This window comes from Amphiprion ocellaris, chromosome 14 (genome assembly GCF_022539595.1).
Source record: "Amphiprion ocellaris isolate individual 3 ecotype Okinawa chromosome 14, ASM2253959v1, whole genome shotgun sequence".
Classification (NCBI taxonomy): domain Eukaryota; kingdom Metazoa; phylum Chordata; class Actinopteri; family Pomacentridae; genus Amphiprion; species Amphiprion ocellaris.
In genome coordinates this window covers 2,618,992-2,763,170 of record NC_072779.1, presented here as the reverse complement: position 1 = coordinate 2,763,170, position 144,179 = coordinate 2,618,992, and the positions used below count along the sequence as shown (strand labels likewise).

Sequence of the window (144,179 nt, the reverse complement as noted above, 5' to 3'; positions counted from 1 at the left end):
TCGTTCCACCATTTCATGGATCTGTGTAGCATATGCAACTTTCCAGTCTGGCTCCCTGCTCAGTTGCTTTTCCATCCTTAAGAAACAAGCTTGGACTGCACCTTTGTTATTTGGAAGAGAGGCTGGATCTACTGTCCAAGGATACTTTGCATCCCAGTGTGGAGATGGTGTGTGAGCATCTCCTTTTCTGTAGGTGAGGCCTCTTTTAATGACATCAAGCTCCATCTCCTCTGCCAGGGTCATTTCTTTTCCTCCTGGTGGACAGTTTCCACATCGGCATCCTCCACATCTTGGCTCACAAGCAGCGCCGATGCTGTCCCAGTGCCACCACTCAAGGAAGTTACGGTTACTGGAAGCTGTGAATTTGGTCTGAGCCATGTCCTCCTGCTGTAGCTGGGCTATGTCAGTCGAATGAATTCTGAGTTCTTGATATTTGACAGCTGCTGTCCTCATGGAGCGAGCAAAGTGTGTCTTGGACTCATATGCTGCCACCTCCACTTCTTCAAACAAGTCGGGATGCGCTCCACCCACTGTTTTCCCCAATGGACCCTCCCACAAGACGAGGTCTCCAATGACTTTCACTCTCTGGGGAGCGAGCCTTCCCTCTCGGTGGCTAATGAGAAGTTCAACCTCTTCTGGCCTTTCCAATTCTTCAAGTTTGACTTCTGGGAAGAATTTTTCAATTGCTCAGGTTCAATTACTTGATGCACTCTGGCGATTTCATCCAAGCCGTAGCAGACCATTTCATGAGCTCTCTCTGTTCCTTTAGGAGTCTTGACTCTGACTTTGAGGAGATACCTTTGTGTGTTCACCTTCATGGTCATTCCACCAACTCCATGCACAACTAAGGTTATCTTCTCATTTCTTAACCTCAGTCTTTCAGCAGCCTTATGGGTGATGTAGTTTGTATCTGAAGCAAGGTCAATTAAAGTCCCAATTTTCTGCCCTGCATTTGCAGTGACTTGCATCAACATCATAATGACAGGAAGTTCAGCGAGCCCATTTCTCTGCAGTAGGTCAGACTGGCCTGAAGCATCGAATGTCCCCGTGGTCTTGTTGGTGTTGGTAAAAGCTTTCCTGCATCGATCTGCCATTTCTGGGGTAAGTTCAGACAAGATCTGCTTTTGTTCCTCCGTCAGTGTGCTTTCACCTTTGCTGTATTTTCCACTCCTTTCCTCTTCACCTCTTTTGACTTCTCCTTTTGGGCAGAGGAAGAAATGGTGGTCTGGGGCATCGCCTCCCCTTTTACAGTCTTTGTTTCTGCATAGGAAAGTGTCTCTGCAGTATCCATCTTCATCATGGCATCCAAGACATTTCCTGCATGCTCCCAGCTTTCTCAATACAGCTTTCTTTTCAGGTAGCTTAAGTCTTTTGAACTTTCTACAGAAGAAGATTTTGTTGTTGTGCCCACCATCACCGCAAACACCACATACCTCATCAAGTTTTTCCTTCTTTGTGGTTTTTGTTGAGGCAATCTTTCTCTCGTACTTCTTGTCAAAACGATCTGTCTTCTCCGTTTTCTCCACAGTCCTGAGCTGTTCGAGTCTCTCTAGTATTTCTTCTTGACTTTTCAGGAACTTCAAGAGCATGTCAAAGTGGTTGTCTGATGTGACGTTGTTTCTAGGTTCGACCATGAACATCAGCCAGTCTCTCTTAATAAAGTCAGGCAACTTACTTTCAATGGATTTAACTACCAGTGGGTTCTTTATGGCTCCAGAGTTTCCTAATTCTGTGAGATCTGCTAGGGCCTTCTCCACTGACTGTATGAGGTCAATGACCTTTCTTGGCTGGTTCCCCTTCACATGTGGCATCTTCTCCAGCTCTTCAAGGATTTCCACAGTGATGGTTAACTTGTTGCCATATCTGTTCTCCAGAACTCTGAACATGTCATTGGCAGTGGTATAGGTGGAAAGTCTGAGATCTTTTGAGATTTTGTCATCCACACTCTCCAAGAGTTGAATTTTCTTAACTTCAATTGAACCAGATGGCTCTCCCTGCTTTTGCAGGCTTTCCCAGTCTTTCCTCCATCTGTGATATTCTCTCTTGTTTCCATTGAAGATAGGTAGAGTGATTGGCTGGATTCTCACCATTGGTGTGGGCGTTGCCAGTTGGGGGTGGTAGTTTCACTCCTGTGAGTTTTTCATCCCTCATCCGAGCAGTGGCAAAGTCAGCTTTCCTTAATTCAAGGCTGTAATAGGATGCTCTCACATCCTTGACTCTTCCATCCAGTTCATCCTTTAATTCCGCAGGGATCCATCTCTCCCATGTTGACATTGCTGAGATGGCCTCCTTCACTCTTTTGTCCAAGAGAATGAGGTGCACTTCATAGCCCTCCAAATTGCTGCTTTCCACAGTTACACCAGCCGCTCTATCAGCGGCTTTTTCTGCTTCCAGGATTGCCACATCAAGTTCACTCTTCCCGTACCTTGACCACAGGTTTGTTTGAACAATGTCTCTTATTTCTGCTAACTTTGTTTCACCTTCTTTTACAGATCTGTCAATATCGGCCTCTTGCTGTTCATCAAGATCTGCCTCCTCATTCTCAGTCTTAATGTCAGCCTCCAGTCCAATCCGGTAATCATCATTGGCATTGAGCATCTTTCTGAAACAGTCTGAAAGTTTAGTGAATTCCTCCTTTAATTCCACTTGAAGCATGCTGCTTGCTCCTTTTGAAATGAAGTTGGCTTGTCTGGTGAAGCTGCTTTTTGCAGTGGTCCTCTCTTTTTTGAGCTCCTTGACCGACTTCCCCAGGACATCTTCCGCCATCTTGACTTCCTCTGCGTCAACAGCTTATTTCTGGTTCTGAAGCCGTTTATCCTCAGGGCCAGGCTGCTCCGCGTGGTTTACAACTGTTAAGTCCACCTCTCTTTCCCTCCAAAGGACGCGAGGACAACTCAGTTTTAAACTTCCAACACAAAACTTTATTTTCCTTCTAGTTGGTTGGTCAGAGTATTTCAATAGGTTGTAAACCTTTAAAGAAAGAAACAACATTCATAGCATCAAACACAGAACCAAAAAGTTTACATATTAGTCTCTTAATCATTTAAATCAACCAATCATACAGTGCAGTTAACATAAACTTGCACATAAAAAGCAAATAAACATTTCACCAACCATTGGCGTCTTTGGACTGAATCCATGAGTGGACTTGGCTCTTCTTTGTTCTTTCCTCGTGTCTCTCTTCTGAAGTGTGTTTGCCAGACTGGCTGAGCTTCCCCCAGTCCTTCCCAGGTGCTCTATATCAGTGATCACTGATCAGGTGTCAAGCTGTCAAGCACCAGGTGTCAGGTCCCTCCTTGCTGCTACCAGTGCATTCTGGGAAGTGTAGTTTTTTTTTTTTTTTTTTTTTTTTTTTTTTTTTTTTTTTTTTTTAAAGGTCCCATGTCCTGAGATTCAGCTCAACAAGCATAGTCACATATTACAAGAGTTAGGGGTTTTTTTTTTGTGTAAAAGATCATTTTTATATGAAAACTGTCTCCTTATTTCACTATTTCTAAATCCAGAAACAACCCCTGACCACCCAAGGGCTGCAGTCATTCTCTGAATTCCATGTTTTCTTGCCATTTTTGCTGTAATTTGCGTTTTCTCATTTCCCAGTTCTCCTCCACTTTCCAAACATGCAATTTTGGCAATTGTACCCGACCGGCCGGAGCAATTATCGCAATGCTTCAGCATGTTTATGCAGATGCACATATCTGATGAATCGCAGTCTATAATTATATATTATTATTATTATCAAGTATTTTTCTTGAAAACGGCAGAAAGAATTTTTAATGCCACTGTGAATCAAATTTAATGATTTTTAATGCCATTTAAGGCCTCAATTTTCACAAAATCAATTTAATGACTATTAATGCTTTTTAATGAATAAAATATAGCACTTTCACACAGGCGAGGTAGACTGTAGTGATTTCAGCAGAACTTTAAACTCATTCACTGTAACAAGGCCTTGAAGTTGAAGTTGAGATTGTAATTTATTCCAAGCATCAGGTGCAGAAAACCTGAAGACGTTCTTGCCCAGTTCAGATCGTACTTTGGGGACGACAAGTTGCAGAGTATTTATAGATTGGAGATTGTGACTTCCATGTTTCCTTGTTCAAAGACAAGACAAATAGGAAGGAACAATACCCAGAATGGTTCATCTGTCTCATTCTTTAAGTGGCGAGTCTCTACGTCAAAACCTCAAAATATCTCTTGCAGAAGAAAAATCACGACTGCTGTTGTTCATAGGTCTCAAAGACGGTGCACATTTTAAAGTAAGGTTGTTCTCCTGCCACATAACATATGAAATATGAAACAAAGCCATCCTCAAACTAGATTAAACATCAATTCTTAAATTAATTATCTGCAGCTTTGTGTTTATGGAGAAATGACAGGAAATGCTTCAGTCCAACAGTACAAGAACTGAAGGTTTAGCAGTTGCTCACTTGTCCTTGTCGTTGTCCTCGTGCTTGGTGAGGCTGCAGAGCTGCAGGGTGTCCAGCTGCTGGGTGACCTCCTCCGCCCAGCGACAGTTCACCAGCTCCCTCAGCTGGAGAGGAGCTCTGCAGGTAGAAGAATCCAAACACAAATCAATGCTTTAAACACAACTTACAACACAATATCAAGTAAAGGCACCCGTAGTGAAACTGGAGCAGAACAGAAACTTGTCCTTCCCGCTCATAGGACACAGTAACTGGACACACTGGTACATGACAGTTTTTATATGGTTCTGAAAGCATCCCACTGGGAAAGCGTTTCTGTTAATCTTCCGTTTTTATTGTCTGACTCAGGTCACGTTATGTTTTCATTACTTAACATCACTGTGGTGATATTGTGTCCTCAGGTTGTAAACTCAAAGCAAATTTATATCAAACAGGCTGAAATAAAGCACAGCAGAAGGATGAAACTGAGGCAAAGCCTGCTTGTGCACAGGTATTTTTTAAAACAGGGTCTTCATCAGGGAATGAGAGAATCACATATGTGGACAAATTCTAGTGCTCTATTAGCAGAAATGTAACTGTGCATGTATGTGTAAGTAAAAAAAAGTTCTGTTTTGGCCACATCCTCCACTTAAAAAAAAAATAAAAATTACTTCCTGTTAACAAAACAGGCAACAGCCCAGACTCAAAAGACAAAAGAAAAACTGCTAATGGAGTAACGCATTATCTTCAGTCTGGACTGACTTTTTCAAAAACTAAAACTGTGTTTGTGTTGACAAACGGCCAAAACACACAGAAAAAGCTAAGTTTAAAAAAACAAACAAATATATGAGTGGACACGGCCTGAATGTGTTATAATGTGTTAATATGTGAGGCAGGAACTTACCGACAGTGTGGACACTGGGCTCTCTGCTCCGTCAACCATCGCTGTCAAACAACAAATTCCAGCTCAAATACAGCATTGAAATAGAACCAGTGTAAACATGCTGCCATTGTCAAATACAAACCCATTGTTGCCCCAAACTACACATGTATTTTTCCTTTAACCCTCTCAAACTTAAGCCTACATCTGCCTGTAAACAGACGTACTCGTATGCAGCTGAAGCAGCAGAGTTTGGAGCAGTGTGGGCAGAGGCGAGCATCCCTCAGTTTCTCCATGCAGATGAAGCAGCGAAACACCTCGGCGATGCTCTGCACAGGGACAAAAAGAAAAAAATAAAGAGTTTTCCACTAAATGCAGCAGCAAAAAAAGTTGATTTAATGTCACTCAGATACGTGTTAGCAAAAACTGAAACTGGAACTACTGATTGTGCTGTTGTACATAAGTGTAGAGTGAAGAGATAAAACAGTTTGTACTGCGATAATATAGTAACTGTCAAGTATTCTGTTACTGTATGTGTGATACAAACCTCAACACTCTGTTCATCCATTTCAGCCAGTTTGAAGGTCTTGATCTCAGGGACAATTTAAACAAGTGGTCTAAAAAGAAAAGTTTCAGAAACCATCTTTAGTGATGTGGTTATTCCAGGGTTCACACAGTTTTTGACACACATCATATTTTATTTTTGTTTCGTGGCCATTGTTTTACTTAAAATTGATGTGTGCTGAAGGACAGAGCAGGACCAGGACAGTGTGTCACTGCTACTACTACTTACAGACTGCAGAAGTTGGTACAGCTATAAAATACAGTTTACCTCGCCACAAGGTGCTGCCATCAATGTTGCAATTTTTAAGTCATTTAGGACAAATTTCGTGCCATTCTGAACTAATTTTCCATAATTCTGGATAATTTTCAAGTCATTTAGGACAATTTTCTTGTCATTTTCAACAAGTTTCATGTCACTTTGGATCGTTTCTCATCATTTTGGATCATTTTTGTGTCTTTGGGATAATTTTCAAGACATTTAGCACAAATTTCATGTCATTCTGGACTAATTTTCCGTAATTATGGATCATTTTCAAGTCATTCTGGACGGGTCAATATATAATTGATGGACTTTTTGTAACATAGTTGACATTTTAGTGATATATACAGTCTTTTTTCTTTTACTAATAAGTGATTGTGTCCATAATAAACAATTATGGAATTTGTAAAGACATGATCACAATGAACATAAAAACATTAGTTTTGGGTTTTGTTTTTTTTTTAACTTCAGTTCTATATTGACCCAGTCAGTGCCAACCTGAGGCCCAGCATCAGCAGACACACAAACCACCAACCTGCCCGACAACAGTCATGACAACAGCTATCGTTAGGAAGAGCAGCTGTGTGTACTGGCAGACATGACCGGGATAAGTGAGAGAAACCCAGAGAAAAGACAGAAAACATGAAGCTGTGAGGCTAGCTAGCTGCTCCATTAGCAGAGTGGCTCACTTACCTCCGACTGTCACACCTGATAAACAGACCGCAGCTAACGGGCTACATTATATTAAACCGCTTCCACCAGTCTAGCTACCGTTAAAATGATAAAACACCGCTCGGTTCAGCTTCGACGAGGCCAGAATGAGCGCTAAGCCCCAGCAGGGATGTTAAACGGCTCCTTTCTGCCCTAAATTAAAGATGTAGCGGAGCTGTCCCCTAGCAATAACCAATCAGAGGGCTCCGTTTCCTCTTCTACTCATTTTAGGGCTTCGCGTCACTCAGAAAGCTTGAGGGGCTTCATCGCCACCTGCAGGACTGTCAATAATACTACATAGTTCAGGTTAGTTCCACATTCAGTCCAATGTGATCTCCAGTGAGTCAGACCAGTAAAATCATAGCATAATAACCTATAAATAACCACAACTCCTAATGTTTCCTTTGTTTTAGTGCAAACAGTTAACATTTACTGAATTATCTTTTTATAAAACATTATGAACAACCTGGAATTTCTTAAGAAAAATAAATAAAATTTCAACAACATTCGGCCTCAGTTTGTGATTTCCACATTACAACTTACAGATCCCAGTGTCTACAACGGAACACAACATTTAGCCATCTGGAAATGAATGACAGTATTTTATTTTATGATCAAAACAACAAAACAGAGACAAAATATTACAAAAATGAGACACAAAATGACAAAAAAATAGACAAACAATACTAGTGAGACAAAAAAAGCACAAAACAACAAAAGCAATACACAAAACAACAAATAAAGCAAAACACAAAATGACACAAATAAGACAAAAAACACAAGCGAGACAAAGAGGAAACACAAAACGACAAAAATATGAGACAAACGACCAATGTCAGACAAAAATAGACAACAAAAACAAGACAAAATATTACAAAAATAAGACACAAAATGACAAAAACAAGACACAAAACAATGAAAGCGAGAAACAAAACGACAAAAAATGAGACAAATGACACGAAACAAAAAACCTCAACCCTACAAAAAATTTGACAAAAAAGTTACATGGACAAAAAATGGACAAATGACAAAAACAAAAGAAATTACATGAATGACACAAACAAGATAAAAAAAATGACAAAAGTGAGAAACACGACAAAAAAATAGAGAAACAACGCAAGCGAGACAAAAAGGAAACACAAAGCGACAAAAACAAGAAACAAAACGACAAAAACATGAGACAAACAACAGAAGTCAGTCAAAAGACAAGACAAAATATTACAAAAATGAGACAAAGCGACAAAAAAATGGACAAACGACACAAGCGAGACAAAAAAAGAAACAAATGACAAAAATAAGACAAAAAAACACAAGCGAGACAAAAAGGACAAACCAAACGACAAAAACATGAGACACGGCAAAAGTAAAAAAAAAAAACAACAAAAACAAGACAAAATATTACAAAAATGAGACACAAAACGACAAAAGAACAATGAACAATCTAGTATTTTACTTTATGATCAAAACAACTTGTCATGGTCGAGGAATTAACTTAAATTTACAGTTTTACTCATTTATAATCTGCAGTTAATGTCTTCTCTGGAATGTTTATACTTTAAGGGCCGGACTGGACCCGCTGGAGGACCGCTTTTGGCCCACGGGCCACATGTTGGACACCCCTGGTCTACAGAATGACAGAGGAAAGCTGCAGGCACAAGTATAAAAAAAGTACATAAATATTAAAATTTACAAAAATACGTATCAAACTCAAGTTTTGATTCGTTTGAAATCTACAGTCCCTGAATGCTCAAAGGCAAACTATTCTCAGTAATCTCATTCCCAACTGAAGCACCGTCAGAATGTAGTTATGCTGATTTTCTTCTACATACAGTTGTTTTTTTACATGATTATTTTAATGTAATGCAACGTGTAATTTCCCAAGCCTATAATGACTATTTAACGTCATTATGCAGTAAAATAAACCACTTAGTAATATTCAAAACAAGTAAAAGTAGTTTTCCCAGTCAGCTACAAGATGCCAACTTTTGTTTGTGCATTGACAATAAAAACACATTAGCTTAAAATGTAAAAACGTAACAAAGACACTTTACTTTTATGCTTTAAGCACATTTTTCTGACAACATTTATAATATTTCAAAATATCTGATGAGACTTTATTTATTGTAAATTGGGGTATTGCTATTTTTGTTTTAGTTAAAGATGTTACTGCTTCTCTCATTACTGTTCTAATGTTTAAGTTGCAAGTGGATTAACTTATTTTTGTGTGTATGCATGTATTTATTGATTTATTTAGTACTGTTAACATATCACAGTTCTGAGTGAATTTTTCTTAAGATAGGCAAAGGCCACTTATTGATTACATATAGGCTGTTAAATGTTTATTAAAAACTAAAAAGCATTTTAAAAAAAAAACAACTTAGGCATTTATTGAGTCACTAAAATACTGTAGAGTACAGACCACATCAGCATGATTATAAGCATCCTCTGGTAAATGAACAACCAGATACTAATGTCTCTCACCATATGGACTTCAGGAGATGACTGGGGGATGATAAACTGTGACCTACTGGTTGGGTTCTCTCTGTTCTCATGTTTCTTACATGTTTGTCCCCTGATAGCCAGGTCCTAATGTTTTTTGAGCAACACACCATACTATGACATTTTTACAATGATGGTTCTACTATGGAACCAGTTTGACATGTTCAGGTGTTCTTTGTGTGAAAACTCAGAGATTTCAGGTATCAGAAGGTGGTTTTCAACTTTCTTTGTTAACTTTCTGCTTCAACTTTAAACTAAATTTCCTTCACTAACCCCGCCCTCTGGACTTCCAGGAAGCTGTGTTCCTATTGGCTGTCCAGGTGGCTGCTTGGTGTTATCAGGAACACCTGAGCAGCTTGGTGTTATCAGGAACACCTGAGCAGCTCAGTGTCTTCCTGCTTTATTTAGCTGCAGACAAACATTTCCTCTGCTTCTCTTCACCAGTGAACTGGGTTTGGTTCCATTGCTTTAGTTTGTTCTTTAGGCGTTGGCTTGCAGCTTCTAGCAGTAAAATCATCTTTAATGTGTTTCTTGGTGTGTTTTAGGGCTTTGTACTGGATAGTTGTCTTGGTAAATGAGGTTCTTTAGCCACAGTTAGCACATGGTGCCAATGTGTGCAGTGATTAGTGGATTTGGTGCAGCTGAGTTGTGTCTTTATCTTGGCTGTAGTGAGTCTTCAGAGGTTTTTGGTCAGACACATTCTGTATTCTTGTTTGTGAACCAGCGTTGGTTGTCCAGAAGGTAAGAGTTCCTGTCCTGATTCTCTGTTCTCAGAGGTTCTCTGGTAGGCTGCAGGAGACTTTAGTGTTTGGGTTGTGTTAGTTTGGTTTTTGTAAGGTTTCATTTGGATGACTATCTTGAGGCCCCTCCATGGGGTTTAGTGAGGTTTTCTGCAACAGTTCTACAAAGCAACCTGCAGCAGAAGAGACTTTGAGAGTTTTTAGGAAGTTCTGGAGACCAGACTTTAGAGCAGTAGAAACATTTGTCAGCAGTTTGAGCAGGAGAAGGTGATCTTCAGAGTAGAAATGAGAAGGAAACCTTCTTGACCCGTGTGGTGAGGTCCTGTACCAAGAGTTTGAGCAGGTTGTGAAGAGTCTGTAGTTCTTTGGTCTGAAAGCACAAGAAGAGTCGACTCATTAAAGGAGAAAACAGGAGATATTGTTGGTTCTTCTGTCACTCTGCAGTTTCCTTAGACTGAATATCAAGTTTATATTTTAAATGATTTACCACTACCCCAAGCAAAAAAACCAAAGCCCTAAAATACCTATTAAGGGAACTGAGACTTGTTGAAACTTGGAGGGCGTTAAAACCAAATAGTAAAGATTTTACTTTCTTATCTAATATACATGGGACCTACTCAAGGATTGATATGATATGCTTATCCAAACAAGATCTTCATAGAGTTATAGATGTGAGAATAGAACCTATAACTCTATCCGACCACGGGCCGGTTGGGATGTCACTGAATCTACATGCAGAAAGACATTTTAAATATTGGAGATTGAATGTTTCAATACTTAGCGATCCAAAAATTCACAAACAATTGAAAGAAACAATAGAGGAATATTTTCCACTTAATGATAATGGCACAGTGTCCCCTTCCACTTTGTGGGATGGAGCTAAAGCAGTGTTGAGGGGCCGATGCATTGATCTAGCAACACAGCAAAAAAAAAACGAAGGTTAGCTAAACAAACTGAGATAGAGAACAAAATTAGAAGACTTGAAAAATTACATAAAATTAACAGAGATCAAAAAGTTTATTAGATCTTGAGGAGGAGAAAAATGCCCTTGATAAATTACTTACGTATAAAGCAGAAGGAGCTATGCGCTTCATTGGGCAAAAATATTATGAGATGGGCAACCGTGCAAGCCGTCTTTTGGCTTTCCAACTTAGAAAAGCACAAGCTAGTCGGGTTGTATCTACAGCAAAACACCCCTCATCTAAAAAGGAATTTTCACACCCAAAACACATTGCAGCTACCTTTCGAGAATTTTACGAAAATCTATATACATCAGATACATCCCAAAACATAACTGATATGGAAGACATTTTTAAAATACTAAATTTAACAAAACTATCACAAACGGAGGCAGAAAACCTTACCAAACCCATCACAGAAAAAGAAATAGAAACAACTATCTGTTCATTAAAAAATAACAAAAGTCCAGGCACTGATGGATTGAGTGGTGAGCTATATAAAACATTTACAAAAGAACTTACCCCCTAAATTGTGCAAAGTTTTCAATTACGCTGTGAATGCTAATGACCCACCAAAAAGCTGGTCAGAGGCGATAATAACAGTAATACACAAGGAGGGAAAAGATAAAAAGGAATGTGCATCTTATCGACCAATCAGCCTGCTTGGAACAGATGTGAAAATCCTTGGCTCTATATTGGCAAATAGGATGCAAACTTATATAGGAAAACTAATTAAACCAGACCAAACTGGGTTTATTGCAGGGCGACAAGGCTCTAACAATATAAGAAGAGCTTTAAATGTTCAATCTATAGCAAAAAATTCTGTCCACCCGTTAATGCTTCTTGCGCTGGACGCCGAGAAGGCATTTGATCGGGTGGACTGGATATACCTCAATTACACCTTAGAGAAATTTGGGTTTAGCCCCACTTTCATTAGTTGGATTAGTACTCTAAACAAAAATCCAGTATCAAGAATTCGAGTTAATGGCTACTGTTCAGAATTTTTTCAAATAAAGAGAGGGGTACGCCAGGGTAGCCCCGTAGCCCCTATTCTCTTTGCCCTCTGTATTGAACCCTTAGCAGAGTGGATTAGGACAAATAAACAGGTGGAGGGAATACTAGACCAAAGCGGTTCAGAACATAAAATATGCTCGTTCGCTGATGATATACTCCTATATATAAAAAAACCCTCTACTCTCTATTCCTCCTCTTATGCAATGTCTAAGTAGATTTGGTGACATCTCTGGGTACAAAATAAATGAAGCAAAGTCTGAAGCAATGATGATCAATGGGTCATGGCCAAGCCAGCTGAACGATAGAGTAAAATTTAAATGGTCAAAACTTGGCTTTAGATATCTTGGTGTGATTTTAACTGAAAATTCATCTATGTTATATAAACAAAATTATGACAAGCTCCTTACTCAGGTCAAGAATGATTTACAACGGTGGAAAATACTTCCTTTGTCTCTAACTGGCAGGATCGAAACTATAAGAATGAATGTGCTGCCACGATTTCTTTTTCTTTTTAGCTCTCTTCCAGTCCCAGTGCCTAATAGCACTTTTAAATTCATAGAAAAACTCATATCAGAATTTATTTGGCAAAACAAACGACCCCGGGTTAGACTTAAAATCCTGAACTCTCATAAAGGGAATGGGGGCTTGGCTCTCCCACATCTTAAGAGCTACTATTGGGCAGCACAGCTTAAAGCCTTGACCACATGGATTAGAATGGACACGGATACAAAGTGGTTTCAGCTGGAGCAAAGCTCAGTGTTAGATAGACCAATATCAGCTCTAATCTTTATGGATACTAAACAACGGCAAAAATTAAAAATTCAAAACGAGTGGATTAAGTTTACACTAAGTGTTTGGGAAGAAGCCAGAAAACGACTTAAATTCATTGTCACGAGCATCTAAAATAACAACCATTACTGATTTTCTACCTGCAAGGATGGATAAAGCCTATGATAGATGGGCAAATAATGGCCTAATAACAATAAATCAGTTGTTTAGTGGAACCAATATTAAATCCTTCTCTCAGATTCAAATTGAATTTAATCTTCCTAGTGGTGATTTATTCAGATTTTTCCAAATTAGACATTATCTAGAAAAGCATAAAGATCTTGAAAAAGTTAGAGAGCAACCAATAGAATTCGAACAGTACTGGATAGATCTGGTGGAAAACACAAAAGTCTTAAAAAAAAGTCTCCTCTCTATACAAAATTATTCGCATCGAACAGGATGAAAATACATTTGATGTGAAAAATAAATGGGAATTGGAGCTTAATACAATGATCAAGGACTCTGATTGGGAACATTCATGGGTGGAGTGGCACAAATGTCTAAACAGTCCAAATTGGAAAGAATTCAGTTGGAAATTAAGACTGAGATATTTTAGAACACCAATTATTACAGCCAGCTTTGATTAAAAACATTAGCGCCCGCTGTTGGCGAAACTGTGGACATTTGGGTGACTTTGCACACATTTTCTGGGAATGCCCAAAAGTTAAAGAGTATTGGGAAGAAGTGAATAAAGAAATTAAAAAGATGTTGAATGTACCATTTGCATTTAAGATCCATCAAGTCATATTAGGCGACATACCCGATGTTTGGGAAAATGATAAAATGTATATGCTAAATGTCTTGGTGCTTGTTGCTCAAAAAGTAATTACAGCTAATTGGCTTAAACCCAACTCACCTACATTGAAACAATGGATGCTAAGACTGAGATCTCTGAACTATATGGAGGAAATTACTGCTGTTCTACGACTGAGGAAGGACAATTATTTGAAAAGATGGTCATCTGTAATTGCATACCTAGACAAGAATTAATGGTTTTTAATGGTAGAAATTTATTGATGGTACAGCTAGATGGCAAGTTTGGGGTCGGAGAACATTTCAGATCAGGCTATTGCAGATGTATTAAAGATGTTTCCTGAATAATGTGATAGTATAACATACGTTCTATGTCATCAATATTTGTTACATGTGTATGACTATGTCAAGGAGTGTTCAATAAAAGTTAAAAAAAATAAATAAATAAATGATTTACCATGTGAGCCCAAGAAGACTTCAATAAACTCCATCCATCCCCTGGACACATTTTTTTTATTACCATGTTAAATTTTTTTTTTTTTTTTTTTATGTTTTTGAGTTTTAATCATAGTTTTAGCATAGTTTTTTTTGTCTTTGCTTGTTTAGTTTTGTCATCTGTGTAAAAGGTGCTAAACAAATAAAGTTGAATTGATAAAGTGAATAATTGACCAACTCATCATTGTGACAACAGCAGTATTTTCATTGTGATTTAAGGGTTTATTTCATTTTTAAGTTGGGGGTTAAAAATCTTGACAGAAAAAGAAGATTAAAAAATTAAACTACATTTAAAAAAGCAATTAAATCAAAGGAAAAAAAACATTTAATACAATAAAACTTTTTAAAAGAAAATGAAACATTAAATACAATTAAATTATATGAAACAGACAAAATATTGAATTAGATAATTCAACAAGATACAATACATGTCATTATGAAATTAAACAAAATTTTTAAAATACAAATATTCAAAATTACAGATAAAATATTTCCCATAATTAAACATTTAAAAAATACAATTAAACAAGAAGAATATTAAACATTTAAAAAAATGCAAAACATTCAATTAGATTATTAAACCTTTAAAAAGACAAAACATTTAATTAAAAAATTAAATGTTTAATTAGAAAATTACATCTTAAAGACAATTAAACTTCAAATAGGAATTAAACAGAAAATACAACGAAGCATTTAAAAAGAAAATTAAACATTAAAAGGTGGTAAAACATTTAAAAAGAAAAACCTTAAAGATTAAATCGAAACATTTAATATTGGGAAAGAAAAAAAAACTCAAACAAGCCGATAAAACATTTGAAAAAACAATTAAACATTAAAGAAACAAAACATATGGAAATCAAATCAGACATTAGAAAAGAATAAAAGGTGAGAAAAGGGCAAAACTAAATGTTTAAGAAGAATCAAACTAAAGACAAAACCTTTGAAAAGACACCAGTTAGACTTTAGAAGATCAAATTAAACAGAAGAGACAATAAAACGATCAAAAAGAGCAAAAACAGATAAAGTCTTAAATTGTTTTCTAGTCTGAAATGAAAACATCAAGTTGTTTCTTCAAACATTTCCTCTTTCTATGTTCTTGGTTTGATTGTGGACAGATTTACTAAGAACTCATTTCAGAAAGCTGCTTCCAGATAAAGTCTACTAGTAGTTGAAGGCATCGATCAAACTGTTACCTTCTGATCTCCACAAACTTTACTGTTCAGTGAAGAGAATCAAAGTTTGTTGAGGATTTCTAAAAAACCCACAGGTGAAGGTCTGAGAAGAACTCAGATGGATGGTCTAAATGTGAAATCAAGACTCATGGTCACAAGTTTTAAGGCTTCTGTTAACCATAAAGTTCAAACTAACAGAGAAGTACTGAGAAACTTTTAAAACTTCAGTCCTCAGAGTGTCTGAAGGTTCAAACTAACAGAGAAGTACTGAGAAACTTTTAAGATTTCAGTCCTCAGACTGTTTAAAGGTTCAAACAAACAGAGAACTACTGTGGAACTTAGAAAATTTCAGCCCTCAGACTGTCTGAAGGTTCAAACTAACAGAGAACTACTCAGGAACTTAGAAGATATCAGTCCTTGGACTGTCTGAAAGTTAAATCTAACAGAGATCTACTGTGGAACTTAGAAAATTTCAGCCCTCAGACTGTGTGAAAGCTCAGGTCCTGAGGACTCGGGAGGTGTGGAGGCTTTGGAAAGTCTTGGAACTGAGGGTTCCACCCTCCAGCACAAAGGCTGAAGTCCAACCTCCCGAGAAAAACGGTCGAGTCAAGGCTCGAGTAAAAAAAAAACTCGAAAACGACAAAAAATAGATGATAAATGCGCAAAAAAAAGAAGAATTAGTATCTGAGTGAGTAGCTCAGGGGGATAAGAAGAGGACTACCAACTGGAAGGTCGCAGGTTCGAGACCCGCCACTGGCCCTTTTCTTTCTTTGTCTTTGTCAGGATTTTCAAAAACTTTAAGAAGTGTCTGGTCTTGAACCAGCGACCTGCAGCTCCATAGGCAAATCCTTAACTCACTGAGCTACAGATCAGATAAAAAGAAATAAATTCGTCGTCCCTTTGGCATCGTAGTTCCTGAAGTGACCACATGGGTGGAGTCAAGGCGGAGTCTGGGTGGAGTCAGGGCGGAGAGTAGGCGGGGAGGTGGGTAGCGGCCTCCCCCCTCTACTCCCCCACCTCCCCCCACCACCCACCACACCTTCCCCCGCCCCACGAGTTCTTCGAGTCTCCACGAGTTCTTCGAGTCTCCACGGGTTTCCCGAGTTTCTGGAGTTTCCACCAGGTCGGAGGCAGAACAAGTTGTCATGAAGAGGTGGTGAAGTCAGTCAGGATGGACTGACTTTTTACAGGGACTAGAAGGAAGACCACTAGAAGAGCAGGTCTTTAACCACCATCCATAAAATCCATGGAGTCGCTCCAGAGAAATGAAAGAAGGTCAACTTTTATCAACCTCCATCCAGATGTTCAACTTGATATCTTTACTTTGAGATTTTTAGCACCACAAACCTTTAGTATCACACTTTATTATCATTTATTAGGACTTTAATGGAATCCACCAGCAGATTTACTTTTTGTTGACAAACTTTATTCTTGTCATCGTGGGACTGCAGTATTTAAAACTGTTCCTTCTATTTGACCTCATGTTTATTAGTTTTAGTGGAGAAAGTTATTTTAGTTGTCGATTAGTCTCTTAAAAACCAAGTAATAAATTGGATTAGTCAAGCGGTTTAAATTTCTTACTTTGTCATATTTTAAATATGACAAAAAATATAAAATAAAGTGTCTTGAGATAATTTGACCTGTAATTGGCGTTATATAAATAAAATTGAATGCAAATTGTATGTATCTTGTAATGTTGGAGTAATTCAGCCATATATGTTGGAAAACACATTTTCTTTGTCCATTAATCTGTTGATTTTCTCCAGTAATTCATTTCTTCTTTTGGTTTATAAAATGTCAAACCCAAATATATTCAGTTTACAGTCATAAAAACCAAAAAGATTTACATTCATGATGCAGGAATCAGGCAGTTTTTCACTTTTTATCTTAGTTTAGTCAGAAAGACAGTTGATAATGTGTGAATTGTTGCAGCTTGTGAGCCGTAAAAGGTTTTAATCTTTGGGGCCGAGTGTCAGAAAACATTTAGAAACCAACATCAACAAAACACTCAACAAAGATTTGAACATCATTAAAGGGAAATCCAACTTTTGCATGACAATGTCTAATTAAAGGACATTTATTTCCAACGTAAATGTGTGATATTCATCCTCTGGAGCTTTCTCTTCACATCGTCTTCCACCTGGACTGGTTTGGTCTGGAGCATGTGCAACAAACATTTGAAAAACTGCACTTTAACATCAATGAATGACACTGAAGTTTAATCTCTACATAAATGAGACTGAGTCTGGATGTGCTGCTCTGTCATTAACTCCTAAGTTTAGGGAAAGTTCAAACAAAAGAGGACAGTTCAGATCAGACTTGAGAACGAGCTTATTTTGAACAAACATCTCAGACTTTCTGAGCTTCAGCACCTCTAGCAAGATATTTTAACAACAAGCAACTCAAGAGATCCAGAAGTTGGAGAGAGTTAGCTTTAGCTGAGCCAAAGAACATGTGGGATGCTAACCTAGCAAACATTTCAGACTTTTCTCTGTGAATTCTGAGAAATAATTTCCTATTTAATGACAGAGCTACACATCTTAACTCAGTCCTCATTAAAACAGACTCTAATTCAGCGTCATCCAATCCATATTAAAGTGCAGTTACCCAAAATGTTTGTTGCATGAGCTCCAACAAAACCTGTCCAGGTAGAAGGCCACTTTGACAAACAGGAAGTGGAAGATTCACAGCAAATTTATAGAAGGGGGAACCGGACTGTACTAAGTGTGGTCGAGTATAGAGGGGTGTTTTGTGGGTTTTTAAGGCTGATAATGATTATTAGTGAGACATTTGGAGGTAGATATTCATTTGCAGTAAATGAAAGTATTTTAAAATCTTGAGTTAAACTTAGAAGAACACAAACTCTAACAGAAAACTTTGTTGATACGTCTTTGTTTTGTTTACAGATGTTAAGTTAAGGAGGTTTTATTCATGAATGTATAACCAATCAAATCACTCCAGAAGACAGAGCGACCACAGTTAGATAAAGGTTCAGAGCCAAGTAAGCACCCATTTTTTAAATTTATTTATTACCGTAAATCAGTAAAAAATAAAATACTGATAATCAGTAAATCAGTCAGCCCACAATTACTACAATTCTACAATGTATGTCTCTTTCCTTTGACTTGTTATTTGTACAATATATGATGTATATGATGGTGTTTTTTCATACCAAAGGCTATACTACGATGTTTTCTAAGAGACATACGATGCTACTCTGGTTGTTCTGGCTCTGGGCTGCTGCACTCCTCCTCTGTTGTTTTCTGGATTGTACTCAGCTGCATGTCTTCGTCCATCCGGCCTCCGTTGACTCGTCCTGCCTGCCGTCTCTGGAGCTGAAGCTGGATTGGAACAGACCAAAGTACAGTCCAATCACGATGTCAGCTGCCTCTCAAAAGGCTCCTTCATCTGGCAGGTGGCGCCACTTCTTCTGAGGGGAAGCTGAGCTGGTCCAGCAGAACTTTGGAGATGAGTTCCAGTGGTTGGTGGATGTGTGGGGAGATAGAGAGAGATCTTTGAATTGTTCACAAAGGAAAACAGGGAACCCATTGGTAGTTTTAGTTTAGGATGCTACTGCGGTGTGTTTTTGGGTTTTAAGAGGTGAACAGGAAGAGTTTTTTTTTCGTATTGATTATCTTTTAATTTGTTCCTGGTTGGAATGCCCATCAATGTCAACATGAAGTTCACTTTTAGTTCTGTTGATTTATTTTTATTTTATTAACACCCATTTGTTTTTAACCCCCTCACATGTTGTGTTGTTGTAAACTTACTCTTTCAAATAAATTCTCATCTAACCCTCTGGAAACCAGCGTTTGGACTGTTTTTGTGTTGCTCCTCACCTACTGACAGCTGTGGACTAAAGGCTATACTGTGACGTTTTTAGAGCGACATGCTATACTATGATGTTTGTTGGGCGACATGCTATACTATAGGCTATTTTAATTGACATATTACTGTGACGTTTTTGTTTTTTTTGTTTTTTAGCAACATATAAGAATTCGAACAGTTTTAAAAGTTACTATACTTTTACTTGTGCAATGAAATTATTATTCTATGGCATTTTTTAGATGACATATTATACTCTGATATTTTCTTGAATTACATACTATTTTGACAATATACTGCACTATGACATTTTTTGAACCACATATCATACATGACAATTTTAGGCAACATCCTATCATTTTGCGCTTTTTGAACCACATAATAATCTATGTTTTGTTTTTTTTTCTTGCCAACATGCTGTACTATGAACTACAGGACATACTATGTTATTCTTGAGTAAAGCATACTATACTTTGACATTTTCTGAACTCCATCCTATACTATGGCGTTATACACAGAGTGCTTTGGTTACATGTTGATTTATAATCTAGATTTTTTTGTTTTGTTTTTTGACAGGATTACCACAGACCTGAACATGAACACCGTTGACACCCACCTCAGGGAGACGCTGTCTAAGATCTCAAGGCTGCTTGGTCGTGGTCTTTCTGGCACGTACTCTTCCAAGATGAGCCGGGAAGTTTAACACTGATGGAATGACACCAGGTCTAAGCCGACAAACTTCCAATTCCTCCTCAACCCGTAGTCTCTGGGAAACCTACATGGAGTAAGAAAAGTAGACAGAGAAGTAATTAAGTCTGGACACAACATATTAAAAAGAAATCATGCTAATAAATTAAGTACAAAGAACTGAATTCGCCAATATACTGGAGACCAGAGCTATTTAATTTGATAAGTATAACCTTGTTTAGTAACATTTCAATTATTTGAGAGCAGTCCTAAAGAACTGCCTGTAATCCCAATCATAAAATGGGTTTGGAGGAAGAACATAGATGGTAATCTGGATATACATGAGTTAGGCTTTATAACTACTATTGGTAGTATTGGTGGTAGTAATAGTAATGTGATTACTACTGGTAGTACATTAACTGCTGCTAATACTGGCACTGCTACTACAACTTGTAATACTATTACAAATGCTGATACTACTTCTATGACTCTAACAGCTGTTTATACTACTACTGCTGCTTGTACTTTTAGTATTACTACAACTGCTTGTACAACTATACTACAGCTACTATTAATCGTCTGGTATTTGGTTGTCAAGCTGCTAGCTCGCCTTAGCGTTTTGCTAGTGGCTAACTAGTTAGCTCTCATAGACTGGAAGCTCTCAACAAGATTTCATAATGAAAAAAGAGCCAAAAACTATTCTTACCTATGAAAAGTCATTCCAAGTTTCCTTGTCTCAATCGTACGACGTAGTGTGTAACTGTATGCAGCACAGTGAGCCGGTATACTTGTTGTTTCCGTTTTCACGCCGTCTACATCAACGGAATGCACTGAAACTTTGCCCCCACTAGCTTAGCCTCGCTGTAGCACGCAGCTCAAAGGGGCGTGTCCTATCTACTCATTCATATCTATGAGAACAACGATGGCTGCACATAAGGACGCCTGACGTTGATTAGCTGCGTAAATACCATTATATACAGTCTATGGTAAATACGTATGTGAATCGCATCATTGGCTGCAGCAGCCAGTCACCGGTCACTCACTGACTCACATTGAAAAATAGCACAGAATGAATTGTTACATGTTTATTTTATTTACAATTTAGGTTGGATTTTTCTTTTTGTGCGCAGCGCAGATTCTCTGCGCGGAGACCGTGTCAGCAGTGCGCAATTGCGCACGCGTGCAGCTTAGAGGGAACAGTGATTAGAACACAGGAGTGATGGTTGCTGGAAATGTTCCTCTGTACCTCTATGGAGATATTCCATTAAAAATCAGCCGTTTCCAGCTACAATAGTCATTTACCACATTAACACTGTCTACACTGGATTTATCATTCATTTAATGTTATCTTCATTGGAAAAAAAATGCTTTTCTTTAAAAAATAAGGACATCTCTAAGTGACCAATTTAAAGTGAAAGTGATCAATTTATTTTAGGCATTTTATTCCCTCATTTTGTAAAGTCCAGCAGAGATACGACGCACAGCATGAAACTGAGATGTAGAAAATCATAGAAATGATTAAATGCTTTTTAAAATTGTTGCAGATTAATTTTCAAATCTATTAATACATTAACTGTGTTAAGATTTAGATTTTTAAAAAGTTGTTTATGTTTTTGCAGAATCCAGTATTGCTCACTGGTTGGTCATTACATTTTGTTAGTTTGATTTCACTGTTTAAAATGATGCCACCTCTTTTCAGACAGAACCTGTGATAATAAAACAATACAAAATTTTTAGTTCTGTGTTAATAAAGCACTTAAAGCTTTAAGTATGGCTAAATGCTTTTTTCAAAATTAAATATATCACTCCTTAGGTGGTAGTGGCCCCAAGTTCAGTAAAGTTGGAAAGATATTCACAGATTGGGACTTCCAGCATCAATAACTCATTAGATATAGGTTGTCAAAACATAAACGGTGCCTCTTTCCCATTGTTGCAAGGCAGACAATGTGCTACAAGCCCAGTTTTATCAAAAGTAGCTGTCTTTCAAGCTACAGGAATAACATTGGTGTCTATGGAGTGAACAGGGTCCGTCTGCAATTTGCAAAACCGCTGCAACAGTAAAGAGAGACAAATATTCAATAACTTCACTCTTATACATTGTAGTGTCACTAAAATCACTGCAGCCTTCAACTGGCTCCTGTTGACAAAGTGTTTTAACAGAAATGTAAATGCTGTAATTTGATTCTTTTAATGAACCATGTAACTTGAATGGATGTGATGCTGGTGTGACCACAGTGCACACGTCTGATGTTGCTCACAGTGGTCCAAGGGACGCTCAGGGAGTTTGTGTGTTTGCTCACACTCAGACTGAAAAATTACAGGGAACATTGGTTCTAATGCTACATTGTGTTAGCTAATGGTGTTGAAAGGCTCATTGATGATTAGAAAACCCTTGTGCAGTTATGTTAGCACATGGATAAAAGGGGGAGTTTTCATGGAAAACATGGAATTATCTGGGTGACCCCAAATTGTTGAACAACTTTTGAGTAAACCTCAGGAAGGAGTGATGTGGAATTTTGATTATGGTTTAAAAAAAAATTCTGAAAATCAAATTTAAAATTAGACATTTTTAAGCCAAAGCTCAGACATAATAAGACAAAATTACAACAGAGTGAGCCAATATCTGGATTTATGAGTCAAATTTGACCTTTTTATTTAATCATTTTGACCTCATATGTCAAATGTAATGAGCTGAAATATGAAAATCAGGAAGAGTCGGTAAATCAAGATGCCTCATGAGCCTCAAACGCTGAGCAGAAACAATACAAACACCATCTTGTTTTCCAAAGCACCCTGAGGATGACATGACTCCACTTGGCTTTTTTGTACAGACACACACACACACACACACACACACACACACACACACACACACACACACACACACACACACACACACACACACACACACACACACACACACACACACACACACACGCTGTAAATTCGCAGTAACCCCATTGTTATTTTATGCAAACAGTCTGAAGCTGGATAGGACGCACAGAGGCCTATGCAAATCAGCCTATCAGCCGGAGCAAGGTGTACTGCAGAGGTGAACGCTTTTCCACTTAGGAAAATGCTGATGAGGAGCCGTGGATTCCCAAAACTTTGAACACTTGCGTCCTTTTGAATAATCGGGAAAGCAGAAAGCAGCAGGAGCAGCACAAACGATCTATCTGAGGTGAGGAACCATTCCAATGCAAGCTCATAAATAACTCCTTAATATGTTAATTATTTCACGTTGAGCACATGAGTTGAGTTGTAGTAAGAATTCCCGGAGAGGACTGCAGCGGCAACGGGAAAATCTGCTTATGAATATTACAAGTAGGAATCAGTGTGTAGAGTTTGTGTGGCGCTGTGGAGGGGAGGGCGCATTAGAATAAACTCAAGATCATTTTCCTGGGTGGCCTGACTGCTTCATTGTCCCGGTGAAGTTACAATCCTGTAGGAAAATCAGCTATATTTATCATTACAGATATTAAGATGAGCACGGACGCAGTGGAGCAGTTGGACGCTCCAGCTGAACAGGCAGGTAAGGACGTCTCACCTTCCTCCTGTTAACACGCCGAATGATCTCAACATACAGATGAGCTTATGAGATAAAAACATCTTTCTTTCAATCATCTTTACATCTGGGAAGTTGCATTTTCGCTACATCTGTTCATTCTGTGTGTGTCACAGAAGAAATCTGCTGTTATCTGAATTATCTGAAAGGACGTGTGTTTAAAGTACACTGGTAAAATATATAAAATCATTTAATCTGGCCTTAAAGTGTCTAAATTTTAGCTATTAGTTAGACTTGTAGGCTCGGTCGCTGTTTAATCATCAACATGTGCTGCAGTATTTAAGTAACAAATTGCTCTTGATGGCCAAAACAAGCAGCTAAACTGATCTGCTCTGTGTGCATCAGTGGGGATTGGATGTACAAATGTATGTACACTACTGTTTAAAAGTTTGGGGTAACTAATATAGAGCAACTTTAACTTATTTTAGAGCAACTTTAACTAATATAGAGCAACTTTAACTCATTATAGAGCAACTTTAACTTATTTTAGAGCAACTTTAACTAATATAGAGCAACTTTAACTCATTTAGAGCAACTTTAATTCATCTACACTATCGTTCAAAAGTTTGGGGTCACTTAGAAATGTCCTCATTTTTGAAAGAAAATCTTTTGTTCTTTTCATTGAAGATAACATTAACCCTCCTGTTGTCTTCATTTATGGGCACCAAAAAATATTGTTTCTTTGTCTGAAAAAAATCTAAAAATTCAGCAAAATTCTTGTAAATATTTTCAAAAAAATGAATAAAAATCTTCCAAAAAAATCCTAAAAATATCTAAAGTGATTCCATATATATCAGTAAAACGTCTAATATTTTCTTTAAGAACACTGACATAAAAATCAACCAAAATCCAGCAAATTTCGCTGGATTTTGGTTGATTTTTCTATGAATGTTTATAAAGAAACATTTTTAACATTTCTTTTGTTCCACCAAAAAATTTTCAAAAATTTCCCAAAAATGTTGAAAATGTGGACATCAGAAGTTTCACTGTGGAAAATATATTTTTTTCCACATTTTCATACTTTAAAACGGGTCAATTTGACCTACAGGACGACATGAGGGTTAAATGAATAATAAATCCAGTGTAGACAGAGTTAATGTGGTAAATGACTATTGTAGCTGGAAACAGCTGATTTTTAATGGAATATCTCCATAGGGGTACAGAGGAACATTTCCAGCAACCATCACTCCTGTGTTCTAATGCTACATTGTGTTAGCTAATGGTGTTGAAAGGCTGATTGATGATTAGAAAACCCTTGTGCAGTTATGTTAGCACATGGATAAAAGTGGGAGTTTTCATGGAAAACATGGAATTATCTGGGTGACCCCAAACTTTTGAACGGTAGTGTATGTATTCATGTGTGTGTATGTGTGTGTATATATCTGTGTGTGTGGATACTGTGGCAGTTGGTTGCTGCACCAGGATGCACCTGAGGCTGTTTGCTGAGAACTTCTGGCTTCCCAGGGGCTGAACACGCACAGAACCAGGAACCTGCAACAGATAAAGTGGAACTTTTTTTTAGACAACGTCTGCATTTTGGTCAGAATTTGATCACAGCTGCATTTTGATGCTTCATTTCATTCAGAAGAAGCTTTTTTGCTGCTCATCCTTAGTCATGTTTTACATTTTACAAAGGGTTGCTTGACCTAAATTAAAAACCACAGGTGTACAGATATTTCTGTTTCTTCAAATTTTAAGATGAGAATTCCTCCTCCACTCCAGTGCAGTGGAGGTGAATAGAAAACCATGTTAAAAAAAATCTTTGTCTTTTTCAATTAAGTTGCTCTACGTTCAGTTTGCAGTTTCTTTCTGACAAAGGAATACACACTGAAAATAAATAGTTATTTCCTGTTTTAATGTTATATTTAAAGGCAGGGAGCACCACCTCCTTTGTACTGCTGTGTGGACAGAAATCTCAGACAAACTTAAACAAATAAAAACAAATATATCTGCATGGAGAGTTACCGCTACATGCAAGTCAAAGAATGTGTTTTGTTTCATTTCTTTTTTGGTTATTTGTGTGAAGGAACTCTCTGACCTCATGTGATTTGAGATCCACTGAGAGCAGATCTGTACCTGCTCCTTTTGTGCAAACCCCCAGAAACTGTGTCCAGCAGAAATGTATAGTGAATGCATGAAGTGCAGAACTTTAACACTGTAAGACTCAAATATAGAAATAAATTTTGCAAAAAAATTAAAGAAAAAAATATATATATATATAAACCCAAATATAGAAGAAAATGACCCCCAAAAAACTAATATATATATATATATATATATATATATATATATATATATATATATATATATAATCTTCGCAATTATCTCTCTCTCTATATATGTGTGTGCGTGTGTGTGTGTGTGTGTGTGTGTGTGTGTGTGTGTGAAAATAATATTTAAAAAAATAAAAGGGAAGATGTATTTCTGCAACAGTGGATTTTTACTAAGACAGAATACTACAGCTGCAGCTTTGTCTCATGCTTTAAAGACCCCCTGTGAGGAAAATTACGTTGCTTGGTTGTTTTTTTCCCTTGTTAACGTGTCCATGTGGTGTTTTTCATATGTTGTGAGACACAACATGTTAACATAAGTAGTCAACACCATGGTGGAGCCTTTCCACCTTGAAACTACCGTTGACAGTCTCAAAAACATGGATCAGACTCCTGACGTTTCAGAGGCACCAAACCTCGCCTCGGCTTGCAGGGTGGGGCATTCTGCACCATTATTCTTCAACAGAGTCAGTTTCCAGTGTGGACATGTACGGTTGAATTACTCCTATATGACAAATTGCCATTGCTTGTCATCGAGCATTGACCCTTAACTTCTCTGTGTACTTTTTGCAATGTGCTTTTATTATGACCTATTGTCTTATGTATCCTGTTATGTCCTTTTTCCGTTGTTTTTTTTTACCTGCCTCGGGATGTATATGCTATGTATATGTACATGCTATAATCCGGCATGTTTACGTCCATTGCTGTCTAAATAGACGTTCATTAATGTGCACTGTCCCTATCAAGTCAGCTCAAGCTACAGCGAGTCAGGAGGTTAAAACTTTAAATAAGCAGGTACTCTGTTCCTCTTCCATGCTGTTGTATACTGTTGTAATCAGATTCTAGGTAATCAGACACTAAACTAAATGCAGAAACAAACTCAGAAAGATTCATGCTCGAAAAAGACTTGTACTCTCTCTTTTTCTCCAGGTTAAAGTACTTTTCTTGGTTTAACCCTTGTGTCGTCCTGTGGGTCAAATTGACCTGTTTTAAAGTTTGAAAATGTGGGAAAAAATATATATTTTCACAGTGAAACTTCTGAAGCCCACATTTTCAACATTTTTGGGAAATCTTTGAAAATTTTTTGGTGGAAAAAAGGAAATATTAAAAATGTTTCTTAAGAACATTCACAAAAAAAAATCAACCAAAAGCCAGCGAAATTTGCTGGATTTTGGTTGATTTTTTTGTGAATGTTCTTAAAGAAAATATTAGAAGTTTTACTGATATATATGGAATCACTTTAGATATTTTTAGGATTTTTTTTTTTTTGGAAGATTTTTACTCATTTTTTGAAAATATTTACAAGAATTTCTTGCCAAATTTGGGGGATTTAAAAAAAAAAACTTTTAAGGGAAACTTTTAATTTTCTTCTTGAAGGTTTTGCAAATTTTCTGAAATCTGGAGAATTTTTTTGGTGATTTTTTGGATTTTTTTCAGACAAGGAGACAATATTTTTTGGTGCCCGTAAATGAAGACAACAGGAGGGTTAATAAATCCAATTAAAAGACCAAAAAACAACAACCAACTGATCCTACCAAGCGTTGTCTGTGTAGCTAAACCCCGATTTATTATCTCAGTCTATAACACTGAAATTAACTGTTGTCCAAAAACCACTAATAAACACAAACATTGTAGTTTTTTCAAGTTAAATCTCCATGCACAGTCCTGTCCTACTGCCACAAACAAACTCAAAGTAACAAATCTAATCCATATACTCATCCTCAGCATGAAATAGTCCCCAACAAATACACTATGTACTCCTGCTGCTGCTTTAGGACATTACTGGGTCTTTATAAAAGGTCTAAATGTACATTTATGAATATCTTTTAAATATCTATCTCCACTAGGATGCGGTGGGTTTGGGTCAGGGTGTCACAGGGTAGAGGAAAGTGAAAAATATTTAGAGATAAACTAACACACGGTTGGATTTTTTATGGAATTTGTTGACATATACAGAACACTATACAATTTCCTTTTACACTTCTACATGTTGAATTTTACATTTTTTTACAGAAAGCCTTAAAAGTAATATCTGCCAGATAATGTGTTTATAATAACAGTACAAAATGTACTAGAAATAGAGAATAAAGCTGGTTGATGTTAAAAAATGCTGGAAAAAAATTTATTATTTCTCTTTGTATGGAAAAAATAACCCATGAATCATACAATGTACATTATATTTTTAAAATGGAGCCGTTCTGAATGTAAGAAAAGTGAATTTAAGTGGGTTTTGAGTCATTTAGGACATGGTTCAAAGTATCTGGGACAGTTTTTTTAGTCATTTTGGACAAGTTTGAATAATTTTTTACAAATTTTGAGTCATTTTGGACGTCTTTTGAGACATTTTTTCCCTTTTTTTTTTTTTTTACAATTCTTACTAATTAATGACAATTTCTTTTGGATATTTTGTAGTCATTTGTCAAATGCAGTATGCCGTCATTGCATACGGGTTCTGACATAATACTGCGATAACTGCAGCATTTAGTGTGGGATCAGGAAACTACCTCTTTAAAATGTCACACTGAGCCCTGAAGACGAACAGAAGTCAAACAGAGAGCTGAGCCTTGAGGGGACGGTCTGTTTGTTTTCAGTGGAGGTCGGTTCACTGCGTTCTGTTCACTTTTTATGACTGAATTTTAGGACAACACATTTTAGAGTGGTGTGTCTGACGCAGTGTGTGTGTGCGTGCGTGCGTGCTTCCTGCGCTCAGAGCTGATTTGCATGTCTTGGTCATTTCCATACTGGAAGCTTGGTTGTGAAGCTGGCTGTGCTGTGGGGGAGGCAGAGGAGGCTGCTGGTGACATGGTGAGGGGTTATTGGTGTATTTGCATCGTGTGTCTCCAGCAGCTCACTGCCTCTCTCTCACACACACACACACACACACACACACACACACACACACACACACACACACACACACACACACACACACACACACGGACACACACTCTAAAAGGCCCAATTTGACATTCAAATGATGTGAGCTTATCCAGCACACCTTTGTACTCTCGTCCTCTGTGAGCTCTTCATCCTCTCCACACTCAGTCTTCTTGAAAAGACCTGACACGAGTGTGTTTCTGAATACAGTGTGAACAATCAGCAGTGTCTGAGGAAGAATTCAGACCCTTTAACCCTCCTGTCCTCATTTACGGGCACCAAAAAATATTGTTTCCTTGTCTGAAAAAAAATCTAAAAATTGTGCAAAAAATTCCACAAATTTTCAGAAATTTGCGGAATTTTCAGGAAGAAAATTCCAATATTTCCTTAAAAGTTTCCCTTAAAAGTTTTATTTTTAAAAAATTCCCTTAATTTGGCAAGAAAATTCTTGTAAATATTTTCAAAAAAATGATTAAAAATCTTCCAAAAAAATCCTAAAAATATCTAAAGTGATTCCATATATATCAGTAAAACTTCTAATATTTTCTTTAAGGACATTCACAAAAAAATCAACCAAAATCCAGCGAATTTCTCTGGATTTTGGTTGATTTTTTGTGAAAGTTCTTAAGAAACATTTGTAACATTTCTATTTTTCCACCAAAAAATGTTCAAAAATTTCCCAAAAATGTTGAAAATGTGGACATCAGAAGTTTCACTGTGAAAATATATATTTTTTCCCACATTTTCACACTTTAAAACAGGTCAAGTTTGACCCGCAGGACGACACGAGGGTTAAAGTACAACTAACACAAAAAAAATGCTAAAAATGTCACAGAAGTTGCAAACTATGACCCATGTACTACAGAGTTCTATATCTGTACTACTTTTACTAAAATGGATACAATATTTGTTGGGACTCACTTCTTTTCAATCAAATTACACTGCAAAAAAAAGTTGTTTTTATGGTAAAATTCCGGCAGCTGTGATCGCCAGAACGCAACCGCAAAATTACGGTAAAACATTTTCCACATTTATGGTAAAGAAATGTATTGATGTTGTTGATTTTAGGGGTAAAAAAACGTGCTTCATTCCTTATTTTATTTTATTTTTTTAAAGTTTTAACTTTTAAAAATGTAAAAATTTACATGAAAATACCATATAAAATAAAATTTATGTAACTTATAAATATTATCGCATTTTTCCATTATCAGCACAACAGTTAATGTATTTAACATTATATATATGTGTCAAAAACTGCAGTTAAAGCTGTCATAAATATTAAAGCATATGTCTGTTATTAACACAAAAGTAACAAGCAAATCAAAAGTGCATTACAAATAACTATTGTTATTATTATTATTATTATTATTTTGGCCTCAAAGTGTTGCAGCTGCTAATGAGCAAATTTATGGATGTTTTTCAGGTAATTTTATCAGAGAAAGAAAGCTTATAGAGGCTTTAATGATTTTAACGACTTGAAAAATGACTATTTTAATGATGTATTATTGGGTGACTATTTTCGTTATTAGCTCATTGTTTATTCTGGTATTTCAGGAAATAGTAAGACACGATCATCACTGTTAAATATATTAAAATACTACCAGAGTTACATTGTTTGCTTTGTCTGATTAATAGTCAAACCTTGATGTTATTGAGTTTACTGCAATTTAAGAACAGCACAAGCAGAAAACTTTTACCTTTGAGAAGCTAAACCTTGAAAAATAACTTTCAATTGTACACAAAATCTCAACTGCTGTAATAAATAACTATTGCTGTCAAATAAATATCTTATAGCATGAAAAACAAAAGAGGCTTTTAGAGTATTTATTGAGACACACGGCAGGTTATTCAAACATGCTGCTTGTGTTATTAATCTGGGTTTGTGGTTTGTAGTTTTGGTGATGTAGCTGTTTATGTTGTGGTTTTATTATTACCTGTTTATGCCTATCTTTTATTATTTTAACTTGATAGAAATGTTTGTTTTTACTTTAACATTCGATACTTTTGCAGGATGTGTTTTAATCAAATCAAATCAAACAGATGTTAAAAGCTCTAAAAACAAACAAACTGATTTTTCAGTAATATTTCGATTTATTTTGAAATAAAGTTAAACTAAAGTCAACTGATCTTATTTTGGAAATTATGTCTGAAGCTGCATGAAGAGAAAATATGAAGAAACACTGAAATTATAAAAATTCAAACACCCCTGACCCTATTTTTCTCTTTTTACATTCAGAGCGAAATGGAATTGACTTCAGTCGACAAGTAAGTAACAGAATTCCTCTAATTTCTATCAGTTTGTGTCGCCCATGAATGAAGTCTTTGTCATCAGCAGGACGACTCGCATTGCTTTGTTTAATTGTAGAAACAATTTCCTGTTAGCTCACATGCAAAGTAATGTTTGCTTCCAGCACAGTGGGTGAAAATCGACGGAACGTTTGAAGGACAGACGTTGATCAAAGCACTTCCTAATCTTAAAGAAAAGTTAACCTGTACTCATGTTGATCCCTCTCCATCAGTACATGTGGCTTTAGTTTAAGTACTTTTGTCATTTTAAATAAATGAACATGTCAGTCGTAGTGACTGTAAGCAGCAGACAGTAGCAGGAGGATAAAGAGAAAGCAAAGACTCAGCTGAACTACTGGGATATTATTACACCACAGATCTTGCTGCTTGGATGTTAAAGGAAATTATTTTTACCATTAACAGTCCACATGTCACAGATGCAGCCCTCACTCTCACCAAGCCTTTAAAAACAACCCTCAGATACACCGTTTCATGTTTAAAAGGCCCAGTAACTTCCTAAAACAGCTACTCATTGTAGTTTTTAGTAAACTTTACTCAAATGGAAGCAAATAGCGCTTCATTTTTGGAGGTGAATTGATATACAGTCATGAAAAAGCTATTAGACCACCCTTGCTTTCCTCAATTTCTTGTTTATTTTGATGCCAGGTACAGCTAAAGGTACATTTGTTTGGAAAAATATAATGATAACAACAAAAATAGCTCATAAGAATTAAATTTAAGAGTTGATATCAGACGTTTTAAATGGTTTTCTGGATAATAACCAGCTGCATTTTTTGTCGTGATCATTGTATTCTTCAGGTAATATACCTTAAGTTGTACCAGGCATAGAAATGAACGAGAAAATGAAGAAAACAAGGGTAGTGTAATCATTTTTTCCATGACTGTACAGTTGGTGCTCCATTGAAATGGTTTCCAACTTTCGTAAAGCAAAGCAACAGTCATAGAAACTTTGGCCAAAAGCCACATTCAACAACACAACTGGCTGATTGTCTCTCTGTTAAAATTAAGTTCAAGGGAGATAGTCTTGTACTCTAAAAAAGGTCCTCCTCAGTGGATAGCAGTTTCTGAAGCTCCAAGAACCTCTGAGATTGGGCCTGCAGCACTGACTGCATTGATCAAAAACGCCAGCAATTCCCATCATTTTACAACTGCACCTTTAAAAACCAACATCTGTCATTCATTTAATGCTACGACGCAACAATATGGAGCTACAGAAGGCATCCTAAGTTCAACGGACCACACCCTGTCAAACATTTATACAGAAAAAGACACCCAGCGGGAGTTTGAGACGATGTCCACACTAACAGGTTTTTGTCTGTACCCTTTGATGCACAACATGGGTCAAAAGTGATTAATATTCAATGGAAAATGGGTATCTGCTGACCCATGTTGTGCTTCAAAGGGTTAAAATGGAGTTCTAAAACTAAAACAAAAAAATTTCTGTCCAGGCAAGTATTTTAGCTCAGTTTCTGAAATAATCTCCATGCATACTTGAAAAGACACATCACATGGGGATTATACTGGAAATGTGTCGGTGTGAACATGAAGCATTGGGTTGGTTGCATAGTTGGAGTAAATACTAGAAAGGAAGAACAGCAATGGCAAAAATTAAAAGACCAATTAGAGAGCAAACATAGGAGTCATCGATTTCAGAAGTCTCCATGGCAACTCTGGAGTTGGAAATCTCCATTTCAGCAGTCCTTAAAAGTGTGTACCAGTATGGGTGCTAGGCGTAAACACTGCAGATGTTTTGTGTTTTAAATTGAAATGGAACTAGTGTGGATGTAACCTGAGGCTGCGATCCACAGTAAGAAGCTCCAACCTAAACGTTGATCGTTGTTTTGCATTGCTGCAGGCAGAAATGACACAGTGGAACAGCTTTTTGAAATGTCAGCTGACTAATTTGCCTAAACTTTGCAGGGCTTAAGACTGCAGTAAAAACACAGAACTGAGAGAAAACTACGTCCTTGGAAAGTTTCCGATCCCCTCTTAGATTGATTCATTTGGACAATTTTTACGCACCTGAGGTAGTAAAACTGTGCAGAAATTCATAAAATCTTCTATTAGTTTCTAGTTTCCTACAGCAGCTGGGCTCTATCATTTTAAGCAAAAAATACTCAAAAGGGAGTAAATAGTGAATTTACTGGACACTATTTTCAGCTTTAGTTTGTGTGAGACTGACTGAAAATGAACAACAGTTTCATGGTTATGATGCTTAATGACACCGACTGTCAGTAGGATCAATTAAGTGTTGGTTTGGGGTATTTTATGGGATTTGTTGCTCATAATAACATAACATAATGGATCCTAGAGCCATGGGAATGGGGATAAATGTACTTTCACTTGAGATATAACTCATAACTCAACTGCCTTTTAGACAACTAACATCCTCAGGATAAACTACCTGCTCACAGATGTCAATAGTTTGCAGCTATTTGGATACTTCTACAAACATTCCTTTTGTGGCAGGAGAACATCTCTGTTGGTGCTGGTGTTTTCAGGAAGTGTCCCGGCTTTCAGGGGTTAGTTGGTGGAGGAGTGAGGGGGAGGGAGATTTGCATACTGGCTTGCCCAAAGGGACGGAGAGAGTCTATCAGTCATTATATCATGTTTAGTGACCAAACTGGTCCTGAAGCGACTGTTCACGTGTCTCCATGTGTTTCTGTTTCTGTACGCAGCACAAACACACACATATATAAAGTCAGACAATGATTCTCATCCTCTCTGCTCTGCAAAACTGATCCTATCTTATTATTGATTCTATCCCTGAGGAACAGCAGTTGATAGTTTGGTTGTGTTTTCAGATAAAGACGGAGGACATCGACTCCCCTCATTCAACCGCCACGCTGAAGACATGTCACCTGACTCAGAGCTCTCCAGTTCCTGGAGGTCAGCTGACGGGGGTAAGAGAAGAATCTACTGAGTCCCGCATTTCAGTCTATCAGAAGGAATACTCTCTGGAGAAGCTTTGCCAAGTCTTTTAAACTCACCTTCATGGTGTTTAACCCTCGTGTCGTCCTGCGGGTCAAAATTGACCCATTTTAAAGTTTGAAAATGTTGGAAAAAATCTATTTTCACAGTGAAACTTCTGATGTCCACATTTTCCACATTTTTGGGAAATCTTTGAAAATTTTTTTGGTGGAAAAAAAGAAATGTTAAAAATGTTTCTTAAGAACATTCACAAAAAAAATCAACCAAAATCCAGCGAAATTTGCTGGATTTTGGTTGATTTTTTTGTGAATGTTCTTAAAGAAAATATTAGAAGTTTTACTGATATATATGGAATCACTTTAGATATTTTTACGATTTGTTTTTGGAAGATTTTTACTCAAGAATTTTCTTGCCAAATTTGGGGATTTTTTTTTTTTTTAAATAAAACTTTTAAGGGAAACTTTTAAGGAATTATTGGAATTTTCTTCCTGAAGGTTTTGCAAATTTTCATAAATTTGAGGAATTTTTTTGCAGAATTTTTGGATTCTTTCACACAAGGGAACAATATTTTTTGGTGCCTGTAAATGAAGACAACAGGAGGGTTAATTCTGGTCATATTACTAAAAGTCTGTCTCTCTTTATGGAAGTGCAGTAATATATTGTTACAATATCCCTTTAAATACCATAAGAAACCTGCACGCTGTCACTCACTTGTTTATAAAACTTCATGGCGTCCAAAATAGTTTTTCTGGTCACGCAATACTATTATATTAAACTATTATTAGTATATTATTGACTTATTATCACATGATGCAACAACATGTACAACATGATTGATTGATTGATTGATGTAAGCAGTAAGTAATCAGTCGTACTATTCTAATAAAGTAGAAAACAATTATTTGATTTTATGCCACTAAATAAAAATGTTGTACTATACTGTATATAGTAAATATGATTAACTTAGGCTTTATGTATAGATTAAGGTTATAGATTACGTAAGCTACTCAAAAGTATGTAAAACAGTCCAGTTACCTCCATCTAAACTAGCTAGAACAGAAGAAAAGCTACTTATGCAGTTATTGTTCAGTAATATTGTATATATTAGCAGAACAATTATTGTTTTTTAATTATTTGTACTTTAAAATTTTACTTCAAGAGTATTTTCCTAAAAATATTTGGCTACTATTACTTGTGTGACATTAAATGAATCATTATTAGGTTGCAGTATCACTACAAAATAGTAAAACAGTCTTACGTTAAGATTCATATAAGTATTACATTTTAGGGTCAGAACATGAAAAAATCAATAATATGTTAGTACTGAAAACCTAAAAAACATATTGACAGTTATTTTATTCATTTTTTTCTTCATTTTTAATCATTTCATTGTATTCCTGGTAATATTTTCTATATAATATGAATAATATTATAATTAATAGCAAATATTTACTTAACAATGGCATAATATCATAATTGTAATATTACAAAATATTTTATTATTCTTTTTTTCACATTTTACATAGCTTTGGAATTTTTAATCTGTGGCAAATCATCCTATTTTATAACCTGATGGTTTGTATTGTATGAAAAAGAAGCATAAAATGAAATATCTCAAAATGTGTGTTGTGCTAATATATTTTCAATCACTATAGAGTGTTTATAGAAAGTGTATTCATTCAAACGCAGCCCTGAAGTCCCCTTTATGTGCAGATCATCTAATTTTTGTTCCATTTCTTGCTCAGGAGCTCACCTCTCTCCACACCATGCAGCAGCTGGTTCTGATGCCACCTTCCCACCTGTCGTCTCCGTCCCCCTTCCTGCTCTCCCAGAGTCCCTCCAGTCACCAAGGTGGAGCCTCAACACATGTAAACACAGTCAGACCAACACAACCAGAAAACACAGCTGCAAACAGAAGCCTTTACTAACAGCTGGGGCGATGGGGAGTAGCGTAAACATAGGGACTAAAGCTACGGTATAAACAGACATTTAACAATCTGCTAATCTATATTAAAATTTGTACATGTAGTAAGATTTGTCAATGCGTACAAAGATATTCGTAGCTGAAAAGTTTACAGATTTGACTGCAAGTGCTGGAAATACAGAGAAATCACCAGGTATGAGTCGAGCTGCGTCTTTTTAAATGTGACTTTTGCTACATTTCTGCCGTGAGAGAGATTCTAACATGTACACATTTTAACACAGATTAGCAGAATTTTTGCACATTTGAAAACCTAATTACAGACAGACAAATTTTGAGAGGACTTTTGCAGATTCCGGTTCGCAGTGAAAAATCTCACTTCAGACACACAGATTGAGATACAAACAGACAACTCTACATATGAACTGATAAATAGTTTTGCTACAATAATACCCCCATAAAATAGGAACAGAGGTCAAAAGTGATAACCTGTAGGGTAATTTTAGGTGATCTAAAGGTTCTACAACTTGACTTAAGGTGACTGTAGTTGACAGATGCAACCTGCATGATATTCTGGGATGTCTTCAGCTAACAGCTGCGAGGAAATACCTCAAAAAGGGGAAAGAGAGTAATTTTTCCTTCACAAGAAATGTATCAGAGTTTCTGCAGCAATCAGCCAGTCAAGTTTAATGATTTTTAATGTCATTTAAAGCCTTAATTTTTGCAAAATCAATTTAATGACTATTGATGCTTTTTCATGCCCTGCAGAAACCCTGTGTATTTATTAGCATCAGTATGCTTTCTTCAAAGAGCAGCAGCATGCTTGTTTCCCTTCTGCCCAAGAGTTAGATGGAAAAATTGATATCCCAGGTCTGTATGTTAATGTGGAGCCACGGTTAGCTTAGCATCAATACTGAAATCAGCTGGAAACAGCGAGTCCACAAGCAAAGTTTAAAAATACGTCTTGTGGTTAATTAGGCAACAGATTGAACCTAATCTGACTAATTCTAAAACCAACAGGAGGATAAATACATGATTTTTTACATGCTGGGACTATTTCCTGACAAACGACAGTCTAACACACACCATGACTCCTGCCTCTGTTCTCCTTTGCAGCTCTTCTGCAGCAGAACCTCCTGTCCCTTCCTAGTCAGAGTCAGACTAGTCTCCTCCCACATCAACCTGGACTGGCTCTGACTCCACAGGTAAACTTCAGACCACTAAGTGTCCATAAACATGAAGTATACTGCACCCAAAGCAGGAGAGAAGAAGGCTAAAAATGAGGAAGCATGGCTGTAAACAACACATGTATCAAAATACCTAAAATATCTGATTCATTTCTGAGGAAGGAAATAAATTCACCACATTTGGTAACCAAATAGACCATGGTTCAGCAACGTGGGGCTAATTTTAAGCAGCAAAAACACTTGGCTGAAGTTTGGGAAACATCACATTTATTAGAGAGAGTTTTTCAACAAAGAGTTCAACACCTGAACATTAGCTGCTGGTTTGTAAGAGTATGTGAACTCACTCCACTATTATAACAACCACATGGTTACACTCAGTATTTTTATGAAAGGGGCGACACAACATTCCTTAGGTCGATCCTTTTGGTCGTTCCAAAGTCGAGGTTTAAATCTAAAGTCAACCGAGAGTTCTCCATCAGGACCTCGACTTTGGAACGACCTGCCTGAGGAGATCAGACCTGCAGTCAATAACTTCTGTTAAATCACTTCTTAAACCCACTTTTACAGACTTGCTTTTATGTGAGGTTTATTCTTAGCTTTATTTAGTTTTAGTGTTTTATACTGTATCGTGTCCTGTTTGTTTTAGATGTTCTCTCTGGTTTTATTTTACTTTCAGATGCCTGGTTCTGTGGTGTGATGTTGTCTCTCTAAATCTTTGATTCTTTAATTTTTTGACTTATAATTTTAACCCTCAGTCTTGTTCCTTAATTTTTAAACTGCTTAATTCCCTAGTTTGATTTGTGTGCTAATTCAGCTAATTATTCATTTAATTTATTATCATTTTTACTATTTATTTTAATTGACTGCTCTGACTTGTCTCCTATATCTTGCTTGATTGTCTCTGTTGCATGTTTTAACTGTCAAAGCTCTTTGTGAATGCTGTTCTTAAGAGTACTATATAAATAAAGTTATTATTATTATTATTATTACTTCTAGCATTGGGTCTGACTATAGATCATATCTAATTAGGGATATTGTACTTTTTCTAATCGTAGAGGAAATGAAACAATGTCAAAATGGTGCACAAATAGCTTTAGTATTACATAAGTGAAAGGTAGAATTAAAGCAAACAATATCTTGACAGTGGATCATGTTAGAACTTTGGTTTAAGAAAAACTGTCTGAGAAACTCACTGTACATGAACAAATGCCAAAAAAAAGTTAGAGACCAGCTGGTGATCACAGTCGAGTATTTAACCTCTAAAGAGCGAGATATTTTCATCATGGTGGAGACCAAAATCAGAGCTAAAAGAAAGTGAATAATAAACTATGGAAAAAAAGATATAGTAAGACTGCAGAATTGTAGTATGCTCTGGAAAAAGAACAAAAACCGACTTGCTGCAGGGTATTGTACCTATATGGGAAGGTGCGTTAATGACAAACTTTTGTTTTGCTTTTTTATGCAGGGGTGTACTGTGTGTATTCTTATTAAAGCTACCCATCACTGTCTGAGACCAAAACCTCTGGATACCAGCAGAAATGTGAACATTAAGTAAAGATTGAGTCCTGCTGTAAAGTTCTAGGATCTATAATAATCTACGATGTCATATGACTGTAAAGTAAAAAGTCATTTTTACCTTCTATCATGTGGAAACTGAGGATTTGTTTCTCTGATGCTTGTGATGAAGGCGATGAGCCGCTCTGGTCTGGCCGGACCTTCTATGGAGACCCACATGGACATGTCCCACCTGCAGATGCCCAAACACATGTCAATACCGGCACAGGAAGAACCCAGTGATCTGGAGGAACTGGAGCAGTTTGCTAAAGCATTTAAACAAAGACGCATCAAACTGGGCTTCACTCAGGTAATTAACCCTCGTGTCGTCCTGCGGGTCAAAATTGACCCGTTTTAAAGTTTGAAAATGTGGGAAAAAAAATATTTTCACAGTGAAACTTCTGATGTCCACATTTTCAACATTTTTGGGGAATCTTTGAACATTTTTTGGTAGAAAAAAGAAATGTTAAAAATGTTTCTTAAGAACATTCACAAAAAAGTTCTTAAGAGAATATTAGAAGTTTTACTGATATATATGTTTTTTAGATTTTTACTCATTTTTTGAAAATATTTACAAGAATTTTCTTGCCAAAATTGGGGGATTTTTTTAAAAAAATAAAACTTTTAAGGGAAACTTTTCAGGAATTATCAGAATTTTCTTCCTGAAGCTTTTGCAAATTTTCAGAAATTTGGGACATTTTTTTTGCTGAATTTTTAGATTTTTTTCAGACAAGGAAACAATATTTTTTGGTGCCTGTAAATGAGGACAACAGGAGGGTTAAGAAGTACAAGAACTGATAGAAATGGTACGCAAAATAAGATAATAAAAAGCTGTAATAAATTAGAGTGAATAAATGTCTTGTGTTTGCAGCTACCTTGAGGCTTGCATGTATTTCATGTGTTTCTGCTGCATTTGTGTTTCATCACAGGGAGATGTGGGCCTTGCGATGGGAAAATTGTACGGCAATGACTTCAGCCAGACCACAATCTCTCGCTTCGAGGCACTCAACCTCAGCTTCAAAAACATGTGCAAACTCAAACCTCTGCTGGAGAAATGGCTGACCGATGCAGGTACATCACTGGGACGGTTATTTTTATTTTATTTGCAGAAAGCCAGTTTCAGTGAGTAAAATGCCAGAGCTAATGGAAGCTAGTATTATAAATTAGAGCGTATTTAATGAATTGCCACTTATTAAATAAATCTCCAACCATTTTGATCATTAATTCATTAAAATTCTCTGATCCAGCTTCCAGCTTTGTATATTTTCTGCTTTCTTTACTCCTCTAGGACAGTAAACTGACAAACTTTGGGAAAAAGTGATTATCATTTTCACCATTTTCTCATATTTCACAGACCAAACACTGCATTCATTATTTGAAAAATAACTGACAGAATTTTTGGCACTGAAAATAATCATTAGTGAGGCTACTGTGAGGCCTGCTGTATCTGCAATTTAAAATGATTTTATAGACTGAGTGGCTTGCAGTAAAGTTCTCTTTCATTACTACAGTAAATGTCAGATAGAGTATGTAGGATTTATGGGTGCACTCTGGAAGGGCTCCAATATTTAAAGAAATATTTCTATTTTATTACATCTTGGACCTTGCATTTAGAGTTCCCTCCATCATTCCAATAATTAGTAATATCATTTGACTTTTAACTTAAGCACAGGTGTAGTTAATATAATTCACAATGGCTAAGTAAGTCACCAGAACCAGTGTGAAAACAACTGGGGCCTGGATCTTAAACACTTGATCAGAAAGCAGATTTATTGATGTTATTAGTTACCACTTTGGATTTCTTGTGATAGCATGTGAAAATGCCAAAATTAAAGTTATCAGACGATGTTTTGCAGGATTAGAAGTTTCCAATTTCTGCATTAAAACCCCACTGCAGCACAAAATAAGGTCTATAAGTTAGGGTCCTGCTAAAAGGATAAATCTACTTCCATGCATTGTTTGTATTTTATAATAGAAAACTCTCCTTCTGACTCGATGAGCAACTCGACCTCTCTGCCGCCACTGATGGAAGGCTACGGACGCAAACGGAAAAAGAGGACGAGCATCGAAACTAACATCAAGCAGACTCTGGAGAAACGTTTCCATGATGTGAGTCTGAGATTGATTCAGTACTAAAATATACTGTAATCTATCTATCTGTAGTCTATCTATCTATCTATAGTCTATCTATCTATCTATCTATCTATAGTCTATCTATCTATCTATCTACCTATCTATCTATAGTCTATCTATCTATCTATCTATCTATCTATCTATAGTCTATCTATCTATAGTCTATCTATCTATAGTCTATCTATCTATCTATCTATCTATCTATCTATCTATCTATCTATCTATCTATCTATCTATCTATCTATCTATCTATCTAATTATTTGAGGCAGCATTTTAATACGATTATAGCATATTTCATATCATTTCACATGGTAAGCTCAGTAGTAGTTTTTATAGTATTCAAAAAATTTGATTGCGTTTAAAGATTGAAGTCATCAACGTCCTTCATTTTCAGAACCCTAAGCCCAACTCCGAGGAGATAACCCTGATCTCAGAGCAGCTGTCCATGGAGAAAGAGGTGGTTCGAGTCTGGTTCTGTAACCGTCGTCAGAAGGAGAAGAGGATCTACTGCCCAGTGACCAGTTTACCCGTCAAATCTCACAGCTACAACTCCAGAATGGTTAGCTACGTGACACATTCATCTCTTTCACTTCACTTTCGTTAACTTCTATCAACAGTAACATTTGGAAACCAAAGGCATTTTCTGTATGTTTCTTCCTATCTAACTCTGACACACAGAGCCTCTTACCTCCATTTCTGTTTCGGGTATTTGTGTCGTTCTATCAGTGCTATCGCTTTACAAACATTGACCCACCCAGTATCTCTGACTACAGTACAATCACTGGACATAATTTTCTTTCACTGTTTAGTGCTCAACTCCTTTTAAATACTCTTTGTAAGAAAACAAAACAACAAAATATATCTCTATACCTCCATTTTTTGTGTTGTATGACTCATTTTAACGCTTTTGAAAAAAATTATTTTTTGACAAAAACACTAACATGCCTGCAAATGACAGCGAGCTAACACTAGTGCTAGCTTACAAGCTATTGTTAGTGTTAAATAACAATAAGATACCAGAAAATTTAGCTCAGAGTAATGTTAGCTAACTTAGAAAAACTATTTTACAAGTTTACTATGTCAAACTGTTTCTACGGTGTTAACTGAGACTAGTTTTTCATACCTCAGACTGCTGTTATCACCACAGTTAGCAACGATTCAGTAGCTACCAGAGCGCGCTGCTGTTACCATGGTTACTACGGAGTTCGGCAGTTGGAATGAACCAACTACCCTAGACACACAGGGGGGACCATGTGTACAAATAGAGAATTAGATACGGATATAAACCTATAGAAAGGTGTCTTTGGTTTCTACAAACTACTATTAGAGTTCACTAATATATTTACTGTGAAAACAGAACTGAACTATTCCTATCATCATCCAATTTAAACAAGTCAAAAGCAGATTTACCCCTCAAGCTGAATGAGCATGGTGTGTCTGTTGACAAGGCTGTTTTTGCAAAGCAATAGTTGCTCAAATAAAAGCCACAAATGATCTGTTTTATATTTTAGTTTGCCATTAAATAAAGAACATTTGTTGTGTTATGTGCTTCTCCCACTAAACAGTGAGGTTGCATGACCAAATGTGATGCAATTTTTACATGTGATTAAACTTCAGTAAAGGTTCTTGCACACTAAAGGATAGACGGGTCGTAAATTATACCTCAGTTATTCATGTCATGATTAATAACACAGACCCTGGGGCGTTAATCCATCATCAGGCTCGTACAATATATACTTTAGGAGACATTTAGCCGTCATCACTGCTTTAACTGCTGACATTAATTAACACACCTGTTCCCTGTGAGCACATGTGATGTTAAAACTACAAAAATGCTATTTCTGTTTATGGAGTAAATTCTTTTTTCTGTCCTAACATCCATTTTTGCACTGTTTCAGGCCTCAGCATCCAGATCCTACAGCCCTCTGGCTTCAGGCGGAGGCAAGTACAACACTACTGTACTATATTCGATGTGACCTGATTGTGATTCAATTTACTGTGACTAAAACTGGGCGTTACGCTGTGAAATAATGCTGCTCCCCTGTATTGATCATGTATTTTACAATTTCTGACAGCCAGTCCAAATAATTACACAAAATACACACTAAAAGCACATGGTGATGTGTCTGTATGTAGGTTTTTGCATCTGTGTAGCTATTCAGTAATGTTTTTACCTTTCTCTTCCAGTTTCATCAAATTCCTCCCCAAACAGTGTGAGTCGTGAAGCTTCTCCCAACAATCTGTCTGCAGCCACGGCCTCTCTAACATCTCAGGTCAACCCAGCATCCTACAGCACACCAGGGTGAGAAACATTCGCCTGAGCAACTCATTTGTTAAAGATATCAGAGCATGAAGCCTTTTAGTTATTAAAAAAAAAGACAACTGCTTGTGAAACAAGAAAAGCACTCAGAGAGCGCAAAACTCCTCCAAGGCTGCTCAGTCGTTGTATCATTTCCAACGGATGAAATCTAAGAAATGATACAAGGAACAGTTGATTAAATTGTGGGGGTGTTTCTGAGTCCTATCAATTCCCGCCGCCTGCTACATATTTAGGTCACGTGATTCGGTATCCGTACATAACGTACACATGCTGAACACACCTGTCCTCAGCTCAAGGTCATTTTTTCATTAAAGATTTCATCTGTCTGAAACGATACAACGACTGAGCAGCCTTGGAGGAGAACTGCTCTCTCTGAGTGCTTTTCTTTTTCGTCTAAGCTACAATCTTTCGTTTCTTCAGGTCCTGGTATCGCACATGGAATCCTGCCACATATCACCACTGAGAAACACAAACTGTATCATATGAAGCTTTTTAGGATCGTTGTGTCTGGGAGGAATGTACAGTGAAGACAGAGCAGCCCTGTTGTGAACGGGGTTACGACTACAGGCCAAACCTGAAATGGACACCAGACAAAGCAGAGGACTGTCACAACACACTGCTGTCAACACTCAATTCATCGCTCATGCAAGTCCCAACAGCCTCCAGCTGTTTGATTTGTGCTCATGTGACTCTTTATTCTGCTGCAAAGACGAAGAAGGCAACGGAAAACACAAAGTTGAGAAACACTGGTGGGAAATCTGGTGCTGAAGCCTGTTTGATTGTGGCTTTAACTGCCAGGACTCAAATGAATTATCTGAATGTTGACTCACTGAGATGTTCCTTTTGCCTTATTTATGCTGGGTGACAAAGAACCCCAACTGTTGCTGGTATTGCATATTTTTATGTTCTTATTATAGTTGGTGTTGTGTTAGCAAATTTGAAGCGATCCTTCAGTGCCCACTGCAGGCCTGTCTAAATAAATATGCAGTCAAAACATGGGGATTTAGGGATTTTCATTTACAGTTTAATGATTGGTGAAAAAAGGCTTATATATACACACTAATGTTTTAGAGTTTGGGGTTACTTAGAAATGTCCTTATATTTAAAAGAGAGCAGTTTTTTCAATGAAGATAACATTAAATGAATGATAAATCCAGTGCAGACAGAGTTAATGTGGTAAATGACTATTCTAGCTGGAAACAGCTGATTTTTAATGGAATATCTCCATAGAGGTACAGAGGAACATTTCCAGCAACCATCACTCCTGTGTTCTAATGCTACATTGCGTTAGCTAATGGTGTTGAAAGGCTAACTGATGATTAGAAAACCCTTGTGCAGTTATGTTAGCACATGGAGAAAAGTGGGAGTTTTCATGGAAAACATGGGATTGTCTGGGTGACCCCAAACTTTTGAACAGTAGTGTGCATATATATATATAGAGAGAGATAGAGAAAGAGTGATAGTTGCTCATTCACTGGCACTATTACCGACAATTTGATAAATTTTAGTTCTTACAACATGGTTCTTACAAGTTATAACACTTGTGTTTCTAAGCAGTGAGATATTACAATAAAAGAGGCCAAAAGGCATCATTATACATTCAGATTTAGAGGGAAAACTCAGTGGGAATGCACCTAAAATGCTCCAAAACACATCAGAATTTTAAATAAGTAGTACAATAGACTTTATTTCTCTCCTTTAAATAGGTTTATCTAAGCTGGAGGTTCATCAGATTGCATGTTTCTTGACCTATTGGACTCCTTTTAGTGATGAGAAGAACACGACAAATACTATTTCATCAGGAATCATGAATACAACTTTGCAATATAAATTGAATTTGTACACTTTCCGTTCATTTCTGACAAAGTCTGAACTAAACCTTGTGATGACGGATATGTAGCTGCTTATTGTCATTCAAATTTAGTTGCCCAGTCTTTTCTTTCCCAGTGTTGACTGTTAAACAGTCATAACAGCCTCCTCCAGGTTTTATCCCGCTATCGCTCTTTCTCTTCTGCCTCTTTTGTGTGTCTTTCCAGCTTTGCAGTGGTGATGAATTCCACGGACGATGATAACAGTAGTTCTTAAAACAGACGTAGCTGTTTGAAGAACGGCTTACTGCAGTTTATTGTGAATTCTTCCAACTTTGAGACTGAAAAAGGTTTAATTTTATGCAAATTGTTTCCTATGAGCTGCTGCAAAGAAGTGGGCACAACCAATCCTGCTTGTTTTTGCATAAAAGTACTTGAAACAAATGAGAGACAAAATGAAAAATAAATGGTTTCCACATTTGGCATAACTTTAACAAGAACATATGGACTCAGTAACTGAGAAAATAGCTGATTAACCCTCGTGTCGTCCTGCAGGTCAAAACTGACTCGTTTTAAAGCTTGAAAATGTGGGGAAAAAAATATTTTCACAGTGAAACTTCTGGTGTCCACATTTTCAACATTTTTGGGAAATCCTTGAACATTTTTTGGTGGAAAAAAGAAATGTTAAAAATGTTTCTTAAGAACATTCACAACAAAAATCAACCAAAATCCAGCGTATTTCGCTGGATTTTGGTAGATTTTTATGTGAATGTTCTTAAAGAAAATAGAAGTTTTACTGATATAAATGGAATCATTTTAGATATTTTTAGGATTTTTTTGAAGAGTTTTACTCATTTTTTGAAAATATTTACAAGAATTTTCTTGCCAAATTAGGGTGATTTTTTTTTTAAAAATAAAACTTTTAACAGAAACTTTTAAGGAATTATTGGAATTTTCTTCCTGAAGGTTTTGCAAATTTTCAGAAATTTGTGGATTTTTTTTGCTGAATTTTTGGATTTTTTTTCAGACAAGGAAACAATATTTTTTGGTGCCCCTAAATGAAGACAACAAGAGGGTTAATCATAGCAGAGGATACAACAATTCTAAATAATCTCTGCATAAAGTTTCAAAAATCAAACGTAACTCTGAAGTTTAGTTGTCCTATTGCACTTGTTTGAAACGCGCTGAGGCTTTTCTTCCAGGAAATGCAATAAATTCTGCAGTTACGGTTGTAATCTGAATGCTTAAACGTGGCTGTAAAATGTCAGATAATTCAAATTTCGGCGATCGTAGTCCATGCATGTGAGGAGAACGGTTTTCTGTCAGGTCTACCAAGGCAGCCAGGTTAATGAATAAAACAACAAATCCTACAAAAAGAACTGAAACTAAAACTGTGTGGCTCACCTTTAAAAAATGTCCAGCAGCTTCCTAAAACAGCTGCAGACTGCAGTTTTTAGCAGGCATTTCTCAAACAGGAGTAAACGGTACATTTCCTGGGGACTACTTTCAGCTGCGGATGAATACACATTGTTTGTCCCGACAGTTTTCAGATGATGGTGAAGCTCTGTGGCTGTTGTTCGGTTTCATATTGACACTATTTCAGTCGTACTCTGGTTTTAGTCTGACCACTCTTGTTGGGTTGTTTAATATCCCTTTTTAAAGCTTAATTTCTATTCTGAGTGTCTATTGTATATTTTATTTCATTAAAAGAAGATGTTTTGCTGTGGTTCAAACCTCTGTCTTCATCCATTGAATAAACCAACCACTAACTATGTTCTATAGAGTTAGAGACATTTTTACTGATATAACTGAAGATAGTCTCAGGGATCATTTGACTTTACCTCCTGGAAATCTCAATACCTTTGATTTTCTGTCATTAAACAGAGGATGACAATGTGTGTCATGGGTTTGACTTTCTTCCCTTTTAAACATAAAAAAATCCAGCTGTTGTGCTGTTTTGTTTTTTTTTTTTGTTAATTTAAACATGAAAAGCTCACATACACATTTCTAGCTTCAAAATCTGCACCTAATTCAGCCTCTTCTCTCTGGAAATATTGTCTTGAATAAATCCTGTTATAGGTCCTCAGGTTGTGTTTTAGCTCTGTGTTTTATTCAATATTTAACACTAATTTTCCATGAAAACAAATCAATGCTGGAGCAAAAGATCAGTGAATTCAGGGGTGAAACTTTAAACTTTGAAAGTGGAGAATCACTAAACTGTTTTTAGAGTCAATGTTTGAAATGGCTTCATTTATCTTTTCACCCTGAAAGACCTAAATATAGAAAAAAAAAAGCAAAAAATAAAATAAACAAAAAAATTATATATATGAATCCAAATATAGAAACAATGAGCAAAAAAAATATTAATAATAATAATATAGAAGAAAATCAGCAAAAAAGCCAAAAAATACAAAAAACACACACACAGACACATATATATACATATATATCCACATATATCCACACACACACATATATATACATATATACACACACACACACACACACACACACACACACACACACACACACACACACACACACTTTATCCACTGCTGATCTTCAACATGAGGGATAAAAAAGCAGCTTTCATCATTTTTATAGACTGATGTGACATAAGAACACTCATAATTCCTGAGCGGTGGACTTAACTGAGCATTAAATATTCATATTTATAGTTCACAACCTTTTCTAAAATTGTATTGTACACTTATCATGTGAAATGCTGTCCTAAAATGGTGTGTATAGTGAAGATGCAGCCACTAAGGAGACACAAAAAGACCAAATTAAGGATCAAATGTACAGTATATACAGTTTAATGATAAAAGAGCATTAAAACAAACCAGTCAGAATGAGTAGGTTAGTCATAAAAAAGCTTTTCCGTCTTCGTACAGACATAAATCTCTGGTTTACAATGAAAACTCTTCAATCTTCAGCTTAGTGCCCTGAATGTTCCACTGATGACTTGGTTTCCTTTCAACCATCCGTCCGCTGAACAGTGAGGTCAGTTCCAACATTTTTCCCTCCTCTGGGTGTGTTTGGTTTGATTGTGAGAGTTTTTCAGATTTCCTTGAACCTGCAAGAAAACGTTACAGTGTTTTTGAGAATCACAATTAAACACAAAAATTCTGCTTATTTTTGCTCAGATGGAGTCAAAGAAATCGGTACTTTGTGATGTTATTTTTAAAAAAATTATTCGAATTTGAAAGGAAGAGTTTGACAGTTAAAGGAAATACATGTATTGGCAGAGTTTGATGAAAGATTAATACTATTATGATACACTGGAGTCAGGAGAGTGCTAGCTTAGCTTAGCAGAAAGATAGGAAGCAGCGGAAACAACTTGCAAAAAATAAACATTTCAACCATTTTCCTTCCTGTAAAACCAGTAATTATCTTTGTATTATATTTCTGCTTTTATACAGATTAAACAAGCAACATTAAATAATTAAAGAGCTTCACAGGTGCCGGTACGTGAATGCTAGGTGTTTCCACTGCTTCTAGCTTTAATGCTAAGCTAAGCTAATAACCTCCAGACTCCAGCTCCATTAATGCAGAGACATCAGACTGGCATCGTTCTTCTCGTCTTAACCTGGACTTTTACTGTCTACATATTCTGCTGGCTGTGTTAACCCTCGTGTCGTCCTGCGAGTCAAAATTGACCCGGTTTAAAATTTGAAAATGTGGGAAAAAAAGAAAAAGAGAAAGGTTAAAAATGTTTCTTAAGAACATTCATAAAAAAATCAACCAAAATCCAGCGAATTTCACTGGATTTTGGTTGATTTTTGTGTGAATGTTCTTAAAGTAAATATTAGAAGCTTTACTGATATATATGGAATCACTTTAGATATTTGTAGGATTTTTGGAAGGTTTTTACTCATTTTTTGAAAATATTTACAAGAATTTTCTTGCCAAATTCGGGGGATTTTTTTAAAAACAAAACTTTTCAGGGAAACTTTTAAGGAATTATTGGAATTTTCTTCCTGAAGGTTTTGCAAATTTTCTGAAATTTGGAGAATTTTTTTGCAGATTTTTAGGATTTTTTTCAGGCAAGGAGACAATATTTTTTGTCGCCCGTAAATGAGGACAACAGGAGGGTTAAACATGTTTAAACAGATGTTTTTTGTTCTGCTAGCTATTTAAAAATATGATTCGATCTTAAACGAATGTAAACGTGTTGAAAGTGATGATACTCACCCTCTGACTCGGGGGACTCGTCCACACCATCCCAGAGCTTCCTTGTACACAAGCCTGGACAGAAACTGAAAAATAAAGCAACAAATAAGTCTAGGTGTCAGTGTAAAAACAGGTTAAAGTGGGATATTTAAAGTGGGGATGAAGGGCTCAGTGGTGTCAGGCACCGATAATAGGGACTGACCCAAGTCTTTCAACATGCAAAGGCCTTATTAAAGTGCAGTCTCATAATTAATACAATTTAACAGACAGTATATAAACTACAACAAGACTATATGATTATAGAAACACTTTAAAAGTCGCTGATGACCATAAAACTTTGCACTCTATTGTATGTCTGTATCGTATACAGGAATAGTGGTGTTACGTCACCACTAAAGGAGAAAATAACTACAATTTCATTACCTAATATACATTATACAGTATTCAAATATGCACAGATATTACTGATGTTAAAGCCAGGAAATGACCACTAGCTTGTTTTACTTCACCAAAGTGTAAACGCTGATATCCTGTTCAAACCATGCTAGCTATTTTAACTACTTAACTTGAACTTCCTTTCTACAGTAATGTAACAGCTTATTGTAAATACATGTTGTTAAAACACATGTTGTTTGAGCAGAATGTCAGACCAGTTTACACTCAGTTATGAAACAAAACACCAACAGAAGTCTCTGCGTTAGTGTCTGACCTGCTTCTCTTCCTGCCTGTCCATCCATCTTTCCATGACACCTGCACTGTCTGTCTAAACCGATGGTCGATCTGCAAAGTGAGCTTTGGGGAACCTCACTTCTTGAATTTCCCTCGGGATTGATAAAGTATCTATCTATCTATCTATCATCTATCTATCTATCTATCTATCTATCTATCTATCTATAGTCTATCTATCTATCTATCTATCTATCTATAGTCTATCTATCTATCTATCTATCTATAGTCTATCTATCTATCTATCTATCTATAGTCTATCTATCTATCTATCTATCTATCTATCTGACAGTATGAAGGAAAACCCAGAGAAAAGCTGCTGCATTTTATATACTTTACAATGGTTTATATATTTTGGGATTATTAGATCTAATGGTACGAGTGAGGATGTCTTTCAGTCAGTCTTTGAATTATTAAGACTGAGAATAATTTAGTTAAAGTTAACGTGGTTGACAATCACGGATGACAAAACTATCATAAACTATCCATTATCAGTCAAGATAAATCGAAAGTCCAATACTTGGCTGGCATTTGCATTAAGGACAAAAAGACACCACGCTAATTTTAAAGCTTTGCTGCTAGAGACTGTAGTGAAAACATAAAGTTGTGTTTCTGACCAGGCAGGCTAAGATGTCTGCAGTGATCAGCATGTAAAAGACGTTGTTCCAGCCGGTGGGAGAAATCAACCCGGCCAGCAGAGGACCCAACGCAGCACCTGGAGAAAACATGTGGAAAACTATTAGTTGATTCTTTGTTAAGGAGGTAAAATGCTTAAACCTCCAAACATTTAACACTGAGAAGCCAAATGTTTAATAACATCAAATGCAAAAAGGAGGAAGAAAAGTGGGAAAATGACACTTATTTCATATATTAATAATCTGTTTTCTCTAAAGACTAAAACCTACTGTAAAGCTGAGAGGAACTGCAGTGATAGGAATAAAATGATCCATTGTTAATATTACAGTAAATTATTAGTGAATCTTTAAAGGAGTAACATGAGGATGTTTACAGCTCAAACGTACCTATTGATCCAGTCCCATCAATGATTGCTGTGACTGTTGACAGCGCTCTGGAGTTTCCTCTCAGACTCTCATGTGTTCCCTGTTGCAGCAAAAACAAATGTGTGTGAGCAGGACAGTAGTTTTTAAGGCTTAATCAATGGAAGTGACATCGAATAGGTGTTACCAGGTCAGCAGATACAGCCGTCGTGATGAGCGCATACGGTCCATTCACCAGGCCTCCACACACCAACAGCATACCTACAGATTAAAAGATTTTGTTTGTGGGTACATCTATATTAAATGGACTTATTCTATGGTGCTGTGATTTCTGATCATCATTAACTAATAAAAAAAATGTTGCATTTCTACAAAAATATGCTACATTTCTGACAACTCTATATGTGGGAATGAGCGGCCTTGGAGGAGGACTGTGCTCTCTGAGTGCTTTTCTTGTTTTGCTTTTTGCAGTCTGTCAAGTGTAAAGGTGTTCAGTGAAGAGCTGTTTTTTAGTCTTTTCTTAAACACTGAGAGGAACTCTGCAGATCGAACAGAGTTTGGTAATTCAGGAACCAGAGATAAGAAGAGTCTAGCTATGGACCGGACCTGTTGTGGAGGTTGGATCAGGAGCCTTTTGTGGCGGGAAGAAGTGTAGACCTGAATGAGAGAGTTCAGGTAGGATGGAAGCTGTTTTCATTCTAGTTTTGAAAGCAAAACTCAGTGTTGGATTTTATGCGGGTGGCAATTGGAAGCCAGTGAAGTGATCTGAACAGCGGGATGATGTGATGTTTTTGTGCTGCTGCATTCTGGATCATAACATGAAGTTTGATCGTACATGAGGGGAGGAGTTAGAGCAGATGTGTGATATTAGGAGAACCTGGACCAGGAGCTGAGCTGCATGTCCAGACAGGAAGGGTCTGATCTTTTATACGTTGTACAAGGAGAATCGACACACCACAACCTTTATAAAGCTTCCTTTACTGTAAAAACACAACGTGCTGCTCTGATATATTACTAGGGAGCAAAAAAGTGATCAATAGATCAATGAGCCTCGTCTTGTCTAATGATCAGTCTCCTGACCACAGCCGAAAAAACACATATATTGCCTATTGTTGTGTGATTTAAAAAAACAACTGAAAATTAGATAACTGAGGTGTGTTTAAGTTTTAATATCCACCAACATCTGAAATGTGCAGACTATATGCAGTGATGTTTCTGTATATTAAACAGTATTGAATCTGAGTAAAGATTTTAAACATGACAAGACATGATGTAAATATGAAAGTATGAACCGCAACTAAAAACAATTAAGTAAAAAAGTCTTACCGATCGTAGTACCGAGACTCCTTTGTCCAATGCTGTTATAGAGGAAAAGCTACGAAAAAGAGAAACGAACATCAGCAGACGTCAACTAATTATAAAAATCTACGAAGCACCAAGTGAAATACTAGTTTCCAATGAACAAAGTCACACAATATATCCTGATACTGACAATAACATCATGCAATATTTCTCACAGAAAGAAATGTTGCATCATTTCACTATTTCTGACAAAGAGGCGGCCACTGACAAACTGCTTAGCTCTAATTAAATTTCTTCAGAGTGTCCTGAAGATGTCACATTAAACACACTATTTTAATTTTAAAACATGTTATCTTTAGTCACAGCTGTGTAGAAGTACAAAAATATTCTAAAACATCAGCCTTGTGCTTTAGAATCAACATGCTGGTACACTCCAGTCTTGTTGTGATTTAATGATCTGACATATGAGACGTTGCTCACCATCGGGGCGGCAGCGACCAGCATGACGCAGCAGGTCGTCGCTCTTCCACCGGTGTAGTCAGACACAAGTCCAGCCATGACGCCTCCTGCAGGAACAAAACAGATCCAGTGAGAAAACAGCGTCCTGGCAGCGATGATTAATTACCTCATTCTAAACCAAAGGGTTGGAAACAGACCGGAGGTTAATTAGACATTTTCTGATTATGAAAAACATTGCAGGAAAATTGAAAATATTGATTATTGACCAGAACATCTTTCCAGCATGTGTAGGCCACAGAATTAAATAAATACAATTAAGATCTAAATCTTAAAAGACACTAAATATCCATTTTAATCACGTTACCCCTTACTACATACATCAATAATATCTCAACAACAATCTGAGTTTATTTTGTTTCTATTGCTATCTTTAATATTTCTGGTGGTGGTTTAAATTTGTAAGTTTTTAATTTAACTGAATTCAAGATGCTCAAACTGATCGACACCTAAATGTGGGACGAAAAAAATAAATAAATCCCAGTTCATCTTCTGAGTTCTCAAAGTTCTGTCAAAAAGAAAGGTTCAGATGAATAAATACACTTTTTTGCATATTTTTTCAAATGACAAAAGCTGAAACTGTATTCAAGAGGCTTCAAAAAGATCACAGATTGGATTTAATTTTTTCAGTTTCAAAACTTTTATTTGAAGTTCTACATTAAGAAAGTCATGGTTACATTTTTTTCCAACTAACTGCAATAAAAATGTAAATAAGAACATTATGCTCAACTTCAAAGAATTTTTTTCTCTTAACATTTATATATATCATCTATCTATAGTCTGTCTATTTATCAATCTATCTATCCATCCATCTATCTATCTAAACACTGTATTAGGTATTCCAGTGCTTTAAAAAGCCAAGTTACAGGACTAACAATCAAATTAATCAGACATAGATCCATTGCATATTTAATTAACTTTCTTCTGCACACAACAGAAAACAAACCTTGTCAGAGCAGTTGATAAGATTTATCAGTGAAGGCTGAAACTCACCCAAGATTCCTCCGACATCAAACAACGTCGACATGTCTCCTGCTTGTTTTGGATCAAAGTGTGCTGAAAATAGAGAAAAACACACCAACTTTCAGCCATGTTACCTGCGTGATAACATCTTCGTTGGAAAATATGAAGCATGTGTTTAAATACTGACCAACGTTTGAGATGTAGAGAGGAAGCCAGTAGAGGAAAGTGTAGCTGACCAGTTTGGCAAACAGCAGGCAGAGAGAGAACTCCACCACCCCCTGTAGGAGACAAAAACACCACGAACAACACTGAATTATCTCAAAAAGTCTTCCTTATGAAAGTGCTATGAATCAGTTAACCTCCTGAGACACGCAGCAGCAAATAGGACAGAGCTGCAAAAATTTATTGATTAATTGATTCGTTGTTTTAGGAAATTTGCTCCAAAAAAACCTTTAAAAATTAGTAATTTAAACTTAATTCATTTTCTCCTTTATGCCAACAAACTGAATTTGGATTTGGGACAAAACAAGACAGTTGTAGGCGTCAGCTTGAGCTATAAAGACCATAATAATAGATTAGACTCACCGATTAATCAATAATTGGAGCCCTAAAATGAATACTTGTTTACCCTCACTGTTGCCAAGAATAGGGGTTGTATTTCAAGAACACTTCCTTACACAGAATTATATCTTTCATTGGTGCCTGCTTTATGAAAGCCAGCAAGACCTTTGCCTAAAAAAAAAAAAGTAGAAATTCTAATTTAAGTTTCAAACGTTCAAATCATTCTCTCAAGCTTTTGGCTTCAGCTGTCATGCCTCATATGACCACTGGATGGTGCCAAAGCAAGCAGATTCCATGTGGTTCATACTCTGGATTTAAATTCAGTTTGATGCAAGAAAATACAACAACAAAACGTGACACAAATATCAGATTCAGACAGATATCTGCTGCTTTGTCTTACAGGTATACTGAGAGCTGCACAGAAGCTGATGGCCTCGGTGTGCTCCTCAACGATCTCCTGAGGCTCCGTGGAAATGGCACCGTTGATAGTTCGGTCGGCGTTGGACGAGCTGTGCAGGAGAGGCTCCGTCTCGCCGTTCTCCTGATCGTTCTGACAAACAAACACGCCGTTCATCAAGCAGCCGTTTTTACAGAAACATCAGGAGGCTGAAGGTTTGGGTTGTGACTTACATGATGCTGAGGAGGAGAGCAGTTCACGTCTTCAGGTTCTGAATGAGATAGAGGACAAAATGTGAGCAAATACGACAGATTTTGTGTATTTTTTTAGATTTATTTACTTCCACTCTTTGTGCTCTCCCAGTCTGAGAGATGAAACTGATCTAACTCTGAGATCTTTGGACAACTGGACTTCTCTTTTGGATGTTTTATTTACAAACGAGGCTAGAAAACAACTTGTGATTTAGCTCAAAATCTATTGAAGCTAAACAGTTTTTTCACTTTTTTGCGAAGTACTCAGCTAGAACAATTAAAGAGCAACACAAACACAACTTTTTAAAGACTTTCAAACTCTTAGGATAGAGCTCTGGGAGCATCTTACAGATGACATTTGAACTGTTTTATTGTAACTGATGAACAGAAACTCACTCTCAACCAGGAAGAAGAAGCACAGGATCCCGGTGGAGGCGATGATGAGTCCGGGGACGATGAAGGACATCCCCCAGGCCGAGGAGACGAAGACTCCGGCGATGAGGGAGCCCAAGATGTTTCCCACTGAAGTGTGGGAGTTCCAGACTCCCATGATGAACCCACGTCTGATGGACACAACACAAAAAAGGACATCAGCACTTACTTGTTGGTTTACAAGAACTAAAGGTCTTAACTTCAGAAATACAAATGTGGAGTCCACATGTTCTGTGTTTAACTATAGTGTGTTTGGGGTTCTTTAATTAGCCACGTTAGCTTGCTTTCTGTGTTAATTAAGGAGCTGAAGTTACTAGAAAACTAGATAGCAGAAAAACTTACTGGCTGAGCTCTGTCCAAGGATCAAAAATAAGCACAAGAACTACATAATGTCTGTTTTGTTTAATTTGTATGCAAACAAATGCAAAAACTAATAATAATAACTCCAAGGCTGTTAATCCTCAGCCTAAAACTACTAAATGACAGCTGTACATGTGTCTGTTTATGGATTACAAAAACAGGATGCAGCAATAATTCTGAGTTTCATGTAGATGCATTTATAAACTTGAAATGAGCCAGATTTATCAATTAATCTACTGGTAGATTCAGGAATTTTTAAAGCAAAAATAGTGAAATAATGCCTCATATTCAACCTCTATATTGAGAAATTAGAGGATTCTTGCTTCTTTCTTTGTCATACAGCGGTGGAAAAAAGTTCTCAGACACCCTTAAAATTTTACACAATCTCAAATATTATCATGAAATATTTGTGGAAAAATCTTTTTTTGTGTTTCTAAAAGTGTGGGCTGCATTAGACAGACACAAACAAGTACAAACGGTATTATTATTGTTTACAAGAAAAACTATGGGACCAATCGATTTTAAGCTTTTAATGGCCTTTTTAAAGGATTTGTTTAGTTTTATGGCTGCGACTGAACTAAAAGAAATTACACTTGAAGACCCAAGAGTGATTCTTAATGCAATATTTCACAAATGGATGGGGTGTTCAAACATTTTTCCACCACTGTGTATCACCCTAAAATAAGTATGTTTGGGTTTTAGGTTTTTGGTGCAAAGAAACAAGACATTTGAAGACATCAGGTCTAATTTTGCCAAGCTGCCAAGGGACTAGGGACGTAACGATGCATCACGAAACAGTTAAAAATCGATAAAACTGTGTGACAATTCAAATCGGCTGAGATGAAAAATGAATCGCGATGCCCTTTTTAAACTGTGGAGGGCGTAACCTGCTTTTGAGTTCACTTGAATGACATCACTGTCAGGTATTCAGACGGAACGAGAGACGTGGCGGATTTTGAAATCGAGGATTCACAGACCAGTTTGGCAGCGTTTTACTTTGTTAATTTGAAGAGATTTTGTTTATTTGTATTATTCGTTTAGTTATTTTGATGTGGGATTTGTTTTGAAAATCCCTTTTTTATTTATTTTTTGTTAAGATAAAATATCATTTCAGTTGCACTTTGAAGAAGAGGACATCTGCATTGTATTGCACAGCTTACCCTACCTCAGAGAAACAAAAAGGGATTCTCTTTATTTTGTTATATCATTTGTAGTTTTTATATGTCTAAATATGTATATGTTTCTTAAACATGCACTCATTACATAGTATGTGTTTTGTTCCATCCTACCTCAGAAATGTGTTTTTTCTCTGATAAATAATTAAAGGAATGTCTTTCAGTCATAATTTGTCTGCAAGCTCATTCTGTTAAAAAAATCCTGAGAAAATCGTATTGAATCGTGAGTTGAGTGTATCGATGCATCCCTACTGGCTAATCATTCAATAATGATTCCCCTTGTGTACAGTCTCTACACTTCCCTGAGATTAATACTGATCTTCTCATCACACTCTAGATAAGCAGAATTTTAAAAACATTGAATGATTATTCAATAATATACTTATTATAGTCTAAGTAGATTCTCAGGTAATCCTGGGAGCTTCAGTGAAAAGCAAACAAACTTTTCTTTTGGGTGCTTAACTTATAAAGTAGAAAAAAATACAAATAAAGACTAAGAACCGTGAGTGCTAGCTGCAGCGTTTGTACTTTCAAATTGTCCAGCTACAGTTCATGTTAACATGCCGTCCTCATTTAAATGAGAAGTTGAGATTTATTTAGTGCACATAAACACGATTCATAGCTGCAGACCAGCTACAGATGTGTGGCTATTGTTCACAAAACCATCTGCTGTCTGTCTGATTTATCTCTGCCTACTGTGCTTGTAGTTTTGCTTCAGTAAAAACCAGTTTCTCAGCTTCTATATATGTTAAAGGGGCTGCTTAGATTCATGATGTGGTCTGAGATACATCAAAGTTTGGTTTCACTGGGTTGTCAAAACGTGACAAATGTGTGTGAGTCAGACAGCTGCAAGAAAAGCATCAAAGCCTGCACAGTCAGCAGCACTGGACTCTTTTACTCACTTCCCCTTTCCAAACCAGTTGCCGACACAAGCCACCACTGCAGGCCAGCCGGTGGTCTGCATCAACCCGTTCATGACCTGCAGAGACAGAAACCAGTCGCTGTTAACTCGGTGCATAAAAGCCTCCTAACTCAGGTGTGACCCCACAAACTCTGCATGAATAGAAGAAGGAGAAGTGAGCAGTGATTCTAAACTTTCCTACATCAGACGTATATAAACCCAGATAGGCGGTGCAGTCATGTGATGCAGCTGGGAGTCATGTGATGTGACTAAACAACCATGAGATCTGTGCATTATTTAAGGGGATGTGATGATAAATTAGGCCTGTACTGACCCACAGAGCTCCCACTAATCACACCTGCAAAGATTCACTGTTAAAAAACATCCTCAGAGTTTAATTAAATAACTATTTCCTCATGCAAAACAACAAACTAGCTGAAGATCTACTGAGCATGTGTTTGACGTATTTCTATTTATAGCAGCAGTGATGTATACAGTCCATATTCTAATTATAGTCTTTCAGTGAGTGTAAATGTGCAGCTGGAATCTGACTACAGGGCTTACAGAGTCATATGATGGTGTGAAGCTCATCTGACGCTTCAAAGCCCTGAAATCAGGAGCAAACCACAAACTACTGGGGTAGTAGCAGACTTTTCAAACAGTTAAACTCATTTTAAACTAAATTTATAATCTTAAAGAAAAAAATGAAGAATGGAACATTATTTTTAACTATCTGTGTGTGTGTGAATGCAATTTCAGGTGGATAAGGGGGCTCAAAACATTCAATTAGTGGGAACACTGGCATTTAAATTAATGTATAAATAAAAAAGTAGTGGTGAAACAGCTAAATTGTTAACTAAACAGTCATTCAACAGAAAACTGAATGATCAAGTTTCTAGTTTCTGTACTTTATTTAGCTGGCTTTAGTTTCTAAAATATGAAGATTTGTTTTGAATCACTATAAATGAATATCTTTGGAACAACAATAGAAAATCAGCAAAACCACTGGTATTTTTCACCATTTTCTTACACTTTACAGGCTAAACAAACAAACAATAAGGCAAAGAATCATTACTAGCAGCCTCAAGGTGGAGAAGAAGAAAGTATTGTGTGTCAGAAAATTTTTTTGCTTGTTTTTGAGCTAATCCAACCGGTTCTAATCCATGTGATCCTGGTGAATAATATTCATCTGAGCTGCTACAGAAATATTCATTCATTTTAGTTGAAGACGCACTAATAATTTAAATATTTGAGTATATGTGAATGAAATTTCAGGTGGACAAGGGGGCCCAAAATATTCAATTAGTGGGGAACACTGACAATTAAACTAATGTATAAATTTTAAAAAGTAATGATGAAACAGCTAAATTGTTAACTGATTAGTCTATCAACAGAAAATTAAAAGATCCAATTACTAATTTCTGTCCTTTATCAAGGAGGAACACAGATATCTGCTGGTTTTAGTTTCTAAAATATGAGGATTTGTTTTGTTCTTTACTTTATTTCTGGAAAATTGTTGGTATTTTTCACCATTTTCTTACAATTTACAGACTAAACAAACACCAATAAGATAAAGACTCATTACTAGCAGCCCTTTTTTTACTTGTTTTTGAGCTACAGATAAGACAGATAAGTATCAGGAACCGATTCAAATCCATGTGATCCTTGTGAATAATATTCCTCCAAGCTTATCAGTTCCTTTTATCAAGGCCAGTATTATTATCTGACAGCTGCACACTGAAAAATAACATTGAACCAATGTGTCTAAGCAGTGCGGTTTCATTTCACGAAGAAAGGAGTAAAATCATGCTGGTTGCAGTGTCTTTCAAGTAATCATTTCCAGAAAATCCATCATTTTGAGTCTCTATGCATGAGTGCCACTGCCTCTTAAAAGAACACCAAGGGTCAGTTAGAAAAGGGAAAATGACTGTGATAGAAATATTCAGTTATTACAGATGATGACAGACTGCTACAGTCAGCCAGCAAAACCCTTAAACTGCTGCACAGTGAGGAGCGAAACTTTCTCAGCAGCAGAAATACCAGAATTTCAGCAGGTTTCCATTTGCCTGGAGGTTAGTCATGCGTCAGCTGACGCAGAAACAGGCTGAGCAACTCAACTAATATTAGGGAGGAGTTCAACACTGGAATTTGTGCACACTGAAGTCACATGCATGCTTTTATTCTACTCTGTCTTCACTGGATTCAGCCCTCAGACAGTAAGAGTCGTGCTGCTTTGCTCCCCACGCAGATAATTAATCAGGAATCAATAAAGTAATTAGGCCTCTAAGCAGAACCGGGAAAAGTATTGGTTTATTTAAATCTTATCTATTCCTTCCTTATTCATACCCATGTCTGGGTGTGGTCATTACTGGTGCTTTTAAAACAATGAAGTGAAACAAAACTCTGTCAAAAATGCTTTTGCTTGAGAGGCTGACTGTGTCCAGAGAGGAGAAAACCAGTGGAAGCTGGTCAGTGTGTGTTTGTCTGGCTTTAGTCAGCAAGAAAAAACGCTCATCTGATATTTGTGTTTCCCCTTTTTTGTGCCTAATTGTGCAGTTTTGCTGCATGCGTTGTTTCTGTCTGTTAAAATGGACGAGGGACGCTCACTTTTCAAATTATGTGCAAAGTTTAACCCTCTAAGACCCAAATATAGAAAAAATTAGCAAAAATAAAACTATAAAACAGTAATATATAAAAAAAATATATATATATAAAAAAGCAGTAATACATAAAAAAATTATTTTCATATATATATATATATATATATATATATATATATATAAAACAAATATACAAACATATTATCAAAAATAACACATATATATATATATATTTTTAAAAAAATTGATGTTATATTTCTGCAAAAGTGGGTTTTACAGGTTGAAAGGCGCAATCTGTCTCTAATGACTGGCAAAAAGACAAAAAAATTTAAATAAAATTAAAAAACACAAATATAAAAAATAATAATATATATAAACCCAAATATAGAAGAAAATAAGCAAAAAAGTATATATATATATATATATATATATAGAGAGAGAGAGAGAGAGAGAGAGAGAGAGAGAGAGAGAGAGATACATAGATAGAAAATAATTTTACAGGGTTAAAGGCACAATCTGTCTTTCATGATTGTTAAAAAGACAATTAAAAATAAAAAAGACCCTAACACGTTCCCTGAACTAAAGCATCATCTTCAAAGTACTTGTTTCAACAAATCCACACTCATAGATATAATATCCCAAAGATATTCTGTTTGCTGTCATGTCAGACAAACGAAAGCAGAAAAATCCTTTAATCTGAGAAGCTTGAATACACAAATGCTCATCAGTTTTTTGTTCATAACAGAAACTTAACAGGGACCAATTCTTAAAGGATTGTTTTTTTAGTGCTATTATGGATTACAATGTCCACAGGGTACCTCTAACCAAAGCACCATTTCTATACCAACTACAGCTTTCAGATTAGCAATCTAATTCTGGTAAATTTCATGCCGATATGGGTGGAAGTTGTTGATATGGGTGGTAGTTGCTGATATATTCTGATGCAGTGAAGTATTGATAAGACAAAAGAGAATGTCTTATTGTCAGATGTTACACTTCCACACAATAAAAACAGAACGAGGCGACCGTTAAACAAGTTTCCTCCTTTGTTTAGAACCAGTCAGAGAACAAAAGCAGTCGTCTGTGGGGTTTACCTGGATGAAGGCGTAGTACCCTAATGAATGGATGTTCCAGTAGAAGCCGAGGCCAAACAGACACGTGAACAATCCACTCATCAGCATCCCAAAACTCAGGTAGTACCGCAGAGGCAGACGCTCCCCAAATATCCCACTGACAAGATAAGACGTTATTTTGGCTCAGTGTGACAGTCACAATCAGATAAAAAAGCATTAAAAGGTGATTCAGGAACAACAAATACACACCTGAAAAACATGCCGATGGCATACGCGACCAGGAAGGAGTTATCCAGCACCCCGAACAGCGTCTGATAGTTGTCCTGGTCTGCACAGAGGATACAGATGAAACTTTTCAACATATCAACATTTAGAATTCTTTGTTTTTTCCAGAATTAAAGACTTAAACTTACAATCTCTGTGGTGACGGAAACACTTGTGTCCCAAATACAAATGTAATGATAATAAACAACAAAAAACGTGGCAATATTTTAATCACAGCAAGTTTTCCTCTTAACTTAATCGAAGCATTAATGGCCTCATATAATTAACTATTGCTTTTATGAAGTGTGAAGATAATGTATATACTATTATTCAAAAGTTTGGGGTCACTGAGAAATGTCCTCATTTTTGGTAGTGCATATTTTCTCAAGAAATGTATTTTCCTCCTGAAACTTAAGACAGGAAATGAAAATAACTGAATAGGACGTACAAGCTCAGCTGTTATACTGCAACTGAGTTAGCAACAAGTCAAACTAATTTACTCTAACATTAGAATTCCTCTGAGGCAATTAGATGTAGGTTTGGTTGCCCGTAACAATCTAACTTTTGCAAGATTCTACAGGTCCTTAGATGATCAATAAAGATGTCAAAGAAAGAATTTATCTCTGTAGACTGTTAACCAAACAGTTCACCTACTTTCTGTCCACAGCAGGTCAGATTTAGTCTGATAACATAACGAACAACTGGAGAAAGCTGCTGTGTCCAAACTCCACGTTAAAGACAGAGCAAGCTGTTTACGATCTCAGTTCAATGGTTCCAATGCAGCTGGTAAACACATAATCAACTTACTTTAACATTTAGTGCTAATGAGAAGCTAAAGAACACTTCAAGTGACTGTGGAACTTTTCTTTTTTCTCAAAATGTGACACGTTTTGTAGCTGTTGCACGATAATGCACATTTGGTTTTAATTTTTTCAGCTGTGGGTAGCTCCTACTCTCCCATTATGAAGAAATAACACATTAAAAACCTGCTTAGAATTGATGGGCAGTCCTCATTTAGAACCAGGGTTGTAAAAACATCAGGCCAAAAGACTTTATGATCACAATTTCATTGCAATATATATATAAAATAAATGCCAAAAAAATGATATTAACCTCCTGAGACCTGCGTTCACATATGTGGACATAATTTTTTTCCAAAAAGAGTGTATTGTTAGTACTACTAATAATAACAACACTGACAATATTAATAAAAATTACAACAATAATAACAAAATAAATGCAATAATTAGATATTAGATACTATCCAATTATTCTATTTATTGGGTATTCCTTATCCCAAATAACTAAACTTAAATTTCATTTTTACTAGTTTACATTCGGGTTTCACTCAGTTTTTGATCAGATTTAGGAAAATACCACAGTTTAGTCGACACTTTACCAAAAGTAATTACTTGTTAGAAGCTTAGACACCAAAATGACTTGGTTTGGTTTGGTAAAATATCATGAGTTGTGTTTAAATATGAAACTTTCACCACGTTTGAAGCTTTTCCTCCATTTTTGGGGGGTTGCCAGGTTGGTGAGTTGTTCCCCAGCTAATATACACTACCGTAAAAAAGTTTGGGGTCACTTAGAAATGTCCCTATTTTTTTAAGAAAAGCATTGTTTTTTTCAAAGAAGATGACATTAAATGAATGCTAAATCCAGTGTAGACATTGTTAATGTGGTAAATGACTATTGTAGCTGGAAATGTTTAATGGAATATCTCCGTAGGGGTACAGAGGAACATTTCCAGCAACCATCACTCCTGTGTGATGATATCAGATTTTTTACTACAGAATTATTGAGGCCAAAAGATTTTATGATCACAATTTTATTGCAATATATACAAGGTAAATGTCAAAAAAACTGATAATATTAAAGATATCTGTCAAATTTATCAGCAGCTTTGTTCACAGTATGTTGTTTGTTTTTTCACAACTAAGCTGCACTCAAAACACACGTGTAGGAAGCTTGAGTGACAGTCTAACCATAACTTTACCTCTGCTATTATAAACATGATATTACTACTTCATTTTTTAAAACTAAAAAGTGTATTGCAACACTCATATGTGGGGCATAACAACCTTTACAAGCTCACCAAGCACATGTAATCTAAGCGTACACAGAACATTGCTGATATAAAACCAAAGTCCACTTATCTGATTTATTAACTCTGATGTAAATAAACACATAAATCCCAGCTATTCCTTATCTTTAGTATCAGTTAACTGCACCATAGAGGACAGCAGCAGGTGAAAGACGTACCAAAGGGCGGCCAGTCACACCAGGTAACATTGTTGGTTATGTTGAGGTCTGCAGGTCGGATGACCGTGGAGCAGTTTCTGTGCAGCTCGCTCTGTCAGAGAGAAAACATAAAACGACTCAGACAGAGCAGTAGTAGACAGGTTAGGAGCAAATAAGAGCCAAATTCAACTGAAAACAAGTCGCTAGGGGGTGTTTTAATGTTGGTATTATTATACGTGGGTTGCAGGAACTTCTGAGTGCAGATATCTGAGAAGAAATGTGTTTTTTTCAATGTACAAATTGCCATAATTCAGTATTTGTCGTTATGTTACCCAAGACTTATACTTCAAACTAAATGTAGCTGTAAAGATATCTAGTAAATTCTGGCAACCATTGAAGAGCATCCAGTATTAAAACACTCTGGAGGATTGGTCTCACATCTGTTATTGATCAGAAACAGTTTGATGATTTGGATGAGGAGAGACGTCTGACTGCAAATTAACCTTCAGCTTTAGTTCAAACAGGCCTACAGGCGGAGCACTTTGAGCAGCAAATACCAAGATTAAACATCTGAACTGGGTAAAAATGGTTCTTTCTGAAAACACGTCTGCATCATGTGATACCGCCTCACACATATTTAACAGAACCAGATGGAAGTCCTGGACAGATCTGGACTCAGTGAGCTGCTTTGAAAGATCTGAAGGAAGTGAATTTGCAAGACAGAAAATCTTTAATTGCAGCTGCATTTGATGTAAATGTAGATTAAACTGTTTAGAACAAATGCTGACTTCTACTCCCTGTATGAGGCAGTGTGACGGTGTAAACTTTTAATGTCAGAAAGTTGTCCAAAAATGTATAAAGAATTTTAGGTCAACATTTCAACTTAAACCTTGTTTTAGATATTGTCTAACAAGTGTTTTTTCCTGATGTTTAATGCTGTACAGTTTGATTTACTGCTCACAACGCTTCTGTTAATCACAATCTAACCTTGTGTTCGTGTCTTTCTTTGAACTCTAACCTTAAAAAAATGTGCCTGTTCAGGAACTGTGACCATCTAGAAGGGGTTTTAAAAGTGTTCTGCACAATTAAGTTCTCTTAATTTCAAGCCAGATTGTTAGCATTTTATATAAACAAGTTTAAAGTTTAAGGAATTAAAGTGAAGGAATCTGATGGTTTATTCCTGGATGATCACTATTAAGACAAAGATTTTCCTGAGTTCTCTGAAGAAGAAACCCTGACTGCATATCTTCTTGCTGAATCTCTTTAATGAGGCTAGAAAACAACGTGCAATTAAGCTAAAGATCTACTGAAGCTAAATGGGGCTCTTACTGTTTTTTATCCCATGTTTTAATTACAGTTAGATTCTTTTTTTGCTGAGTATTCAGCTAGAATAAAGGAAGAGGAACCTGAACACAAGACAGATAACTTTCTGAAGACTTTCAAACTCTGACCATAGAGCTCTTATAGATGGCATCTGAACCCTTTGTTTTTGTAGCTCCTTAAGTGTGAATCATTTAACCATTTATACAATACAAAGGAGCTCAAATCACCTTAACGATGCTGATGGGTTTCCGTGACAGATGGTAGGCCGTGTAGAAGAGGAAGGTGAGAAGAAGAATGAAACCACGATACCTGCAAAATAAGAGGTCAAAAGTCAATTAAAATTGTATGTAACAGGACAAGAAATACGGACAGCAAAGACAACAATGAAGATCTATGTTAAGAGACTTTGTTGTTAAAGTTACAAATCTATTTGTAGAAAACAATCCAGTGATGTTAAAATGTGTCTTTAAGTACCAGAAACAAACTTGGATCAATGTTTGCATACTGGACCTTATCTGAGGCTGATTTGTTGGTAAAAGTCAAGTAATAGCGACATAAATATGAGAAGAATGTTCATCTCGAATCACTCAGGTGATCTCTGCCTTGTAATGTGGTCAAACTGAGGCACTGAAATGAAGCTGTAGCGGCTAGAACTAGCCGCATTATGACCAGTTATAACAGTAGCACTAGCAATAAGAATATAATAATGTATTATTTAGTAATAATATATCAGTCACAGGGGTAATTTTACTGAACTTTTACTTGAAACTGATGCTACAGCTGCATGGTTCTGCTTGAAATGGAGTATTTGTGTATTGCTGTGTTGCTGTTTTGGCTAAAATAGAGGATCTAAGTACTTCTTCCACCAAGATCAGCAAAAACTGAACATTGAGCGCCTCACAGAGATTTGACTTATTGCAGGGCTGTTGTCAGGACAGATAGGAAGCTCCACGTTTAGGGCAAATCTAATGACTCTCCAGCTCTCACTTATGTTATTTTATCACACGATCTTGAAACATGTCACAGCGCTGTGAGAAACTGCTTCAATTAACACAACTCTGATGTGAAGAAAGTATCTCACAGCAAACAAAATCCTGGAAATACCAATGAAGGAAAGTAGATAACGACTTTAGGTATGTCTGTGCTTCATCTATGTTTCATCTTAGAAGAACTTTGATCCTTTATTTTAGCAAAAGCAGCAACACAGCAATATAGAAACATTCAATTTCAAGCAGAACCATGCAGCTGTAGCAAGTAAAAGTTCAGTAAAATTACCCCTGGACTGATATGTTATTACAAAACATTACATTATTACATTATTATAGCTAATACTACTGTTATAACTGGTATGTGTATGTATGTATATATATATATATATAAAATAGAAAATAATTGAACTGATGTATTTTCACAACAGTGGGTTTTACAGGGTGAAGGGAATAAAGGACGTTTTTTTTAAATGAAATTTCTTTTTTTATTACAAAATATTACATAATTGTTGCTAATACTACTGTTATAACTGGTCATAGTGGGGCTAGTTCTACCTGCTACAGCTTCATTTCAGAGGGTCACAGATAAGTCTAAAGGGTCATGAGATAATTAAGGGAGTAGATAATGACTTTTTATGAAATTTCTTTTTTCGTAATATATTTTTTGGTAAAATATTGTATGATTTTAACTTTTTGTTGCCTCAGTTTGACCACAAGGCAGATGTCAGCTGTGTGATTAGAGATGAACATTTTTCTCATATTTCTGTCACTGTTACTTGACTTTTACCAATAAGTCATCCTCAGATAAGGTCCAGTATGCAAACATTGATCCACGACAAGTTTGTTTCTGTTCGTGTTATTCAGCCATTACATAAATAAACCTCTTGGAGAACTAAAAGGAGAAGTCCAGCTGTCTTCTACTGAAGCTCTTAGGAGGACTAGCGGTACAACATTTAGATAGGTTGTATGAAAAAGAGACGACTTTGAGGACTGTCAGTCAAACATCAAGAAAAAGAGCAACTGTTAGATGGTTTCAGCCTCTCAAATCTGTTGTGATCCACTCTATTATCCCCCTCACAATCAAGCTCATTAATGAGCAGTTAGCTGCAGCTGCCGAAGGAATTTTAGTTTTGTTCTTTATATTATTTTAACTTATTTATTATATGTCATGGATTTTTTGTGTTTTTTAGTAGCATGTGTTCTGTTTTACGTGTTGCAATGAGACTAATTTCTCTCATGGGAGGCAATAAAATAAACTTGACTTGATGTGATCAAACAAAAAATGCATCTTAAAGGCATTAAATTGGGCTCTGAAAACATATGATGGGTATTTTTCCAATTCTGTGATATTTTACAAACCAAACAGCTGATCAGCAATTGAAAAAAACAATCATTGGTTGCACTCTTCTTCAGATTTTAGCAAAAGTTTCAAGGATAGTAGAAAATAACAATGTGTTTTTTCAAATAAATGCGATAATGTTCAATTATTTCAGTTTTTCCTGGTGAAAATAGGAAATATTACTAAACAGACAGCTTTTCGTAGATAATTAGATAAACTCTTGTCCCTGATATACATGATCAGATATTCCTAAAATAAGTACCCTTGTTTTGTGAATTCCTGAACCCAAATGTTGGATTTATTGAGACAAAATCGACTCTTAAAGGTCAAATCTGTGCAGATAAGGAATAAGATCTAAAATGGTGATTGAGTTTGGTGTGTCTCTTTGTCCTGGGTACAGACACCCAAATGAAAACAGACAGTAGTTACTAGTTAATAGCAAGCATTAAGATTATATAAATTAGGTAATTACACATTGAACTCTGTAGGTTTTCTGGGTCGAAAACAAACAGACAGAATGTGTGTTTATCGACGTGAATCATTTACAGCAAGTTAACACACATCTGGAGCAGCTTTTCTGAGAGGAGATAGAGACTGGAGAACAAGAAAGAACCAGAATGGAGACTTACCAACTATCCCGAGAAAAAGACGTGATAAGGCGGATTCCTGGAGCAAGGGTCGACTTCATTTTCGATTAAAACTCGGTTAAATTCGGAATAGAAACACTCAACACCTGGTTCCTGCCATAATACCAGTCAGTTAAGGCACGTAGCTACGTAACTACGCATAAATAACATAGCTAACTAACACGAGAGTCCACGAACACGAGATGAAACACAAACGCCCGCTTGTTGGAGGTAAAATCGGAGTACAGGTTCGGAGTGGACGCTAGCTGCTGGTCGCATAAAGCGGCTGTTGTTCGGCTTCCTGGTGGGACAAACCGCCCGAAAACATCCCAAAGAGCTCCATAGTGTGCCGGTAAGTTTATATACGCCGGTCAGGAGAGCCTGCCTACCTCCACGAAGCTCCAACACACGTGTAGAATAAAAAGGCGTTGGTTATGAATAGAGGAATATTAGTAATATTCGTCCCGGGTTTTGTTTTTCCACAAGATTTTCCAGACGGAGCTTCCCGGCGGCAGCGGCGTCACGACGCACGGCAATGACGTCAGACGTCAGCTGAGGTCAGAGCAGGTGGAGCTGCAGCGTGAAGACTGGATAAAACCTAAAATATATGTAAAAAATATATATCTATAAATACAGTATGTAGTTATTAAAACAAACTGGATAATAGCTACCTTATAAAGTCTATGATCATTATAAACAAACTGGATAATATCTACCTTATAAAGTCTATAATCATTATAAACAACCTGGATAATATCTACCTTATATAGTCTATAATCATTATAAACAAACTGGATAATATCTACCTTATAAAGTCTATTATCATTATAAACAACCTGGATAATATCTACCTTATATAGTCTATAATCATTATAAACAGACTGGATAATATCTACCTTACATAGTCTGTAATCATTATAAACTGGATAACATCTACCTTATAAAGTCTATGATTATTATAAACCAACTGGACAATATCTACCTTATAAAGTTTATAGTTATTATAAATAAACTGGATCATATCTACCTTATATAGTCTATAGTTATTACCATAAACTGGATAACATCTACCTTATAAAGTCTATCATTATTATAAACAAACTGGATAACATCTACCATATAAAGTCTATAGTTATTAAAACAAATTGGATAATATCTACCTTATATAGTCTATAGTTATTATAACAAATTGGATAGTATCTACCTTATAAAGTCTATGATTATTATCATAAATATCTACCTTATATAGTCTATAGCTATTAAAACAAACTGGATAATATCTACCTTATATAGTCTATATTTATTATCATAAATTTATTTATTTATACCTGTTTGATATGCATCCTAATCTAGCTAATTGGATCAAATGTTAAGTTATTCACTTATTATCAGTTTTAATATTTATTTTATTTGACTGCTCCTTATATCCTGTTTGATTGTCCCTGTGTTTGCATGTTTCTAACTCTCAAAGCACTTTGTGGACGCTGTTCTTAAGGGTGCTATAGAAAAAGTTATTATTTTACAGTTAATATCACAAATTATCTGATGTGTAAATACCAACTCTGGTACAGTCAACATTTTGGCTATTTGGGCGACCATATAGTTCATGTTTTCACAGATTTGAATTTCACGTGTGTCTCCATGCAGTTTCCCAGATCTCATGTAAAATAATCACATGTAGAGCATCATACAGCACACGCACCAAAATGTGACTATCTGTCAAAAAGACAGCACAAAATGGAGACATTTGAAGGAAAAGGCCTTCAGATTGGAGTCTACAATCTGAGTTCCCACAACAGCCTCAAAAATTCCTGGAACTAACTTTGTCTCAAAACTGATAAAAGCATCTGTGAAAGCAGAAAGTGCTAGACACAACAAAAAAAAGCTATATTTTTATAATTATATTGGTATGCCACGCAATTTAATAAAGTTTACAAGCACATACTGATCTTTATAGTTTGAAGAAAAGCATGGAATTTAAATTTTTTGCTTCCCTCTTCAGTAAAAATAGCATGTGGACCATTATAAGACAGTAAATACGTCAGATTAATTAAATTATGTTTAAGGCAGCCTGACTCACCACATCTCTCCTACAATAGTGACACTGAATGAACAAATTTAATTAAAGAAAAGCATGACCCATTATGTTTCACCTGCAAGCAGTTACCTAATTTTATCTATACTTTTTGAGTTAACATTCAGTAAACTACTTCTCTGTGCAATAACAAACACATTTACTTCATTACTATTGATTACATGGTATACCTGCACATTTTACATTTTTTGTTTATACTTTTTCTACCTATGTTTATTTTTCTTGGACGTACCTGTGTTTGTTTATATATTCGTGTACTGCTTAAATTTCTAAGAATTTGACGCAAGCATTTTTATCTCAAGGATCAATAAAGTATTTCTGATTCTGATTGAAAGAAAAACCTGAAGGCCTCATAAATTTGCCATATTGTTAGAAATATTCACACATTAAAGACACATCCAGAACATATTTAGGATTTGAAAATTCTGTCCATTTGTTGGGGTAATTTATCAAACTACAGCAACAGTGGTACAGTAAAGGGTTTGTTTAGATACTTAACTGATTGATTGTTTAATTGATTAGAGATCACATTCTGACAACACAGCTGCAAATATCCTGCTGTGGAATGAAAAAACAATTCTACGAAATATTTAGACTTGAGTAAATGGAACAGATTTAACAGTAAAATAGTTCAGCTGAGCTCAGGACTCAGAACTGATCACAAATCTAAATTACCAGAAGCTTTTAGCAGAAGCCGTTCATTTTAAAATCAACAAACACGTTTCACGCAGGAAGAGTTGGCTGGATGACAGATTACACAGCCTCATAATAACAGAACAAATCACACCAGCAGGAGGACCACAGTGTTTCACACTCTCAATGTTTCACTAAAAAGATGACAGAATTTTTGTCTCTTAATTTATTATTTTTGTCAAACATCCCTGAAACAGGTCAACATGACCGACAGCAGTGCGGCACATTTTCTAATTCACACATGCACCTGATGGTTCAAAACTCATGTAAATTAATTCTCCTAATCACACGTACAGAGTAAACTAACACACAAAGTCCTTAATTATCAATAAATAAACACAGTAATTCATGTGAGGTTGTATGAAACGGTAAATATATACGATAAAAAAGGTCAAACAGTGTTGTATGGGTCATTCTTCACAAACAGTAGAATAAGATTGAACATGTAGAGGCATGTTTGAGGCTCTGTGAGGTTGTAGTGAAGACACAGCTGATGTTTAGCAGGTATAAAGTAGCGGGTTAATCAGTACTATACACAAAGGTCAGCTAGGACTGATGGGAATGTCACGTATTTAATCGTAAATGTAAAGTGAAACTGACCTAATAAAGGCACCAACATCATGAGGACACATCATCAGCGTCTGTATTAAACTGTGCAGCTGAGATATTTCACAAGAGAAGCTAAATCTGGTCCTCCTGCTAGCATGTATACATAATATGGATTTAACGTCAGGTTTCTTTAACCCTCCTGTTGTCTTCATTTACGGGCACCAACAAATTTAGTTTCCTTGTCTGAAAAAAAAAAAATCCAAAAATTCTGCAAAAAAATTCCCCAAATTTCTGAAAATTTCCAAAACCTTCAGGAAAAAAATTCCAATAATTCCTTAAAAGTTTTATTTTAAAAAAAATCCCCCAAATTTGGCAAGAAAATTCTTGTAAATGTTTAAAAAAAATAATTTGTAAAAATCTTCCAAAAAAATCCTAAAAATATCTAAAGTGATTCCACATATATCAGTAAAACTTCCAATATTTTCTTTAAGAACATTCACATAAAAATCAACCAAAATACAGCAAAATTCGCTGGATTTTGGTTGATTTTTTTGTAAATGTTCTTAAGAAACATTTTTTTTGGCATTTCTTTTTTCCACCAAAAAATGTTCAAAGATTTCCCAAAAATGTTGCAAATGTGGACATTAGAAGTTTCACTGTGAAATTTTTTTTCTCCACATTTTCAAACTTTAAAACGGGTCATTTTGACCTGCAGGACGACACGAGGGTTAAAATATTTCATGGCACACCATCGAATGTGCGCTAAAATATTTCAGTCTGGAAGCTAAACATCTCCTGGACAAAGAGAAACAGATTTAGCGTCAGCCTTCTCGTCTGATTTTAGGTTTGACAACTGGTCAGCTCTATCAGGTAGCTTCCACTGCAGCTTCCTTTACTGTCAGTCCAAACTCACCATCGCTGAATGTAGCGCCTGGACGTAAGCTGTGGAAGAGACCGATATTAGTCTGTACTGTCCCACTACAGCTCAGTGGCAGGACGTGAGGCTGTGTTTTTACCTTTGGGGTTGTTGTGGAAGACACAGTTGTTGGCGCAGGTGTCAGGATGAGAATCCCAGAAAGAAGAAGCGCAGCAGCAGAGAGGAGGAAGGTCCAGCTTCGCCTGAGAGAGTCGCTCCTTCATCTGAGCTCTCAGAGCCTCGATGAACCTGCAGAGATTCACAGTCAGCCTGTTTATCAGGACAGATTCAGCTTCACAAAGACACTTAAACCCTATTTACACAGGACTAGTATTGCCTGGGGTCCTCCAGTGTTCTGTAATACTATCTGTGATCTTTATTCCATGAAAATCTGCAATGTTCAGAATCTGTAAGGTATAAATTCCACCACTAATTACCACCATATAGTTTCTTTGTGTGTGTTTTCTTTGCAACTCTCTTCAGCCTCTTTTCCGCTCAACAATCATGGACAGTTTCTGGGGAGGAATTTACACTCAATTAGCTGCAATAAACTGTCCTGAACTGGTTCATTGTCAACACCATTAAAGACTGGAAGAGTGGAAGAGTCATGAGCTCCGCATTTTACAACACTCACAGGTCCAATCAGCAGATGAATAACCTCTAAACTCGACTTTCCACATCACACACACAAAAAATGGACACATTAACGCTCTGAAATCCATCCAGTTTCTGTGTGATTTCTGTTCCTGCAGCATGACACAGTTATAAAGCCATAGATTAGGAAAAAATGACCAAAATTATTTGGATTTATTTGATTATTGATTTTATTTGTTTCCATACTGGTCTCCTGTCTGCTTTGTGTAAACACAGCCTGCAGTTCAACCGAGTTCATGCCAAAATTCTCAGAACTTTTGTTATGTGACTGTAAGTTGCTAATAATTTCCTGGTTGTATCAAGGAGGGACAATTTTATTGAATTTTTTTTTACAGAATGTGGTTAAAGCACAGCTCTCTCTGGAGTACAGGTGTAGATTTCACCTGAACATTAGGGTGTCATCCTTTAGGAAATTTTGTCAAACATTAAGCACTTAATTTCTTGCATTCTAGTGATTTGTAATGCATCAAACTGTGCATTTTTTGGTGGAAATGTCTTTATTTACATAAGGGAACACAATATTCAGGCACAGTGAGTATTTATTAGAGCAGTTTTTAAAAATACAAAGCCAAATACAAAGCCACATTTTATTTGGGCGACAAATGTATCCATTGTAAACGCTGAGCTTGCATCTTCCCTGAAAATTACTCATATGCTCCAGCAACACCAATGCAGAATTTTTTAAGCCTTCATAACCAAACCTCCGTTGATTACCTTGCAGCTACTTTGCCTTTCTCCTGTTTCTTCCTCCTCTGCAGCTCCACAGCTCTCTCCTCCTCTTCCAGCTTCAGTCTCTCCAGGATCAGCAGCTCTCTCTCCTGCAGCTTCTGTCTGGCCTCTGCAAGCTGCCGATCTCTCTCCAGCCTCCTCTCCTCCTCCAGACGGATCTGTTCTTTTTCAGCTTTGATCCTTCAGCAGAGACAGGAACATTTAGGAAGAGACTGTCACTGAGAGCCAGGCAGGAATCATGTAGTATGTCAATATTTTAGACACACTGCATGCTATAACATAATCCAAACAGTGTCATTTTCCAGCTTTGTATGACCGATTACAGGTAAGGAAGAACACTGTTGAACCATATGCTGACAAAAAACAACAAAATATTTTCTGTTTTGATTTTGTTATTCGCTGTGAAGAGTTGTCACCACTGTTGTGCATCACAAACAACCTAAATTGAGCTGAACTGAAGCTGCTGTTCTACACTACTGTTCAAAAGTTTGGGGTCACCCATCAGTTCCATGTTTTCCATGAAAACTCCCACTTTTATCCATGTGCTAACATAACTGCACAAGGGTTTTCTAATCATCAGTGAGCCTTTCAACACCATTAGCTAACACAATGTAGCATTAGAACACAGGAGTGATGGTTGCTGGAAATGTTCCTCTGTACCTCTATGGAGATATTCCATTAAAAATCAGCCGTTTCCAGCTACAATAGTCATTTACCACATTAACAATGTCTACACTGGATTTATCATTCATTTAATGCTATCTAAAGTTGCTCTACATTAGTTAAAGTTGCCCTAAAGGAGTTAAAGTTGCTCTAAAATCAATTAAAGTTGCTCTAAATGAGTTAAAGTTGACGTACACTACCGTTCAAAAGTTTGGGGTCATCCAGACAAAGACATTTCTAAGTGACCCTAAACTTTTGAATGGTAGTGTAGATAATAAAAACATTGTTTGATACTCTAAAGACAGACGCTGGGCCTAGAATCACTTCAAACATTCACTCCAACACGAGGAAGAGTTTCAGTCTCGTCACCTCGCCGTCCTCTTCAGGTGCTTCCTGTGCTGCTTGTTCTCCTTCACTTGCTCTCTCTCGTTGCTCATGACGAGGCGGCGGTGCTTCAGGAACTGAGACTGATGCTGCAGAGACACAGATGTTCGATCTGTGAAACGTTGGTCTGACAGGATTGGAACAAGAGAAGTCACAGCTTCGTGCACACAGTACGTCTGTAGTCTACCTGTCTTCTCACTTCTTCTTGGTTGTTCAGAGGCCACAGAACACGAGGGACGCCACCGAGATTGGATTTAAAAACTGGATCAGGATGAAATCTGTCAGGACTCCATGAAGCGTGTCCAATTACCTGAAATATACAAGCAGATAGAACAGAGTCGGTACGGCTAGAAATATAGCTAGACTGAGCTCTAATCAGTTTATAATATAAATATACCAAGCTGCCAACAGAACAAATTCAATCAAAAACACAAATCTATAACTTAGCATTAAAAAAACACAAATTATCTTGTTAATTAGACCTCAGTAATGATCATACTTTAAGATAAAGAACTGTAAATGTGCTCCATTTTCACTGTATTAATACAAAAGTTTAAGGATAACTCTGCTGATATTCTATTTTAATGACAACTTTGTAAACAAATGAGCTCCAGTGTGTAATGTGTAAATATAAAGAGAAAAAATAAATAAATCTGCTAAAAAATAAGAAAATAAATGTGTAAGTATGAGGAGGAATAAATTAAAAAAAATACAAACAAATCTGTTAAAAATACAGAAATAAATGTGTAAATATAAAGAGAAATAAATAAATAAATAAATCTGGTTAAAAAAAATAAGGAAATAAATGTGTAAATATGAAGAGGAATACATTTTTTAAAAAATATAAACAAATCTGTTAAAAACAGGAAATAAATGTGTAAATATGAAAAGGAATAAATAAAAATAATTAAACAAATCTGTTAAAAAATAAGGAAATACATGTGTAAATATAAAGAGGAATAAATAAATACATCTGCTAAAAAATAATAAACGTGCAAATATAAGAGGAATAAATAAATAAATTTGTTTAAAAAATAAGGAAATAAATGTGTAAATATAAAGAGGAATAAATAAAAGAACAAAAAATAAATCTGTTAAAAATAGGGAAATAAAAGTGTAAATGTAAAGAGGAATTTTAAAAAGTTACTTAAATGTGGACATTTAAAGGTAAATTTGTCTTTGCTTTTTCCTTTGTTTTTTCCAGGTATTGACTACTCACCTGGACAGAAAGTCCCGCCCACAGCCACTTGATTGACAGCTCAGTCCATCAAGTAAAAGCAAAGACAAAATGGAAAAACAAAAGGAAAAAAACAAAGAGAAAAGGGAAAAGCAAAGACAAAATATACCTTGATTTTTCCATATATTAATACATTTTTTAAAAAATGTATTCCTCTTCCTCTTTACACATTTCTTACCTTATTTTTAAACATATGTTTTTTTTTATTCATTCATTTATTTATTCCTCTTTATATTTACACATTTCCTTATCTTTTTAAACAGACAAGGAAATAAATTATCTGCCATATATTTTATGATGGCATTCCTGTGATTCCGTAGTTTGAGGAAATTATTCAGCCTACATTAGAAATTAGAACTAGAACTATATATTTGCTAGCTTTAAATTTACATGTTTTTAAACGGAACCAAATGATTCGGGGCCAAATGCAACAGTCAGGGTAAGAAAGTCAGAAAGTATTGGTTGTTTTGGCCTTTTATGGGAAATTTGTTGACAGAAACAGCGTGATCGTTTATCTGCAGTTTATGGACAGTAAAGATTAAGATTGAGGTCATGGTTGGGGTTCTGCCTGCACAATAATCTGAAGCAGCTAAAAGAACTGACTGTGTAAGTATTCATAACACAACTTTGATATTAAACTCAGTTCTGCCTTATAGGTCTGAAGCTGCTGCATCAATTTCCTGACAAAAACTACATCTAAATCTGCATCATGGTGTCTATGTAGTCACAGGAGGACAGACATAAACTGTGTTATTGTTCCGTGTTCGCAGCCTGAACATGCAGTGAATCACCAGGTGTTAGAGGGAAGTTAAATGGATAAATTTATCACTAACCTCCTACATGTCCATCATGTCATGATCATAACCATCATGTGCTGCAATGAAACATCCCAGCTCTTACTGTAAACCCGGTATAACGTAACTCTGACCCAGTTTCACAGTTATAATTATGCTCTAAGCTGTTTGAGGAGAATATTATGATTGTAAAGGATGAACTTTAGATGTGGTCTTTAAATTTTCTACGTGAGGTTCATCATTTGGAGGTATCAGCCTCTAAATCAGAATAACTCACAGGACATCTGGTCTGTTGGATTTTTATGGTCTGCTGAGTCCAAAGTTAATTATGTGGCCACACTGAACACTGTATTTACTGTAAACAAACACGCATACATTAGCAGGTTCATTTAACGATGTGACCTGATGGCTGGGTCCATTTAGAAATGTGAACATATTAAAGCTGCACGGATTTCTGGAGGCCTGGATGATGACTATATGTCTGTATCGCTGTTACCTATGGAGGCCTGTAGAATCTATTTAAAGGGAATCATTTCAAGTATACAGTCCTGACAGGGTGACGGTGAATTTGATGAACATTTTCAATACAAATATGTACTGTGAGCAGATAAGACATTGAAATATATATTATGGAAGATTAAATGTATATATCAATACTATTTTTTCATGCATCCCATGTGAATGTGTCACTACAGGGTTCTCTACATGTGTGACTTGCAAGTTTTTGGAGATGCATTCATGTTTTGGTAAGCAGTTCAGTTTAATGTAAGTAATTGTGGGATAAATTTATGACTGTGACAATGTGGCGAGTTTCCTAACATTCTGTATGTTACTGAAAATTTTCATTTAGCAGAATAATGCTTTTGGATTGATGTCTTTTTATGGTACACAGGAAATGTAACTGGTTGCAGTTTTGCAACTACTCCATATTTGAAAATAAACATTTGTCCAATGACAATACATTGCTTGAAACGACAATGTATTGAAACATTTACACAAAATACATTCATGCAGAGTCAGACAGTGTGCAGGCATCTGCATGAAACTGGTGCAAGCAAACACTGCGACTGCAGAAACACCACTTCCCACCACAAATCCTTTTAATAAGAGGTTCTCTCACTCTTAGCTCATCAGATCTCCCATCTACCGTCACAAAAAGTCAAGCTCTCTGCCGCACTGCAGAATATTACTGAATATAAATGTTGATAAAAGGTAATTATCACAAATAAATTATTCAAATGTCTGAATATCAAATTCTTACTTTAGATACTGAAGTGAAAGTCTGAATTAGAGCTAAACATCAAGTGATTAGATTTTGGCAGTGATGCAGCTTATAGTCTGGATCCATGGATTTGTTAAAGATTTCTGTATCATTGCCAGATAGCGTCATGGCGTCACTGTAACCATGACAACAAGTGAACACTACATCAGCTTCCTGCTGTGATCACATGATTGTGATCCTACTACAAATCCACTGCTGAGGACTTATCAGGACTTATCTGTTAGAAATCATACAACAACTGAGCAGCCTTAGCGAAGTGTTCAAAAAGTCGACATATTCAACAATAAAAATTAAAATGATAAAATAGGAACATTTAAGGGTTACTCCAGTATTGGAGGATATTTTACGTCCCACTCATTAAGTTTCAAATAATCCAAAGTATTAAAACATGCAGTTCTTGTGTAAATGTTCTTGAGACCAAATCTAAAAAAACTAGGAGAAAAGAATGTTTGAAAATATTTTTCAAAATAACAAGTAAGTCTGGAGTTCCTTCTAAAATGTCATTTTCCTCTTCCTTAGTATGATTGCAAAAAGTTAATCTTCCATGGAAACAACACGACTACAAATGTAAACAGTGAGCACTGCTGTACGTGTACGGTATGAAGACTGTACGTTAGAGTTCGGCTGAATTACCACTGAGATGAAAGTGTATGTTTAAGGCATCTTAAAGGACAAATAAATTATGTTTGCATCTGCTCAGAATGCACTTTGTGTTCATATGCAGATAATTTGTTCTTATTTGTTACGTCCCTCCGTGTCACCAAGAATAACTGCAATAAAACTAAATCGGTAAATGTCTTCATGTCTTGGATTTAAGATGAATTTAGAAAGAACAACCCTGAAATCAGAAAACAAACATGGCACACATCTGCAGTCACCTTCTGCTGAACAAGAGGACATTCATGCTGACTGGAGAACAGAGGATCATCTCCTTCTCCCTCCTCCAGACCTTCCTCATGAGATTCAGCTTTCTGTTGGGCACAGAGGGAAATGTTCTTAATTATAGTATGAATGTGGAAGACTCATAGGAAGCATGCGTTTTAAAAAGAGGAACAAGCGTGAGACGACAGACGCTCACATGTCTGGTAGGAGAGACGTTCCATCTGCCTCCAGGAAGCTCTGAAGTCGTTTCCTCGTGTGGGATCATCCGACAGGCGGCCAGTCTGAGTCTGACCTGCCTCATGCCTCCGCTCGGCTGGAAAACCGTGGAAATAAATAATACTTCAGGTTAATCACAGTCACATTATTTTATTAGTCATACAGGGGAACAGTGCAATCATTCTGGCTGCACCAAAAACAAACACCACATGGAACAGAGATGATACGGCACATATTAGAGACAACAGCATGGCTTCTAGCAGAGCTGAAACCATCTCTGGACAGACTTGGATCATCCACAGAGACATTAAGGACTAAACTAAGCTGCTTTTGAAAGCAGAAACACCCAATTCAGTTAACAAAAACATCTAATTAAAACAAATTGGCTGGTATTTGTTTCTTAATTCAATTCATTAACCCTCATGTTGTCCTGCGGGTCAAAACTGACCTGTTTTAAAGTTTGAAAATGTGGGAAAAAATAGATATTTTCACAGTGAAACTTCTGATGTCCACATTTTCAACATTTTCGGGAAATTTTTGAACATTTTTTTGGTGGAAAAAAAGAAATGTTAAAAATGTTTCTGAAGAACATTCATATAAAAATCAACCAAAATCCAACGAAATTTGCTGGATTTTGGTTGATTTTTATGTGAATGTTCTTAAGAAAATATTAGAAGTTTTACTGATATATATGGAATCACTTAAGATACTTTTAGGATTTTTTGGAAGATTTTTACTCATTTTTTGAAAATATTTACAAGAAATTTTCTTGCCAAATTTGGGTGATTTTTTAAAAATAAAACTTTTGAGGGAAAATTTTAAGGAATTGTTGGAATTTTCTTCCTGAAAGTTTCAGAAATTTTCAGAAATTTGGGGATTTTTTTTGCTGATTTTTTAGATTTTTTTTCAGACAAGGAAACTATATTTTTTTTGGTGCCCGTAAATGATGACAACAGGAGGGTTAAAGCATGAGACCTGAGTAGGACACTGTCCAGCTGAAAAGTTACTCATAGCTGCTCTCTGGTGGACAAACTGTGCAACAGCAACACCGTTTATAATTTACCTCCATCACATTGAACTTCTGAGCCAAAAATTAGCTCCATATGTGTCTGATCAACACATCAAAACCAAACCAGAAGCAGCTATAAGAGCTTCTACTGTTCTGGAAAAGTTCTGCCCCAGATGTTACAACCTGGCTTCAATTTATTTCCATTTTAGCCACGAGAGCATCAGTGAGGTCAGACGAAGCTGTAGGGTGATAGTCTTTACGCTCACTGTCTAATCAACAAGTGCATGAGAGCTCTGACTCGGACTTTTGGATGCTACTGTGCACCATTTCTGTGGGTCTGCATATCCACAGACTTTCCTAATTGACATGTTTTTCCTAGATGGTGTCGGGACGAAATCTGTTACGATGTTTTTATGTCGGTGCCAACATTAGGGTGCTTCTTTTTGCCGTTATTTATCGCAAGTTTGTGGAGCTGTGTTACTAGTCAAACACAGGACTTACCGATGTTCATGTCTTTTCTGATTTTGCTGAAATGTATAAACATGTGACGGACAGGAAGTGTTCAACTGAGCAGCTGATCAGACGGAATGAAACACAAATCTAAATTCACTTAAAGCTAATTCAAGTATTAGTTTATATATATATATATATATATATATATATATATATATATTAACAGAAACTGTTCATTAATGCTGATATTTCATATTTCCATTTTCTTTTCCATAGTAGTTATTAGTTTGAAGTGTCAGTTTGCAGCTGAGTACTTTAGTGGTACCAGACATTAAAATGAACAAGAAATTGAAGAAAACAAAGATGGCCTAATAATCTTTTCCATGACTGTATTTCTTCAACCAACTTTCAAACCCCAAACCTGTAAATAAAACCTGAGCAGCTGAAGCTTCAGCTGTTTGCTGCTTCTCTACTGTCCTCTCACCTCCTGAGAGCTCCTCTCCATCACTCTGTTCTGTGCAGCAGCTCTGGCAGACCTCAGCTTCTCTCCAGCAGACACTGGGTGAGTCCACACCTGATAATGTTGTTGTGGGGAGCTGCTGTCAGGCGTCACCTGAACAAAAGCAGTTTTTCAATGAGGAGGTCGATCAGACAGAGACGATGGCAGCATGACTAACCAGAGGTGTGTTGAATATGACAGGAGGGAATTTGCTTGTTTAGCGGTGGCTACATGCAGTTGGCGCTTTTAATAATAATAATAATACATTTTATTTATAGGCGCCTTTCAGAACACTCAAGGTCACTGTACAAAGGAAACAAATAAAAACACATTCATTTTTGTATGTTTTACATCATTATAAAATGAATACATAAACAATTTTAGACTGCACAAAACAAGCAATATAAAGAAGTGGAAAATAATGGAAGAGGTTTTGCATTTATTTCTGACAGTAAATTATTAATGAGTAAAAGAATTGACAATTATGTTGGGGGAATATTTCTGTTTCCTCCCATCGTTTTTCTCAGAGTCTGCTGTCAGCTAAAATAACTGATCGTTACCACTGGATCTGTGAGAGGCTGCTGTCTTTTCTTGAAGACTTGAGCTCGCTGAGCCACACGGTGGCGGACTTCATCCTGAAATCGTCGAAGGCTCTCTTCATTCTCCCTCCTCTTCTCCGCCTGGAGCTCCTCCGTTACCAAAGCAAGAGTCTAAATTAAGACATGGGAAGACAGTTTTTGAAAACTCTAGGAAAAAACTGGACTCTAAACTCACATGAGTCTCAAATACCAGCATCTACAACCTTCACCTGGGAGCTATGAGTTGAGATAAACACAGCATCACATTTCACAGGAGTGGGACATAATGAAGGAATTATGATGAAGGAATCTATAAATTTAGATCCCAAAATTAAACTTACAGCAAGTGAGCAAAGTTTTTTTTTTTTTTTTAAAAATCAGGAGATATGCGAGTATCAGCTCTGATCTTCCTCTGTTAAAGAAGCCCCAGGACCTCTTTCACAGCTTAAAAAGTAAACTTAATATTCTGTCACACCAGTAAAGCCAGACATTTCCTGATTCCATGAGACCTGCTTAGAGGCACGATTTTGAACTTAGGACTCAGTTCAGAAGCTCTCAACAGCAAAAGACTCAATTCTTTATATGGTCTCAGAGATTCTTCATGGAACATAGAATTTTATTTGCTCCATATCTGTGATTGGAGCGGCAACATTTATCCAAATCATTAAAGTAAGTTCCACAAAGAAATCTGTCAGAATTTTACTGATTTCTGCTTCTCAAATGAAAATAATTGTTTACTTTCCTAATTTTCCATGATATATCTATATATATGTATCTAAAATAATTCTTCTATGTCAAATAGGGAGTTTTACATCTCTAGGGTCTAACAGACTCAAACATACACAAAATCACTGTATAAGATAAACTGCTTTTTTATACCAGCATATAAGTAGCAACTTACCACAATAAAAAAAAAAAAACATAAAATATTAGAGGTCATCCTGACCTTTAGACGGACCAGAAACACAAAAGGATGCAGAGCTGCAGAACAAACAGAACCACACAGAACCAGCATGAAGAAAACATTAGAGTTCATCCAAACCTTTAGGTTTAAAACTGACACATTTATCAGCTACAAACTGAAAACAGAAAGAATCAAGAAAGATTTTTCTTTGTTAGTAAATTTAATTAAATCCTAAAACCACAATTGTCTGATTAAAATGTATTTATTCTACATAATTCTGTTTTTTTAAATCACCAAAATAAAATAGTTTGCTTCAATCAGATCCAGTAGAAACATCTTCAACCCTCAAACAAACGACCACAAAGAGATAAACAAATAAACAACAAAACAGAGACCGAGAGGAAAATCCAGCCTGCTGGATCAATCAAATCAATAATCAATAATAAAACGTCAATAACAGAAATGCAGCCTGGCTCAGAAACAGTGAACAGAGCAGCAAGTTGTTGGAGATACATCCCCCATGGTGAAACATCTTCTACAGCAAGGTTCTACTAAAACATGCAGCTGCAGGATCAGGACTGGTTCTGGAGGGTTCTAGACCAGGATCAGGACTGGGTTTGGAGGATCCTAGACCTGGATCAGGTTCTAGGCCTGGATCAGGACTGGTTCTGGAGGGTTCTAGACCTGGATCAGGTTCTAGGCCTGGAACAGGACTGGTTCTGGATGGTTCTAGATCTGGATCAGGTTCTAGGCTTGGATCAGAACTGGTTCTGGAGGGTTCTAGACCTGGATCAGGTTCTAGACCTGGAACAGGACTGGTTCTGGATGGTTCTAGATGTGTATCAGGACTGGTTCTGGAGGGTTCTAGATCTGGATCAGGTTCTAGGCCTGAATCAGGTCTGGTTCTGGAGGGTTCTAGATGTGTATCAGGACTGGTTCTGGAGGGTTCTAGATGTGGATCAGGATTGGTTCTTAGACCTGGAAGCCAAACTATTGTAGGTTCGATTAGAGGGGCACTGAAATCAGATCTCAGTTTTAGTTTGTCCAGCAGAGGACACAAAGAAGTTTATTTTTATAATACAGAAATGTTCTATTAAGTGTGTATCTTGGTCACAGAAGTAACATAAATATAATAATTGACTGCATATCAGCATAATAGGATTAAAACATTTACACAGGGCCAATCATGTAGATTAAAGGAAAATAACTGAGACAGGTGGTAGCCCTGCTGTGGTGAATCTGGCCACCACTTCAATACATAAACATATAATTATTAGTCCACATACTGTACTGAGGTGTGAGCTTATGCCCCTCATATTTGCTGACACATTAGGGGCTCGAATTGTGGGTGATAATCAAACGTTACTGCAGACAAAAAGGATGAAAACTCAAACACAGGAGCTCCCATTAAAGTGAGTGAAGCCTCCTCCACCCTACAGACACTAACGGCAGCCTGGCAACGCTCACAGCTAGCTCAGCTCATTAGCAGTAACCAAACTCACAGTCGGGTGCTCCAGGAAGTCCTGTCCGCCTTCCACCCAGGCTCCCACCGCCACCACCGCCGGGTTCCTCTCAGCCAGCACCTTGTTGGAGGCTCGGTGCTCCTGTGGCCGGCCGACCGAAGTTTTCATCCTGCCGGTTTTTGAAGCCACAACCCGGCCAGCACTCATTGCTAGCCTCGCTGTCCTAAAGTGCCGCTAAACTGCAGTTAATGCTATATTTACGTTATGTAGCTGCTACAGTTAACTACACACTAACGCAGCGGTTACGTTAAATATATTATATTCACTATTTAAGCAATAAAAAAAAGAAAAAACTGAATCTCTGCACCTTAAACACCAACGGCTTTGTTTGAGTTTCGCTCACTTTATCTTCTTCTAGCTTCTCTGCAGCTTGTCAAACTGCTCAGTGGCGCTTTACTGCCCCCACATGATCAGGAGGCCGCACTGTGTAACTACATCATATACAGGCAGGGGTGTCCAACATGCGGCCCGGGAGCCAAAAGCGGCCCTCCAGAGGGTCCAATCCGGCCATCAAAGTGTAAAAATTACACAGAAGACATTAACTGCAGATTGTAAATTAGTAAAACTATAAATTTAAAATAATTTCTAGACCATGACAAGTTGTTTTGATCACAAAGTAAATTACTAGATTGCTCATTGTTCTTTTGTCATTTGTGTCTCATTTTTGTAATATTTTGTCTTGTCGTTTTTTTGTCGTTTTTTTGTCTGACTTTGGTCTCGTTATTGGCGTTTTGTCTTTCCTTTTCGTCTCGCTTGTGGTTTTTGTCTTATTTCTGTCATTTTGTGTTTTGCTTTATTTGGTTGTTTTGCGTGCCATTTTTGTCGCTGTGTTTTTTTGTCTCGTTTTTGTCGTTTGTCAATTTTTTTGTCACTTTGTAACTTTTTTGTCAAATTTTTGGTTATTTTCTGTCTCATTTTTGTAATATTTTGTCTTGTTTTTGTCGTTTTTTGTCTTTTGTCTGAATTTTGTCTCGTCGTTTTCTCATTTTGTTTCCTTTTTGTCTCGCTTGTGTTGTCTTATTTTTGTCATTTTGTGTTTTGCTTTATTCATTGTTTTGTGTGCCATTTTGCCTTGTTTTGGTCTCATTTTTGTCGTTTATCCATTTTTTTGATTGCTTTGTAACATGTTTGTCTATTTGGGGTTTTTTTTGTTTTATTTCGTGTCGTTTGTCTCATTTTCGCAATATTTTGTCTTGTTTTTTTGTCTTTTTTTATCTGACTTTTGTCATTTATTTTGATCATATAGTAAAAACTGGTCCGGCCCACTTGAGATCAAACTGGGCTGAATGTGGAACCTGAACTAAAACGAGTTCGACATCCCTGATATACAGTATATCAGCCGGTCCCTCCATCCATTAATAAGAATAAAATCATGCTCTACATTATTCATCATGGTTAAATATATATATATATATATATATATATATAATACATTTCAAGAATCTATAAATATATAATAAAAACATTAATACATGTATAAAGCTCACAGCAGCAGGTGTGTCATGCTTCAATGATCCCAGTGACACAGTTTAATAGCATTGCTGTTCTTGGCAGCCTTTGTTGTGTCTAAGTTTTTCTGCTCTGTACACAAGCTGCACTGGGCGTCTGGAAGTTTTGACAAGTGAAAAATGTTATTTTAGCCTGAGCTGTTCGACCTTTCTTACACAATAGCAATCCAAACCTACAGTAGCTACTAAAAAAGACTCAACATGACTATAATAACAGTGGCTACAATTGAGTTAATTTTCACAATATTGATAAATAAATATAAATATTTCTGTTACTATCAAGCAATGAGGCATATTAATCAAATAAAAGAAATATTTTTTTTAAAGGAAACTAGCACAAGTCTGACTTTTGAAGCCATTTAGTCACAAACTAAAGTTCAAAATCTTGATCTGCTGGCGGTGCTGCATTAAATCAGTCAAAATCATCAAAAACATCCGTACTTTATTTTATAAAACAACATTTCCCTGTGAATTGAAGTGGTGAACCGAGTAAGCGACTCTCTAGAAGGAAAACGCAATAAAAGTACTAATAGCATTCTTTAATTCAAAAATCAGAGGGATTTCAATCCATTACAAAATCTGTAGCTTTAAGTAAATGCAACTATTTTTAATGGTGTTTTTATAATCTCTGCTTGTCGGTCCTTATTACATTTTCTGCCCTAAAGAAACATCTACATAGAGGGGAAAGGTTTACAGACACACTAATTCTCCCAGTATATATTTAATTAATTCATAAATTTCCACATTTTAAATTAGACTGACACATTATTTATAGACAGACCAAAGTAAATCATTATGATGACATTTTATTATCTTTATTTAGAAAATGACAACATTTACCACATGAAAATAGAGTGAAACATGGATAGATTTAGATGTAAAGATTACTCTGGATGTCGGTGGTTCTGGCAAACTTGCGGAGGACGTCTGTGCTGGGAGACGGATACAACTGAGGAGAAACAGAAGAAATATGAGGAATTAAAACGGTGGAAAAATCTGCGTAACGGGGGAACTTTCCAGGTACATTTTAACAGATATTAATTAGTAATCTTGCTCGCAATTCTTTGAAAATTATATCACAACTGTACAAAAGTCTCCACAGTTATAACAACTACTCAAGAAGACACATAAGGGATAAATGGGAGAAAGAAGGAGGCCTAACATAACAGATGAAGAGGGGAAAAACGTCTGCCAACTTCACTAGAAGAGTAAAAAATCGCACTTATGGAGAGAATTCTGCTGGAAAAATGTGACTTCTTGTTTTTTTTTTTTTACCCCTAGCCATGATTATTATTCCTGTTAATAAATGGTAGTATTTTATTTTATATAAGCAGAATGAATAGATTTGCAATCATTATGTAAGGAGAAGGGTGGGATTAGATAAGCTTTGACCTCTTCCTGCTCCTTTTTGAGCAACTTATTGTCTCTTGTTGCTGTTTTCTTTTTGTGTTGAAGTATTCCAAATCAACTTTCAAAAACAAAAAAATAAGACACTATATCAATGGGAATTGAATTGAATTGAACCCTAACCCAATTGAATTGACTAACCCCTAACCCAACCCTAACCCTGGATGTATATAGTTTGTGTATATCTGTCTAATTTTTCAGATGTTGTAAAAATATAACTTCTCTCGATAGAAAGAGAATCTACAGTGTTTTGTGTTTTAAAACCGTGTGATTTTGTTCAGAAAAGTGTGATATATGCATTTTTTTTCATCATTATTGAAGACACTAATGAACTCAAGTCATAGTTCTCTCTTCTGGTTCATCCACCTGTAAATACCTGGAATTAAAACGGATCCAACTGAGGAGAAGTAGAAGAAATACGAGGAATTAAAATGGAGGAAAAATCTGCATAACGGGGGAACATTCCAGGTACATTGAATGGACATTAATTATAATTTTTGTACAAAATTTTTTGAAAACTGAATTGAGCTACTGTAAGACAGAGTGAACTATGATTTCATGTGGTTTCAGAACCATCCATCTATAGATAAACTGTATTTTAGAGTGTTTTTGTGTTTTAAAAGCCTTTAACTTTGTTCAGAAAAGTCACTATTTAAGACACTAATGAACTCAAGTCATAGTTAAAATAGAAAACTCTCCCGGTTCATCCACCCGTAAACACCTGCATTGAAAAATTTGTGGATAAAAAGCTCCTGAAACTGTGACAGAAGCTTAACAACGACCCGCAAGGTGCGTTTTGGCAAGAAAAGATCAAACCAAAAGCTCCGAACTGCAGCGTGTCGCCATCAGCAGGTGGAAGCTGCAGATAACGGAGAACAATCTGCTGCTTGCATCACGTCACCTTTGAATTCTGGGTTCATTTTGGATTCATTTGGCAGCAGTTCTGTTCTGATTTGGCCTCCTCGCCATGGCAACAGCCGGCCAGTCTCCCGAGTATTGCAGTAATTAGAAGCTTCCACTTCGCCAAACCGAGGCACAAAACGAGATCTCTCAGAAACACGGCTGAAGTAACTGGTCAGTGAAACTTAACGCTACATGAACTGTCAAAGGAGACTCACATGTTCTTTGTGGATATTGCTGAAAAGGAAAATCAGATGGGAGTACAGAACATTTTTGGAAGCGGCAGCTCCTCAAACACAACAACTGTATTCCCACCAGACGAGACACTCGAGGCAACACATGCGCTGGTCAAGTTTTAGATTTTCTTTCTACTAGTGGAAAGAAAACATCACAAATACACATTTAGGTGTTTGTTTTACCACATTTTTTCTCCTTGCGTCTGTGGGGTTGAACGGTGACGCTTATCTTTAAAGGCTGTTTTCTAAAATGGACAGAAATCTCCACTTCAGCAGCACCAAACCTTCCAGTTTTACTCCCATCTTTAATCGGAAGGTTCCTACAGACGAGTTTCTTAAGAGTTTATGGAACATTTAATTCGTAAAAACAAATCTAAAATTGACTGATTCTGGCTGTTGACAGTATTTTCTGATTCACAGAGGGATAAAAGGGGATATCTAAAATACCCTCTGTGAAAAACATTGACTTTAATACGTCAACAACAATAAAATTAAGCATTTTTTTCTGTAGCGGCTTTCAGAACAGCGTTCACAAAGTGCTTTAACAGTTAAAACATGTAAACACAGAGACATAGGAGACAAACCAGAGCAGACACTTAAAATAAATAGTAAAAATGATAATAAATTAAATGAATAATTAGCTACTCAAACAAGGGAACTAGGCTTTTTGAAAATGAAAGAACAAGATTGAGGGTTAAAATTAAAAGTAAAAAAAAAAATAGAGAATTAAAGAATTAGACTACATTATTACAGCTAAAAGTAAAATAAAACAAGAGAGAACATCTAAAATAAACAGGACATAATACAGAATAAAACACTAAAACTAATTAAAGCTAAAAGTAAACCTCAAATAAAAGCAAGGGGATTTTAAGAAGTGATTTAAAAGAAGTTTTAAATTTAAAAAAAAAAAACAAGAATTTCGAGCTGCCTGTATGTCATTTAAGACCATATAACACCTCATTTGGATACTTAAACATATAATTTCAGACAATTTGTGATTTCCCAAAGTTTTTCTATCATTTTAATTAATAAATTTGGGAAGTTTAATGTTGATATCTGTGTAATGTCCCTTTAAAATCTGCAGTTACATCATCCACTGGGGTTCAGCCAGAAGAGCAATTTGGCGATGTTGGACATTTGAGCGTATCCTTTCCTTTGTGACCTTTTCCTAAACCCCCCCTTCACGTACACAAAGAGAAGCGGCTCACCTGTATGGACCTGCCAAGCCTGGTTAGCGCAAGCTTATAGGTCTCCATGGTGACAGAGTCGGGGCCGATGACATCACTGTAACACTGGTAAACAACGGCGGCGACGCGGTGGACCTGGCAGTGGTTCAGGACTGATGAAACAGCACAAAGGAGAAGGACGCGAGGTTAATTTGGTGACAGCACAATAAAAGGAGGCGTGTAGATGCAGGTTGGGGTTCTTCATCCTGATAAAACATCTGTTTGTTTGGGCTCAATGTCTCTAAGTGCCCCGACACCAAAGTGACCACATCAGGATGCAGGACTACGTGTGCTGGGAGTGGAGACGAGCCTAATGGCGCTACATTTCATTCGGTTGGCAGACAGTTTGGTCCAAAGCGACTGTTTGTCCCCACGTACGCACTTCAGCAGCAAACCAGGACTCATGTCTCGCTCAAGGACACTTCAGCAGGGAGAGCAAAGAATCAAACCGAGATAAAGCCGTAGTTGCAGTCCATGAAAAGCTCAGTGTCATTTTAGTCGACTCCCGAGTCATTTTCAACTACTTTTGGCTCTTTTTTGTTAATTTTCTATCAGGTTTTAGGTATTTTGGACAATTTATTAGTCATCTTTGGCATTTTTAGGGGGGGAAATTTGGAAAAGTTGGAGGTATTTTGTTAAATTTCTGCCTCATTGTGGACAAACTAAACAGAAACACATCCAGCAAACCAATGATTGTCTCTAGGACTGCTGAAACTATGATACATCCCATAATACTGATGCTCAGAGTTGGTTATAGAAAACTGATTGGAAAGGTTTTGAGGCATTTTGAATATGTTTGGAGTAGTTCGGATCATTTTTTTAAAACAATTTTGACGTCATTTTTGACATTTCTTGGTCATTTTGGTTCATTTCTAACTCCTTTAATTCAGGTCTTGAATTACCTTGGACGGTTTTTGAGTGATTCTGGAAACATTTGGAGATATTTTGGACAACTTTTAGGTATTTGGAGATTTCTTAGTCATCTTAGACACATTCTGAGTCATTCTGGGCAAGTTGTTGCCATTTTGTAAAGGAATTTATGTAAGAATTTAATTTTTACACGCTTTCATTTACATTCAGGTAACAAACAGCCTGTTGCTGTGCAGTTTTAGTTAATTCATTTATAGACGTGAGGAGAAAGTCTGCGGGTGTGTGTTACTGAAAAGAAGAAGACTACTGGGCGTTCCTTCAATGTGATACATGTTGTTGTTGTGGGTGTGGATTTCTAATGAACTTTCAGGTGGGGGACACATTAAATTAGAGGTCTAGGGGTCATTTTCCAGAAAATATGAGCATGAACCACTTAATTTTATTCACCAATTTGTGCCTTTTCAGCATCAGTTAAGGTGGAATTGTCTTTCGGTTTGGCTCTCAGGCATTCTATATTGCTTGCAAAATATTTATCCTCTCAGCTACAAGACAGAGCAGTCACTGGTCTGATATCAAACGTTGTCTGAGACGACGTCCAATAGCTTGTCCTCATTAGCGTAATTGGCAAACTAGCCAGCTGTTCTCATTGAATATATACAGAAGCCAGTTGAAGATGCTTTCAGAATGAGTAACATCAGGTGTAAAATAACAGCTGTGAGCAGAAAAGACGTTAACTTAGAGGCTGATTTTTCCTTAAGTGTCTAAACAACAACACTGGGATAGCAGAAACAACAAACAGTGGCTGGATTTGATCTTATTCTTTCAATATATTCACGTAGAAGCCAGATAAATGTTTGTTAAAGACAGACGTACTGCTGATTCTATCAAGCGCGTTTATGTTAAATTAAAAGATGAGAAATTATCATGGATGTTTATTTTTGTGGCAGCTGAAAAGTGCAAAATATTCCATCTACACTTGGTTAAAGGAAGCAGCTTAGAGCTTCACAACTATAGTTTTAGTTTTGACTAAAATAAATTGACACCTGAACACCTGTCAGCTTCAACAACAAATCTGTGGATCGCGAGATGCTGTGAGATCGCGAGATTCAGTGAGAGTGACGTAATTCAACATGGCGGCTCCCAGCTGCTAGATGAGAAGTAAACAAATCGCCGCTATCTCGACGTATTTGTATGAAAAATAAATAAATAAATAAAACAACAACCTAACTAAATAGCCTGCTCAAGATCGGAAACGGTAGTGCTCACAGTGGAGGACCTTGAGAACTTTATTGACGACTACTTCGTCCGGTGCACGATGGAAGACGCCAACCCGAGCAAGAGGAAGAAGGCAGACTCCTCGACGGACACACAAGACTTGGAGGTCACGGATATCCAGGTAAGTGTTCTCGAGTCAATTAATAAGAAGCTCGATATCCTTAGCTTGCTTCACCAGGAGATAAAAGACCTGAAAGCAAGCCTGGAGTTCACCCACCAGCAGATCGAGGATCTGCAGAGGGACAACACCGAACTCCGGTCCACGCTGACAGCGGTCACTTCAGAGGTGGATACACTTAAAAAACAAAACAAAACCCTGAGGGAGACCGTCCTGGACATCCAGTCGAGGAGCATGCGGGACAACCTGATCTTTTCTGGTATCCCTGAGTCCACACCGGATAACCCAGAGACCCTTGTTAAAAACTTCATGGTGTCGGCGCTTAAAATCCCTGCGGAAACGGTGAAAAACATCACTTTCCACCGCGTCCACCGGCTCGGACCCCGAGGAGGAAACCGACACCGCCCCATCATTGCAAAGTTCGAGCACTTCCAGCAGAAAGTGCTCGTAAGAAGCAAAGGACGGGAGCTGAAAGGCACGTCGTTCGGAATGAACGACCAGTTTCCCAGGGAAATCAACGAGAGGCGCAAAGTATTATATCCCATCATGAAAGAACACAGACAGAAAGGTAAACGGACTGCACTGGTTGTGGACAAACTATACATAGATGGGCAGCTATTTCGGGAACCCTCCATTACCCCCTGGCTCTTCTAAAAAAAAAAAAAAAAAAAAATGGCTTAAAGGTTTAATATATCACTTAGTCATTTATGTTAGAAAATGTTATTAAAAAAAAAAAAAAAAAAAAAACTCACAGGTGTAAATGTCTCACTCTCCTAACCTACACTCCCCACTGGAGAACCCCCTCCTCCTTCTACTTTTCTCTCTCTCCCTCTCTATATGTCTCCCTTTAGCTCTCTCCCCCTCTCACACACTCACCCTCCACACTCTCACTCACACTCTATGTACCCCCCATGTTTATTGTGCTTGTATGTTTTATAATGTGTTTGTTGATAGTTTGTCAGGCAATGATGTGCTATTATATAATGTATATATAGATCCTGACCTGCTGTATACATCTCTCTCCAACACTCACAGCTCACAGACAGCAACAGACAGCTCACAAGGACACACACAGATGTTATATTACATTACTACATACTCAGTGACAGAACATCTTCTCTCTGTATGTTCAAGTTTAATATCGTAACCTGGAATGTTCATGGCATACGCTCACAAACAAAAAGAGTTAAAATCATGGACTATGTCTCTAAATTAAAAGCAGATATTTTGCTCCTTCAAGAAACACATTTACTACAGTCGGAAGAAAAATGTTTATCAGACTCGAATTACAGTATTATCTTTTCATCTTGTTATAACAGCAGACAAAGAGGGGTCTCCATTCTAGTCCATAAGAGAATTCCATTCACTTTAAACAGTACAGTAACGGACTCAGAGGGCAGATATATTATTATCCAGGCAACAATCTTTAATAAATTATATTCTATTGTAAACCTCTATGCTCCGAATAATGAAGATCCAGCATTCTTTCACACTGTTTTCTCTCACTTAGCAGACTTATCTGCTAACTCAATAACTATTATCGGTGGTGACTTCAACATAGTTTTAAACCCTTCAGTAGATCGATCTAATAGTCCAATACACGTTAAACAGTCACAATCAGTTAAAGTCATACATGACTATATGAAAGATTTCGGACTAGACGACGTCTGGAGACTCAAAAACCCTACAAAGAGGGACTATACGTTTTTCTCTCCGGTGCACAAAACATTTTCAAGAATTGACTTTTTCCTCTTAAATAACTCTATCGCACATAAAGTTACTACTAAAATCCACCCAATCATTATCAGCGACCATGCACCAATATCACTCAGCCTGCAAACAGATTCCATCCCTAAACCTCCTCAGACTTGGCGCCTCAACATCTCTCTACTCAAAGATCCAGAATTTGATCGAGTAATAAGGAGTGAGTGGGCAGACTTTCTAAAAAACAATGACTCTAATGACTTATCTCCATCTTTGCTTTGGGAAACTGGAAAGGCCGTAATCAGAGGTAAAATAATATCATACTCCTCATACAAGAAAAAAAAAGATCTACAAACAGAGAAAGAAATTGAAGAAAAAATTAAACAACTTACAGAGAATTATGCAATAAACCCAAGTGATCAATTATGGTCCGAACTACAAAATGCAAAACTAAACCTCGATAATATCCTATCCAAGAAAACAGAGTTTTTATTACAACAACTAAGATATAATGATTTTGAACACAATAATAAATCTGGAAAATTTCTGGCGAACCAACTCCAGCGCAATAAAGAAAAATCCTTCATAACAGCAATTCAGGATCCCTCAGGAAAGTATACTCAGTCACCTCAGGAAATCAACCAGACCTTCTATAATTATTACCAGAGTTTATACTCAGCAGCAGTTAACCCAAACATAGAAGATATACATAATTTTCTCAACAATCTAAACATGCCCGAACTAACGTCAAATTACAGAGACATATTAGATGCTCCACTGACTATGAAAGAATTACAATGTGCATTAGACAGTATGCCAGCAGGCAAGGCACCTGGTCCTGATGGTTTCCCTGCTGAATTTCTTAAACATTTTTGGTCAATGTTAGCACCCCTTTTCTTCAGGACAGTGACAGAGATTAAAAATAATGGTTATATCAGTCCGCACATGAATACAGCTGCAATTAAATTATTATTGAAACCAGACAAAGATCCTACGCTTCCCTCTAGCTATCGACCTCTGTCACTAATCAACACCGACATCAAAATTATCTCAAAAGCTCTCGCCTCTAGGCTGGAGAAAATCATCCCATCAATAATTCACAGCGATCAAACAGGATTTATAAATGGCCGACACTCCACCAACAACATCAGAAGACTTCTAAATCTAATCTCTTTGACGCAACGCCACAACAAAGAAGCTATTGTTATGTCACTAGACGCAGAAAAAGCCTTTGACAAAGTTAATTGGTCCTTTCTCTTTGCTGTGCTCCACAAATTTGGCTTCGGAGAATCATTTATCCAGTGGGTATCAGCTCTGTACAACTCACCCAAGGCTACAGTCACCACTAATGGGATCACTTCACAAAGCTTCAGTCTGCAAAGGGGAACGAGACAGGGATGCCCACTCTCTCCCTTATTGTTTGCGATCTTTATCGAACCATTAGCAACAGCTGTACGTCAGAACACCGATATCAAAGGTATCTGTGCTCTGGAGTCTGAACATAAAATTAACCTATACGCAGATGACATTTTACTTTATCTACAAGAACCCAAAACTTCAGTAAAGGAAGTATTTAACCTCATCACAACCTTCTCGCGTCTTTCAGACTACTCCGTCAACTGGTCAAAATCAATTATATTACCTTTAACAGAAAATTCGTGGAAGCCCGCAGCCCAAAACTCGCATTATTCTTTTCCTACTGGCAACATCAGATATCTGGGCATAAATATTTCCTCCAAACTCTCAGAATTAGTTCACCTGAACTTCACTCCACTTTTGGACAAAGTCTGTGATGATCTGAGGCGTTGGAACAACCTCCCCATCTCCCTTTTGGGACGAATAGCTACAGTCAAAATGAAAATATTACCTAAAATCAACTATCTTTTCTCCATGATTCCATTTAAACCCACATCAAAGTGGTTCCAATCATTAGACTCCGCTATTGGTAAATTCTACTCAAAGAATAAAAAGGCTAAAATCAGGTTGACTACCCTCCAGAAGAATAAATCCGAAGGGGGACTGGAGGCTCCCAACTTCATGTATTATTATTTATCCAACCAAATACAATATCTCACCAAATGGATACATCCTCATGAAGAATATAACTCCTGGCTGGAACTAGAACAGTTAGATTGTAACCAGATCAAAATCTCTGACCTTCCCTTTATCACTTCTGCCCTTAAACATCACTCCTGCTTCAAGAACCCTATGATCGCTTCCACCTTGTCTGCTTGGTGGAAAGCACTGGAAACCACAGGCTCCCAATTAAAACCCAGTATACTCTCCCCAATCTGGCACAACCCTGATTTTGCAAACAACAAAATAGCTCTTTATTTCAGCACATGGGCAGAGAGAGGAGTCACTCACCTCCATCACCTTCTGGATGATAACACATTTAGGACATATATAAACTTATTCCAAACATTTGAAATAAGAAATGGAAATTTTCTTCAGTACCTACAGGTAAAGAAGACTATTACAAGTAGAATTCCATCGCTTCAGACTACTTTACAGCCAACGGATTTACAGCCACCTGAATTTGTCGACTACATTGTGAAACTCTCTCCAAGAAATAAGAAGAATCTCTCAAAAATTTATGGTTTACTCTCAAAGACACACTCTATACACCTACCAACTCAAAAATGGGAAAAAGACGTATCCAAATCTTTTGACTCTGATTTTTGGACCCAAATCTGTGAAAACACATTTAAAATGACTAAAAACACCAACTTACAATTGATCCAATTTAAGGTGCTTCACAGAACGCATATAACGCAATATAAACTGTATAAAATGGGCTTCTCACGCTCAGACACATGTACGCAATGCACCCAAAACATGACTGACACTTACTTTCACGCTCTGTGGCTTTGTACACCCGTCTATCAATTCTGGGTAACAATCACGCAGAAACTCTCCAATATTTTGGACTGCGGGATTCCACATTCCCCGAACGTTTGCCTAATTGGTGATCTAACGCAAACAGCCCTTCCAGACATTCATATCCAACCCACACTTGCAGCTATCGCCATTGCCAAAAAGACAATTTTAGTTAACTGGAAAGATAAGAAAGCCCTCAACATCACCCATTGGCTGAACCTCCTCACAGAACACATTTCACTAGAGAGAATATCTGCTATCAGAAAAAACCAATTGGACTCCTTCAAAGAAAAATGGTCTCCATTTATTAAATCAATAAATATTAATCTATAGCCTCCGCTTGTATGTGGGCGTATGCCATTTCCCTCATAAAATTGTAATTATTATTCTGTCTGTGTGTATGGTCTGACTTCTCTCTGCTTTATTTCAGCTTATTAACCCTCTACCTTTTTAAGTAGGATGGCACCATGGACTTCAAGGCTGTGTGCATACACTGGTGGTGTCCCTTCCCTATTGCTCTTGGGGTTGCTCTCTGGCTCTGCGGGGCCTGCGTGGCTCGGGCCCCTCTGCCTGGGGGTGGGTGTCCCCGGTGTCTCTCCCTTTGAGTCCTGGGTCTGCTGGGTTTGTGCGCTCTCCCGGGGCCTTGGGGGTGGCGGCGGCTGGTCTCTTCTGGGGCGCCCTGGCTGGCCCTGGGGTTTGGGGTGGGTCGGCCCTCCGGTCGCTCCCCTGTCCTTTCCTGCTCTGCTTCCCTCCTCCTCCCTCCTCTCCTGCCTGGCCGCTCGTCCTCGCCCCTCTCCCTCCCCTGGGGGGGCTGGGGGCCCTCCGCTGCCTGGGGGTCTGGCATGGGGGCCGGGTGGTCTCTCTGGGGGGGTGGCTCTGGCTCATCCGGGCACAGGCCTTGGTACTTGCCTGTGTGCCGCCACTGGAGATAAATTTCTGCTGGCTGGGGGCTTCTGTCCGGGCCCGGTGCTGTCCTGGGGAGTAGTGGGGTGGGTGGGGTCTCGGTGGTGCTGCGGAGTGGGCGCCCTGCATCCTGGACGTGCCGGCTCCGGGGTGGGCGTGGGGGCTCATGGCCCTTGCTTCCTAGTGGTGCGGCCTGGTCCTCCCTCCGGGGCGGGGTGCTGCATGCGGCTGGCCCGTGGTGGGGCTGTGGCGCCTACCGGGGCGCTGCTCTAGCGCTGCGACTTCTGGGGGTTTCGGTGCTGGCCGGGCCGGTCGGGTTCGTGTGGGCTCACCTTGGCCTCTTGCCTCTGGGCTCTGGGGGCCCTCTGCATCAGTACCGGTGGTCTTACTACCTGTCTCCCCCGCTGCTCTCTCCTCATGGGCCGGATCCACACCAGACTGCCTCTTACTGTGCACTTCACACACTCCACACGTCACTGTATATAGTTAGTCTTAGGCACATATAGGGACACAACAGCTAGGGCCCCGAGAGCAGGTGGGGGCAGGAATGATGGGCTCTGTGGTGGGGCGGATGGCAGGGCTCTACGGCCTTGTCTCTTCCCCATCACCCTCTTGCTTGCCTCCCCTGCTCTCTAATTTCTTTTTAATGCACCACATACACTCACACCTTGGGGGTAGGTCTGGGACGGCTCGGGGAACTTGGGCCAGGGTAGGCTGCAGAGTAGCCATCCTCTGTGGTCCTCTGGCCCGCCCCCTGGACGCCTCGCCCAGCCTCCCCACTTTTAATGCACCACATGACACTCAGGGTTACACTATCACGGTGCAGGGATAATGTCTCCAGTCTGGGATCGGGAGACATATTAACAGGGAGTAATGGGGGGATCTCACTAATATGGCCTCACTGGTGGGACCCGGCCCCCTTATAGCTATGGTGTGGCGGGGGTGGACCATCATCCGTGTTGCTGTGGCTGGGGGGTCCCCGGGACCTGGGGGCTGTGGTCGGGGGGGGTTCTCCTGCGTGCCCGACGGGTCCGGGCAGGTGCGATGGCTCTTGGTGGGCTGCGGGGGCTGGATTGGCCGTCCTGGTGGGCGCTGTGGCTGTACTGCGGGCTGGTGGCATGTGGTGACTCTGTCCTGGTGGGTTGTCAGGGCGCATTGCGGGGAGTGGGGGCCCTGGGAGTACTGCGCTCACCTGGGGCCTGGTGCGGGGGGTATGCGGGGTGCCTCCCTGTCGGCGTCGCCGGGCCCCACCACACTGTCCATTTTTACCCTCTGGACTCACATCGGGTCCCGGCTCCGATTTCCTCTGGCCGGCTCCCGGTGGCGGCCTGCCTTGTGATGGGCTGGTTGCCATCCCTTCGGTGGGCCGCTCGGCCCCTGTGTCTGGCTTCCTGGCTGTGTGGGGCCGTTGGCCCCCTTGGGGTGGGGAGAGGGGGTGGGGGTGGGCGGGTCGGGTGGTGGGGTGGGGGGTTTGGTGGGGACTGGGGTGGGCGGGGTTAGGGTTTGGGTGGCGGGTGGGTCCTCGTGCCCCGGGCCGCCTGGGTCGGTCTGGGCGCGCAGGGGGTGTCAGTAGCTGCTCCCTCTTGTTCTCCGGGTTCGCGTCGTTCACGGTGGCCCCGGTGGCTCTCTGGGGGTGCCGCCCTGTGGCTCCTACGGCCCGGGGGGAGGGATGCCCTGTTGACTTGGCCCTGCCTTGCCGTGACTGCTGTTCTGGGCTTCGGGGTTCTTCACACTTGCATGTTTGATCAGGTCTTGCCAGCTACTGCCGAGTCCCATTTCAGCGATTGATGGGTCCCGCCAGAATGTGCTGAGAATTTCTCCAGTCTCTACCCTAAACTCATTCTCTCTCGCACTAGTATCCTTTTCTGGCCTATTCTATTCTATTCTATACTATCAAGACACCCACAATTATGGTGCTCAGTACCATTTGTTCATTTATTATTGAATCTCTTTTTCTTTTGTGTTGGTTTGGTTTTCTTTTCTTTTTTCAAATTTTTATTTATTTATTTTTTTTTTTTTTTTTTATTGATGGGCAGTTAGTAGTTGGGCATAACACACCACCTTACAATCTTTAATTGCAATAGCAACGCCTGTTATTTTCTATCCCTGTTCATCCTGTTCGTCCTGTTCGTCCTGTCCAGTCTTTGTTTCCCCCACACATCACTGAGGTGTAGCACTGCCCTCCCTGGCTCATAATAGGGAATTCTAATAAAGAATATCTGCTTAGCTTTCAGGGAGGGCCGGTGATGGTCACACACATGCACTAAATATTAAAATATTTGGCTGCAAGACTAAAATATGCATCAATCTCATAAAATGTTGACTCCCCTTTTGTGGAGTTAAACAATGAGAACAAATGCAGACAAAAAAATAAATAAATAAATAAATAAATAAATAAATAAATTGACAAAGTGAGAATAAACGCTATAACACACAACAAACATCAGTTCCAGTAGATGGAACAAAACATGACTTTATCAATTTACTTCAGTTTCAGACCATAAAAACTGAAATGAAAAATGATTGTTTCAAGTCAATCAGGCCTCAGTTTTAAGCGATTGTTGTTTTAAATGTGCAACGTAAATAACTTGTCTGCGTTGAGGAGATAACTGTCCTGCTCTTTATCTGTCTTAGTGCTGAGTTAGCTTTGAAAACTTATCACATCCCTTCATGTTCCCAAGCCTCACATGTCTTATGAAGCTCATGGTGTTTAAATGTGGACAGATTTCAGTGGAACACACCTGGAAATTGGGAATTAATTGTGGTTTTTAGACTTCTGCTGAAGCTGTCATACAAGAGAAGCCATTTTAACGACGTGTAGAGAACTTGTTCTGTGAGTTTTCTTCATTTGATTGACCAGTCAAACTGTTTCAAACAATTATCTATCAGTGGTTGATGGATTCAAGTGTCCTGCTTAAAAAAAAAATTCATCTAATTAATTAGAGGCTTTGTAATTAATTAATCGCATTTTTGTCAAATAGCAATATTTGACACAAAGTTCTTCAATTCAAATAACTTTAGGTCGACGACTGAATTGATAAAGAGACATACGTGAAGTTAAACAACAAAAATGTTTGTTTCTTTTATATTTATCTGCATTTTTCATCTGTCTACTACAGGGGTGTCCAACATGCGGCCCGCGAGCCAAAAGTGGTCCTCCAGAGGGTCCAATCTGGCCCTCAAAGTGTAAAAACTACAGAGAAGACATTAACTGCAGATTGTAAATTAATAAAACTATAAATTTAAAATAATTTCTAGACCATGACAAGTTGTTCTGATCAGAAAGGAAAATACTAGATTGTCCATTGTTCTTTTGTCGTTTTGTGTCTAATTTTTATAATATTTTGTCTTGTTATTGTTGTTTTTTGTCTTTTTTTTGTCTCGTTTGTGCTTTTTATCTTATTTTGTCATTTTGTGTTTTGCTTTATTTGTCGTTTTGTGCATTGTTTTTGTCATTTTGTGTCTCATTTTTGTCCATTTTTATCTAGTTTTTGTTGTTTTACGTCTCGTTTTTGTCATTTTACGTGTCGTCCTGTTTTGTGTCATTTGTCTCATTTTTTGTCACTTTGTTTCTCGCGTTTGTCATTTTGTGTGTCATTTTTTTAATATTTTGTCTTGGTTTTTTTTGGTTTTTGTCTTTTTTTGTCTGACTTTCGTTGTTTGTCTCACATTTTTGTCGTTTTGTGTTTCCTTTTTGTCTCGTTTGTGCTTTTTGTCTTATTTTGTCATTATTCAGCGTTTTGTGGGTTTTTTTGTTCTCGATTTTCAATTTTTTTGTCGCTTTGTAACTTTTTTGGCACATTTTTTTGTCTCTTTTTTGTTTTGTTTCATGTCATTTGTCTCATTTTTTGTTGTTTTGTCTCGTTTTTGTAATATTTTGTCTGATTTTTGTTGCTTTGTCTTTTTGTCTGATTTATCGTTTGTCTTATGTTTTTGTTATTTTGTGTTTCCTTTTAGTCTCGCTTGTTTTTTTGTCTTATTTTTGGTTTTTTACGTTTTGCTTGATTCATTGTTTTGTGTATTGTTTTTGTCATTTTGTTTCTCGTGTTTGTCATTTTGTGTCTCGTTTGTGTCATTTATGGAATTTTTTGTCTCGTTTTTGTCATTTGTTTAATTTATTTGTCGCTTTGTAACTTTTTTGTCTAATTTTTTGTCTCTTTGTTTTGTTTCGTGTCATTTGTCTCATTTTTGTAATATTTGTCTTTTTTTTGTTCTTTGTCTTTTTTTGTCTGACTTTTGTTGTTTTGATCATAAGTAAAATCCTGGATCATTCAGTTCCAGATACTTGTGACTAAATGTTGTGTTCCTTTGTAGACACTCTGATCTGGAAGTTGTAATGTGGAAATGATAAACTGAGAAATAATATTGATGAAACTGAATTTATTTTTCCTATGAAATTTCAGGTTGCTTATGATGTTTTGAAAAAAGAAAGTTCCTTAAATGTGAACTTTTTTGCACTAAAACAAAGCAAAAATTTGTAGTTGTGGTTATTTATAAGTTATTATGCTGTGATTTTACTGGTCCGGTGCACTGGAGATCTAACTGGGCTGAATGTGGAACCTGAACTAAAATGAGTTTGACTCTACTAGTCTACTACATTCACAGATTACTATAAACTCAAAGAGCAATTATAGTGATTATATTTAACATTTTTAAGACTTTTTGTAAAATCAAACACTTTCAATGTCTTCTAAAGTGGTCTATTATGGGATGGCTACACCATTAGCCGGTACCAGGACTGTCCTAGCTAACGTTAGCTCTGGTTCTTGTGCATTGCCATCACTCCTGTGCATCTTCTTCACGGCTGGACAACAGATTTTCGGTTCATTAGCGCCACCTACTGGGCTGGAGTGTTCATCAGCTTTATCGGTGTGCCAGAAATTAGGGAACTGAGAAAGATGCAATTAAATGCGTTATTCTTTCTGTAATTAATTAATCGAAATTAACGTGGTAAAGTTCCAGCCCTTGTCCTAATGTATGAGTATGCCGTTAGCTGCAGCTTGGCTAAGATTAAATGTAAATATGAAGCGTTGTGGTTACATTTGTGGACTAAAACCGATTATCCATGATGCATCCGACACCAAAATGTCTTCTTACAAGTCTGGCATCAAGAGACATTCCTTTGCTAAAGCATTCAGAGTTGGGTCCATTCTCTTTGTTTGCAAACAGGAGAGAGGAAGAGAAACAACCTGGAGTTTAAAATGCTGGAGCTGAGCGTACCTGCAGCTGGAAGTCCAGTAATGATGTTGGGCTGCTCCAGCGGCTGGCAGACAGGCCGATCACTGAAAGCACCGGTGTGGAGAGAACGCAGGAAAGGAGCCGAGCTGCTGCACAGATAGTCGGCTGTCTTGTAATCAGCCACCGATCCGTCTGACAGCACCATCACATTCAGCTCTCTGTGCTGCAGACATTCAAACACCTACAACAGAGAGACACAGTGAGCCAAAGAGAACGTCTTCTACACGATGATCAACCTGAGAAACATCTGCATGTTTGACAATCGCAGTCTAATGAAGCAATGTACGCTCAATTTCTACTTCATTAGGGCGCGCATTTCTAACCATCTGAGCCAAGAAATAATCATATATTTATTTATAAAGCACACATTGTCTTTCTCCTGTTTGGTCTGAAATAGCTCCTGATCATATCTGCATGCTCTTATGCTTGTTTGATTAGATATTTCTATGGTATAAACGTGCTGTTCGCTTCAACAGATTCTTGGTTCTAAAAAAGTTCTGTTGCTGCCACATTTCTGGGCTTCGTGACTTAAAGAAAACAAACTTGTGCACAGCTTTAAATCTGGTTTGTGTTTGCAAGCTGAGGAAGGGAAGCTGCCCTAAACGTCTCTGCATCCCAACATAAAACAATCAGTCATCCAGCTGTTATAGGGGTATAAATGTACCTTTTCTGTCCATTGAAACAGCTGGTCTTCTGCAAGGTAGCAGGTCACTTGGCAAATCAAAACCTTTAGGGAAAGAACGACAAACATTTTAATTAGCATTTGTGGAATAAAACATGCAAGTATAACTCAAAGACTAAAGCTGCCACGATAGATTCTCCCAAATAACTGCGATTAACAGTTTAATTGTCTTTATCTACTCATTCTATGCCTCTATTAGTTTTAGATTAGTAGCATCAGCCTCTTTAATCACCATCTTTTTGCTGTAAATCCAACAAATCGCCTCTTTCAAGGTATTGTGGGCTCTGCTTTTTCATTTGGCTTAACAGCAAAATGTGTGCTGTGGTGTCAATAGATGGTCATCGAAGTGCAGTCGGTCGAATGTGAGAAATTAAACCTCCCTAGATTGATGCCCTGAAACCAGAGGATTCCAAAGCAAGAGACAGATCTCCTCAGGTTGGCTCCAAACAGTTTCAGGATTATTGTGTAGAGATAAATCAGAAATATAGCAGTTCTGGAGAGTTTTACTGTTTTCCACTTTCACAGAGTAAGAAACTAAAAAATATCTCTTGGACAGATTGTTTTTAAGTATTCGTGTGGTCTGAAGCTGTGTCACTCAGCAGTATTAGTCCATCTTTGCTCAGTTGTTGAGTGTCAGTTGGTTGAAATAAGATAATCATGATCACACAGGAAGCCAGGAACAAAGAACTACTAAAGTGGAGAAACTCAGATTTGAAAACCCCTCCTTCAAACCATAGCAGAAGAAGGGAATGCAAAAGATGCAGCTGTTTTTATACAGATGAATGGAAATGATTATGCAAACAGAGCTCAAATAACTGCGATTATGTAATAATCATGACAGGCCTATCAAAGACGGAGAGCCCTGATATGATAATGAAAGACAAATAAAACAGAGGCAACATATGGAGCTCCGCTTTAATGGCTCAGTTACGACTGGGAGGTATTTTGATGCCCAGTGTAGCACAGATGAGAGTGTTGATTGTACAGAGAAAAGATGTTTCAGTTAAAGTCATTTTGACAAATTATCACGGTATATTACTATCTTAACATGATTTCTTGTTTTATATTGGGCAATCCTACCAAAGCTTCCCAAGCAGCGTGATGCCAGATGTGTTCCTGCCACCTCATATGCACTGCCTGTCCAAAAAACAAGCTGCACACTCTAATATTTTGTTGGACCACATTTAGCTTGGATTACAGCATTCATTCACTGTGGAATCATTTCAATAAGCTTCTGCAACATCACAGCTTTTATTTCTGTCCAGAGTTGGATTAAGTTTTCACCAAGACCTTATATTGATGATGGGAGAGTCGGACCAAAGTCTTCTCCAGAACATCCCAAAGATTCTCTATTCATTAGTCAGTTAATTGTTTGTTCTATAAAACACCAGAAAACATAAATTTTCATTTCACTTGCAAATGTGTGCTTGGCTTAAAACAATAAATTGATTATGAAAACAGATTATTATCATCTAATTCCATTTGGAATAAAAACTGTTTATTTTGGATGTTTACCAGAGGACTGGAGAAAAAAGGATAAATATCTATTGAGTGTTTTGTTGGTAGTAAGTAAGAAATCGATAACTAAGAAATGTTTATCGCATGATATTTCTACCATGTCGGCATGGTGGGATATAACACTGGATAATTATAAAATGGAAGAGATGACAGCGTTTGTAAATCAAAAACAAGACTGGTTTGTAGCTTGTTGGGAAAAATGGGCTGCATATATAAAAATTAAAAAGCCTAATTAAATTTTGAGTCTAACAATTTAAAGACAATGTAGCGTCACTCCCTAATGTTCATAAAGATGCTCATGTTTCTGTTCATTTTATTGTATTTTATTTTACTTTAAAGAACAATGATAATATTGTGTACATGCTGGCACATATGAATTGTACCCATCACTAAAAATTTGATAAAACTGAAAAATAAAGAATTTTTAAAAAAAGAAAACAGATTATTATTTCCGCTGACTGACTGAACTTGCAGCTCTGAAACACACAAACATTCTCTCATCATGTGTGAACACAGAATTTAATGCTTTCAATCAGGCCAAAATGCCCCCAAACACACCTTCAAATGCAATTAAATCAGCTTGAAAAGAAAAAAAGAAGGTTGTGATAACAGGGTTTTCACTGAATCGATGATCTCCTAAATGAAAGCGTGTGATTGTTGCAGTATCTCCCGTCCACAGCTGCTCCTGTGTCCCTCCACTACATTAAATCTCGGTGGTGGGACACGCGTGATAAATCTGAAGCCTCCTCGGCAGCCGCGGTGCCATCGAACACGGCCGTTCACAGAGTTTATCTTGATTAAATCACGTGCGGACGACGCACACGCACCTCAACGCACAATCAGCCGCTGGGTTATAACTCTGAGTTCTGACAGTTTATGCAGCCGACACTAGATTACCAGGATTCATTTATCCTCCGCGTAACAACCTCCTCTCCAACTTTTGCGAGGTTTCTTGCTTTATTTTTGAAGTGCACTGCAGCAAAAACACATCAGATCAATTATGATACAATTATGACAATGTGAGATAGAGCTGAAGGATGCAGACGTAGAAATGACTTCTACAAACTATCATTTCTACTTTGCATTCCCCCGTGATTTATTCAGATTTTTCCTTTTATTTTCCGTCCGTTTGTAGTGTGACAACAAACCGGGTGCAGCCGTTAAAACATGCTCTTATATAAACCGGTAAATAGCACTTGAGAAATAAATAGAAAAACAGGAGAGAACTCATTAAACCGAGCTTCTCCTCCACCAGGTGCTTTCTGGCGTTAATCAAAAGCAGACACATTCTGAGGAGCTGTTTCTTTGCTCCGTCTGTCACTCACTGACGGGTTGTCCTTGCGTCTGTGGAAAACACATGCCGACTCCTCGCTGTGTTGCCCGGTTACAGCCCGACTCCTCTCGTTCCACACTGATGCGTGTCCAACTGCGTCCCAGTTTGCAGAGCTGAGGACGTACGCTGACAGGAAGCCTGCGAAGACAGATCCTCTCAGTATTCAACGACCGCTCACACATGGACGCAGGCTTTTCCTTTTTCAGTTTATCTTTGTGACACGGACATGTGAAATTTACATTTATATGAATTACTGTTTGCTTTGTTTAGCAGGCAACAGCATATTCTGTATGAGAACGAACTGAGAAAGAAAACATCATTTAGAGCTGAAACAATGAGCGGATTAATCTACCAGTTGATCAGCAGAAACTTTATTGACAACATGGGCTGAACAATTAACTGATTTCAAATCAAAATTGCAATTTTAATTAGTGCAATTAGAAAATCACAAAGGCAGTTTATGACACGTTATGTCCCAGAGTTTAAATTGATGAGTCAGTGGTTTTATAAATTAGACGGTCACTTTTGATGATATCTAATGGCTAATATCTAACTAGCTTCATATCCTGAATGATATATATTTATCATATATCCTCAGTGTTCAGGCGATTGTCAGCAGAGCAATATATGCTTGTTCTCTTACTGTCTTATCGGCTCTTTTTGTATATATATTTATATATTTTATCTTTTGTCTTATTTGTACGTTGCACTACAACAGTTGTCGTGTAATTTCACTGTACATTGTGTGCGTATAATGACAATAAAAAGCACTCTATTCTATTCTACTCTATTGCTCCATTATGGGTTTGAAATCTATTAAAGTTACAAAATTTTACATAGTAATATATATTATAAAATATTAGAATATTATTGAAGTGGAGAATGACTTTAAGACATTAAAATGCAAATCAAATCAAACATTGGCCACAAAAATTACAATTAGTTATTTTCCCCAAATTGTTCAGACCTGCTGGAAACTTTTTTATCAACCCTGTAAAAACCCACTGTTGCAGAAATACATCTGTTTTATATTTTTGAATTTTTTTTTTTTGCTCATTTTCTTCTATATTTGGGTTTAGGTATGATTATTACTATTTATATTTTTTAGTTTTAATGTATTTTTTTGCAATTTTTTTCTATATTTGGGTTTACATATATATATATATATATATATATATATATATATATATATATATATATATATATATATATATATATATATATATTTGTTTATTTTATTTATTTTTTACAAATTTTTTCTATATTCATTTTATTTTTGGTTTTATTTTTAAAACAAAAAAACATTTTCTTATATATTTGCGTTTATATATTACAATTGTTATTATTTGTATTTTTTTGTTTTATTTTATTTTTTGCTATTTTTTCTGCATTTTGATTTATATATTTTTTTATTATTTTTTTTGTTTCTTTGTTCATTTTATTTTTTATATTTTGATTTTTTAGATTTGGGTCTTACAGGGTTAAGCAATTAACTGTTTACCTGTGAGGTAATTTAGCTTTTGTTAGGCTAGTGTGACGGTAAACTGAAGGTTTTTGTGTTTTAGATTACTTATCAGACAAAACAAGCAGTATAAAGACATAATCTTCTGCTTTAGAAAGGGGTTTTTTGCTCTTTTCTGACATTTTATAGACACATATTGAACAAATAATCAGCAGATTAGCTGATAAAGAATAACAATAACCAGCTGTATCATTCATAGCTTCCTGTACGACATTAACAGCAGGTTTTTAGCACCATATCCTGCTCGCTGCACACTTTATCATCTGCTCTGCAGACTCCACTATGTTCCAATTTCCAGACAGCGATCATTAAAGATTCATTTGCTCTGTAATAATATTGGGTGTGCGGTTAAATGGACCCATCACAGGTGATGTAGCGTACAGGCGAGCTGGCAGCTACTTACTGGCAGCGTTGTGTCCCACAGCCAGGATGAAGTCGGAGCACTGCAGCTTGTTTCCAGACCTCAGCGCCTCGGAGACTTCAGGACTCCAGTGCAGAACAACCTCCCTGATGAATAGTGATGTGGGTCAGAGAAAGAGGAACAGTTTTAGGATATCTGCTGAATTCCACCTGGGAGTAAGTGCAGGTGTCCGCAGTTAGCTGGAAGGACAGAAATGCAGGTGTGTTGTGGGACAAAATGACCCATACTGATAAAAAGCGAAGCCACCGTTACTTCCTCAGATCGAGTGTTTCCATGTGGGTGTGGAAGGCAAGTTTTCTTCAGATTTTATAACAAGAAAAGCACTCAGAGAGAGCAGTCCTCCTCCAAGGCTGCTCAGTTGTATCATTTCTGAGGGATGAAATCTTTAATAAAAAAATGACCTTACACTGAGCACAGTCCTGTGTTATGCATGTCTACGTTATGTACGGATACCGAATCACGTGACCTAAATATGTAGCGAGCAGTGAGAACTGATGGGACTCAGAAACACCCCCACAATTTAATCAGTTGTTCCTTGGATCATTTCTGATGGCTAAGTCCTGATAAGTCCTCAGAGGTGGATTTGTATTAGGATCACAATCATGTGATCGTCAGCAGGCAGCTGATGTAGTGTTCACTTGTTGTCATGGTTACAGTGACACTGTGTCGCTATCTGGCAATGATACAGAAATCTTTAACTAATCCATGGATCCAGACTATAAGCTGCATCACTGCCAAAATCTAATCACTTGGTCCTTGTGTCATTTCTGACCTTCCCTGAAAATTTCATCCAAATCTGTTAGTCTGTTTTAGAGTAATGTAGTTTAATGTAGCGTAAATTGTAGTTTGTGATACAAATAAACTGTTCTGAGCTATACAGAGGGGTGTTGTTGAACAGAAGAGTTATCAGACAACTCTCACGATATAAATAGGATTTTGAAAACAATAGAAATTCATATATGTAGAATTAAAGACAATGCATCCTCTAAAAAGACCACACGGGATGCTGCTTAGACTCCATTAGTTTTAGTCAGGTGTACCTAATAAATCGACACCTGACTACATGCTGCCATAGCTAAATATCTGCAATAAGGCCAATGAAGTAAATGAAGTACTGTGGGGCTACAAACATGCGTTGGCTGACAAATCAGATCCTCTAGATATAAGGAAACAATCTTGTTTGATGCAGATCGCAGCAAAAATTCCTCATTTATCTTCATTTTTATATTTGTCACAGAGAAAAAGAAAAGTAAAAATGACCATTCCCTCTAAAAATTGACATCTACACCGTAATTTCTATCAAAATAATAATACATTTTTCTTGCATCCTGTTCAGCTTTACATTGCAGAAGTTGTGGTTGCTGCTACCAACGCAGGAAAGTATCGAAGTAGATGAACTCAATTTAGTGCAATTTTTAACTCCAATACATTTCAGATAAAAATATTGTACTTGTTGCTCCAGATTATTTTGTTATAAACTGTAAAATCCATGGTCTCCATCTGTTCTGACATATGACAGAAAAATCTAAATAAAACTGGCTCTAGCTGGAAGTTCCTGTCACATAATGTATGTGTTGACGTCCCTTCTAATATTATACTGTCTCAAAAAATGACTTTGTCTTTTAAAAAAAAAAAACAACAACAACGCAAAATTTTACAATATCTCATACTATTGTCAAGTCCATAAAAGGTAGAATAGGTAGAATATACCAAATATTCAATGACTAGTTTTCAGAATTTTAACCCCTCTAAATGCCGGTTTACTGACATGACGCCACTGTTGTTCAATCAAAAAAATGAACCCAAAAAATATATATTATTATCCAGAATAATCAGTGCTAACTGGACGTTTTTTTTAATTTATGTATTTATTTTTATTTATTCATTTACTTATGTGATTATTACAGATTAGCAACAACATTCAATGTGTTGCTTTATTATTGTTTTGTGCTGTCAGATGTTTTTAAATTCATAGGACCTTAAGGACAAAAGGTTAGAATGAAAAAACTACCATAAAAATATTTTACAATAATAAGATTTTCATCTGTCACTGATTTTTAACCAACACCAGTACTGATTCTAACCACCAAATATAAAATTAAATTTCAGGATTTTAACCCTGTTAAATGCAAGTTAATTGACATGGTGTCACTGTTGTTTAAAAAGAAAAATAAACCCCAAAAATATATTATTTTCCAGAATAATCAGTGCTAATTGGATGCTTTTTATAGAAACTTAAGGACAAAAATTCATAATGAAACAACTACCATCAAAGCATTGTACAATAATATTTTCCACTGTCACTGATTTTTAACTAACGTAAGTCCTGAATGATCATAGCTACCAAGTATTCATTCATTTCCAGGATTCCTTAAAAAGTGACACACAGGATCTCTTGCAAAGAAAAAAAAAACTTCAAAAATATTGTATATTAATATCATTTTCCACTTTCACTGAGTTAGACATATAATAACATTTTGAACTGTCACCAAGTTTGATTTTTAACCAAAATCAGTCCTGGTTCTAACCACCAAATATTGATTATTTTCAGAATTTTAAATCTTTTAAATGCCAGTTTACTGACATGACACCAGTGTTGATTAATAACAAAAACAAACCCAAAAAATATACAGAATTTTCCAGAATAATCAGTGCTAATTGGATTTTTATTATTTAAATATTTGTTTGTATTTATTAATTTGATTATCACAGTCTAGGATCTGTCAATGATTAGCAACAACATTCAGTCTGATAGTTTATTAAGACCTTATGGACAAAAAGTAACCATCATAAAAGTAGTATAAAAATATTTTGCAATAATAATATTTTCAACTGTCACTGATTTTTAACAAACATCAGTTCTGATTCTGATCACCAAATATGAATTAATTTTCAGGATTTTAACCCTTTAAACACACCTTTACCACACTGTATTCCGTAACACGGCCAAAGTTATTTAAAAAATAAAAAATCAAATCATGAAAAGAACAGAAATGTCTCTGTGGTCACATGAGGGGGCGTTGAAATGAAACTAAAACTTCATGTGTCATGTTAGCTCAGTTAGCTCAACCTGATGTCTATCCAGGAGCTACGCGTGGTGCAAATTAATTTCAAAAGGTGGGGATGAGGTCCACAGATATTTACACGTCTGTTAAATATAAATTTGACTGTTTTCTGTGTCTGTATGTGACTAACTTAAATAAATCCCTCCATTCTGTCTGTCTCCATGCTAACCAGCCAGCTAGCTAACGGTTCTTACCTCTTCTGCTCCAGCTCTCGGCGGATTTCTTCATCCTCTTCGTTTTCCTCGTCAACGTCCTCCTCTTCTTCCTCCACAGCCCGAGAATAAACCGACAGCACCTCCCCGAAAAACGTCGCCATCACCGCCGTGTTTCCAGAACTAAGTGAAAGTTTAGCTACAGACCGAGACCGGCGGCCATGACGGTTATCACCGCTTCCGCTTTGAGAGAAAGCCCTTCAGAATAAGAGCCTCAACCTAACCAATTCAGAATAAAAGCGTCAATCTCACAAACGTGAAGGGAATTGATGGGAAGAGGTGTTTTTGTACTGGGTAACTTAGTTTAAAGACATTTCTCGGACACAGATAAAATAAAATTTGACATATTGCCAAAAAAGAAATATCTGTCATGATTATCTCAACTTAAGGGCTGCACAGTGGTGTAGTGGTTAGCACTTTCGCCTTGCAGCTAGAAGGTCCCTGGTTCGCGTCCTGGCTTTCCCGGGATCTTTCTGCATGGAGTTTGCATGTTCTCCCTGTGCATGCGTGGGTTTTCTCCGGGTACTCCGGCTTCCTCCCACAGTCCAAAAATATGCTGAGGTTAATTGATCATTCTAAATTGCCCGTAGGTGTGAATGTGTGAGTGATTGTTTGTCTCTGTATGTAGCCCTGCGACAGACTGGTGACCTGTCTAGGGTGTCCCCTGCCTTCACCTGAGTCAGCTGGGATAGACTCCAGCCCCCCCCGCGACCCTAGTGAGGATTAAGCGGTGTATAGATAATGGATGGATGGATAACATAAAAAACTTTTTTTTTTTAAAAAAAAATAAAAATGTGTGCAAGAAATATCCCATGGAATTGAAATGTCTTAATTATAGATCGACCCAGCTCAGCAGAGAAACACTGGAAGAACAAAGGAATGAGACTTCAGATGCTTCATATTACCTTCAGCTGAACTTTAAAATGCATATTTACACAGAGAGATGCTGTGGAGTATTTTTAGGGCCTTGTGTGAGCAGGAGAAACGATTAGAGCCGTCAATAGCTGCTTCGGTCTACATAAGGGTACTGGATTATTGCTTTAAGGTCAATTTAAAACACCTGAACCTGTCCTCTGAGCTCGTGTTTAATGTGCAGAAACACCTGAAATGGAGCAGCTCAAACATAGAAGTGCAACACCATCACTCCCTGCAATCCTTGTGGGAAGCTCCAGGCCCTGAGCTGCATGAGCGTCCAACGTATTTCTGCCCGAGCTGTTCACTTAAATCGATGAATGATTTAAGGCTGCGGCTCTCCTGTGAGTTCGCATGGTGTGCGGTTATACAATGCATATCGGCTCAAGTATGACGAGCAATTAGAGCTCCTCCGTGCGCTATTCTGGGCTCCTGTGCCAATCAGAGCTAAAGTTGACATGCCATGGTTATACATAATTAACACAAGCGCAAGAAAGCAGGAAAACATCATTTCAAAAGGATTCTGGCGGATGATCTTGCGCTGTAGAGCTCGCTGGAAACACAAGCCAAGTCATGTTAGGGAAAACTGGCCTCAAGTTGACTGCTGAGCATCTCCCCCTTCTATTGTGTTATATAATTCATTCTCCTGTAAGCTGTGCGCTGGGGGATGAGGGACAAACAGAAATGTGATGATATCAGCACGGCCATAAAAATACTTCATTGTCACCAGAAAATGTCCAGTGTTGGAGAGACAAATTGGATTGCAGGGCGAAGCCTGGAGTAGAATAGACAGTAAGGCCTATTACCAGCGTAGCGCAGTAATGTAGCGGGAGGTCATAAAGCAGCAGCGGAAAGGTTCCCTGTCACAAAATGGAGCAACATGCTAGGAGGAGGCTTCGGGCTGCTGTTAATATAATTGATAGTAGAGTGAGGGAGGAGAGAGAGGAGGATGTTCTGCAGCTTAACAAACACTAAAGCCTGCAGGGCTCACGACGACAACAACAAGAGAGGAATGTCAACAGCAGAACAAACAGGGATGTCACCACTTTACTGTCCGTTAAAGCAGGGAGACGACTGTCAGAGGACCAAAACATCCACGATAGGAACATCTTTACCTCGTCTAACAGAGGATGGAGACAGTCTCTAGTTCCTTTAGCTCCGGGGGGTCAAACTCATCTTAGTTCAGGTTCAGTTTGATCTCAGGTAGGCCAGTGAATTTCACTGGATTTTGGTTGATATTTTTTGTGAATGTCCTTAAAGAAAATCTTTAAGAACTTCTTGAGTTGTGAGAACTTCTAATGGAAATTATGCTAACCCTCCCGTTGGTCTTCATTTCACCAAAAAAATATTGTTTCCTGTCTGGGAAAAAAAATTCAAAAAAATCAGCAAAAAAAAAAAAAAGAAAATTCCAATAATTCCTCAAAAGTTTCCCTTAAAACTTTTATTTTTAAAAATTCCCCCAAATTTGGCAAGAAAATTCTTGTAAATATTTTCAAAAAATGAGTAAAAATCTTGCAAAAAAACCCTAAAAATATCTAAAATGATTCCATATATATCAGTGAAACTTTGTTACGGGTTCTGAATGGCTCAAGCGCAGGAAATGAACTGACAAGATCTGAATGCAATAAAGGGTTTATTTACAAAACTTAGAGGAACTACAAATCGTAACGGAGAACAAAAACAGGAAGTACGTAAACGAAAATAGACTGCCAACCTATGGCGACTACTATAGGGAAGGAGGATTCACTACAAAATTCTAACTCACGTTGGGTAACACCCAGGCAAGAAAGACAATAACTCAAATTCACTCGATTACAAGAACTAGGAACTAAGCCAGGAAACTAACGAGTACGCGAAACTGCGAAACTTGAATTAACTCACAAAAACTACTACGAGATGGTCGGACTAGGTAAATAACTGTGGAGGTCCGTTGTTCTGGGCTGGCAGGCCGGTGTCCAGGTGGTGGTTGTCGAGATGCTGCAGCAGGACGGTGTGGAAGGACACCATGAGGTAGAAACAACACAGGTGAGTGAATTCCTGGACACTGAATGGCACCAGAACTGGAGCTGACGACGGAGCCCGTGGGAACCAGCAGGAGCAGGTGGAACCAGAAGTAAAATAGGACGAGGACAACCAGTATTACTAAAAGCAATCAGAGAATGCATATTAAGATCTTGGAAACGAGGAGTGACCGTTACTGGTAGTGTCACGATCCAGCACACAGGTGAATGGCGTCAGACTATATTGTGTTGAGAGAGGACTTGATTGGCAGAGACCACCTGCTCCAGGCTGATGATGATTAATGATGAAGATCACCTGCTGCAGCCACTGCACTGCTGAACCAAACCTAAAAAGGGAAAAAAGGGCGGAGGAAGAGGGAGAGAGCACTATCTCAGCCTGGCAGCAGCCAGCCTGACAAACTTCTATTTTCTTTAAGAACATTCACATAAAAATCAACCAAAATCCAGCGAATTTTGCTGGAGCAATCAATAAATATAACAACTGGATAATATCTAATATCAGATTTTTAGATTTATTACATTTTATTATATTTATATTGTTACTATTGTTGTTGTTGCTGTTATTTTATTATCATAATTATTATATATGTGGACACTGCGTCCTAGGAGGTCAAAAAATAATAAAAATGTTAAAAATGTTTTTAAAAAATGTTAAAAACACAAATTGTTTCAATCTCCTTGTAAATCAATCCACAAAGCCATGCAGCACTGCTTTCTTTATGTTAAGCTGCTGAGCACATCTACATTTAATACTTTACATTAATTTTCCTCCAGGATTTTTACTTGTAATGGGGAATTTTTAGAGTGTATCAGGCTCTGAATGCTTTCTCCATCGCTGCCACACAGAGGAAGAGAGATGTTTAACGTCCATTTGTTCATTTAAACAATGAAAAGAGAATTAGAATTATGTTTTCAGGAAGGAACATAGATAAGAGATGATTAATGGATGGAGACGAGGGTAAAGCTAAAAGGTACGACGATTAAAGTAATCAGAGGTTAGAAACTAATTAAAAGTTGAGACAAAAAAAGAGTTTCAAGTTGTGATCTAAAGGAATAAAGGAGCGATCAGTCCAGAGAATATTTAATTATAGTGAAGTATAATGAACACTAATAAGGCCCGCTAACTGGATTTAGCAACTCTCGCCTCCAATGCACAGTTAATGAAAACTAGAGGTGTTGTAGAGAAAAAAAACCTCTGAGCATTAGTTCATCGGGGAGTTGAAGTCCATCCTCTGCATTCTTACTCATGCAGGGAAAACTTGAAGCACCCATCAGACCACCGACTAAACACTCCTCCACACGTAGGAGGAATTTAAAGCTGCATGTCTGTGGACTGTGGGAGGAGAAAACCAGGAGGGAACCCACGCAGACACACAAAGAACATGCAAAAAGCCCACACCGAGGGGATCAGTTGCTTAGGAACAGAACTGTTCATCGGCTGTGGGTGTGATCGCTTCAGACTAAGGTGTGGGTTTTTATTCATGTGAACGTCACCGGGTTCTGGTAACGCTGCCTGGAGGTGGGTGGAAAAGGTGAACTGCTGATGAGCCACCAGCTGAGGAAAGAGGTTCATATAATAACGTCGGCGAGCAAACCGAGGAGAGAAGAGATGTTTATGGAAAATTGAGGTTTTATCTAATGTGCATAAACAAGCCCGGGGACTGGAGTGAATGTTTTTCAGTTGGAAATTCTCCTTTTAACACTCTTGTTGTCCTCATTTAAAGGCAGCAAAATAATTATTGTTCCCTCGTCTGAAAAAAATCCAAAAATTCAGCAAAAAATTTCCCCAAATGTACTAAACTTTGCAAAATCTTCAGGAAGAAAATTCCAAAAATTCCTTAAACGTTTCCCTTAAAAGTTTTATTTAAAAACAAGATCCCCAAATTTGGCAAGAAATAAAAATTTAAAAAATAATTTTTAAAAATTGTAAATATTTTCAAAAAAATGAACAGATTTTCCCCAAAAAATCTTTAAAAATATCTAAAGTGATTCCATATATATCAATAAATCTTCTAATATTTTCTTTAAGAACATTCAGAAAAAAATCAACCAAAATCCAGCAATTTTTGCTGGATTTTGGTTGATTTTTTTTCTGAATGTTCTTAAAGAAACATTTTTTTTAACATTTCTTTTTCTCCACCAAAAAATGTTCAAAAATTTCCCAAAAATTTTGAAAATGTAGAAGCTTTCACTGTGAAAATGCATAAAATGGGTAAAATGTTTCCTTAAGAACATTCAGAAAAAAATCCCCAAATTTGGCAAGTGAAAAGCTTGTGAAATTTTTGAACATTTTTTGGTGGAAAAAAAGAAATGTTAAGAAAAATTTCTTTAAGAACATTCAGAAAATAAATCCTCAAATTTGGCAAGAAATAAAAATTTAAAAAATAAAAATTGCAAATATTTTCAAAAAATGAACAAAAATTTTCCAAAACAGTCCTAAAAATATCTAAAGTGATTCCATATATATCAGTAAAACTTCTAATATTTTCTTTAAGAACATTAAAAAAAATTAACCAAAATCAATAAAAATCAACCGATTCAATCAAATCAAATGATTTTTATGTGAATGTTCTTAAGAAACATTTTTAACATTTCTTTTTTCCACCAAAAAATGTTCCAAGATTTCCCAAAAATGTTGAAAATGCGGACATCAGAAGTTTCACTGTGAAAATATTTTTTTTTCCTCACATTTTCAAACTTTAAAACATGTCAATTTGACCCACAGGACGACACAAGCATTAAGGACAACCTGAGCTTAAATGTGTCTTTTTGGATCCTTAAAACCATTTGGATCCTCAAAACAAGTAGCAGACTTGTCATTTAAGTGCTGAATGACCGGATGTGTGAGCAGATGACTGTCAAGAAAGGATTGCAGAACTTGAACGTGCATTTTTCATCCATACGCCAAAGCAGTATTTGGTCAAACACATTTAAAAACAGCATCAGTAGAAAAGGTAAACCTGCACACAGTTTTTCAGGGTATGTGGGAGGTAGGTTGCTCCATGCATCTTGGAAAAGTTGCCAAAGTTCTCTTAAATTCTCCTCTTTGCCTCTTCATGTAATCCAAGACTGACTTGATGATGTTGACACCATCTGTTGCAGGACTTGTTGTTCTTCCTGCAGCTGAAGATTGTTGTTTATGAGTCTTATTGCAGAAATCAGACGGTATTTTCTGACTGACATGAAAAGATCCCTCTAATCACTGACACATTGCTGTCTCTCTGCCTTTTTTGCCAACTATTGCAAAGAGTACTGGAGGTACTGGAGTAATTTAGCCAAACATGTTTGAACAGGAAACTGACACAGAGAGCTCGATCCTGCATCCTTGGTTTCTCAGTAGGGATGTACTGATCTGATAGCCAAGATTTGAATTGAGGCATTTTTTTAAGGGATTGACGGACATAAGCCTGATAAGTTATTTATGCCCACTATCACACAAGTATCATAAAAGGAGAGTACAATTTGTCTCTGCAAATTTTGATAAATTGTCTTAATCTCATTTGTCTTAGCTGACCAGGTTTATCAGTTAACAATAAGTCAGTTAATAGTGGGCATTTGTCTTGTGCTAATGTTATCAAGTCAACTGGCATTTTAATTGGGCTGTAAAGGCAGCTCTGTTACATATGTCACAGGATTTAAAATGCTGTCCAACTTGTCTTAAATACTTAAGCTCTGGTTGGAGGTCATTAACCACCACAGAAGCCTTTGTCATGGTGCCCACTGCTAGCTAAACCCCCACAAAACTCTTCCTGACATGGTGCTGTCTGTCTAACTATCCTCGGGTCATTACAGCCCTAAACAGTAGAAGGCTCAACAACCAGCTAATCTACAATATAATATCTGACATTCATGTAGAGAATGCAGGTTTTCTCCATCTCTAGGAGGTTGAGAGGCCACAGTGCATCCTACGTCCTCCAGACATTTCAGACAGTGTCCTACTGGAGTTTTACAGCAAAGGTTTAACACTACCTATGAACAGCATCATTAAGAAACAGTTTTGTAATTTATTCCTTTATGCATTGCAGAGTTATTCACTTGTCAAGTACATGCACTGGATCGATTTTTATTAACTTTAATGTACTTGAAGTGTGTATTATCTTGGAAAATGTTATTGGATAGGGACTCGCTATCAGTAGATGCTGATGATCCCTGACTGGGGACAAATAAAGTTGATTGTGACATCCCTATCCTTTCGGTTTGTTGAATTTAAAATCCTGAAAGTATACATTTTCAAGACTGTCGATGTTGACTGCTAATTCTGCTCATGATATGTCTTCATGCCCATTAAAAAACAAACAAACATATAGACATGTCACCAAGGTAAAAAAAAACAACTTGATTTTCACCAGAAAGGTCTGTAAATTCCCCCTGGTTCCTATTAGCTGTGCTGCTATGTCTTATATGTATTTATAGATGTGGGGATGTGTAGGAGTATGTAGTACTGAGATAGAGCTACGTGTTCTGTTAAATAATTATATGTTGCTATCCCCACCAGTACAATTATCATACCGCTCACCTGGCTTTAAGTGCAGTTCACAAAACCTATTAACACCTTAGACTCTACTCACTGTTGTTTGATTCTCTTTGCTATTAATGAATGTTGGTTTTGTGTCAAAAGTCAAAAGTTCTGACACAACTGAATTGTAGATTAATACTGAAGACATCAAAACTATAAAAGAATACGATAGATAGATAGATAGATAGATAGATAGATAGATAGATAGATAGATAGATAGATAGATAGATAGATAGATAGATAGATAGATAGATAGATAGATAGATAGATAGATAGATAGATAGATAGATAGATAGATAGATAGATAGATAGTCAGTCTTAGTTGTGTTGTGTTGTGGAGTTAAAAAAGTGAACCAAGAGTTTAGATATCTGTGCAACCAAATAGCCGGAGAGACCCCTGAAGGGTTCAATCAACACATCTCAGACACATCTGTGGATAAATTCACATTTTCCCATGTCTGTTTTAACACTATTTTCAAATGGCCATCTGTAGGTTGAAAGAGGTGTTAGTGTTTGCATATGTTCTCTGCTGGCTGTGAACAGATTTGAATAATGGGAAATATGAAGCTTGTCTTGGATTTCAAAACAGATTGTACAGGTGATATTTTCTCCAACCGCTGTGATAAAACCTTTTGTTTGAGCTAACTGTGCTTCAAGTAGACCTAAAATATGTATATATTCAGTCTCCAGAGGTCAGTATGCTGGTTGCCTGGCTGCTAATAGGAGTCTGCAGTGTAAGTGTATGTAAATGATCCTCATTTACAAGAAGAACAATCCAGCTAGGCTGCAAGTCTTCCCGTAGAATGCAAAAATGTAAAATCCTCGCGAAATAAAGGTGCACATTTTGTCACATGCTAATGTCTGGTGAAAGGGTCATCGCTAAGAAGAAAGAAAAATCAATTTACAGAGGACATTTCTTCTCTGCATGTGCAAGAGCCTCATTCATTTTTTCCTAAAGCCATTTCTGTTGTACACAAAAGGGAAAGTTGGCCTCTGTGTGTGTGTGTGTGTGTGTGTGTGTGTGTCTGTCTGTGTGCATGCATGAGTGCATGCATGGTAAACCTGCTTTTGTGCAATTCATTAGAAATTCTGCTGACAGAGACTTGCAGTGAAAGCAGTTGTGTGCCCGTGGAAGGAATATCAAGAAGAGTGTTCCTGCTTGGAGATGGCCTGCAGCTTTAAAGATATCAGCTCCTTTATATGAAGACGCGCAACGTCACACACAAACACACACACAACGCCGGCCAGACATCGATATATGTTTAGTATTCAGGCCCACCAACCTTTCTCATTACAGTTAGTAATACTGATTAGCACAAGCTGCGGTGAAAGAGAATAATATGGCTCAATAATAGGCAAGCAAATGAGGTACAGTGTCGTTAAAGGAAGAGAAAAACGTAGTTTCAGCTGCTGTTTGGGTTTTCATGGATTCGAGGATTAAAATCACTTTATGGCCATTTGCACATGCAGACATGCTCAGTGGGATTCAGGTGGGGTTCATGCAGTCAGGTTAAAGAAAATAAAAAACAAGAAAAAGCACAATAATTGGAAATGTGACCATATGTGGTTAGATAGATAATTAAAAAGTAATTTACACTAATTATTTTCAGCACTTTGGACACGTTAGCAGTTACTTCTTACAGTCGAGGATAAACTCCTCTGGACCCAGGTCATTCTCCTGTTCTTACATGCTGATGTTTTTCAGTTCCTTCTTCTATAAGGTCTCATTTTCATTTAGTTACTAATGAAACTATTAAAAATTTAAATTTCTTCAAAGAGCAAATTAAAAAACCATAAAACAGTCAAATCAACATTTCTACGTCAACAATAGACTGACCAGCCACAACATTAAAACCACTGACAGGTGAAGTGAATAATAGTGATTGTTTTGTTACAATATATGTCCGTCCGTCCGTCCATCCATCCATCCATCGTCTTCCTCCTATCCGGGGTCATGTTGTGGAGGCAGTAGATGAAGCAGGTCATTCCGGACATCCCTCCCCAGCAACGCTTTCCAGCTCTTCCCAGAGGAAACCAAGGTGTTCCCAGGCCAGATGAGATATATAATCCCTCCAGCGGGTTCTGGGTCTATCCCGGGGTCTCCTCCCAGGCGGATGTGTTCGGAAAACCTCCAAAGGAAGTCTTCCTGGAGGCATCCGAATCAGATGTCCAAACCACCTCAACTGGCTCCTTTAGTGGTGAAGGAGCAACGACTCTACTCCGAGCTCCCTCCGGATGTCTGAGCTTCTCACCCAAGGAAGGTCATTTCATCCACTTGTATCCGCGATCTTGTTCTTTTGGTCACTACCCAGAGCTCATGACTATAGGTGAGGGCTGGAATGTAAATAGATGGTTAATCAAGAGCTTTGCCTTGTGGCTCAGTTCCTTCTTTACCACGACAGTTCGATACAACGCCCACAGTCTCACTTTTCAATGAGCAAACAGGATTCTTTCAAAATGGAAATGCAGTTTAGTTGTACAGGAACGTCATTTTGGGAGAAAGTTTTGGAATATGAGATTCACAAACACCCAAATGAATGTCACTCTTTAGCCGCCGGATGCGTAAACCAGCCTCGGTTTGCTGTGTTTTAAGCAGCTTTAAAGTTGCACTAATTCAATTTTTTTTGACATTGACAAACAAAACGTGTCGCTCACAGTGACAAACCCACGGAGATTTATCACCAGCTCTGCAGTTTGACTCAGCACCACAGAACATCTCGGCCTCGTTCAGGCCGTCATGGCGGCGTTACGACCAACAACCCAACTGTCGTAGCTCATTCTCTCATCAGCCTCATCTCCAGCCCCAGCAGGCAGTGAAAAAAACTCACAGTTAAACCAGCTGCTGTTTGGTGCCGGGCTGACAGCATACAGTGTGCAGAGGTGTGAAATTGGACAGGGTTTAAACTTCTCTCTCGAGTTCTCTTTTTATCCTTCTCACAACCACTTTTTTGTGCGTATGACTAAATCTTCCACTGGAAACTGTGTCGATGTGTGCACCATTATCTCCATTTGTACCATTCATGACATCGAGGGTACAAAGAAAGACAGGCGAGCCAGGTGGAGGCCAAACGTTCTAAGAAATATTTGTAATTTTACAGTGAAAAACTGTCAAAGCATGACGGTAAAAATCTGTAAACTCTAAAACAGTTTGATGCAGTTTATTTAACACTGAATCCCCGTAAATATCAAGAGAAAAGTGTGGGTTTTTTTTAGATTTTTTTTCTCTTGAAAAAAACATTTCCTGACTCCTGCATAGTTTTTTAATGGAAAAATGCAGTAATATGTATAAAAATACTGCAATTTTTGCATTTAATTCTCAAAAAATATAGTTTTTCCAACTTAAATGTACATATTGTTGTACTGGAAACATGCTGCAATATTTTTCAACAAGTAACATGGCAATGTCTGCATTTATTACATGTAAAAAAATACAGTTTGTGACTTTTGTGTTGATAGAAGACATGCTTTAATATCTGTGACAGCTTTAACTGCAGTTGTGCTAAAAAATACACATACATTTATGTTAAATACATTAATTGTTGTGCTGATGATGGAAAAAATGTTGTAATATTTATAATAAGTTACACAAATTGTATTTTATATGGTATTTTCATGTAAATTTGCAAATTTTTAAAGGTTAAAACTCTTCTTTTTTACAGTAAAATAAGGAATGAAGCACGTTTTTTAACCCTAAAATCAACAATATCAATACATTTCTTTACCATCAATGTGGAAAATGTTTTACGGTAATTTTGCAGTAGCATTCTGGTGACCACAGCTGCCGGAATTTTACCGTAAAAACAACAATTTGTTTTACAATGTTGTGCTTTCTGGTGAAGTTTCATGCATCAAATTGTGTCTTTTCTGGAACCTGCAACCACCACTTAAATTAAAAGCACAGTTGCAACATAAAAAAACATCTAAAATGCTGCAACTTAAGTCGCAAAAGGTTTTTTGACTGGTTTTGTTGCCATAATAATGTTGGTAATCGCAACTTATTAATATCATGTGCAATGTAAAATCCGATTTCTGCATTGTTTGACTGAATTTAAGTCAAAACTTAATTAATTTTTCTTCAGCTCCAATTAAGAATTACTAGTCTGTAAAAACTTGCATTCATGCTACCAGTTATCAGAAAAATGCAAGAATATGTATAAAAATACTGTAATTGTTGCATTTAATTCTCGAAAAGAATATTGACACTGAAGTTCAAACTTTTTATACAGTAAAATAAGGAATGAAGCACCTTTTTTTAACCCTAAAATCAACAACATCAATATGTTTCTTTGCTGTAAATGTGGATTTGGTAATTGCAACTTATTAATATCATGTGCAATGTAAAATTTGATTTCTGCATTAGATGACTGAATTTAAGTCAATAAATTCAGCTGATAATGGAAAAAATGCTGCAATATTTCCAATAAGTTACAGAAATTTTATTTTATATGGTATTTTCATGTAAATTTTCAAATCTTTAAAGGTTAAACCTCTTCTTTTTTACAGTAAAGTATGGAATGAAGCATGTTTTTTAACCCTAAAATCAACAATATCAACACATTTCTCTCCACAGCTGCCGGAATTTTACCATAAAAACAACTTTTTTTCTACAGTGTGGGCAGGTATGAATACTTCAGCCTCAGATGTTAAAAGATGATGCTTTATGGAGCTTCGTTTGTTTGAAGAGGCCGTGACAGACAGACTCTTTCAACGCTTTTACCCCAGAGGTTGGTTTTCAGTTTGGGTCAGTTGGACCCAGACAGCTGAGGGGACCTGTATGAATATTAAAATAAGTGCTATAATCACTCAGCATTTAACAGCCCCTCAAACATATGCCACGCTTTAAACTGTGCATGAATCTTTCAGCATGCACTCATCTACTGTGAGTTCATCATCCAGGGACCCTCACTCCCTCCAAGGCCATTCATTTTTCATGGAGCCCCGCCGGTGATGGAGCACGTCCACGAACAGGACTGGGAAATTACTGTGAGAATCTTACACGCCTTGCGGTACCAATGCAAAAAAGCAAAGCGGCCTTAATTTGATTAAATGCTCATTTTCGCTTTTATCCGTTATCACTGCTCACCTCTAGAGAAACCGGCATCGTTTCACTCATCACAAGCTGCATTTGTACTAATTTGATCAAGGCATCTTTTGAATTTTGACATTACTCAGAAAAAAATTTGGAAAACAAGTCTCAGATTTAAGGCTTTAAAAAAAACAACTCTTATTTATAATAGCAGAAATCACCATAATCACATCCTAAAATTGCCTCGCAGCTCACTGTGGATAAAAATAAAATATTCAAACAAATCTACATTTTCATTCCAGTTTATTAGACTTCCGAAATTAACTTGTTAAAGATTTATAGTTTCAGAGATGCATTTAAGAACTTGCATATTTATTTTTATCTTACATGAGCCTCTACAGTGCAATAAATGTCCCCAAAGCCAGGAAGAAATAGATTTTGGAGGAAAAATAAATCTATTCATAAATAATGAAGGAAAAACACAAAAAAAAAATCTCCTGTTTCACACATAAATCCAGCAGTTCTTACTTTTATTAACCCTCATGTCGTCCTGCGGGTTAAAACTGACCCATTTTAAAGTTTGAAAATGTGGGCAAAAAAATCTATTTTCACAGTGAAACTTCTGATGTCCACATTTTCAATATTTTTGGGAAATCTTTGAATGTTTTTTTGGTAGAAAAAAAGAAATGTTAAAAATGTTTCTTAAGAACATTCACAAAAAAATCTACCAAAATCCAGCAAATTTCACTGGATTTTGGTTGATTTTTATGTGAATGTTCTTAAGAAAATATTAGAAGTTTTACTGATATATATGGAATCACTTTAGATATTTTTAGAATTTTTTTTTGAAGATTTTTACTCATTTTTTGAAAATATTTACAAGAATTTTCTTGCCAAATTGGGGGGATTTTTAAAAAATAAAACTCAACTGGAAAATTTTAAGGAATTATTGGAATTTTCTTCCTGAAGGTTTTGCAAATTTTCAGAAATTTGTGGATTTTTTTTTTCTGAATTTTTGGATTTTTTTCAGACAAGGAAACAATATTTTTTGGTGCCTGTAAATGAGGACAACAGGAGGGTTAAACTTTTAGGGAGGAAAATCCTGTAAAATTACTGTTTGTTGAACATTGGGTATTCAGTGCATCTGATTTGAGTGTTTGAATGATTTTTGGGTTTGTTTTTTTTTGGGAGAAGGTTAACAGCCACATTGACTGAAGGCTGTGAGGACAGAACTAACATGGAGTCATTTCTCAGCTCTCGGATGACTCTGCTGCCGTCACATCCATCCTGGGACCAAGAGGCCGAGCTGTTGTGGACAGAACTGGAGTGGAGTGGAGTGGAGTGGGTTGAACCACCTGCAGCCCAGCATGGCCACAGAGCTGCTCAGAGGAAAGAGAAATCCATCAGAGGAAGTAAAGCCGGGTGTCCAACATGAGGCCCGCGGGCCAAAAGCGGTCCTCCAGAGGATCCAATCCGGCCCTCAAAGTGTAAAAATTCCACAGAAGACATTAACTGCAGATTGTAAATTAGTAAAACTATAAATTTAAAATCATTTATAGACCATGACAAGTTGTTTTGATCATAAAGTAAAATACTAGATTGTTTATTTTTGTTGTCATTTTGTGTCTCATTTTTGCCGTTTTATGTTTCCTGTTTGTCTCGCTTGTGTTCTTTGTCTTATTTTTGTCATCTTGTGTTTTGCTTTATTCATTGTTTGTTGTTTTTTTTTTTTGTCTCGCTTGTGTGGTTTGTCCACTTTTTGGTCCCTTTGTAGCTTTTTTGTCAAATTTTTTGTCCGTTTTTTGTTTTGTTTTGTGTCTTTTGCCTCATTTTGTCTCATCCTTTAAGTCCTTGAGCTTGCAAGGTGAATCCTCCATGGTCTGATCTTGTTTTCCCAACTCATCCCCCAGATGCTCCATCGTATTGAGATCTGGGGAATCTGGAGGCCAAGTCAACTTCATGTTCTCCAAACTGTTCCTGATGACTTCTACAGTGAGGCGGGGAGCTTTACCTGCTGAAAGACGTCTTCAGGGAATACAGCTGTCATAGAGGGGTAAATGTGGTCTGCAGCCATGCTTAGGTCGGTGGTTTGCGTAAAAAAAGCATCCGTACCAATGTGGAACCCAAGGTTTTGCATCCCACCTCAACAACAGGACACATAATCTGTTTCTCTCTTTAAACAAGCAATAGCTGCCATGTGCAGGTTGTATAGAAAGTGACAATACAAGAAAGGGCAGATATTGGAAGTAAAAACAAGTGAAATCCAACCATTCTTGTTTGACGATAACATCAGTCCTGTGGTGGTTAGCATGCTGTTTAACTCTGTGATGTGTTCAGGCAGCAAACTAAGAGCAGCTGACACCGACAGGATGAACAAGAATCAACATCACGGTTCTGTCCAGGAGGTGGGGAGATGCTGAATGATACTCTGGTGGAGGCATCAGAGAGGAACAAGCTAATCAAGCTACTGATAGGGCATCATGGGAAATGGAGGAGATGTTTCCTCACAGTGGCCATCAACAACCATTGCACTTCAAGGATTGGGCAGAAATCTGGTAAAAACATTCAGTTTCCAAGAGAAGGATTCCTGCTGACTTTGGTCATGTCCTTAATGGGTGTTCAAGATGTGAACAGATGGCAAAGACGGCACCGCAGCTACTTCCTTTGGAAAAGAAACACTAGGAAAAGGTTGAAGTTCCACTGTGGTCATTTACTAAACCCCTAAAAACTCATCTTTGTATATCAAAGTTAGATATTTCGATGTTTTTACCCTGAGAATGATCTCTTCATGCCTTAAAATGACTTAGACGCAACTCTTTTGTACTTTTGCTTAATCTAAAATGAGCAGATCTATGAAATACTGGCCTCTATTTATGCCCAACCCTCCCTAATGACTGCAGCTCAAGCACATCAGCTCACCTATGACTTCAAACACAAGTGGCAATTTAGCCAAACATGCTTCAACCAGAGACTGATTCTGAAGACGAATGAGGATACAGAAAGCTCCAATCGGCAGGTTGACAGGATTGGTTTCTGAGATTTGTTAAACTCCATAAGTATGAAGTCACCAGTACACTACAGTGTCAAGGTAAAAATGCTCAGCCATGATGCTGAATGCTTATTTCGCTTATGATGTATCCTCCTACATATTAATAAACTCTATTTTGACATGTTAACAAGGGAAAAAAAATACCTTGACTTTCAACTTCTGCTAGCTCAACGTCATCGGCATCGTTGGGAGCCCAGGATTTGCTCCAGCAAAGGCCAGAAACTTGACTTGCACTGCATTTCTTTTTGTATTTGCTTTTACGAGTCCAGTGAGTCTTTTTGTAGCTTTTCAGATATTATGATTATACAGCTTGTTGTTAGATCGGAACAGAATTTGTCTTTGGAGGGCAGAGTTAGGAACTCTAGTTACATTGGCAACATGCTTCAGGTGTCACAGGAGACGTTGCTGCTTTATCCAATCAAATGCATGTAAGAAGACCTTATTTTGTAGCTTGATGACCATATTTTTACTGTTTACACTCAAAACTGTTGTTTGCTGACGTTGATACTTTCCAGAGTTAAAGCCCAGAGTCTGGAGTTTAATCTCGTCACATGGCATTATAATCCACTGTGCAGCATTCTGGCTTCTGTTAAGCCTTCCAGCTCATTATTCCGTTACCAGTGCTGGATCCTTGGACCCAACACTGATGCTGACACTTGTAACATCTCAACACAGAGCTGGTTTTGGACTCATTTAAGCCAAATTCAGTCTTATGCCAGTTAAAGGCCCTTACAGTAAAGATCAAGTTGTTGTTTTTTTACCTTGTCAACATGTCCTTATGGTTTGTTTCAGATGCTGGAAGACGTTATTGGTCCACATTTCCACCTTGACACTGCAGCATACTGACTCAAAGACACTATTTTAGACTTCTGGAGTTTCACATGCACCAAAACACAAAGACTCAATTTGCACTGTGGGACTTTCTATGTCATTATTCTGCTTCAGCTTCCAGTTCAAACACATATGGCTGAATTATTCTAATACTACAACCAGCCATTCTGTTCTGTAGTTTTACAATGTTTGAGCAAAGTTGGAGGTGAGCTGGTGTGCTGGAGCTGCAGCGAGCGTGGAGAGACTTATACATCTGCATATTCTAAAGAAAGCAATAGTTTAGAGTTACATTAACCCTCCTGTTGTCCTCATTCACGGCACCAAAAAATATTTTTCTCTTGTCTGAAAAAAATCCAAAAATTCAGCAAAAAAATTACCCAAATTTATAAAAACTTGCAAAAAATCTTCAGGAAGAAAATTCCTTAAAAGTTTCTCTTAAGAGTTTTTTTTTTTTTTTTTTAAATCCCCAAATTTGGCAGGAAATTAAAAAAAATATTTTCAAAAAATGAATAAAAATCTTCCAATAAAAATCCTAAAAATATCTAAAGTGATTCCATATATATCAGTAAAAGTTTTAATATTTTCTTTAAGAACATTTGGGAATTTTGCTGGATTTTGGTTGATTTTTTTCCGAATGTTCTTAAAGAAACATTTTTTTTAATTTCTTTTTTTCCACCAAAAAATGTTCAAAATTTCCCCAAAATGTTGAAAATGTGGACATTTTCACTGTGAAAATATATATCTTCCCCCACATTTTCAAACTTTAAAACGGGTCAATTTGACCTGCAGGACGACACGAGGGTTAAAGACATTTTAAGGCAGGAAAGGATCTAAATATATATCTTTGATACACAGAGATGAGTTTTTAGGGGTGTAATCAACAACAGGAGAAGGACTTTAACTGTTGCCTGGTTTTGGACTTGTTTAAATGAATAGATCTGTGTTTATTCATACCAGACATATTAGACACATGTTGTATGATTAATATATCAGAAACTGTTCTAACAAATTCAGTGCAATGCCAGTTAAACCTCATGAAAAGACTGTATTTCTTCAAAAGATTTAATTGCGTTTCTGCTTGTCACAAATCTCCATCCAAATTGTGCTTTAATGTTTTACAGCTGTGAGCTTGAACTTCTCTTCCTTCATCCTTCAGCAACACATTATAATGCAAACATCACCAGTGTTCACATTATACATTCAAGCCTCAAACTGAAATATAACGATGCAGATTATCTACCGTAGAAATGTTGTGTGCATGTCTTTTTTTTAAAAACATAACTTCATTTAAATGCAAATGTCATCACACTTATTTATTGCTGAATAATTACTGATGAAGTGTACACATTTAGCTTGCATAGATTACCACTTTCCACATAGACTCACCCCTCAAAGTGAGAAATAAGTCTGGAGGTTATGTACTGACTGAAACTTTTGTCTTACACCCGTCAAAAGAACTGGAAGAAACTACTTGTAAAAAGTAGCATTAATGACACATTTCACTGTGGTTTAAAGCCTCAGTAGGTCAAGGTGTGGCCTCATTGTGGAAACGCTGCGTTCTCCATCACCCTCTCTTCTATATTTAAACTTCGTGTCACATCGCCTGCAGGAATCTTACAGTCAGGGAGGAGCTGAGCCCGGTGGTGATCTAAATTAATGTCTTTTTTTAATGAAATATTTGTAAAAGACTTAATACATTACTACTGAAGAGCCTCTAATTGTGACAAACAAGTGCTTCTGAGGTTCCCCGTCCTTATTTTAGTGAATTTTATGACTACAGACGTGTGAAGTTTGCCAGTTATTCAAGTAAATGAGTGGAAGAACAAAGAATGACAACTGCCAGTCCAGTCGATTCCGGTTTAACACTCATCGCCGTCGCTGTGCTAGAAGGTTCTGTGCGGCAAGGTGGAGATGAGAAAGCAGCAAACACAACAGAAGTGTTAAGAAATTGGGATTTTGTGGCTGTGACTGGCTGCTTTAGCTGATATAGCACTTTAATGGTGTGAAATTAACAGCTGATGTTAATTATCTTGAACTTATTTACTAAATTACTGTTCAAATACTGGCAAATTCTAACAGAAAGGTTCTGTTTTTCCAAAATATGCTCAAAAACTGTAAAATCTGATGACATTTTGGAGCCATAAAGAAGAAAGACCATTAACAGCAGGAGACTGTTGTGATCTGAACAGTTCATAAAGCATTGTTTAGAATGACAACTTGAAGAATATTATTGTAAACTTTACTCTGATACCCTAAGACAGGCCAATTTTATCACTTCTTCCATTAAGTTTGCTTGTTTTTTTTGTTTCTGAAATATACTTAACAATATATTGGGGAATAAATGTTCCCAATCCATTAAAATGCAGCTTGCTTTATCTTTTACTTTGTCTTCTTTCAGATGTTTTAGTGTTATGTGCATATTTAAACCCTATAAAGAGCTGTAAGAGCTCAGTTCTGGGTCATAAAGAATAAAAACACATGCAAGAAAACAGGAACCTGCAGGGAATGTTCCTGAAGATTAAAAGTTTAAACAGCTGTAGATGTCTAATAAAAATAAATCGATGTTTACCGAGCACATATTCCTTAATACTTCTCAAAGAGAGAAAGAACGAAAGAAAGAAAGAAAGAAAGAAATCTGTAAAATAATAATTGTTTTAGCTGATTTAAGTAAACAGTGTAATTTAATGGTCTCACATTGCAAATTAATACTTTTCTCTGTGATTTCTACTAGATATTATCTGTAATGTATCAAAACAGGGTGAATCTGTAAAATAACAGTTAAAAAGGACTTTTTTTGTCTTTTATAGATCCATTCTTTCTATCAAATAATGGCCAAATGCTGTAAAACAATTATATTTTAAGCTAATGGAAATACAGGACAATTTGTGAAATATTAGAGCTAAACACCGAAAAAGAACAAATAATATTTTATAGAAATACATGTTGTTAATGTGGATATAATTTACAGTTTTGGTCTTTTTTTAATGGTTAACATGTAAAAAAAAAAACATATTTTTTTCTTTTGTTTGCATTTTAATGAAACAGGAAATCTGTAAAATAACAGTTAAAAAATCATTATTTTTTGTCTTTTATAGACATTCTTTCTGTCATATAATGGCAAAGGTCTTTAAAAACAATTATATTTCGAGCTAATGGAAATACAGTAAAAGTAGTAAAATATTAGAGTTGAACACAGTAAAAAAAGTTAGCATTAATAGAAATACATGTTTTTAATGTGGATATAATTTACAATTTTGGCCTTTTTTAATGGTTAACATGCAAATATATTTTTCTTTTATCTGTATTTTTAATGAAATTGATGAAATACCAATAAATCATTAACAATTTTACTTTTTTCTTCTTACATTGTGGCAGTGATATAAAACAAACTGTAGCCAATTAAATACATTTTAGAAACCAAAATAATTCAACTTTATGTAAAATAAAACAAAAACCCAGTTACTAATCTAAACAGTGTTTTGTGAAATGCTGCTTTGTTCAATTCACACTGTCATTTTTACAGTAGCCTGACTTTAATGCTGATTCTTATTATTTAATCAGATTTCACAGTTTTTCATCATATTTTGGAGGAAAAAGAAACTACTGCTAGAATTTTGTTGTATATACAGTAATTTATTACAGTGCAATTTTTTGTATGATCCCATTTGGATAATAATTAGGAATCACAGGAGTGCCATGATAAAAGATAAATCTGTTTAAAATAAATAAGGAAATAAATGTGTAAATATAAAGAGGAAAAAATAAAAGAATAAATAAAAAATAAGGAAATAAATGTGTAAATATAAAGAGAAAAAATGAAAAATGAAAAAATAAGAAAATAAATTAAACAAATGTATCTATTTCCATATTTTCTAATTAATATTTTTATTTATTCTTTATATTCACACATTTATATTCCTTATTTTTAACAGATTTTTATTTTTTCATTTACTCCTCTTATAATTACAAATTTATTTCCTTCCTTTGAACAGATTTATTTTTTAAAATCCACTTATATTTACACATTTATTTCCTTAATTTTAACAGATTTATTCTTTTTTTAAATGCACTCCTCTTATATTTACATTTATTTCCTCATTTTTAATAGATTTATTTTTATGCATTCCTTTATTTATTCCTCTTCATATTTACACATTTCCTTATTTTTAAGATTTATTTTTTAAATTTATTCCTCTTATATTTACACATTTATTTCCTTATTTTTAACAGATTTATTTATTTTTTAAATTTATTCCTTATATTTACATTTATTTCCTTATTTTTTTAAACATATTTATTTTTATTCCTCTTTACATTTACACATTTATTTCCTTATTTTTAAACAGATTATTTTTAATTTATTCTTTTATTTATTCCTTTTTATACTTACCACATGCATTTCCTATGTTTTTAACAGATTTATTCTTTTATTTATTCCTCCTATATTTACAATTATTTCCTTATTTTTAAGAGATGTATTTTTTAAAATTTATTCCTCTTTATATTTACACATTCCCTTCCTTATTTTTTAAGATTTATTCTTTTTTTAAAAATTTATTCCTCTTCATATTTAGACATTTATTTCCTTTTTTAACAGATTGACTTATCTTTTACTATGGCACTTCTGTGATTCCATAATTAAGTGACAATTACCTTGTATTTGTATCAAATTAATGCATTTCCACCTCCTATAATAAGGCTGAAAGCTTCAAAGCATTTTCCTGGCCACACCCTCAGGAAAGCTTCTGTAACAACCCCTCAGGATCCACAGTAACTCATTTGTATCTGTGTTTATTGACGGTTAAACGCAGACATTGACTGATAAACGTGGATTAGAGTCGTGATTGGAAGGAGATGCTGTGAGGCAGCTGACTGGACCTTTAATGCAGCTGCAGCTCTTCTTCATTCAGATGCTGAGAGGAGCAGACCGGAGGAGGGACGCTGTGCACGGAAAACCTCACGCAGCTTAATTCTAATCGCATTTTAGAGAGAGAGAGAGGAAAAAACTCTTTGATGCATAGTGAGGGCTTTTTGCGCTACCTGTAGTCTTTATCCGGGACAGCGCTGTCCGGGATGCAGCGGAGCGGATTGCGGCAGTCAGAGGTTCCTGAATGATCGGAGCTCAGCAGCAGCAGCAGCAGCAGCAGCAGCATCACTCTGTATGAAATGCGTCACCGCGATCCAGTTTTCCCATTTACACACACCGACTCTCCACTCACCGACTGGTTCTCCTACTGACTGCTTCATCAGGTAAGAATTCTGCATTTTTCTCCCTTTTCTTTGAAAATATTCCGGCTGCAGGCTGAACTAACGCAGCTTTGGCTCCATCCTCTGCGTAAAACTGACATTAAGTGTTTAAACGGTGCTGCGTGGATCTGAGGGAAGGATGTGAATGTTTGGAGGCCTGCTCATTACAAGAGATGATGGAGCCTTTGTCCACTCTTCTGCTCCATCTTATATTCAGAGCGCAGCCCGAGCAGGGGATGTTCTCATTATTACCCCACATTCACAGTGAAATGCTGCGCAGTTAACTGTGCGGGTCTGGTGGTGTTAATGGAGGTAATGAGGGTCGGTGGGCGGGTTTCTGGCGCTCAATCAGCGGCTCTCATGTGTCTTCTCTCCGGCGCAGGTAACCACATGCGCGGGCCGGTGTCACCGCGCTGAGCCCGGAGAGCACGAAGGGTACTGGGGTCAGAGAGACGCAAGAAGTGGCCGGACAAAGGTGGACCGGATGACGGCCAGAACCGCCGAGGCCTCGGGGCTGTCGGTGCCACCGCACCGCTGTCACGGGGGAGCCACCAACAGCACCTGCGCGGAGCAGCTCAGCCTCCTCCCGCCGTTCTCCTCCGCCCTCGCGCTCCTCGTGCTGGTGGCCGTGCTCGTGGGGATCATCCTGGTTTCCCTGGCAACGTTCCACTTCCACAAGAGGAAGCTCCGGAACAGGAAGATCCAGCGCGCGCAGGAGGAATACGAGCGCGACAGTCGCAGCCCGGCGCGCGCCGCTGCCAGCTCGGAGCCCGCGAGGCCGTGCGTCATCGTGCGTCCGGTGAGGTGCGAGGAGAAGCTCGCGTGCCAGAGCGCGGCGGCGGCGGAGAGCGGGCACGTGGAGGCGGAGGAGGGACAGGCGCCGCACGAGGCGGCCGCTCTTGACTGTTAACTTCAGGGAACGAACTGTGGAATAAACAGGAAAAGCAATAAGGCACAAAGAACTCCATCTCTGCTGCTTGTAGACTAGAACCGGTAGAACGCAGAACACTGAGCAGAACCGTAGAGGGTAACTAGTGCAGTGACTCACAGGCTAGCTGCTGGGCACTCCTCCGTTAGTATTTAGCCACCTCCTTATGGGACCGTGTAAAGTATTTGCCTGCTTTGACTTCTGGACCTCCTCCTCTTCCCCCCTCAGCCTAAAGCCAACCTCAAAGATGTTGAAATCCTCCCCGGGATGTGACACGCAGTTGTGTTAAATTATTAAGAGCTGGCGACACAACACAGATCTTCCTCGGCATGTCCTCTGACACACTACCAGTATGTAGTTAGACTATAATGGATGTTGTGGTGCTGTTAGGCAGTGCAAAGCTGCATATAGGCTATAGAAGCGGCTTCTTTGTTTGCTGTAGTATTTTTTCCTTCAATTAAGTGACTTAGCATATTTGCATAAAGTACTGTCCTCCAATGTCTGTTAGACATCTGTAGGTAGCTCTAGTTTGCCTGACAGGATGCAAGACTTTTTGCTGTAGTTATGCACATAAGATTTCTGTTTCTTTAAAGTGTCAGATAGTAACTTTTAGCGCTAATACAGTATTTTCATTTTTGAGTATTTATAATGTATCCTCTGACATGTAATAAATTGAGAATTCTTCCAACCCTACAACAGAGGCTTTCAAATGAAGCCAATCTTTTTTTCCTTCTTTTTTGATCCCTCATATTGTATCATAGTGGGCCTAATAGAAATTCTGTGTCATTTATTCTATGAATTCACTGTAAATGTATGCCATTATGAGAGCTGGAATGTTTTGCAGTAACATCATCTTTCTGGAGTTCATATAATCTGCCTTATCAAAGGATAATATGTAATATTCAAAGTTTATAAATAAATACGTAATATATGAATACTTTATGTCAATCCTTTAATGTGTCTTGCTTCTACTGAGGGAAATGTGCAACTACACGGTACACTGAATTGTAAAAACGATCAGAATTATCCCACTGTACAGATGACATATGATAATATGCTAATTTTTAAATGGATTTTGGTTACGTCATACAGTCCTCCTGACGAGCACAAATGGCCTCACCGATGGAGATTGGTATTTGCAGAGTATAACGTTTAAAGACCCTTGAACCCTGTGAACTACTACTGAATACAAAATGAGATCCACTGCCTACAGAGCCTGCATAGAGAGCCTGTTTAGTGACATGAAGGCTATCCATACATGTACCATTTGTAAACTCAACATCTCCCTGTAATGAAACCACAACATGTCTCAATGGAGGTCACTGGAAGTGAGTGGGCATCAGTCAGTATGTTGGCAAGCTACCAGAACACCATGTTCCTAATTGTCTCCAAGCACAAAAAAGCCTGGGAATATGAAGCCAGTTCTGGCAAGCCGCCAGCACTGGAAGATGCACCGACAGGTTGCCCATCTATCTTATCTCATTGGCATAAGTGCAACAGAGTGAAACCATTTGTTTTCACGGGGAAATTGGAAGTAAGTCAATGAAAGATGACTAATGCATTCCACATTTAAACATATGTTTTCCTCAAAACAATCTATACATTAGAATCCAGGACATTGTGCACGTTTTCGGCATAAAACTGTAGTAAAATAAATAATAAGCAACTTAGATCAAGCTCAGTGTGCACTAGTAGTACTCTGTAATAATTATAATACTTTTGCATTCCATCATTTGAAAATACATATGTCTTCATTTGAACTGGCTGTGAGACGCTTCTCTCTGCTAAAAATGGAGTTAAATTTTATTTATTTGGGCAGGGAGGCTACTTCCTGCCAGCGAAGTAGGATGATCGATTAAACTCTTTGCATGTCAGTGACAAAGAATGGATGTCAGTGACCAGGGAAAGATGGAGGTCAATGGTGACTAGATGGATATTGGCAGTTAGAGATGGACGGATAGTGGACTGAGTGGCTAGGAAAGATAGTGGTCAGTGGCTAGGAATGGATAAAGGTTAGTGGCTAGGAGAGGATGAAGGTTAATAGCTAGGAATAGACAGTGGAATAGATGAAGGTCAGTGGAAAAGCACAGATACATGGATTAGATGAAGGTCAGTGGAAAAGCACAAAATGAATGGAAGTCAATGGGTAGGAATGGATGGACGTCGTAACTAGAGAAGAATTGAGATCAGTGGCTAGGAAATGATGGAAGTCAGCGGCTAGTAATGTATGGAGGAATGGTAGGAGGTCAGTAGCGAGGATTCAAGTTCCGATGTAAGAGAAAGATGGTGGTCAGTGGCTAAAAATCAATAGAGGTCAAGTTGCTAGCAATGGATGAAGGATTACAGGGAGGTCAGTCAGCAGGAATGAGTGAAAGTCACTGACTAGGAATGGATAAAGGTTGATGGCCAAGAAAGGACTGAGGTCAGAGGCTACAAATCGGTGAGGGTCCATGGCTAGAAATCAATGGAAATCAGTGGCAAAAACAAGAAAAGGGTGGATGTCAGTGGCCAGGAATCAAAAAACGTCAGTGGCTTGGAATGATGGGGATCAGGGGTCAATCATGAAAATGGATGGAAGTCAGTGAATAAAAATTAAGAGTGGTCAGTGGCAAGGAATAGATTTCAGTCACTGACTTAGAAATAATGAAAGTCAGTGGCTATGAATGGAGAACGTTAAGTGGTTAGGAATTCATGGAAGTCAGTGGCTGGTAATCAGTGGAGGACAGTAGTTGGGAATGAATGCAGTTCAGTGATAAGGAATGGGCTAAAAATGGACAGAGGAATGGATAATGACCACTAGCTCAGAATAGATTGAGATTAGTGGCAAGGAACCAAAAAAAGGTCAATGGCTTGGAAGGAATGGTGATCTATGCCTAGGAACTGATGGGATGGGGTTAGTTGCCGAAATTAATGGAGGTCAGTGAATAAAAATCAATGGAGGTCAGTAGCTAGGCATGAACTTACGTCAGTGGCTAGGAATGAATAAAGTTTAGAGGATAAGAATCAGTGGAAATCAGTGGCTGGGAATCAATGAAGTTGAATTGCTAGGAATGAAGTAAAGAATGGAATTCAGTGGGCAAGCATGGACAGAGGAATGGGGAAATGTCAGTGGATAAGAATGGATAAAATTTGTGGCTAGAAAAGGATGGAGGTCAGTAGTAAGGTATAAATGGAGGTCAATGTTTAGAAATAGAGGAATGGACAATGGTCAGTTGCTGGGAATAGATGTAGTTCAATGGCTATTAAATGATGGGGATCAAGAGTAAATAGTGAGAATAGATGGAAGTTAGTGAATAAAAATCAATGGAGTTCAAATAGCTCAGGATGAAATGAGATCAGTGACTAGTAAATGATCACAGTTAGTGGCTAGGAATAAATAAAGTTTAGAGGGTTAGGAATTAATGGAGGTCAGTAGCTCGCCATTAGCTTGATTTGGACAGAGAAATGGATAATGGTCAGTAGCATAGGAAGAGATGGATGCTAGTGACAAAGAACAGATAGAGGAGTGGATGAGGTCAGTGGCTAGTAATCGACAAAAGGTTGGTGGCTTGGAAAGAATGGAGTTTCAATGGCTGGGAAATGATAGGGATCAGGGCCAATAGTGTGAACTGATGGAAGTCAGTAAAGAAAAATGAATGGAGGTCAATGGAATGGTTGGAGGTCAGTGGTTAAGAATGCATGAAGGAATTGTATAAGGTCAGTGTCTAGGAATGGTTAAAGTCCCCAGGTTATGAAGTGATGGAAGTTAGTGACTAGGACAGGATGAAGGAATGGAGGAAGGTCAGTAGCAAGGAATCAGTGGGAAAGGACAGATGTCAATGTCAAGGAAATGATGGAGCTGAGTGTAGTAGTTGTGAATGGATGGAGATCAGGGGTCAGTGAAATTAACTGTATCTGCTGTTATCCGTTGTCAAACACATGGTCCTGCATTTGAAAGGGAGAGGCAGAGACTTTGCGATTTAAGTTTGCTCTGGGAATAGCCTAGTTATTGTGTATAGCCTAATTTAGAATTAATGAGGCCAGTTTTCAGGGTTTTGTTGTCCCAGGAGATCTGCTCTTTAGTGCTGCACAAAGACACTGGAAGGGGCGTTGGCTGGCCAGCGAGCGGAACCGGCCCTCTGAGGCTGTTTATTTTAGGTTTGTTATAGCTTTGTGTAATGTGTGTGTCGCTAATTGCTAAGTATTTGTGCTCTGATTGACTAAACCTCTGGTTCTGAAAAGACCAAATCTTACATTTTAGTCATAATATTGGTATTAGCTAGTTTCACCTTCTCATTTATGGTTTTGTTTGTCTTATATGACCTGATTATCTTTTGGATTGTAGACTGTTTATTTGGACCAAAACAGGCATCTTGAGGACATCATTCTGGAGTGGAAAATCACAAATAGTATTTTTTATACACTAAAGGACTAACCTATAAAGAGAATAATGAAAATAGTTAGTTGCAGTCCTAATTTAAACTTGTACCCTGTTTCAGTTTTATAATAAAGCTGAAATCTAGTATCTAGTAAAAGCGATGAAGACCAAAGCTGAGGGTTAATAAAGCAGATATATGTTAACAAAAACAAACATACAACACTATGAGGTGTGGCAGTCCGTACAGTTTCCACTAAGGTGTGTTTGTGGATGAGTGTAGTGTGAGGATGTAACACTGAATGGCATAACTCACACAGAGCTGCACAGGAGAGAAGAAGAGCTCCACTCGGAGGGAGGATGGGGAGGATTTATGGCCCACATTGCCTCCAACTACCCTGATGGTCTCCGCCTCCAGGCGCCTACTGCATTACAGAAATGGAGCGTATAGAAAGTTACAGCGGTTTGGCTTGTCCCTTGGTTCCACAGACAGAGTTGTTCCCCTCTCTGCTTTGGAAATAGCATCATTATAAAATATACAGCATGACTTTTGTAGGCAATCAAAACAGGCATGGGAGAAGATGAGAGCGGCCTTTAAATTGTTATGACAAGAACAGGGAGGTTTGTGCACAGCAGCTGTCTAGATGTATGAGGTGAGCAGATTTGGGTCTCCTCCAAGCGGTGGTAAAACTAAACTCACCTTGTTCCTACAAGGCCTGCCAATTAAACTACTGGATGTGCTAATTAATGGGTTTCCGGTTCAAGGTTGCACTCAATTTAAAGCCAACACTCTGCCAGCTACCTGCCAACCTGCCTGCTATGGAGCTTCAGACCTCCAAATGGGTGACACATTAACAAAAGCAGCATATGTGAGGCTGAAAGAAGTGGAATGATAAACACTCCACAGCCCTGCATCATAGAATGGAAAAAATCACAATCTATAATATGAAGCACGGATCCCTGAGAGTGAAAACATTTTTCAAGGTCAACGGATGAATCAGACCTGCATTCAGTTACAGCTTTTTCATATTGATAAGGCTTTACTCTCGACTTTACGGCTCACTCTGATTATTCCACCGAGCTGCATTAGCAGATTGGTTCTGGGCTCCATATCTCGGCTCAGAGTGATGATAAGTGTCAGTTCGCTGTCAGGAAGAGAGGACACCACTGCTCCGATTCTCACCCCTGCTGTCAGGGTTCGAGGAGGATGATTTGTCACCACCGGTGTCTGTTTATATGCTTCATTACTGCAAGTTCAAGCTGTGACTGTGAGGTGTACAGTACCAGAAAGTCAGGCGACTGCCTCCACTGCTCCGGAGGCCAAAGATGGAGTAACAAATAGGCCATAATCACAGCTCGTACGATTTTTCTACAGTGAAAGATTGACCGTGCTGGTAAACTTCTTGTTTCTTAGTTCGACAGTCTGAAACATGCACAGCTCTACCTTCACTGTCCTGTCATTCATACAGGCCTCACTAAGTTAACAGCTTTAGAGATCTTTCCCGTCAGATGTGAATGATCTCTGTTGCAGGAGAGAAACCAAGAGGTGGCCACAGTTACCACAAACTAAACTGTGGTCACCCCACACAACCAGTTGTTATGTACAACAATCAGCCACAACATTCTGCTGACTGACAGGTGAAGTGAATAACATTGATCATCTTGGTACCATGTGATGTTCTTCTGGAAAAACTTGGATTTTGGCATCCGTGTTGATGAGACTTAGACACCCAAATAAACATTATCCCAGAACAAGCCCACTCCATCCATCCCTCCATCCATCCATCCATCCATCCATCCATCCATCCATCCATCCATCCATCCATCCATCCATCCATCCATCCATCCATCCATCCATTTTCTTCAGCTTATCCGGGGACGGGTTGTGGAGGCAGCAGATGAAGCAGGTCATTCCAGACGTCCCTCCCCCCAGCAATGCTTTCCAGCTCTTCCTAGGGGATCCCGAGGTGTTCCCAGGCCAGATGAGATATATAATCCCTCCAGCGGGTTCTGGGTCTACCCCAGGGTCTCCTCTCAGACAGACGTGTTAGGAAAACCTCCAAAAAAAGTTTCCCCAGAGGCATCCAAATCAGATGTCCAAACCACCTCAACTGGCTCCTTTTGACACGAAGGATCAGCAGCTCTACTTCGAGCTCCGTCTGGATGTCTGAGCTTCTCACTCTATCTCTAAGGCTAAGCCCAGCCACCCTACAGAGGAAGCTCATTTCAGCCACTTGTATCGGTGATCTTATTCTTTCAGTCACTACCCAGAGCTCATGACCATAGGTTATAGTGGAACGTAGATGGATGGTAAATTGAGAGCTTCACCTTGCGGCTCAGCTCCCTCTTCACCATGATGGCTTGGTACAACGCCTTCATTACTGCTGCTGCTGCACCAATCCTCCTGTACATCTCTGGCTCCATTTTCCCATCACTTGTGAACAAGATCCCGAGATACTTGAACTCCTTCGCTAGCGAAGGACAAGCCCACTCCCTCATTCAAATGGAAATCCCAAATGTCACTGACTTACCCCCGCAGGAAAATGCACCCCACCACATCGTAGAAATGTCAAACAATCAGGAACATCTTGAGGAACATGACAATCACCCAAGACATTGATCTGACCTCCAAACTTCCCAGGCCCAGTTTTGATCAACATCAACAGAATGCAGAGGAACAAGTTTGCCTCCCAGAGACTCCACTCCACAACCCAGAGTACCCAAAGGATCCTCTGCCAACGTCCTGGTCCAGACCCCATAAACCCCGAGAGGTCCTCGAGTCCAAACCCAGAGCATTTTTGACCACATAAGAGGGATCAACACAATATTAGGCAGCTGAAATTGTATTTTCTTTACGTTTCTATTTCAATGCCTTTTAACAATGCAGCCACCCCTCATCCAACCACATTCTACCAAGAAGTTCTGACCAACTACAAAATGCTAAACTGAATTTATTGCAATTTAGAACTTTTGTATTACCATACCTGAAAAATACACAAATGCATCTGCTTTTAAAGAAAATGAATACATAAATAAAGACTGTTTATGTACATGGTTTTATTAGTCACAGTGTGTATGATTGATGTTCAGGGGTAGATTTAGTTGAAGTTTCTTACAGACTGTGGGGATGAAACCTACTTTAAAGATCTTTGGTACAAACTGCTGAACAATGCAAGACTGACCCAGAACCTGCAACCAAAGGAAAGAAAACTAAAGTGTGGGTGGACACTGTGAAATGTCTAAACCAGGTGGATGTCCTAAATGAGACACTTTTGACTTCTGTTATCTATCTTAAGTAGCATAAATTTAGCAACTGTTCCAGATTTTTATTAAATTGAGGGTTACATAAAAACCTTATTACACTCTATATGAGCCCCCATGCATTTCTAAGTGGCAGTCTTGCCTGCATAAGCAAATGACAAGAGTGAGCCATCAAAAAAATGGATAGTTGACCCACACCAATTTCCTGGAAAAAAAAAGACATTGTACCACCCCCAGAGTGAGTAATGGTGTCAGTCTGAACACTTTTACAAACAACAGTCTGGCTCCACTGCTGCTCTGTTGATTCTGGTAAAGGTACAATAAAGGAGAGATTTTAGCCCACAGCCAAGCTCATCATGTTAAAAAATACAAGCATGCTGCTTATTTTGCAGATCTGAAGGACTATATGCATTCTCTGGGTTCAGTTGTTGGTTATTCACCATTTTAAGTCCAATAGCCACTTTCTTTTAGCTCTATTTTTGGTCTCCACCAACTCCTGAAGATAATATCGACTCTCCAGCTATAAAACGTTGCACTGTGCTTACTCTCCAGTAGCTAATATCGTCTGTATGATGTTTAGCACTGGTGAGGTGAATACAAAATAAAGAAAAAGTGTGAAAACCTGGCAGCAAGGGAGGTAGAAAAATACATCAAAACAGTGTAGGACTGGAACATTCAAAAACTGCAAAAATGGTTAAAATATCTGTAAAATAATCAGACTTAAATACAGGAAAAAGAGGTAATTTAAGATGGTAAGAATACAGATCTTTGATGTGGACATTAGGGCTTTTTTGTTTTTGTTTTTTACAGTTAATGTGTAAATTCATATTTTTTTCTGGTAAAATCTGCAAAACGTAAACATATTCACCATTTTCAGTCATTAATATACATAATTTTTCTTTTAAATAAGGGAAAGCATCTGAAAAATAATATTTTTTTGCTGATTTAAATACAGTAAAATTAGGGTAATTTTACGGTTAAACATTGTAAAGGTACAAATTACCACGTTTTGATTGAAATACAGATTAATTTATGAACATTTTTACAATTTTGACTTGCTTGTTTTTACAGTTAATGAGTAAATTAGTACTTTTTATGGGCTAATCTCTGTAATTTAACAGAACAATAAAAATTCATGTCATTTTCAGGTTAAATGTAAAGAAACAAATCACCTTTAAAACAAATACAGACAATTTTAGCACGTTCTTTTGTGGTTCAGCTGTAATTTTATACTTTCTTTGTGTAATATGTAAAATACCAGCATTGAAAATCTGATGTTTGCTCTGAGAGCTGCTGCTGGAAATAAGACTGAGGAGAGCAGAGAGCTTTTACTATCAGCAGTCTTGGGCCAAAAAAACCAAAAGAAACGCTGAAAGAAGCTAAAATGTTGTGCAGAGATCAGACAAACTGCCGAGCTGTGTGATAACTCTCAGTGTGTGACTCGTTTCACACACAACTCGTCATGTGACTGAGTGCTAATAAAAATATGGATTAAAGCAGCTGTAACATTAACGCCTTATTGATTCACGCCAGGCTTATTACGTCCCTGATGCTGTTGTTTAACGACACACTAAGGCAGGCTGTTCCTCCTACGGGCTGCACACAGACTCATGATGTGCATTGATTTATTGTGTCTTCACCTTGTTCGGAGCGTTGTGCAGATTCCAGAAGAACCCGGAGGAACAAACAGCAAATGTGAGGCTTCCTCAGAGTCCGATGGCTCCTACTGATACCCTCAGCTGAAGCCTCCTGCAGAGCGGAGGGGCTTTAAGATGAGATTACTGATGGATGAGGCTGCAGGCTGCTCACACTACTGTAGATTTATGGCTGCACGGCTTCATGTCCTGTATAGTAATCCATTTGTGGGACACTGCATCATTTTTCTGACAGCTGAATTAGGGTTCTCTGTGATTGCTCACCTTAGTTTATAGCACAAAGGCTCGCAACATCAAGTCCTGTGCAAAGGCCAGCGACTTTTTTCCAGTGAGAATGTTACATAACGAGATTACACTTCTGTCTGTCCACACGCTGAAAAAGGAGTTGAAAATAAGTAATATTAAAACCCAGGTTTAAGTTTGATGTACTTGAATCATTTGAATTTCTTCAACTTCATTTAAGAGAATTCAACATGAGGTTACCAATTTTTCTCACTTAAGTATTTGCTTTACCCAAATGTAAAATGAAAAACATGAGTTTGTCATTAGACTTACTGTTCTTTTTGAACAGCAGTTGAGTTGCAGCAGTAAAATCTGGAGAAACGTGGACGTCAGACACACACTGCCTGTCCAAAAAACAGAAGTCTCCACCTGGATTTAACGAAGCAAATAGGTAAGAGCCTTCCATTGGATAATTACTGCAGTGATGACACAACTTATTTAACCCTAGCTGATGCAGTGAGGAGCTTCTCATTTCTTAAACAACCATGTTGGAAGACATCCATTTAACGAACAAAGTTTAATTTCAACTTGACAGAATCTAAAAAAGTGAGCTGTCATCACCAAAACACAAAGCTGATTGAAATTTATTTTAAAAAGTAAAATACACAGAAGCTAAAATACACTTTTGTCGTGCACGTGGAACAGAAAGGTGAATTCTGACATCTTACAGTTAAAATGAAACTTTTGACTCAGTCCTTTAACGAAACAGAAGATGGACAAGTCTGACTATATTAGATATTTTTAATGTAAAGGCTAAAGCTGAAATTGCAGTTCAGGTTTTAATAGTTCATGAAGTTAATTCTACAACCAGCTCTGTTCCCAGTGAAACTATCAAACTTCTCTTGGTACAACATTGACACATTCTGTGAATTAGGAATACTTTGTACTTTTAAAAACCCCGTGCATTATCTATTTTTGTACATATACTAGAATATATGCTACATTAATAAAGATAACAGTCTGTGCAGTATTAATACTTGTCTCAGTATTAGAACACCTAGTGCAGCGCCACTGATTTGTGCAGTAATGTTATTTCTAGAACAAATACTTCTGCATATTGTGGCTTATTTCTATTTTTAGATTCCGGAAATGCTCGCACTATCTTTGCTGCAAATTTCCCCACTGTGGGATTAATAAAGGATT

General features: G+C 37.4%; 7 protein-coding genes across 9 annotated transcripts in view; 2 read left to right on the top strand and 5 right to left on the bottom strand.

The window, feature by feature from the left end:
• The window catches only part of LOC129350524 (uncharacterized), a 3,393-nt gene extending 25 nt beyond the window's left edge, over positions 1–3,368 (bottom strand). The window contains exons 1-2 of the mRNA XM_055017337.1: positions 3,115–3,368; positions 1–2,970 (exon numbers count right to left, since the gene is read on the bottom strand). The exon at positions 1–2,970 is cut by the window's left edge and continues 25 nt beyond it. Of these exons, the coding sequence (XP_054873312.1) occupies positions 579–2,090 (1,512 nt within the window). The 5' untranslated portion in view covers positions 2,091–2,970; positions 3,115–3,368 and the 3' untranslated portion in view covers positions 1–578. The remainder of the gene's footprint in view (positions 2,971–3,114) is intronic.
• Positions 1–7,006, bottom strand: part of trim37 (tripartite motif containing 37) — a 44,137-nt gene extending 37,131 nt beyond the window's left edge. Inside the window, exons 1-5 of the mRNA XM_023270310.3 lie at positions 6,800–7,006; positions 5,831–5,900; positions 5,511–5,612; positions 5,308–5,348; positions 4,428–4,544 (exon numbers count right to left, since the gene is read on the bottom strand). Of these exons, the coding sequence (XP_023126078.1) occupies positions 4,428–4,544; positions 5,308–5,348; positions 5,511–5,612; positions 5,831–5,851 (281 nt within the window). The 5' untranslated portion in view covers positions 5,852–5,900; positions 6,800–7,006. The remainder of the gene's footprint in view (positions 1–4,427; positions 4,545–5,307; positions 5,349–5,510; positions 5,613–5,830; positions 5,901–6,799) is intronic.
• Positions 7,007–22,861: 15,855 nt separating this feature from the next.
• Positions 22,862–46,743, top strand: pou2f3 (POU class 2 homeobox 3). 2 transcript variants are annotated; one of them, XM_023270315.3, is made up of 13 exons: positions 22,862–22,970; positions 23,265–23,321; positions 30,738–30,766; positions 33,613–33,711; positions 35,485–35,590; positions 36,777–36,865; positions 38,535–38,711; positions 39,331–39,472; positions 40,377–40,510; positions 40,930–41,094; positions 42,434–42,476; positions 42,723–42,837; positions 43,276–46,743. In XM_023270315.3, the coding sequence occupies exons 2-13, from the start codon at positions 23,273–23,275 to the stop codon at positions 43,316–43,318; spliced, it is 1,191 nt and encodes a 396-aa protein (XP_023126083.1). In that variant the 5' UTR covers positions 22,862–22,970; positions 23,265–23,272; the 3' UTR covers positions 43,319–46,743. The 2 variants fall into 2 exon arrangements, with proteins under 2 accessions (XP_023126083.1, XP_035804115.1); XM_035948222.2 differs by lacking the exon at positions 22,862–22,970 and having other exon boundaries at positions 23,201–23,321.
• Positions 46,744–47,463: 720 nt separating this feature from the next.
• slc37a2 (solute carrier family 37 member 2) lies at positions 47,464–68,376 on the bottom strand. The gene is made up of 18 exons (XM_023270317.3): positions 67,880–68,376; positions 65,150–65,231; positions 63,621–63,711; positions 61,341–61,419; positions 61,113–61,248; positions 57,420–57,496; positions 54,947–55,113; positions 54,533–54,570; positions 54,303–54,452; positions 53,529–53,619; positions 53,372–53,434; positions 52,343–52,428; positions 51,887–51,935; positions 50,748–50,821; positions 50,585–50,663; positions 50,180–50,277; positions 48,858–48,922; positions 47,464–47,739 (listed from the first exon to the last, which is right to left on the bottom strand). Exons 1-18 carry the CDS (start codon positions 67,936–67,938, stop codon positions 47,724–47,726), a joined length of 1,500 nt encoding a protein of 499 aa, XP_023126085.1. The 5' UTR covers positions 67,939–68,376; the 3' UTR covers positions 47,464–47,723.
• ccdc15 (coiled-coil domain containing 15) lies at positions 68,335–84,306 on the bottom strand. 2 transcript variants are annotated; one of them, XM_035948220.2, is made up of 10 exons: positions 83,916–84,306; positions 81,492–81,641; positions 80,917–81,045; positions 78,951–79,067; positions 78,751–78,843; positions 74,747–74,869; positions 74,545–74,648; positions 73,498–73,692; positions 72,230–72,378; positions 68,335–68,474 (listed from the first exon to the last, which is right to left on the bottom strand). In XM_035948220.2, exons 1-10 carry the CDS (start codon positions 84,081–84,083, stop codon positions 68,425–68,427), a joined length of 1,278 nt encoding a protein of 425 aa, XP_035804113.1. In that variant the 5' UTR covers positions 84,084–84,306; the 3' UTR covers positions 68,335–68,424. The 2 variants fall into 2 exon arrangements, with proteins under 2 accessions (XP_035804113.1, XP_023126086.1); XM_023270318.3 differs by lacking the exon at positions 68,335–68,474 and adding an exon at positions 70,816–72,155 and having other exon boundaries at positions 83,916–84,305.
• A 1,928-nt stretch (positions 84,307–86,234) lies between these two features.
• psmg1 (proteasome (prosome, macropain) assembly chaperone 1) lies at positions 86,235–111,144 on the bottom strand. Its single transcript, XM_023270312.3, has 7 exons — positions 110,937–111,144; positions 107,660–107,763; positions 105,727–105,872; positions 102,866–102,928; positions 102,184–102,382; positions 89,196–89,326; positions 86,235–86,393 (listed from the first exon to the last, which is right to left on the bottom strand). The coding sequence occupies exons 1-7, from the start codon at positions 111,056–111,058 to the stop codon at positions 86,316–86,318; spliced, it is 843 nt and encodes a 280-aa protein (XP_023126080.2). The 5' UTR covers positions 111,059–111,144; the 3' UTR covers positions 86,235–86,315.
• Positions 111,145–132,069: 20,925 nt separating this feature from the next.
• Positions 132,070–134,426, top strand: LOC111568606 (uncharacterized protein C11orf87 homolog). Its single transcript, XM_023270314.3, has 2 exons — positions 132,070–132,559; positions 132,939–134,426. Exon 2 carries the CDS (start codon positions 133,041–133,043, stop codon positions 133,464–133,466), a length of 426 nt encoding a protein of 141 aa, XP_023126082.1. The 5' UTR covers positions 132,070–132,559; positions 132,939–133,040; the 3' UTR covers positions 133,467–134,426.
• Positions 134,427–144,179: the final 9,753 nt, after the last annotated feature.

Bases quoted from the DNA above. Each gene is read 5' to 3' on its own strand.
- pou2f3 (XM_023270315.3), top strand. From the start codon at position 23,273: ATGAGCACGGACGCAGTGGAGCAGTTGGACGCTCCAGCTGAACAGGCA. The intron at 35,591-36,776 runs GTGGAGCCTCAA...TCTCCTTTGCAG, and splicing joins GAGTCCCTCCAGTCACCAAG to CTCTTCTGCAGCAGAACCTC. The intron at 40,511-40,929 runs GTGAGTCTGAGA...CTTCATTTTCAG, and splicing joins TGGAGAAACGTTTCCATGAT to AACCCTAAGCCCAACTCCGA.
- slc37a2 (XM_023270317.3), bottom strand. From the start codon at position 67,938: ATGAAGTCGACCCTTGCTCCAGGAATCCGCCTTATCACGTCTTTTTCT. The intron at 53,620-54,302 runs GTAAGACAAAGC...TGTCTCCTACAG, and splicing joins GTGCAGCTCTCAGTATACCT to GGGGTGGTGGAGTTCTCTCT. The intron at 52,429-53,371 runs GTGAGTTTCAGC...TTGTTCCTGCAG, and splicing joins TGATGTCGGAGGAATCTTGG to GAGGCGTCATGGCTGGACTT.
- ccdc15 (XM_035948220.2), bottom strand. From the start codon at position 84,083: ATGAGTGCTGGCCGGGTTGTGGCTTCAAAAACCGGCAGGATGAAAACT. The intron at 81,642-83,915 runs GTGAGTTTGGTT...GTCTTAATTTAG, and splicing joins ACTTCCTGGAGCACCCGACT to ACTCTTGCTTTGGTAACGGA. The intron at 79,068-80,916 runs GTGAGAGGACAG...ACGGTTTTCCAG, and splicing joins TGGAGAGGAGCTCTCAGGAG to CCGAGCGGAGGCATGAGGCA.
- psmg1 (XM_023270312.3), bottom strand. From the start codon at position 111,058: ATGGCGACGTTTTTCGGGGAGGTGCTGTCGGTTTATTCTCGGGCTGTG. The intron at 89,327-102,183 runs GTACGCTCAGCT...CTGTTTCATCAG, and splicing joins TACTGGACTTCCAGCTGCAG to TCCTGAACCACTGCCAGGTC. The intron at 86,394-89,195 runs GTGAGCCGCTTC...GTTTCTCCTCAG, and splicing joins GGCTTGGCAGGTCCATACAG to TTGTATCCGTCTCCCAGCAC.
- LOC111568606 (XM_023270314.3), top strand. From the start codon at position 133,041: ATGACGGCCAGAACCGCCGAGGCCTCGGGGCTGTCGGTGCCACCGCAC.